Source organism: Neovison vison, chromosome 6 (assembly GCF_020171115.1).
Source record: "Neovison vison isolate M4711 chromosome 6, ASM_NN_V1, whole genome shotgun sequence".
Lineage (NCBI taxonomy): Eukaryota > Metazoa > Chordata > Mammalia > Carnivora > Mustelidae > Neogale > Neogale vison.
In genome coordinates, this window is record NC_058096.1 from 109,721,797 (window position 1) to 109,865,975 (window position 144,179).

The window sequence follows — 144,179 nt, forward strand, 5'->3', positions numbered from 1 at the left end:
TTATTAACATCTTACGTTAGTGTGGTTCAATTGTCATAATTAATAAACCAGTGTCAAAGCATTCTTCTTCTTCTTCTTCTTAAGATTTTATTTATTTATTTGACAGAGAGAGAGGAAGAACACACACAGGGGGAAGGGCAGAAGGAGAACCAGGCTCCCCTCTAAGGAAGGAGCCCTATGTGGGGCTCAATTCTCGGACCCCGAGACCATGACCTGTGCCAAAGGCAGACAGACGCTCAACCGACTGAGCCACCCAGGCATCTTGTCAATACATTCTTCTTAACAGAAATCCATCTATATTTAGATTGCTTTCATTTTCACCTAAGATCCCTTCTCTGTTCTAGAGTGCTATCTAGGATCTCATGTCCCATTTAGTTGTCAAGTTTCCTTAGGCTCCATTTTAGTTCCCTAGAGTTCCCTAGTGTGTGAGGTTGCTGGCAACACTTGGCCTTCCTTGGCTTAGTTGTAGGGCTTCCACCTGCCTCTGTCCTCACAAGATGTTCTCCTTCCTGAGTCTGTGTCTCTGTTTCTCATGTGCTCTTCTAGAAGGTCACCCATCATATTGGGTGAATGGCCCACCATAATCCAGTATGACCTTGTCTTAACTAGTTATATCTGCAAGGACCCTATTTCCAAATAAGGTCACATTTGGAGGTCCTGAGGATGGGAACTTAACATCTTTCTCAAGGATACAATTCAGCCCATTATAAGCTTCTCTTGTGGGACAACTTCTCCTACTTTCCTTAGCTTTGGTGACCTTAACAATTCTGAGGAGTATTGGTCAAGTATTTTGTAAACTATTCCTCAAATGGGATTTTTCTGATGTGTTTATCCTGATTAGGCCAAGGTTAAAATATGAAGGGAGGAAGAACACAGAGTTAGTGCTATCTTCAGTATGGCATATCAAGTTCACATTACTACTAACATGACTTTTCACTGTTGATACTAACTGTGATCACCTGGCTGGGGTAGTGTTTTTGTTAGGTTTCTCCACTCTAAAGTTATTCTGTCACCCACTTCCCAATTTCCATACCATATACTTTGGAAGAAAGTCACCATTCGAAGCCCACCCTTAAGGGAGGGAGAGTCATGCTCCATCTCCTTTAGAGCAAATTATTTATGTAAATCACTTAGCGTTCTCCATGGGAGATGTATCTATTCTTTCCCATTTACTTATTTATTCAATAACTTACTCATATCGGTATATACTCAAGAATATTCATTTTATACTTTGGGTTAATAATCCAATACTATTTTCTTTTGTTCTGCTCAAATTGGCTTTGGCCATCGAAGCTCTTTCAGTTGGCTCCTTGTGTCCCGTTGGCATACCCCATCATGGTGTGTGACTACCTTACTTTCTGGAACAAGACATTCCAGGCTCATCTTGTATACTTTCCACCCTACTCCTAGAATCAGTCATTTCTTTAATGTTCCTTTTATTGGAGAACAGTGTTAGAAACCAAAATCTGAACACAAGTTGTGCTTGTTGCTACTGGGATGTTGCTGTTTATTGGTTAGGCCACATTTTTAACCTCACTGTGTTTCAATTTTCTCACCCTTAAATGGCAAGAATAATAGTACTCTGTAAGGAGAGATTAGAGAATTATATCAGAGTTTAGTGTGGTCTCAGACAGTAAATGTTCAGAAATGTTAGTGATTATTTCTCATAGAATTTTTTATATTTGAGCTACATTTAGCTTCCAAAGTTCTTTCTTGTCTGCTAATTCATCTGTTTCTACAAATCTCAGACAGGTAGGGCAAAGATTTTCCTGCCAGCTAATAGACGGAGAAATTAAGTGAACGACAGGGTCAACCTACTCTGCACTAGAACCTAAGTCTCTTGATTTCAAGGCCTGTTCTAGACCCAGATTGGCTATCATCTCTGTCATATGATTGGTATAGATTTTCCTTCCCGGATCTTACCTACCTTTGCTTGAAGGGCCACTTGTTGGTGGTGATTCTTTGATTCCTGCCATTAGGGGACAAGATTAATTCATAGTAAAAGAAAAGTACACACTACACTCCAGAACAGGACACCATAGACTTAGCACCATATTTTCGGAACCAAACAATTAAACATATAATCCAAAAAAAAAAAAAAAAAACAAACAAACCCCGAACCATTTTGTTTTGATTTGTTTTGTTTTCTCTTCTGGGTGTGGAGGAGAAATGGAATTTGGATGCTGAAAGATTAGCATCCTGGTATATTTGGTAATTGATAGGAACAACAGGACAAGGTATTTAATCAGAACTGACCCCCTAAACCTGACATGCTATAGTATTGACAGTATAATCTTCCCCTCACCTCTCTTCAAGCTACAGTGATACTAATCAGATGCAGAGAATTGTTGATAAGTGAAAACACAACTTACCAGAATCATCAGTGCATGAAAAATATAGAAGCCAAACGGAATGCTTTGGCTCAATGCAGATGTTTATTGGAACACATGTGTAGTTACTCATAAGAACGAGAGCTTCCGTTGCTAATGAAATTGGCATGATCATTAGTGCTACCAACAGCATTCATGGGCGGAATCACAGCTTGATACACAAGTTATTTTAGGGAGGTGGATTTTTGCTGTCTAAAAGGCAGCACATTTTGAAGTTGGAATGGCTGCATTTGGAGGTAAGGAGTTTCCCATCTCTAAAGAAGATGGTCCTAATAGACATTCCAAGCCTCTGCTTCTATCACTCTGTGAGAAGTTTGGGTTTCTTGAACCTTCACAGCAGTGCAGGGACTGATGTAGCTAATAAATGCTTCCTGATCAAAGGTGAGCTAAAGCTCCACAGCCCATTTAGACATTTCCTCAGAATAAGGATAAAATTGTAGTTGGGGGAAATAACAAAAGGACCTGGGTCCAAACAGAAGTCTGGATTTGTATATAAATCTTCAGGCTATTCAAGCCCCACAGTTGTCTGACCTTTAGGAGAAAGGCTATTTCAGACGTTGGTTCTGACCTCAGAATCAGAACAATGGCTCAGTAAATGTCATTTTTGTGAGAGAAGCTAGCGTAATCTCAGGAAAGCCCGAGTGGATGTTTACTCATGTGCTCCTTCCACCTGGAAGGCCTCCCTCTCTCTTGCCTGTGGAAATGGTCTCAAGGGTCAGAGCTAACATCATCTCCTCTCGGATGCCTTCCTGAAGTCCCCTGTCCCAATGCCTCCATACCAGAGTGGCCATACTGCTCCCAAGGATAGCATTTAGCAGGGCTCATTCTTTTCATGGTAGTCACCTGCACACGTGTCAGACTTTCCTGTAGGAGCTCCTACATTTTGGTGTTCTCCATAGCAGTCAGCACAGCCTAGCCCCATGGGGCCACCCAGGCAGTGCTGTGAAATGGGACAGTATGGGGTTTTGGAATGTCTTAGAACAACTTTAAAACTTCGCATTTCAATTCTTTGGTGTCTGAGACAGAGCTCCATCTTGTTTGACATGTATCTGATGAAGTTGGGTACCCACTGTCATCTTCCCTCTACAGTGCAGACAGCAGGGCACCATGAGGTAGAATGACTTGCTCATGGAACCAGAAGCAGCCTGTGAATTGTTGTCCCTGAGCATTCAGCCTAGGGCTTAGTGTCCATGAGTTCTCACCCTTCATTATCTTCTTCCAGCAAGAGATCCTGAATGACTCCACCAACTGCAATGCCGCTAAGAATTGAAATCGCCCATGAAGATCAATTTTGATAGAGCAGAAGACAGGAACTTGGAGCTTTTGATTCCTTGAAGGGCTTAAATCTCAGAGCTCTGGAAGGGATGAGGTCTCTGGAAGCTTCCTGAGAGAGGAGGTTGCTCTTGGAGGGGAGAGGCATTCTGCTTGGTAAACACTTATAACCTTGCAAGGCCAGGGCATGCATGGTGAGGGACAAAAGTGAGGAACCAGTGGAATGGCTTCTTGGGGTCTGTTGTGGACATGAGGAGGAAGAGTGCAGGGGCCTGAGTCTAGCGCAGCAGGGCTGACCTTGTGCAGCTCAGGTTCCCAGGAAGAGAACGAACAGATGTTGTGCCTAGGAATAAGGAGGTTCCCTTGACTAGCACTTTGCTGGGCTATGTTCTTGGGAACAGGCACATGACAGATGGGGTGGGGGTGGGGAGGGCATTGTAGCAGTTGCAGTATTGGGTCTGCATCAAAACCCTATTGAACCATACGTTAATTTTTGCCTTTTGTTATTTCAGCTTTAAGTCATCTTATCAAGGAAAAATGTCTTCATTAGATCCTAGGTGGTCAAAGCTGGGAAGGTCCTTTCAGACGAAGAGAAGGGGCTTCCATAGAGTCACACAAGAGTGGGGGCAGAGCTAGTTCTAGAACCTGGCATCTGATTTCCCAGTCCACTGCTCTTGGTTGCTCCCTCATCCCCATCCTGCTTCTCTCAGGAACTCTTATGGCTTGGTGTCCAGCTCACATTAATAAATGCATGGCTATTTGGACATGCTCTAGGACTAAGAATCTTGTCTCTTTTGCCTTTTTACGGGGGGCAGGGATTGGGACTGAGAAAAGTGCATAGTAGCAAAGAAATATTTGCGGGCAGATGAAGGAGATGGTCAACGTTGAGGGGAAAGGTGCATACTGATCAGCCCTAAAGAGCCAGTGGGATTTGTAAGAGAGCTTCAACTGCCTGGTAAGCACAATGACCTCTTGCTAAGTCATGTTTACTGAGCACTTAGGTTATGTCTGCACTGTGCTAAGTGCTATGTAATTATTAATTAATTTTATCCTCATCAGACACTTATGAGGTAGGTAAGGTATGCCATTTCCATAATATTGAAGAAAAAACGGATTGAGAGGTAAAGTCACCTGCCCAGTGATGCAAAGCTGGTGAGCGATAGTGTTTGGATTCAGCCTTGTGTTCTGATCACTCAGCTACTCAGCCTTTAGAAAGTGTGGAAAGCAGGCTGAGATGCCCCCTTTAGGAGCCCCTAAAGGGTGGGCTGAAGGAAGGGGTGAGGGGGAGGGACATCCTGTACCATCCTGTACCATTATCCTGCGCTGCTGACTGACCACAAACAGGTGGTGTCAGGGGTGAGGAACGGAATTCAATTCATCATCCTGGTGACCCTCTGGATCCAGTCCTTATTGTAGTAGATGTAGGAATATACTCCGTAGCGGTCCTTCTTTCCACAGTCGTCGCCCCAGGACACTGCTCCCACCAGATACCACTCTCCTCTCTCTTTATCCAGAGTCACCATGGGGCCTCCAGAGTCACCTGCACAGGCGTCCTTTCCCCCTAGATGAAAAGGAGATGCAGGTTAAAGGGCTCCGCTACCTAGCCCCAAATCCAAAGGAGCCTCCTTTTCCCTACATCTGACTTGTAGTTCAGAAAATTGGACGCGAGGGGGCGCAATAGACCATGTGACCCAAACCTGGGCTGAGAGCGGTTCTGTCCTGCCCCTTCAGAGCTCAGAGATTTCAGAAAGTGAGGGCTGGTTGGGGACTCTTCTTTCATAGGGGAAAACTTGGGCTTGGAGAAGAGAATGGCGGGAATTTTTTGGCCCTCCTTTCTCTGACACAGGGGAATCCCCCAGTGGATTTCTTCCTCTTTTGACCATTCTCCTTCCTGTCCTCTGACTCCTCCATACAGTCACCCCTCTTCCATGGCTGGTGGTGCCCTGTTGTACGCTGTCTCTTGACTTACCTTCCTTCTCCCCAGCACAGATCATGTCCCTGGTCACTTTCTTCTTCAGAGGGGCATAGGCCTCCTGGCATGTACGGTGGTCCACGATCGGGATTTCGATCTGGAACAGAAGGCCATGGTTGGTCCCCACCCCTTCGCTGAGGAGACCTTCCTGCTCTGACACACCTAGAGCTGGCTCCTCTCTGTCCCCTTCCAGAATGAGCCTGGGTCTACCTTGGACCTGGTCCCAGAAACTACCCTCTGGTGCAAGTAAAGGAACACTAAAGAGTCAGGAGATCCATGTTCTGCTACTGTCTCAGTCATGAGCTTGCTGTGTGAGCTCGAGCAGGTCTTTTGCCCTCTCTGGGACTCAGTTTTCTCATTTGTAGAATGGAAATAATATTTGCCTAGAACATTCATTATTCCAAATATGAAAGTGTATACAAAACCTATGGTCAATCTACTTTCCCTCCACCCCTATAATTATTGGATGTGGAACCTGAGACACAGAGTGCAATCCTGGCCTTTGAGACCTCTGAGACGACTTCCTTATCTGAAGAATGGAAGTCACCATATTTGACATACTCATCACATGGAATGGTACAGAGGAGATGAATGAGCAGATGCTTTGTAAACTACAAGCACTGTATAAATGTTCAGTACCATGGGGGTTACCGCCACTCTCCTTACAGCAGGTATTTATGTACTTTCTCCCCCACTACAGTATGAGATATACTGTATATATCTCTGTATATACTGTAAATATATATATATTTACCGGAAGCAATAAACTGATACATAAAAGTGAAATACTGTGATTAGTATTGCCCTTGGGGCTTTGGGCTAGATGTTGGAGCAGAAGTCTGTGACAACTTGAGGAAACACATGAGTCTCATTTACCCAAACTGAGAACAGCGTGGTTCACATGCCCCAAGATTATAGCTCCTGTTGATCCTCGCCATTTAGGTCTCTCCTGGACCACAGCCTTCCCAGAGAGGTGGAGAGAGAATGTCAGGGCAGGATGATCATAAGCCCATATCCTCAGTGAACCACCAAGTGCCTGACTCACCTCTACTCACCGTTCAAGCATTGTTCAAGAGTTACTTCCTTTGGGAAGCCCTTATGGACCCCAAAGGCGAGGTTGGATTTCCCGTTATACATGCTGGGGCTCCCCGCACTCCTTCCTCATCACATTTATCATGTTGATGACTACTTTTTGTCCCTCTCACTTGACTATCAGCACAAGGAAGCTGGGGACCGGATGTGTTCTCTCCCACTCCTCCGCCCCCTCAGCATTCCTAGTAGCTAGCACAATGTCTGGTACATGGGAGGCACCAAGTAAATGCCTGGGAATTAATGAAAGAAGGGATGAATGGTTGTTGCAAATCCGAAAATTTAAACTATGTTACAATATCCTATGTTGAAGGATGCAGAAATTAGCTGTGGCAGTTATAAAACCCAGTCATGTCAGAATCAGGCAGGTCTTGGGGGGACATCTAGCATGGCCCCTAACTTTGCAGCTTGAGATACTATGCAATTGTCTAGAGAGGCAAATGACTTGTTTCGGATCACCCAGCAAGTTGGTAGGAGCCAGTACTTGGAGTCAGAACTCTCTTTTCCAGGGCACTATTCTTTTATGAAATGATATAAATGTGAACTTCTAAATGCAGCCATCAAGTTCATTATTCAAGGACTGTAGCTCTCAAGAGGCCAATCTTTAGCTCATTCTTGGTTACTCTGGTATGTGAATCCTTATGGTACACCGAGAGATCATCTTTTGGGGTGTCTAAGCCGGCTGTTTTCTGGAAGAATTTCCATTACCCAAGCTTTTAATATGCTACAGAAACATTGAACAATATTTAGAGATTAGAGCCCTATGTAGAACAAACAGACCAAGGTCATCAGGATTCAAAGTCCTGGTGAACTTTGGAGGTGAGTCTGGGCCCCTGGTGTCTCTCTCTCACCCACCCCTTGCCCAAGACTCTGAATCCCTGAGGGGCAACAAGGAGCGGGAGGGTCCAATGAGGGGAGAGACATCACTCTCTATAGGACATAAATTGAACTTCACCTCCATCAGGGTCTCTGGGAACCTTTGCAAGAACTGCTTTCCCCAGCCACTGACGATGACCATGTCCCCTGGAGGAAAGAAGACACAGTGAGGGAGGAGTGTCTGTCTGTGGGGTTTTCAGACAGCTGCTTCTTCCAGCCCCATCATTCTCTGCCTGTGAAGGAAGGGCTGAATTTGTCCCATCAGAGAAAGGGAATGTGGTGGGGACGAGGTCTGCTGGGCTGGAGCTTACCTGAAACAAAGGTTTGGACTTTGATTTCTAGGAGTCCTTAGCTGGTTGATTGGTTGTTCATTCCTTCCCATTCCCAGCCAGCACAGAACCTAGGCTCCACAGAGGCGGTCTTCTCAGCTACCTGTTCACAGCTGTATCCTCATGCCTACCGTAGCACTAGCATGTAGTAGGTGCTCAATCAATGCTTGTGAGCAATGTAAGAGTTCAGCCTAGTCCACATTGTGCTATGCTGCCTTTGGCAAGCCCCCACCCTCCCCTCCCCTGCTGAGCCCCAGCTTCCGCATCCATAAAACATAAAAAAGGAAGAGGCTGGCCTTGGGATTCTCCGAAACCTCTCCCAACTCTGATGTCCTAGAAGTCTGTGAAGTTGACAGATGTTGGGACAGGTAGAAAAGCATTGAGAGCTGACAGAACAATCATTTCTTTATTTGAAAAGGAGTAGAGCATGGGGGAGTTATGTGGGACAACCTGGCTTCCAGCCCCAGCTATGCTTTTTCCAAGCTGTGTCTTGGGTAAGTCACTTCACAGTGCTAGGACTCAGTCTTCTCATCTGGAAAACGGGACTACACCCCCTACCCCCACAAGGTTTTTATAAGTAGTAAATACATTAATGAAAGTAGAGCCACTGGTACGTGGTAGGCACATAGTGTTGGATAAATCAGACTCATACCTGTGCCTTTCTTGTTGGCTCAGTTCTATTCAGCCGGTTTTTGTTGCTTGGCTATGACACAGCAGCACTGAATTTAGAACAAGTTGAAAAGGAAGCTGATATGTTTGAGTGTATTATTTCACTTCAGTATCACAGCCACCCTATGGGGTGTTATCCTCAGCACAGGGGTAAGGGGCTTGAGGTTCGGACCGTCTCTCAAGGTTACCCAATTGGGAACTGCCAGGACAGCATTTTGAACCTGTAGAGGTGATCAAGCTATCGTCCCTCAGCTCCAGACTTACTCTTTACTCTGCTTGGTGGATGCTACAGGTGAGACTCTGAAGTGACAATTCTGCTTTGTCAAAGAGGGAGGTGACCCCCAAAATAAGGGGGGGCTTCCTGGAAGACTCGTGGTTCCTGTTAGCACTGCCCTAGCCCCAGGAACTGGTCCCCACTATTCCCCCAGTACATCAGCACCGGGCCCTGCCACGGGCTTCTGAGTCCCTTTTCCAAGCTTCTAGATTCTGGGACTCCATCCTCTCCCCTTTGTTCTGCAGCCTGAGGAGGGGTGGTTTTTTCCTGCGGGTACTACCTGCATTACGATAGCATTCCCCTTACCGCCCTAGTCCTCCAATGCCCGGGATTAAATTCTCCCTCTTGCAATGACTTGTCCGGTTTCGGTTTTCACTTCTGGACCCTGACGATCCAGTCCTTTGAGAACTGATCAGCACACTGCCTGTGTGCTGCGTGCTGCCTTGGATCTACTTCTGACTCAGCTGTTCAAGGGGAGGCTGCTGAGGGATCCCCCAGAGCCTCACCATGCTGGGGACCTGCCTGTGGAGGCAACTGCTGCTCTGCAGGGGTGGGGTCAGGGGTGGGGCAGAGTACCTTCCTCGGGGGGGCCCTCTGGCAGACAGATGGGCATCACAAAGTCGCTCAGCACTGGGCTCTCCAGCAGCTCCACTAAAGCCACGTCATTCTCGAATGTGCTGGGGTTGTACAGGGGATGGAGGAAGAGGCGTTTGACCCTGAGATGCTGCTCGTTCTCATCCGATTGATGCCTCCAGTGCTTGCCTGAGCAAGAGAAGGCACACGACCCATGTTCTCAGTCCCCTCTTGTACCATCTGGACTGTTTTCAGCCTTAACCCTTTTGCTGCCCCTCAGTCCCAGGTGTCCCACCCTACCTGCCCTTCCCCAAGTATTCACACGGGCTCCCACTTCTGTCTGTCTTTTTGAGCTGATCCCATTGCCTTAGAACACTCATTCTGATGCATACTGCTAATGTTCAAACCATATCATCAACCTCAGTGCCTGGGTCACGCGTTCCCTCCTCCGGGGTGCCTCCCTGGTTCTCCAGTTAGATTCGTCAGTTACAAGTCTTTTTCTTGTGAATTCCCATGGCAACTTCTCTCTTCCTCTCCTATAGGACTTACTGCTTCCTATCTTATACTAGAGTTCTCTGTGGTCATATTTTATTTCTTTATTAGGTTGTAAGTTCCTTGAGGGTAGGGACTAGGTCTTAATTATATTATGTTCTTACATCCTGGAATAGTGTCTGTAGTCAAATACGTGCTGAACCAAACTGAATCAGCTAAGAAAGAGAAGTTAAGCTTGGATTGTCTGCGTTATCACTTCTTAGAAACCATGGATTTCTAGAGGCCTAAAGCGTCTTTAGAATGATCTAGACTGGCCTCTTTACTTCACTATTATAAAAATGGAGGCCTTGACTTCAGTGACTTGCTCGTGGTCTTGCCACCTGAAAATCATAGCCTTGGGCTTGGACTCAGGTCCCTAGACTCCAATTCTAGCTCATTCTTCACTCCAGGTGTCCTGCCCTGATAAGTAAGTGAGTGGACACACCTTATGCCCAGAACCACTGTTGGCTTCAATGGTTTGAACATTGGCAGTAAGCATCAGAATGAGTGTTCTAAGGGACAGGAGTCAGCCTGTCCCTCACTCACCCATGATGATTTTGAAGTCAGAAGGTCTGAGCAGGTCTGAATCTTGTACGACTAGGTAATCTGGATCGAGAGACTGGTGGAGGCAATGAGCTGCAGTCACGACCCAGCTGGTGCCTGAGAACAGAATTGTATATGCATATATTTTGCACCGCCCCGTCCGGCCCCATCCCCACCATTGCTTCAGACCACTTCAGAACTCTTTTCCATTGGGTTTCGGAGCTGCAAGTCAGACACTTGTATAACCCTAATCTGAAGATGGGGAGTTAAATCTGTGATTTCATCTGCCTATTCTAATCAAGAGGCCAAGACTGAACATCTTAAACTGGGTTTTAGGGCTGCCTTAAACCCATGGGCTTGGTGAGCACCAGATACCCCAAGGTGAGTCCACAGAAGACCCTGGGCTTACTGGCCAAACTCAGGCCTTGTGGCCCCTGGATCAACAGCACCAGCCTCATCTGGGAACTTCTTAGAGATGCAGACTCTCAGGTGGACCTCAAATCTATTGAAATAGAATCTGCATTCAGTAGTCAAATCTGGGGATTTTAATAAGACCCACAGGTAATTCCTATTCACATTAAAGTTGGAAAAGCACTGATCTATTGTGGAGCTGTCCTCACCTGACTCCACTGTTGGGTGAGTGACAGGTGAGCCTGAGTCTGGGGGCTGTCTAGGCAGATGTGGATCCATCTGGGCCTTCTTCCTCTGTGGTGAGATCAGACCAGGAACTGGCTGGGGACTCTAGGTTGCTATCAGGTTTTCCTATGATGTCAGAATTGGAATGGACCTTTTATCATCAGGACCAAACTATGGCAGGAAGAGCCATCAGCCATCTCTTTCCTACCCTCACTCCCACTCCCACTCCACCCATATTCGCTTTATAGCCGAATCCTGACAATCCTATTTCCTAATGCTTTTGAATCTGTCTTATTGCCATTTCTTGTCTCCTGTTCTTACTCTGAGGCTAATGACTTCTCTCCCCACGATTGCCACAGCCACCTCACTGAAATCCTGGCTTTAGAATTTACTCTCCTTTCAATTCGTATTGCCCCTGGAGAGAATATCCTTATAAATCTGCAGCAGCCTTCAGGATAGATCTAAATTCCTAAGTATGGCCTTCAGGGCCTTTGTAAATCTCCCTTCCCTGGCTTCTCCAGGGTGAATTTCCTGGTTCTCCCTAGTCTTGAGCCATGGCACAACTTGCCTTTGAGCTTCATCTGAGTGCATTGTAATCAGTGTTTGAGGGTCTGACTCCTTGACTTAATCCTTCCCAGTGCCTGAGACTCACCAGGACTTCATAGGTGTTTGTTGACTGAAGAAGCAAGCTAGAATAGGAATACGTATCTCCTAGCTCCACTTAAGGGCTCTTTCCATGACACTGTCCTTCTGGGTCTCACTACTAGTATGGACTAGTGATTCCTAATCCAGAAATATTGGTCAGTCTCCAGGAAGAGGGTTGGGTTCTTCCACATTCACCCTGCCCCCTAATCCTGGATCTCCCACACTTCCCACATCTCCTTACCTAGAAGGGAGCCGCCACAGAAGGGTTGCTCATTTGGGTATGTCAGCATGGCAATCCAGGGGGTGGTGCCTTTCTGGGCTGGGCGTCCACTGAAGATCCTGGCTATCAGGTTCCGGGAGAACTTGGGGACCCCACACACTGCAGCCAAAGGAAGGAGGGACAGATCACACTCTGGGCTTCATCTTACTCTTTGCCAAAGCTACCAGCTCAACACCCTCTGTTTTTATGTATTTGAGCAAGGAGCCTGATGTGGGACTCAATCCCAGGACCCTGAGGACATGACCTGAGCTCAAGGCAGACACTTAACTACAGACGCTTAACCAACTGAGCCACCTAGTCATCCCTCATCACCCTCTCTTAGGAACATATGTTATTTTTGTTTTTCTAGAATTCATTGCAGTTTTAAGTAACAGTGCCCCAGTTTTCCTCTGGGGTCTGTTCTCCTTCCATTCTTAGTCCGTATGTCCTGAGTTGAAATGATCTTACCTCTGACTCTAGAGGTAGGAAGGTGACTGACCTGATGAATTAAATCATCTCATGCTTTAGGGACGATTGCTCAGAGATGGGATTGTAACTCCAGCCAGCCCAATGAAAGTCTGCCTTGGGAATTTTGCTAACCATATTAAAAAGGAGAAGGCCCTTCCTGTTGAGGTTGTTAGGCTGCTGTCTATAAGCCAAGATTTGCCTATGACCACTTCATTGAGAGTCTTCTGAGAATGATGCTACTAATGGAAAAAAGTGGGTCTAGAAGATGAAGAGTAAAGCAAGAGGGAGATTGTATCCTGATATTTGCGTGCCTTGATCTAACCATAACTGAAGCCTCGTGATATGGACATTTTAGCTTTGTGAGCCTATAATTCTCTCTGTCTCTCTCCCTCCCTCCCACCTTCCTTCCTGTAAGCTATTTGCATTGGATTTCTTTCTCATGAATGAAAGAGTCCTGACTAATAAAGAATTTTCATGCTCTACCCACAGGGATCTCTTCCCAAAGAAGCCCTTCCTCAGGGCCTTGGGGGTTGAAGACCCATTTAAGAGTCTTCCTGCTTCATATTGTTTCCACTGACTTGGATTTACAGACATAGACACACAACATCTTATGGCTAAACAGCCCTTCGAGACCATCTAGTCCATTCCTCTCATTGCAGAGCTAAGAAAACTGAGGCTCTAAGAAGGGAATTAACTTGCCAAAAGTTACTCTGTGAGTTAGTGGCAAGATTCATTCTAGGTCTTCTGAATTCTGAGCCTTTCCTACCCTGGCCAGCACCACAAACTTTTACCTATGTGGCTTCCCAGAGCACTCATTCCCTGAGCCTGATCCAGGTAACCATCTGCCTTCTTTGTAGCTGTCACCAAGCTGCTGATAGGGCTGGGATGCATCTTCAGCATCTCCCAGTAGTTTCATTCTACATGTCCTTGGCCACTGCCCCAGCTAAGGTCCTGTCCTCATTCCCAGCAGAATCTCAGAATTTACTGGGTGGGAATTCCCCCAAGCATACTTTCTCCATCTGTCCCCTCTGTAAACTTTTTTTCTCTTCAAAAGTAATTCTGGACTTTGGATCTCCTCACTTCTACACTACTGGGGACCTGGCTTGGGGGATTCTCACCTCTCTCTGGCATCTTGAATCCCTCCTTTGCTTATGCCTCCAAAACATGGCCAAGCCTTCGTACCCTAAAACCATACTTCTGCTTTCCTGGCTTCTCATTTGTTCCATAGTCTCTCCCTCTCCTCCTTCCCATAGCTAAGCTTCTAGAAAGAGGAGTTGACATTCAGTCTCCACATCCTTCCCTCTCCTTTCGAGGTGGATTTGGAAGAAGAAAGTGCCAGGCTGTACACACTCTTGGGAATAAAGGCATTTAACTAGACATTTAATACATCCACAATCATAGATGGAGGTAGAATGACTCTGGGTCCATACATGGGACTTCAGCAGTGCTCTTAACATGTGTAGGAAGATACCATTTGAAATTTCCTCTCATGTAGTCCTCATTTCTAGGGTTCCCCTTGCCCTCTGTCTCCCTATTATTAAAGGTGGAGCACCCATTGTTTTAGGTGAGGCTGGCTACAACTTTGAGTTTTAAAGGAGCAAAGCAGAAACCAAAGTTGGAAGTGCAAATTTTCTTTAAAGAGTCAGGGATTGTGGTAAAAGATTTGTAGGTTTCAAGGAGCCAAAACCCAGAGGACTAAGCATACCATCATAAGGTTTTTACTCTAAGTCACAGAGAGAGGAAGATGTAAAGATAGTTTCCTGCCTTGGGAGAGAGATAAACCTAGCAGAAGTCTGGACACGGTGGGGGTGGGGGGAGGAGGGAGGGTAGGAGGAGAAAGAGAGAGAGAAGAAAGAAGGAGAAGGAGGGAGAGGAGGAAGAAAGGGAGGAGCAGAGGGAGAAGAAAGATGGAGGAGGAGGGGGAAGAGAAGGAAGAGTGTGAGGAGGAGGGGGGAAGAAAAAAGGGGAGAGGAGAAGAAAGAAGGAGGCAGAGGGGGAGGAGGAGGGGAAGGAGGAGGAAGCGGAAGAGGAGAAGAAGGAGGGAGAGCTGGAGACTTTAAACACAGAAGAAGGCCTGCTTCCTGAATCCTTTCAGTGCTGACAGTAGAGGCTGGACTCTTGTCGGTTGGAAATGTCCTGCCTGTCTTCTAGAATGTCCTGTGGCATTGGCACTCTCAACTATTTTAACCCTCCACATGCTCCCTTCTTGGCTTCTGAAGCACTTCTCTTCCTATGTTTCTGACCGCTTTTTGGTCACTTTCTTGAGGTTTCTCTTTTCTCCATGCCTTCTACTCTGGGGTCCCCTTGATCAGACCTTGGCCTGCTCTTCTGCACACTTGCGGTAGTTAATACCAGTCTCCTCCTGTCCCACCCTACTGACTTTCCTATACCCTGATGGACTTCAGATTCATATCTCTGACCTGTTATGTCCTGAGTGGTTCCTTTCTTGCTATTCCTTCCTTACATCTTCACCTGGGTTGCTCGTGACCTTTTCCCCTCTGACATTCTAGATGCTTGTTAACGCCCACATAGACCACATCTTGGTTGCCTCCATTTCCTTCAGCCCCCATGTTCAGTCAGCCCCTAAGCTGGTAAAACATCACCAGAAGAAGATTACTCGTTGCTTTGAGTTGCTTCGAAGCAACGAGTAATCTTCTTCCTCCACACTATGTCACAGGGTGCTTTCTATGTAACCATGGTACCTCAGTGTTTCACATAAGCCACAACATAGATATCTAGAAGAAAGGGAAAATCTGAAAGACAGTAGAACCCAAGACAGATAATCCTTAAGACCAGCTACATGTAAAATGTCAAGCACAATTTAGGATTCTTCTAGTTAACAGCATAAAAAACACGATGTTTTCATTACGATACAAACCCTAAACAAAGGCAAACCATGAGTACATCCATGGAGAAGCCTCACTAACAGGTTAGCTGTGCACGTGCCCCCCATCCTCACATCTGCACCATTTCATAGAATTCCTATACACCAAACCCTACTGAACACACTACTTGGATGTCTTAAACTCCTGCACCCACATCTGCACCAGCTTAGCCTTGGTCTGGTGGGTTTTCACTGTCTCTTTCCAGAGTACTTTCCACCACTTCCCTGTGATGCCCACCCTCAGGTCTGCCTATTCAGGGTTCCCTGCAAATGAGACCCTGCAATTTCTAACGAGCACTCCAGGTGATTCTGATATACTCCCACTAGGAGAATCACTGGTTACAGGACAGAGCACAGACATAGTATGGCTTTTAAGACCCCTTCCACTCTCCCTGATTCCCCACTGCTCCTGCTCTACTCATGCATGTTTCTCTGCTTGATCTTCATCCACTCTGGCCTTTCTCTCCTGTCTCCTGAATTCTTTGCAGCATCTCTGCAAAGCTCTCTAGATCCCCTTCAGTGATGCTCCCCCACCTTTAAGTGCCTAGAGAGCTGCAATCTCTACTCCTCTTATGACACTTGATGGCTTTCACCCTTGTGAGACTTGCATGCATGGAACCCTGTCTTGCATGCTAGTTTGAGCTCTTTGAAGTTTTTATTGTAATGAGAGGGATAGGAGCTTAACAAGGGGCCAGTCTCTCTTCAAAAAGCCAAATAAACAAACATTAACAATCATCAATACAAATGGCTAACAGACACAGGAAAAAATGTTCATCATCATTGGCCATCAGGGAAATTTAAATCAAAACCACATTGAGATACCACCTTACGCCACTTGGAATGGCCAAAATTAACAAGACAGCAAGACAGGAAACAACAAGTGTTCGAGAGGATGTGGAGAAAAGGGAACCCTCTTACACTGTTGGTGGGAATACAACTTGGTGCAGCCACTTTGGAAAACAATGTGGAGGTTCTTTAAGAAATTAAAAATAGAGCTACTCTATGACCCTGCAATTGCACTACTGGATATTTACCCCAAAGATACAGATGGAGTAAAAAGAAGGGCCATATGTACCCCAGTGTTCATAGCAGCAATGGCTACAATCACCAAACTGTGGAAAGAGCCAAGATGCCCTTCAACGGACGAATGGATAAAGAAGATATGGTTCACATATACAATGGTATATTATGCCTCCATCAGAAAGGATGAATACCCAACTTTTGTATCAACATGGATGGGTCTGGAAGAGATTATGCTTAGTGAAATAAGTAAGCAGAGAGAGTCAATTATCATATGTTTTTGCTTATTTGTGGAGCATAAGGAATAACACAAAGGGCACAGAGAGATGGAGAGGAGAAGGGAGTTGGGGAAAATTGGAGAGGGAGACAAACCATGAGAGACTGTGGACTCTGAGAAGCAAACTGAGGTTTGGAGGGGAGGGGTTGGGGGGATGGGTGAGCCTGGTGGTGGGTATTAAGGAGGGCACATATTGCATGGAACACTGGGTGTGGTGCATAAACAATGAATCTTGGAACACTGAAAAAATAAAATTAAATTAAAAAAACAAACAATCATCAAACCCCAGAATGAAGGCTGTTGGTTATCCACAGAGAGTTTATTTCCACTTCAGTCCCTGACAGGAGAAACAGAGTGCAGAGAAGCTTGTGATATAAAATATACAAAATATAGCACCCTCTACATGTACTGATCACAGACATAGGAGTGTGCTTTCATGAGCCAATTGGAAAAATAGACACTTCACAATTGTTCTCTTGGAATCCCTCTTAGGACTTCTCTGGCTGTCTCTCTCTGATGGAGAATACCCAGAGGAGCAAATTCTGGAGAGGAGGAACACAATCGACCTTGTGAGGCTCAGAGGAGAGGCTGCTGGCAATCAGAAGACTGAAAGCTAGAGTTAGAAGGACCCTGAGGGGCATCTGATGTCTTCCTTTTACAGATGGGGAAACTGAGGCCCACAAAGGGAAAGTGATTTGTGAGAGGTTAGACAGCCAGTTAGGGGCAGAGCTGAGGCTAGAACTCAGCACTCTTGGCTGTCCTTTCATGGGCAAGTCTTGTCTTCCCTTGTCTGGCTCCTGGAAACCCAAGGAGTGGATCTTTCTGAACGTTCATGCCAGGTGGGTTCTCTGAAGAGCTCAGACTGCAGGCACACTGGGCAGTCTGGTGGGATCAGGTTACTCTTAACGTTCTGAGCTCACTCTTTGTACCATTTTCCTGCCCAGAAGCGGGGCATGGTGTTTGTCTTCTCTTTATCTAGACAATCCAGTTGAGTCTCTGTGCCTGGGGCTGGGGCTCAGGTGGCCTTTTCAGATGATACACTTCAGAGCTGAAAGTTTGCTTCATGCTTGTCTGGAGTGGCAGGTGTAGACACCTGTGTTGTTAGCTGGTATTAGAGAGTGACATATGAGTCTAAATGATGCGTTCAGAATTGGCGATAGGAAGTTATCAGAGATGGGGAAACTCCCACTGATAGTCTCTTGCCCCTAGTCACCACAAACTTTTCCAGATTTCTCTTTGTCCTTTAATAGAGATATTTCCTTTAATAGAGAACACAGGGATAAGGCTTGGACAAGAAGCTTTGGGGAGAAAAATCCAAGGAACAAATATACTCCAAGACATCACACTAGGAGACAGGGCCTTGGAGGTCTTATCCCTATCTCCTGAAGCCCTAGCACTTTTCCCCTAGAAGGGACTAGACTTGTCTGTGCTGAGGGCCGATCTAGGAAAATATATGGACCCAGCATTCAACTCAACATAAGGTAAGATTTTCTAATAGTCAAGTCTGAGCTCAGGCACACCAACAGTGGGACCGGAATGTTTGGTAGGTGAGTAGGAGTGTAGAAGACCACTGGATCAAGCCCTCCTGGAGAGGAGTGCTGGGATTGGCCAGAGGGCTAGCTCCCTCATTGTGCTTCGGGGAGAGGGAGGCCTACGAGGGGAAGGAGCTTGCTCAGGGCCATGGACTCAGGCGTCTTGTGTGAAGCCTTTTCAGAGCCCCAGGGGCTTTCTTGGGAAGATGGGGACAGCGTGTTCCATTCCATTTGGTCTGCCAAGTAACTTGGAGTGTGCCATCGAAAGTGCGTGTACAGCCTCTCTTGGGCTGGGTGCAGGCAGGCAGGCAGGCCCTGAGGATGTCAGTCAGCTCACCGTTCCACCTGTAGCTCCCCCAGACCTTGTGGGGAGCCCATCTTCTCCCACACCCAGTCCACATAGTTGGAGACCTTTGTGTAGACCCCATAGACCTGCTTGCTGCCACATTCTTCGGGGCCCCCCCAGGACACCAGGCCTTGGGCTACCCAGCGCTGGCTCAAGTCATCCAGAATGACAAAGGCCCCACCACTGTCTCCAAGGCATGTGTCCTTGCCACCCTCATAGTAGCCAGCACAGAACATGTTCTCTGTGACACTATAGTTCCCCGACCGCGACTCATAGCTGGTTTTGCACTCCGCATACGGCACCACGGGTAACTTGACGTACTGTAGGACATCTGACAAGGTCCGTGTGCCACTGCTGATGATCTCATCCACTGTCACATTAGGATTGGAGATACCCCAGCCCGCTACCAAGCCCAGCATGTGGGGTTCTGGGCCTTCAGGCTCAGGACTTGGCAGGCAGATGGGCATGACATGGGGTCCCAGTGGCACAGGTTCCTGCAGCTGCACCAGAGCTATGTCGTGGTTGTAGTTCTGGATATTGAAGTCTGGGTGGAGCACCACTTGGGCTGCAGAGCTGTTGACAGCCCCTGATTTGTCCCGCACATCATGCAGGCCCAAGAAGACAGTGACATGCTCCTTGGAGACCGGTATCACTGTGTTGTCCCTTCGCTGGGAGCGCAGCACGTGGGCTGCCGTGAGGATCCAGGACTCAGAGAGCAGGGCCCCACTCCCAAACCATTTGTCGTTTGGCACCCTCGAGGTGTCCTCCACCACTATCAGGGCCTGCCATGGAAAGAGGCCAGGCTCAGCATTCCTGCCCCCGATGATTCTCTTGACAAGGTTTGGCAGAGAGCGGGAGGGCTGACCACACACTGTAAGGAGAAAGAGGAAATGGGGACAAGAGACAGAGACTGGTCAGATCAGCCATGTGCAAAGAGCCACCAGAAGAAATTCACATCTCATCCACTGTAGATTATGCCACAATGGAACCCTATTCTATATCACAGGGCCATGGTGGCCCCGGAGAGCTCTGCACGGGTGTGACCTTTGACCTCAGTCTTTCTAGTTGGCCTGTGTATGGACTGGCCCTTCTGTAGCCAGTGCCATCTATGGATCAGACAATTGTATGCACGGGCCTCCACCATCCTGAACCATTTCCAGCTAAGTTTGCTTTGGCCTGGATGATCTCATATTCCAGAAGTGGCCCATGCTGTATGGATACTTAGAAAACTTCTGGAAACCATAGGTCATGGGCTTTCAGAGAGAGAAGGAAACTAAAAGACTGTCTGGCAAGTCACAGCAAACACTGGACTAGGAGCCAAGATACCTAGGGTCTTGACCTGGCTTTTCTTTCTTATGTCCTGTGCAACCTTAGATAAGTAGATTCGTCTATCTGGACTTAAATTTTTGATCTGCTAAATGAGGAAGTTGGTCAGTATGAGCTCTGTGGCTCTTTCAAATTCCAAATTCCCTCAATTTTTATTTCATGTTCCCTGGTCACCCCCATTTTATAGGTGAGTAAAACTCTCCAGATGTTAAACAATTAGCCCAAGGTCACATGGCTATGAAGTTAACAGGGTCATTAGCAGAGGGCTATATCTTGTCCCATCTCTATATAGGTCAATGTCTTCTCCTATATCCCAAAGTGCCTCATTACACGTAAAAATCATGGCCATGGGCTCTGCAACTTTTTCTTCTTCAGCCTAAAGGACTCAAGCTGTGAATGCGTGCCCAGCGTACCCAGGGTTAGGGAAAGGTGGCATAATCTACAAGCAATGATGCATAGGCCCTACTATGGGCCTCCCATCATTGCACCAAGGAACCCTGTAGTACCTTCAGGGGAAGAAGAAAGGTCTGATCAAACTTCATTCCACTGAGTTGTACCCCGAGCATGCACATGCACCACCAGCCTCCTGTAGCCAAACGCCTTTGGCCTATGAACCGGGGGTCTTCAGCACCACTCCTCCACTGGCTAAGAACAAGCTCACATGAGCCTTCCCAGCAGGGTTATTAGGCCTGAGAGGTAAGCCTGGCATGAGTGTGGGCTTCCTCCTCCTTGAAAATGGCCAGGCTACACTCTTTGGTCCTGGATACTTTCAACGATCCTTCAAAGACCAAGGAACATTTGAATTTTCTTGGGAACTTTGGGATGTCAGGCTTTCAGCAACCTAATGCTTTTCAGATGTTCTTCTTCCTGAAGCCAAAGGCTTCTTCCATGATCCTTAGGCACCCTGTCATTCACACCAGGCCAGATGTGAGCTGACCTTTGCTAACTTTCTGTTGCCTCATCTTTCAGAGTGGAAGGCCAGACTCTTGGCTACAAGCCGCAGCCTATGAGGTGACATCTCAAGGCAATCTGTGACTGGCCCTACACAATAGCTCATTTAGTGCTGAAAGGTTCTCAACTGGTGAAGGCCAGGACTGTGGCTGAGTCCATGCTTACAACAAAGCCAGCACTGAGCAGTGCCTTTCTCCAGTGTCAGAGCTGCAGAAGCTTGGAGAACCACTAATTTACAGATGTAGAAATCGAGGTTCAGAGAAGGCAAGTGACATACTCAAAGTCATTAGTGACAGAGCCAGAAGAAGAGCCCGTTTCTTGTAACTCTTGAATCATTTTCTCCACTAAAGTCTGTTTTTCTTCTTGATATGCTTTTGTACTTTCAAGAGGTTGAATGATGCAACAAGCCTTGTGAGAACTCACTGAAATGAGGCCATTATTTTGGCTGCTACCATTATCCATCCAGTCTTTTCTGGAATAAAGGAATCTTCTTGAGAAACTAGAGCTGGGCTCTAGAGCCCTGGAGGTACTGAGGGAGGGCCCTTAAAACAAAACTGTGATATTTTAGAATTCTGGGTCCATGAGGATATCATGAAACACAATCAGAGTCAAGAATGACTCAGCATTACTTGTGTTGATATCAAAGTCTTGGCTTCACCTTCCAGCTCTGCCCCTAACTCTGTGGGTAGCCTTGGACAAGTCATTGCCCCTCACTGATCCTCAGTTTTCTCATGTGTCAAATGAAGAACAAATAACATTTGCTTAATAAGATTCCTTGGAAAAGTGGATATAAAGATGCTAGATAAAATGGCTTTTTCCTTTCTGGCTTGTTTCTGTGTTCAATGTTGATGTTTTAAGAGAGAAGAATTTAGAAATCTCTGGCATGGTCCCATGGTGACCCGTGGTTCTTCCCAACACCACATATTAAAAGAATTTCATGACTCCCTATCTCCAAGATGTTTTATAAATATAGAGGATGATGATCATTAAGGATCATAGAATGTCATGGATCACCTTATCCTGCTCCCTCACTTCTGAGATATGGAATCCTAGCCTCAGAGAGGTGAGATTACTTACCAAAGATCACAATAAGAAAATGACAGCACCAGGACTAGGACCCAAGCCCCTGACTCCCAGCTCAATGACTCTTCCCCTTCAAGAGGTTGCAGCATGGCTGCCTGGGATGGAATCTGCCTGAAGTGCTTTTTCCTTCAGCCCACGTGATATTTTAGCAAAACGGGAATTAGATTTTTCCAATTTGCCAGAGCTCCACCATTCCTCATCCTCTCTGAGGGTTCACCAACTGTGCCCTTGGGTGTGCTCCGGGCTAAGCCTAAATGAGGTGATGGGGATCAGCACAGAATGGGTAGGTTGACCTTTCCTCCACTCCACCTCCTCCAAGTTCTTTCTTCATCATAAAGCGCTCCCAAATGAAGTCTTCCTAACTAGTTCTCACCCCTCCACTCCCAGACTACCACATGGAATGAATTCTTCCTTCTCTAGAATCTCACAGCAACTGCGATGGCCAACATGGAATGCTAACATTTTCTTCGGTTCTTAAAGATAATGATAGACAACTCCATAGTCTTTACATTTTAACATCTAAATCTGATATCTAGAAGCTTACTGAGTGGATATTGAGAGTTACTAAAATGCACCTGGTTTTCCCAATGCTCTTATTCATAAAATACAAATGTCAGCCGACATTTAACTATACTGAGAAGCTCCCGCTGTTCGGCAAACATGCAGATGGGATTAGCATCGATCCCCAGTGCTGTCCTGAATGGTTGTGTCTTTCAATTAGTTCCGTTTGATTAATTAAATCAATTCTGCTATTTTTGCTGATATTACAAGTATGAAGTTCTGTGCCATGACTGTTATTTATTTATTTTTTAGGTGCAGATTATTTGTTTCACCCTACAGTGTGCATTTGAGGCTATAATTTTCTAGTAAGTTGATTTGAATATAAGTGTGCTCTATGATTGCAATGCAAATCACCCATACTTTTAATGCTAAAGCAAATATCTACAAAATGTCCCCCAAATCTCTATGCATGGTGATACTTTCTATTATCAGAAAATTCTTTTTTCATTTTAAAGTGGGGTCAGTGGGTGAACCATGAGGTCATAGCAGTCAGTAAGACTTGAACAGGTTGCTCTTTGGAAGAACTTCTTTCTCTGTCCTATAATTATTTGTCTTATGTTGCTAATCTCCTCTACAGCACAGTTAGTGCTTGAGGACAGGGTGCCCACTTCCCTGATTTCCCTGGTGCACAGGAGGTGCACACACAAACCTCTGCAGGGAAAACCTGGTGGGAAGGGAGCAGAACTACAGAGAAAAGAGACCAAAGGCTTTTGATGTAATAGCACAGGCTGAATATAGAAGCTGGTTGGTTTGCAAAGGTGTGAGGTTGGGCTTCTCTATCTTTGGCTTTCTGAGGTATCTTTTAACAAAAAAACAAAGCATCATGGTCCCCATCCCCACCCCATCGACAGCCAGAGCACTGTGGATGGGAGACCTGGAGAGAGAGGACTTGAGACTCAGGTACCTGGCAGGCATGTGGGCTGGCTTCTCCCCAGTACTTCATTCATCCAGACTCCTTGGGCAGAACAGGTGTATATACCTGGGAGAGTGAAAAAAGGCAAGAGAAGAGGGAGAAAGGGTTGATTTGTAGTACATGGAAAATAGATCTGGGTTCTTAATTCTTCTATGGTGGACAATTGTAAAGACTTACAATTGTAAGAGACCAAATGGTCTCTCTGAAGCCATTCTCTTTAAGCCAGTCCTCCCTGCAACCTCAAGGATCTTTCCTAAATGGGAATCTATGCTTTCCCTTCTGCTCAGAATCACCAACGGCTCCCCATTGCCCTCAAAAACAAACAGCACACTCTTCAGCAGGGAGGCTGAAGCTCTACACAATGGGATGCCTGACTGTTGGCACCCCCTCACCCCTCCCACATCCGCCTGGCCCCACCCCCTAGCGGGCACTTCCTCCCCCTAAGGCACCTGACACCCCGCACCCCCCCACACCCCCCGCCCTGCCCCAGTTCTCTGTGGCTTACTTGCCTTTCCTCCTTTCCCCACTTAATAATCTCTTTAAGAAACCACACTGGTGTCCACCATCTTGTCTGAGTCTTACCTTAGCTCTGTGAATTATACTGCTGTTCCCCTTTTGGAAAGTGAAGACTTGGAAGCTTAGAGAAATTGGAAGAATTTTCTTAGCACCAGTCTGTGGCAGAGGCAGAACTGCAGGTCTTTGCCATCTCCCTGAGAGTTCCTTCTTTGTCAGGGGCTCTGGGTATGCATGTGAGGATGCTGGGGTGCCCTGTGCCCTAACCCCTGGCACACCAGCCTATGGCAGAGAGAGGTGAGACATGCCCTCAAATGTTTCTCCTCCCAATTCTCCCCAAACTTCAGCCTGTGGTCTGGTGCTGCAGCCCCCAGTCTAGCCCTGAGACCCCAGTGGTGAGAGGCGGAAGGGGGCTGGTTTAGCATGGAAGGCTCACCTGTGATATTGTGGAGCATCTGATAGTAGGGCTGCTGGCAGGAGTATTGGATCTCAGATTTATATGTGGTAAGGTTGTTCCTGGTGGAGAAGGTAATCAGCCCATGTTTCAGCTCTGCTGGGGCTCCACAGTCTGCAACTGAGAGAAGAGAGTGACACCCCTCAATTAGCCTTTGCTCTACTTGAGGTCGTATGGTGCGGCTGACTTATATAGACGTGCAGGTTGTGCACTGCACACAGGTGTGGAGAGCAATGTTATAGTCTATGAGAATGGTGCAGGGCCTGTGCAACCATGGGTGGCACAGCTTTTGGGGGTCTCTCCCATCCACTGTGGCAATACCGTGTGGCCAACTCACCTGGCCTGGCGTCAACTCCAGGGCAGGGGCAGGACTACTAGGATCTAAGCAGGGCCCAGACTTTCTCCCCCATAGCCCTTTTCTTGACTTTTAGTTCTATTGTGCAATCCTCTTGGTCTCTCCTGCCCAAATACGAAGACTCCCGCTCGGGGGGGAAAACCTCTGGCTGACATAAACAGAAGCAGCTTCGGTTCTTCCTGACGACCATGTGCTGAGTAAGAGCTGTTAACATGCTCACATTGGTGCTTGGCATACAAAACCCAAAATCAAACAGAAAGAAAGTAGCTCCTGCATGAGTACACGGCCCCACCCTGCCGGCTCTCCGTAGGCATCTTGCTTGGTCACAGAAGGCAGGAGGGTGGATTGTGGAGTAAACTCAGTTTTCATCCTTCACCTGCTTATGTTGTCCAATTACTGGGGGCTGGATGTTGGGTCTGGCTGTAGGACCCTGCTCCTCAGAGGTGGTCTTAGGGGCATCGCCAGCCCAGAGCCTGGCATGAGTCTCCCAGAAGCCAAGTCACAGGCTGAGGCCCCAATTTGTCAGGGCCCCTTCAAAGCCTTCTTTTAGTGGGTGGTTCTCATTTCTAAGGAAATCTTCAGGTCTAATAGCCTATGCCAGAGTTGAAGAGACACAGAAGAATCATAGAACATTGTAGCTGTTAAGAGACCCCAAGGCAGACAATCCAGAGTATCATCTTGACTTTGCAGATGAGCCCAGAGAGGAGACGAGACTGGCCTATGGTCACACAGTGAGTGTGACAAACAGAAAACTAGACCTGACTTTAAACCCAGTGTTCTCTTAAGAAAACCAACTGATAGTTCTTAAGGATCAGTGTTGTACTTAAAATGGCTTAAAATCAATATTAATGGGGAAATGATGGACATTAGCTATTAGCCTCCTGGTAATTTCAGAGGGCAGCATTAAAAAAAAAAAAAAAGAATTTCCAGTTTCCCTCCTTGGGAAACAGAGAGGGCAATTTTCCCTTAAGATGCTACCCAGAAACTGTAGTTTTAAAGTTTAGAACTCTAAATTCAACATTTTGACTGAACAAAGAGTTACCTGATCTAAAGCCCTCCACTCTGGTGGAGAGGGGTGAAGGCTGAGAGTAAAAGCAGGTGTCTCCTATCCACCAGGAAGGCAAAAGCCAAGAGAACTGGCTAATGTTTTGTCTTGACCTCTAATCCCCCTGGCCAAATTGTTCCCTTTCATTTTGATCACCCAAAAGTGGAGACACTTTTCCACTCTGTGTGAGTGAGAGTCAGCACTGGGAGCACTGGGATCTCACAAGAGGCAGTAATATATATATATATATTTAAAACCATAACACAGTTTTTAAATGTATTTTCCTGCTGAGTCTCAAAGCAGATTTTTCTTCTTCTTCTTCTTCTTCTTTTTTTTTTTTTAGGAAAGGCCAATGAGTGGTGCCTGGATCTTGGTATTACTCTTGTCTCTCTTAACTTTGTTCTAGCAGTTCATTTTGCCTAAAGTATTCTCTGGACCTAATACCTAGTTCCAGAGGGAGCAGTTGAAGTGTTAGCCTTGGACACGGCTAGCTGGTCAGGCTACTGAGAGCCTGTTACTTGGCTGGCAAGGGAGAGATTTCCTGAATACAGGGCCTGCTTTCCTATCACTTCAGAGAAATAACTTCGCTGGCCCTATAGCGAGATAGAGGTGAGATGCAGTGTAAGATGGAGGGTTGCTTCGGCTTGGGTGTGGTGAGTGGGGTGGTATGCTTGTACCCCCAAGTCTACCATGGCAGATGAACGGCCATGTCTCTCTGGGACCTAGAGACGACTTCCTTTTCCTCAGGGCCTTGAGCCTGGCACAGTCAAAAATGTTAAACCAGAACCCACTTCCTCAGCTGGTCTTGCTTCTTTGCCTTAGGAAGGGTCTCATCCTCTCTCTAACACTCCCTCTGGCCACTTCCACAGCCCGGAATCACAAGGCCCTTCCTTTCCCCTTCCCTTGGCCTCTCTTCCTCATCATTCTCTGGGATGGGGTGCACCAGTCCACATTCTGTCTCTGCTGTCCTCTCTGGCTGCCATTTATTTTCCCTCAGACACAGCTTTCTTGAGCCACTGTCCTGAGTGTGTTCTGCCACAATCTGGGACTTCCCGGAGAATGACACACCATGGGCTCCCCCGGCCCTCCGGCCTCGGGGTGGCCCCTACCCCAGCGCCTCTTGGTCCCCACCCTCGGTGCCCCTGGGTTCCAGCATCACTGACCCCTAACTGTGCTACTCTCTCGCCTGCTTTCCCTACACGGGAACCCCTGGGGTCCATGCTCTGGCCACCTTGAGGCCTTGATCAAACACTGCTTTTTCTTGAAAGTCTTTTCTTAGTCTTCTAATTGGTTAGGGCTGCCTCCTCATTTCTCCTTACAGAGGTTCATCTCTCCGGTGCATTTTATCTTACGCTACTCAGCATTGCCATTATGGCGGCCCATATAAAATCTTCTGCGTCTATTAGGATTCCCTCTGTCTCACTGAGTACAGTATCTGTCACACTTTGGGGGCTTACACATACAGATTGAGCTGATGCTCATCTCTGCTGCCCACCTCCTCTCTGCTCTCAGGGGCATCCCTGTCCTAGGCTGACACCACAAACTAGGTACCTGCCCTTGTCCACCCTTGCCGGGCTCTGCCTGCATCAAGAACCCATTTAATCAGCACCCAGACTGAGCAGTCCCAGCGTAAAGCGCAGCTTCTCTGATGCGTCTGTTCTGGTTTTGTTCAGGCTGAAGCAGAGATTCCTGCCACCACCACAGAGCCCTTTATCATGTGACCAGTGATGTTCCATGGCTCGGAGGCTGAGGACTGTGGCTTTTGAGGGTGATACCTATCTTTTGAAACCTTTAATCAGGGAGTTTTCAGAAATGTGAGATTTGTAAGCCCCAGCCCAGAGGACAGAACTTCAGATAATGCACTTTCACGCCTGTGTTAGGTCCACATGGAATAGAAACTTTCGTGGATGAGGCTTTGTCTAGATTTCCTACAAAACCTACGCTCTAGGACGTAGTGCTAGTTTCACCTACTCATGGTTGTTAGAAAGGAGCAACAGATAAAAACAGTAAAGTCATCAAGTCACAGGCCTTCTGGCCCATTTCAGCTTCAAGTGTGGAATGGATTAGGAACCAGGGCCCACTTTGACCTGGTCAGCCAAGGACCATGTAGTTATATATGAAATCTTGCGTCTCTAGGACCAAAGTCATCTGTCCTTTGAAAAGAGTACGGTTCACTTGGAGGTGCTTAAAAAAACAAAAAATCCTCCTTGTCCTTTCATTATTTTTCAGCGGACTGACTGAAGGACGGGTGAGTCCTCCAGGGGGAAAACTGTTCTTTACACAGCAGTTTCAACTGCTCGACTGTGTTGTCTTGTTCAGCATCCACACTAATCCGCACAGGAATTGGAAATGGAGTGTTGGTGGGTGGGGAGGGGTGCAGGAGCTCTGGGGCTCCAGGGTCTCGTGAGTGGTCCATTCCTGGACGGCTGCACTCTGTGGGGTCCCGTCCTTCACTCTGTCTCTTGCTCTGACCCGAGTTCGTTCTCCTCATCCATTTCGGTTTCTGCCACCGGGGTGAAGATCAAAGAAGGGTCAGGAGGTGCAGGCAAAGGAAGCAGAGAGAGGAAGAGAGAGAGAGAAAGAAGAGAAAGAGAAAAATTAGCAAGCAAAGCAGAAACAGTTCATGCAGGAAATACAGAAATCGCCCCACGAGGCTGATTAAGAATGCAGTTGAGGTACAGCTGGTGTGGGCGAGGGTTTGGGATTGTGGAATTTGTACCACTCTGAGAATTTGCATAGTCATAAGTCCTGGCTCATAAAAATTACAGCATTCTGCCCCTGGAACGAGCTTTGTATTCATCTGGTCCAAGCCTTCATCAGGCATACAACATTAAGGGTGGAGTGGAACTTGCTTTGGGTCACCATGACAAGCTGGAGGCAGGGTCCGGACAACCACCCATACTTCCCACTTTTTGTCCCAAGTGACTTCACTACACATGCACACTTCTTGTCTGTTCCCCACCTCTTTCCCCACAATCCTTCAGGGCTTGAAATTTCTCAGTCTTGCTCATCTTTATACCTCCCTTAGGACCTAGCATGTGCCTGGGGCAGAGAGATGCTTAGTAGGAACCTGCTCAGTGAATGAGCAGAGATGCCAGGAATGTCTGAATGGGGATTCTAAGAATCCTAATCCAGGCTATCCTGGAAGAACCAGGTCATATTCAGGAGAAAAAAAAAAAATTCTTCTTTTCTCTAGTACAAAATGACAGGCATTCTTTAGTATACTAACATAAGTCACATGAGACGGTACCATCAAATACAGTAGTGTGTTACTCTTACCAGAACTTCCATTATAATTAAAAAAGCATGCATGCGTTATTAGGGGAAAAATTATTATTCAAGTTTTCTGCCTTCCAAAAGCATGAATGAGAGAAAAGCCTCTGCCAAATGAGGAGGTTTGTTTGGTGTGGAGTGGTGGCAGCGGGGGTGGGGGAGGGGAGAAAGACATTTTTATGGGGCTTTCATTTATTCCCAGTTGGTCCCACAGGTATGATATGTACATTAACTCAACTGGTCCTTTGAATAATCAAGAATGCAGGAAACTGAGGCCAAAAGTCTGAGTGCATGGCTTGGGGACATTCAACGGGTTGAGTCTGGATTTGATCTAGAACATCCTGACTTTAAACCTACCCTACCCTCTACACACCACATTCTCTTTTCCTTCCTCCTTCAGAATGCCCCCTTGTTGTCCCCTGCCCAGTGCTTCCCACAGAACTCAGTCATAGCACTACACGCGAGCCACGTGTTGGACGAGGTAGGGGATGTGTCTCCTGGCATTTGAGTTCCTCAGATTCTGAACCTTGTCTTTTCTATCTGAGTTCCCTAGAGGCACCCAGAAAATGATTGTTGAAGCTATAAGATGCCCCCTTTTCCCACATTGTGCTCTGACTCCAGCCACATCATCTTGTTAAAAAAAATTTAAAGGCAAGAATATTCTCAAACATTCTGCCTGGGATTTGCCTCAAGAGAGTTCACCCTGACAGTGTCCCATGAGGCTGCATGAGTAGATCTGCCTGCCTAGGGAATTTGAGCCTTTCAGAAGAAGGGAGAAAGACACCACAGTTTATATGCAGTCATGAAATGCGGCCGGGTGAGACCAACCCTAACACTTGACTTCTTCCCTGTCTGGCCTAAAGCCAATCCTCCCCTTTGTCCTTCTCTTCCTCCCCTTCCCATAACCACACCTCCCTTCCTTAGTCCTGCTGTAATGAGCTTTCTAGAACTGTGGTCTTTACAAGTCTCGAACTAGAACTACCTGGATAAGGGGACAGCGTGACAGCTGGTATATTTTTACAATGCTCACTAAGTGAGCAGTATTTGAGAAATGCCCCCAAATGTTCTAGAGTGTTAAGGCTAGTTCAACTTTTTATTTTAATTTGAGGTGAAGGATCTTGTCCATGGTTGCAAGGTGGGTGAGGAGCAGAGCCACTGCAAGAACTCTGCGTCTCAAGAGCCAATACAGAGCTGTGTCCCCTGCTTTACACAGACCCTTTGCACTAACTTCACAGCCTTTCCTGACAGGCCCTAAATCATGAGCTGTTCCAGAAACCTTAGTGGGTATGGCTGATGGCCACACAGAGACTGGCAAGGTCATTGAGCTCTGGGCACTGGTGCTGAAATAGTTTCCTTAATTAGCAATGGCCAGAGCTCATTTCAAACCTGGGGAAAAGCTACTCCTTTAGCAAGTTTGGCAACCTGTCTGTAGGCAGAGGTGAAATTAGTATTTAGGAAGTAAACTGGGACCAACAAGAAGGTTCCTTCGGAATCTTTATATCTTATTGCCCAGAGAAACAATAGCCTTTTGGTCTAGCCCTTATGTGTTTGCTGAATTCCTGCCCCCAACCTTCTTTGAGAGCACCTGTTAATTTTTCACCTTTGTGTGGTCTCTGGTTAGAACCCACCAGTGCTGGGGAGCTCATTGTCTTTATCACAGACCAATTTTGTTTTCTTACTTTTACAGGTTGGGATCCTGTTACTCCATGTCCCATCCTTCAGACACTCGATCTGGAATGTATCCATCTCCACATTATCCTAGGAAAAAACATGAAGAAGTTGTGGCATTTGAAGGAGGTTGTTTCCCAGTATAACCAGCTCAAATTCCAAAGCCAGTTGTCCTAGATCGAGATTTTCTAACCATGGTCCTCCAGGGGCAAGGTCGATGATAGGAAATAGAGAGTTGCTGAATTCATGGTCCCTGTTCCTACTCTGGAGAGGGGCAAGGACTGTGTGGAAGAAAGGGCTTGGACAACTGTCTGAAAGGGGAACACTGTACCTCTGACTCCTGTTCTAGAGCCGTGGCTCTTAAACATAGTAGACATCACTATCTTTTGCACAGACCACTGCCCTCCCGGCCCCCCCGCCCCACCCTGAGTTTCTGATTCAGTGGGCCTGGCTTGGAGAGCATGGCTTGGATTTCTAATAAGTGATGTGATGCTGTGGTGGGGACCCTACGTGGAGACGCATTCCCTGAGAACCTTCCTCTAGCTTGGCTCATACCAGTCTCACCTGGGTAACATAACAAAAAACCAATCACCGACCCTTACCCAGGGATTCTGCTTTAATTCATCTCAAGTGAGGGGCCTGTGAGGTCATTTCATATTATTTTTAAATCAGCCAGGTGATTCCTAGGAGAGTGAGCACCATCTGTCTGCCACCTCTAAAAGCTCTCCTTCCTGTCCCGGTCTCCCCCAGTAGGCCTGATTGATGAACTTTGTTAATGTTGTCTGTCCTGATTGTAGGGATGAATGAATCTTGATTTGTTTTTGATATTCAAATCAGCCCAAGCTCTGATAGAAGACTTCTGTGCCATTTCCAGAGGTGAAAATCTGGGATGCATGCTTTGGATTTATAAAGGACTGGAATTTCTGGAACACGCTGGAGGTTTATGGGGAAGTTAGGGAATCCTATGGTGGGACCATGACAAGCTCTGGAAGCCCATTGGCCTTGGGAGGCCCTGGAGCATTCCTCTGGCCTGGTGGCTCTTCCTCCCCCAGCAGGACCCTGTACCTTCAGCATTTTGTAGCCTGTGTCACAGCTGATGAGCACCTGGTCTTTGAAGGAATACGTGGTTTGTAGGGGCTCAATTTTCCCATGGACAGGAGGCTGTGGCTCTGGGCACTCATTCCCTGGTGAGACAATGAAAGGACAGTAGGTGAGAAAACAAGGAAAAGTCTGCAACAGGCATCTGGCCCCTGGGGTGCAAGGAATGGTGCAGGGGAAACCCACAGAACTGGGTGTTGTGAGCCTGCACCTTCTACGCCCTGAGGAGTTATTCTGGAAGCTTGAGCAGCTGATTTTCCAACTTGGACCTCTAGTTCCTCATCTGTAAAACGAGGTGGTTGGCCAAATGATTTCATCACAACTCAGGGTTGGGCAGGATATTAGGTGTCATTGAGTGCAACCCTTGTCTGAGGCTGCCTTTACAACATCTTCCATAGTAGGCACCAAACATCTTTTTGTATTCCTACAGTGACAGGGAACTCAATACCCAGAAAATCTTTACCTTTCTTACTAGATTACTCTGATCAAAGGAACAGTGTTTTTCTATTCAATTAAAATCTGTCTCCTTGTAATTTGCTCTCACAGGGCAGAATTTGTCCTCTTGGGCTGCTCAGGATGACTCTAATTGCTTTTTCTCCCCAAGACCATTCTTCAAAGTGTTAGAGAGACTGTGACCATATGCCTCTGAGCTTTCCCTTCCAAAGGCTACATTGGACTGGATTCCCAGGCCTGAGTTTATCCCTGACAATTTTTCCTGGACAAACTCTCCCTAGAATTGGACACCAATGTGATAATGCAGGAAAGACCAAGATATCAGATCTATGAGCTGGATTAGCCACACCCAGCACCCTCTTCTTCCTTGGCTTACTGCAGACTGCTGGGATAAATGGCTCTCCCAGAGTTTGGGCCAGGACAGGCTGCCTTGGAGTACTGGGGAATGATGCCTGTGGGTGCTATCAGTCTTTGGCCACAGGAGTCAAACCGCCATCATGAAACAGTACGAGCTTTGGGCCCACACTCAAATCCCTGCCCCAGCCTTGGAGAGAGCTGAACTGGGAGGGTTCTTTCCAAGCCCAATGAATCAGTGTGAAAGAGTAGAGTTTAGGAAATAAGGTGGGGTTTTGTTTGTTTGTTGTTTTTTTAAATCTGCTTATGTGATTCTGAAGTGTAGTAAGTTTGAAAGCTATGTCTCGTCTAAACCCACCATTATTGCTTCTCTTGCCCCCATTTTATGGATGGGAAACTGAGTCAGGAGGGAGAATGTACCTGGCTCCACACTCCTCTGTAGCAGAGCTGGGGGTCCTGCCACAACCCCAGGTGAGTCCCAAGCCTGTACCCCTCATCTCTCAGCCACTGCCCCATGAGGGCTGAGCACAGTGACCAAGCATGACCCACAGAGAGAGAGGCCATGTTACCTGTCGCCCTGTACGAGAGCCTCCAGCCCCGGTTCTCCCCTGAGTTGTCGCTGCGGAACAGGATCTGGACGCTGTGGCTCTGGGTATTGATGGGTTCTGGGGCTCTCTCTCCACAGAAGGGCCCAAAAACATTTGGACCAGCTTTAATCTACGAGGAGCAAGATGGAGAAAAAGGGTTACATCTGAGCAGTGGTAGCAGCTGCTGGGACCATCTCTATACTGCACCCCGGTTTTCTGGAAGCCTCCATAGGAAACCCTAGTGTGTTTTTAGTGGGCATCACCATTCACCAAAGAGTTCCATCTCCACTCTCTCGTTTACAGATTACAACAATCTCAGTAGTGGATGAGGCAGGCTAATAACTCTCTTCTCAGAGATGAACATTCCAGGCTCAGAAAGGGACAGAGCCCTGTCCAGGGGCATAGGATAGAAAGGGCCTCTGCTCTCACAGAATCTGCAGTCTAGTCAAGGATGACAGGGATGGGGGAGTGGGACTAACAATAAATGACAAGCAAAATAATTACATGCAGTGGCACAAATTATAAAAAAAAATCAGGATGATATATACATATAATATAAATATATCCTATATATTGATAATTTATGTAGTACAATCTGTGTAACCTAATTTGTTATTTATATATTAGATTAAACTTTACTTATTTTTGTAATAAAACTTCAAATAGGTGGTCACAGATGGCTTGGTCACAGATGGCTTCTTTGGTTGGATTTAAGACATAAGGAAGAGGGGAAAATACTTTCCAGGCAGAGAAAACAGCATATGCAAAGGTTAAAATCAAAGGTGGGAAAGGGCCCAGCAAGTATTAAGAACAGAAAGGAAGCCAGAGTGGCTGAAGCCGAGGGAGTACCATAGCATGAAGTAGGAAAGGCAGGCGAACACCACATGGTGTTGAGGAATTTACATTCACTTCCAAGAACAACTCTGATTTAATCTGGCTTTTATAAAGCTCAGCCTCGATGCTGTGGAGAGCAGACAATGTAGGGCAAGGGTGGAAGCAAGAAAACCAGCTGGAAGCTTTGCAAGAGAGATGATGGGGGTTGGCCTGGGATGCAGTCAGTGGGGAATGGAGAGAAGGAAGTAGGCACTATTAGCTGATCTGGATTTTCGGACTCCCAGGCCCAGGTCATTCCTGTCTCTCTAACTCTTTTTCTTTCCATCTCCAAGAATCAGGACTCCCAAGCCCTCATCTGGTGACTTCTACAATCCTGGGTGATATCTCTATCTTATCACCCTTATTGTGGATGGGGGAAAAAGTGAAGCCCCATGAAATTAAGTGCCTGGAGAAGGCTCACAGCATAGCTCCTGAGCTACTGCGTGTGGTAGGCAAAATTCTAAGATGGTCCCCATGACCTTCACTTCTGGTATTACTTCATGATGATATCATATAACTTGGCAAAAGGGATTTTACAGGTGGCCAAGAAGTTAGCATTCAATCAGGGAAGATCCCTAGGCTGGATCCGATTAAGCTGGTAGATGGTATTTTAAATAATGACCTCTTGGGAAGCAAGCAGCTTGGTCCCCTATCCTGGGAGAAAATAAAGGGCCAAGAATATCAATTTTCCCAATTCAACCAAGATTTCCCAGCATCTCCAAGGCGAGAGTCCATTGTAGGCTTACCTTGATGTAGTCATAGGGGCAGGACACCTCAGGATGATCCTCAATGTCGAAAATGTCCTCAAACTGCAGGCTGACCATGAAACCCTCCTCTAGCTCTATCGTGTAGAAGCATTCCGAGCTCTTAGGATAAGGGTTGGGGAAGTCAGGGCTGGTGATCACGCCGGTCCTCTGGGTAAAGAGGTTGTCACTGCACTCCACTGTGGGAACATACCAGAGCAAAGTGGCACACCAAAACCAAGGCCACAGCAACCCCTTTCTTATCTGTTACTATATTTTTCCCACTGGTCCTGAGAGGCAATCAGGGAAGGCATCACTATCCCTATTTTACTGATGGGTAGAATTAATTTATCCAAGATCACACATCTAGTAATTTTCAGAGTTAAGACTCAAAGGCAGTAAGTGTGAAAGCCTTCTCATCAGATTCTCTGGTATTGGTGAGGGGAAAGGAGAGGTCTGAGATGGAAAGGTTTTGAGACAGATTGGGAGGGGGAATCAACTGGACCTCCTTTTCTTGTTCTCTCCTCAGCCCAGAACTCCATTCTCTCTGTTCAAAGTCTTCCTGACCCCTCATCCAACACAGGATGCCCACACATACTCTCACTCTTTGGTGTCACACCTTGCTGTTTTTCCTCTTGCTGCTGACTACTACCTGACATTATGCAGTATATTTGCTGGTGTATTTTCTTGCCCCCACTAAATTGTAAGTTCCCTGAGCTCAGGGATTCTGCTTCGTTCCCCACTGTAGCTGCAACAAAGGACCCAGTGTCCTGGGATCATGGCCATAACTTAGCCCTGCAAAGGCCCTTTATTGGCCACCAAAACTTTCTCCTTGGGCTGACCCATCTTAAATCTGGGATGTCAATCCTTTCTAAGAGCCTGAGTATTGTGCTCGTTTGCAAGTGAGAAAACTGGCTCAGAGAAGGGGCACGGTTAACCTGAAGTCCTATAGCTTTGAGCTGCAGAGCATAGTTAAGAGAATCTTGAATCCTCTTGAATCCTCATCTCTTTTCATTTCCTACCCCAAGCACTCTCTGGGGGGTGACATCGCCCCCAGGGAGGCTAAAATTGTTTGGGGATTTTTTTGGAAGGATAACTCTTTTTATTCATAATACACAGATGGACAGAGTACATAAACACATATATAGTATTACCTGTGGTATTAAGAGTTCACAGCTAGTGGAAATTAGGAAGATAATGTTTAAAAAGTCTCCTGGAGGCAGAGGAGAAACTGAAAACAAAGATTGAGAAGCTCTACTCATTCTCAGCCCTCACTGTACTTAGCATGTAGTAGATACTCAGTAAACACCTCCAGAATGAAAAGCAGAGAAAATATAGCCCTCTTGAAGAAACCTCCTGTATGTGCCTGCTTTATAATGATGAGTCACATGGGTTTTGTTTTGTTTTGTTTTCCCCTAGAAGCAAGGGAATCTTTTGAAGGAGGAAGGAAAAGAAGTCTTGCTTCCAGTTTTGCTTTCCTCCAATGATCCCCCACGTGGTTTCCATGAGACCCTCCTAAAACACAAATCCTTACCCTGTAACCATCCATACTAATCTGCTGTCAATGCCTCAGACTCTGAATTTTTGCAGAAGCTCTTCTCTCTGCCTGAAGCACCCTCCTTTTCTGTCGTCTTTGTTCTCTGCCAAGGGTCACCATCTCTGGGACATGTCTGCTCGCTACGCAGTGTAAACTCAGGTAAGACTGTGCCAAGCCCACACTTCTTTTACAGCACTGATTAGATTTCACCATTTTCTTCTGTGGCAATGACCCCACTAGCCAGGGAGGCCCTCAGGGAAAGTGGCTGAAGCCTTCTATTTGTCCATTTCTCCATCGCTGCCCTGCCTGGACACAATAGCTGGGTGGGCATGTTGACTACACAGGAAGATGAAGAGAGAAGGAATAGGGCATTTTCTTGCTGTCTCTCTTTGCCTCTCTCTTCCCACATCTTTCCTTTGGACTGAGGTTCTTTTGATCACAGAGGAACTTGGGAGGCCATGGGAGTGAGGAGAAAAGGAATTGCTGGGTGAGGCCAAGCTCATGGCTCAGAGCAAGGGGACCAGGAAACCCAGGTTTTCCCATAACTTGACCAGACTTGTTACCTACAGTAGGAGAGCATAAATTTCTGCTGCTGAGGAAGAAAGAGGGCCTAGAGGTTAGGGCTTCTCAAATGTGGTCCTTTGGGAACCTGATCCCAGACTTCCCAGCTGGTGGGCATTTCAGCATCTTCGTCCATGTGGTATCTGAGGCAGAGCTCTCTGGCTTCATTTCTAATTGTTCCTACTCCGTATCTGTCCCTCCTTGGCGCCTCCCCTAATCTTATTGAAAAACATGGCACAAAATGGTGATATGTAGTGTGATCCCTGGGCCCCACCTCGGCAGGTCCTGTTGTCTGTATGGAGGAGGTAGCCAAAGCGGCAGGAGCAGTAGTAGCCGCCAATGTAGTTATGACAATAGTGGTCACAGGACAGCTCCTCGTCCTCCCGTTCAGTGCACTCGTCCACATCTGCAGGGCAATCAATCCATGTGTGAGGATGAAGACAACAGCTACCATCTATAGAGCACGTTGTATAGGCCACTCCCTGTGCTAGCTTCACATAAAGCCCAGAAGTAGCCATTCCTTCCCTTTACAAATGAGGAAACTGGAACTCAGAGCAGCACAAGGCAACTTACCCAAGATGGCAGAGAGCCAGGTTTAAGGCCAGGCAAGCTGAGTCCTCGTGATGCCAGTACCCTTTAATGCTTGTGGAAATAGCAAGCAGGACTATTACCCTCTTACCATCCACATTCCACAGATGATGAAACAGAGACATGGGGCCTTTAAAGAACTTACTCCATGTCACAGAGATGGTAAGTGTTGGAGTCAGCATTCACAGCCAGGGAGGCTGGCTCCAGAGCTCACTCTTCACGTCTAGTCCATGCTGCGCCTCTCTCTCTACGTCACTTCCCTCAGCAGTGGAAATGTAAACATTAAAATGTATGTTCTCAACCCGATTTAAGGATTTGATGGTATATTTTTCCCCAACAGATACAGGAATGGCCAAAAGGCACATGAAAAAATGCTTGACATCATTAGTCACCAGGGAAATATAAGTCAAAACCATAACGAGGTACCACTACATACCCCGCCAGAATTTTAAATTTTAAAAATTGAAAAACTGACAACATCAAACTCTGATACATTGGTGAAGGAATATAAAATGGTACAAAAACCCTTTGGAAAAGGTCTGGCAATTTCTTGTAAAATTAATATATAGTCCTTCTCTATGACCCAATAATACTACTCCTAGATATTTACCCAATACAAGTGAAAACACATGTCCAGAAAAAGGCTAGTACAGGAAACCTCTTTAATGAGAACCTCTGTAAGGAGAGCCAAAAGAATGGATAGAGCGCAGGTGTCCATCAGTGGAAGAATGGATAAACAGATTGTAGAACATTTATACAATGGAAAATTGCTCTGCCAGGAAAGGAACGAATAATCAATGTGTTGCAACATGACCGTACCTCAGAAACTTTACCCTGAGTAAAAGAATCCTCACTTCCAGAATATATTTTGTGCATATTCATTTATATAAAGTTTCAGAAGAGGCAACACAAATCTATGGTGGAAAAAAATTGGAACAGTTGTTGCTTCTAAGGGAGATGGGAGCAGAGTGTGATTGGGAAGGAATATAAGGGAATTTTTCTGAGTCAATGGTAAAGTTCAATATCTTGTCAGGGCTTTGGGTCACATACAAATAAATTTCTCAAAAATCAGCAAGTGCAAGTGTGCTTAGGCTTATACATTTCATTGAATAAAAATTTTACATTCAAAGAAAGAAAATTATAGATAGATACTGCTCTTCACCAAAATGATTTGCATGCTAAAGTATTTAGGAAAAAGTGTACTGCTGTCTGCAATTTACTTTGAAATGCAAAAAAAGGATGGATTGATGGATAGATAGAAGATAGATGGGTAGATATATGATAGAGCAAATGCAGTAAGACATTAATGGCAGAATCTCTATGGTGAGTATGTATGTGTTCCTTGTGAAGAAGAAAGCTTATGGTACTTCTAGTTTTTAGAGAGAAAGGGAGACCTGGGGATGAGCCATCCACTTCTCCAACTTACCCACGGCCATGTAGTGGGCATCAAAGCCTGTGAATCGCTCCTCATTGGAGAAATCTGACCGGAAAGTGATGGACATGAAGGAGCCGGGGGAGAACACGACTTCCTGTCCAGGGGTCTGCTCTGTGTCTGTAGTCTCCTGGCCACAGAACGTTGCCAGCACCTGCTCTTCTGTTTCTACCTTTGGGGTCAAAGAGAGAGGGAACAAGATAAGTAGCTTCCCAAATTAACTTCCCTGCTGGTCTCCAGGAGAAAAGAGGGAGAGTCTGCCCATGAGTATACCAGGCAGGCTGAGAAACCCAGTGAAAGGGGATGCAGGATTCTGGGACTTGAGGAATCACACAGTATGGGTTAAGTCTATGTGCCTGTTTAGTCGGTGCTTCATTCACTTGTGTAAGTCCATCAGAAGTAGCTTGACATCTGCCATTCCTATAGACAGCAAAATGGCTTATTTGTTGAAAATAACTCAATATTAGAATTCAGAAAGAGTTAGATAACCTCACGGGTGGATTCCATATGCAACAGGAACTGACCACATTTCCAAAGGTCAGTCACTGAGCATTCAGTGGGTGCCTGCCTGTGAGCAAAGCATAAGAGCTGTGCATGGGGAGATAGGGTTTAGACGGACAGAAACACACATACAGGGCTACAAGGGCTTCACACACACAAGGGCTGACACACATACAGTGCGACAAGGGCTTCAGCAGGGAACACAAGCACTGGGAACGCATTTCGGAAGGAGATGAAAGGATCAGAATGGAAACTACAGGAGAGCGGACACTTGGTTTTCTTTGCAGATGCGTTTTCAGTGCGTGGAGGTGGAGGTGGAGGGAGACCTGGCGCATAGCAGTTACCCAACAAACGTTTGTTGTCAAGAACTAAAATTTGAGGGGTGTTCTGAGGACAATGAGAAGCCAGGGAGTCTGTGGAGATTATAGGAGGAGAAGTACATTGTAGGATAGGTTGAAATGAGATTATGACTGAGCTGCTTATGCTCTCTCTCAGATAAACAAATAAATTAGAAAAAAAAAAAAAAAAGACCAAGCTTGAACACCATAATAACACTGTGTGACTCTTGCTTCTGTGAGTAAAGGAAAGACACGAAAATGTCTGAAAAGGGAAATTGTGTAAATAGAACTATATTTAATAGGTGGTCTTCATAATTCAGGAATGACTGGAATCTTCTCTGAAATGGTTGTGTTTGTGTTAAGACTCAGAGGCAAAAATGACCTCTTTGCTGAAAGAATTCCCTACTTTGGACGAGCCGGAGGCCCTGTATAAATTCAGGGACCCAAGTACAGATCCTGAACTGGTTGCATAAGCTGATGTTGTGTGAGTTTGGTTTGGGAAGCACAATATGGTAGCTGGTTGGTATATGTATCTGACTATGCATACTTGGTCTACTTACCACTGTATCGTTTACACTAACTGGCTTCTTTAGAGGTTGTGTTTGTGTTTGCAACCTCTAGATTAACATTTTAGCCAAGATGCATGAGAAAATCTCTTAGCTAGAATGATTCTGCTGCCTTTCAAAGTCATTAAAGGAAAGGTCTCAAAGGCTCTGCCTATCTCTAGTAGCTTCTAATGCATTCATTGTTTTGTTCATTAGCTTAGTATGTCAGAAGTATCTTGACATTTGACACTTCTGTTTTGAAACTAATGATTTATTTATTTAAGATAAGTGGGAGTTTTAAAGAAAAACAATTTGCCTTGGCAACAAAGCACAAGGACAATTAATCACTAACTTTGGGAACTGAAGTGTAAACAGAAGATGAGATCATGGCTTTGCTGTTTATTTCTTTTCTCTGCAGATACTGGCCAAACTCACACCAGCCTTATTGCTGTAGACTGTACCTATCTGCACACAGTCACTTCTTCGACCACCATGGCTGGTTTATTACTTTGGTTATCTGAGTTTTCCAGATAGCTGAAGTTTTACCTGACTATAATTAATTTATTGTTATTATTATTATTTGATGTAATGATTTTTAAAGTGCTTTATTTTTTCAAAAAAATATTTATTTATTTGAAAGAGAGAGTGAGCAAAAGAGGAGAGAACACGAGAGGGGGGAAGCAGCAGACTCTCCACTGCACAAGTGCCAGATGTGGGACTTGATACCAGGACCCCGGGATCATGACCTGAGTTGAGGGCAGGAACTTAGCCAACTGAGCCACCCAGGCCTCCCTTTCAAAGTGCTTTATACAAATCCCTGATTTCTTAGGTGAAACATGCTAACCCTTTTTGGTGATCCAGGGACATTATTATGAATGTCAACCACCTTGGGGATATTGTGTTGTGTCATGTTACCTGCCCTGCATGGAACAACCCCAGACCATAATGCCTTTGCAGTTCTTATGTTTCCCTTATGTAGTGTTTTATTTTGTGTCTTTTTATTTTTTTAAATCATTTTGTTAACTGAAATGTGTTGTAAAATAGAAATTAGTTAAGCTGCTCTTATTAGAACTTAATAAAAATAAGACTAAGTAGGTTTAGAGTGAAGGCTTAAAATAGGCATGAAGGGGAGACCACTGTTTGGTGACTTCTATTTTGGAGTAGTATAAGGTAGATAGACCTGGCAGTTGGAGGTCCTGGGCGTGTTCCTGACTACCATAAACTGTTCCATGACCGCCTGCTCTCTAGTTCTCAACTATCCACCTGGTAGAGCAGGGGTTTGAACTAGCTGAGCTATATGTCCTCTTCCAATCTGATGTACTGGTATTCTAACAAGTCATCATGCCCATACATTCAATGGGCCAACTAGAAAAATGGTGAGCAGGAGTTTTGACACACTGATTGCTTTCTTTTGAAGAACTCGATGAACTTGAACTTCTTTGTGATCTAGAACCATGTAATACCAAGTCAGCTACTTAATGAATAGTGATGCCTTGAGCATTAACACCTCCAGACTCGACAGCTTCCTTTCTGTATTTTGATATCCCCAAAGTTTCTGTAGATTGGATACTTTCCATGTAGCTACTCTCTGTAGTACCAACCAGAGATAACATGGATCAGGGGAGACCTAATGAAGATCTGTGATAATAAACTCTCTTGTAACTTGCAGGATAAAGGGCATTTTCATGATGGCAGATAAACAGTCATCACATGCAGAGCCACAGTATTGCAGAGAGCAGGTAAGCATGTTCCAACTGAGGCCTATGGAAAACTGGAGCCATCTCTACCTTTAGGAGCAGGGAAGAGAAGGCTCTGGAAGCTTAGGAATTCAGCCTGCAGCTCAGAATAGAGTCTTAGAATATCAGAGCTGGGAAAGAGGGAACTTTAAAAGTTATTTCAACCCCCCTCCAGAGGAAACTGAGGTCCAAAGAGGGCCAGTAACTTACTCAGGAGTAGAGAGATAACCACAAGCATTTCCTGATATCAGTTTTGCTGTTGGAACTTTTCTGACCCTGAAGAAAGGAACCCACCAACCCAGAGAGTACATGACAAAAAGACATAGGCACTTTGCCAAGACAACTTTTCTGGCTCAAGGGCCTCTTCAAACTTTATCTTGGGTGCATGGACTGTCTCCCAGAGAGGATGTGGCTCAGTGACAGCTCCTACCATAACCCAGACAGGGGTGGGGGGGGGTCACTGGCCTTGGTTAATATGTGTAGCCCCCTGTTATGAATTATAAAATTCTACAGAAATCATTTACCTCAATTACAGGCAGAAGATTGAACCCTTGCTTCTGTTTGGACTGTCCCATTTCTAGGATCATCATATTAACATGATGGAGAGAAGTACCTTATCAAATGAAGACATGGAATTCATAATAGAGAACCATCTGGCTGGAGATCACAGTCTCTTCATTTTTCTATTTCTTATTATGGCAACCATATCCTTTCAGGCTATTGTCATTTAGGGTGCCAACACATGGATGCATGTCCTCAATTTGTGTTCTTTCAACTCAATTCAAAAAGTATTTATATACCAAATTCTGTCTGGACTATAGAGTGGAGGATGCCAAAAATTATTTATTTGTTGCATGAGCTTAAAGAGCAAGTCCTCTGCCTTGAGGAAAGTGAAATTTAGTAGGAGAATAATATAAATGCTCAAGTGGGTATGTGTTAGGGAATTGTCGGGTCATAGTTATTGCAGTGAAAGATAGGAAGCCCCAGGGGGTCAAAGAAGGGGAAAAAATGACATTGAGCTGAAGGAAATCATAAAAAATTTAGGAAGAAGAGAATGTTCTTTGAGCTGAGGCCTGAAAGATGAATAGGACTCAAGGAGATGGAAATAGTAGGTGGAGGGCAGGCAGTAGCTCTCAGGCTGAGGGAATAATGAAATCCCAGAGGTAGTCAGGGTCTCAACTGTCCCTTCCTTCCCACTACCACCTGCCATAGGAAAGGGGTTCTGTTGAGGACAGAAAGCCGGGAAGAGAGATCTAAGGAGAAGAAGCCAGAGTCTGTTTTCTATGAATTTTCACCTGTATAAACCACACAAACCTTGGCAAAACTAAGGCAAGACAGCAGACACGTTGGCCCAATTTCTGTGGGAGGACAGCTGCGGCTGCTCTCCACATGTCTGTAAAGTCATTTCATCAGAGCTGAACGGATACACTGACAGCTATCTACCAGTCCCTGGAGCAATGCATGGAGAAGGTAGATCAGGAATGATGGTTCTCATTTTATTTTACCTTTGTGTTTTATTTCTTGAAAGATTTTATTTATTTGACACAGAGAGAGCAAACCAAAGAGAGTACAAATGGAGGGAGGGGTAGAGGGAGAAGCAATCTCCCCACTGAGCAGGAAGCCCAATGTGGGGCTCCATCCCAGGACCCTGGGACCACAAACTGAGCTGAAAGCAGACGCTTAACCGACTGAGCCACCCAGGTGCCCCTGTTCTCATTTTATAATGAGAAGCCTTGAAAGCCACATGATTTAAATGAATCAAGCTAGGTCATTATCTACCGAGTAGTGACTTCAGGCCAATAACTGCAGCATCCTAATTCCCTAACCAATAACCTCCTTCTCCTTGAAGGCTTGAGGCAAGCAAACAAAGGCTGTACTACAGACCCAGAAACCTCAAGGTTTTGCTTGTCAGTGTCCCCTGGCTATATCCTGGAGCTTCTCTGACATCTTCTTTGGGCTTTTGAAGAACTTCTCAGAATTAATGTAGTCAGATAGTCATGGAGTGTCCTGGATTGTCCTGCTGTCAATTTAGTTAATCTGGAAACTACTCCCCAGAATCTCCTTTCCTATATAGTTCTGGAGTAGAGTTGGCCAAAGGAGACACTTGTATGAGTTAGGACATAACAGTCCTTACTGTCTGAAGGTTGTTTTGTGATCATACACAGAGATGGACAGATGTGATGTGCCCGATAGGTTCCAGCTTGTCCTCACTCTCCTCCACTCTGTATCCATCATTGCTGGAAACTACTGCTCTGATGACCAGCAATGACCTAGACCTATCGCCAGATACTTGTATGTGGACCTACTGAGGTAGGAGCTGCTCGAAGCCAACAACTGCTCACAGAACCCTCCCCATTGAACCCCCTTCACAGGCCCACTTTGGCTCCTTGGATGGTCTTGAATTCTCACATTCCCCAGCAGATGCCAACATCTCCACCATGCCAGGGCTTCAGGAGCTGATTAGTGACTATGGTCCTCCAACGACCAGCCCCACCCTTCACTGCCACAGCGCCTCCTCTAGTCATGTGATTTCTGATACCCAAAATAGCGATTACCTCACATTGCTCACAGATGCTCTGCTTTTCCTCACGGAACTCTGGCTGGTACAGTTACTGGAATCAGAAGTCCAGTACTATAGTAACAAACAATTAAGACCCGTGGCTTGGGTTTTGGATTGGCAGCAAGTAGAGACTGAAAAAGCAGGGACAAATTGCTACAGGAAGCTTACAAAGGCGACCTGAATCATGTAGTGGTGAAATGTTTGACACGATTTGCCCGTGGCAACATAGAAGGTAGAAAAATCATACACACTAAGCTTGTGCCTCTGCTTAGGAGATCTCTAGGCAATGTTGAAAGTGTCATGTGTTTCTAGCTGTATATGACAAGGTACTTCAGGAAGAAGTAGGTCTTATGTGTGCAAGCCTTGTGACTTGCTTTGACAAAAGGCATGTGGTATGTGGAGATGGAGTGCTGCTTCCAAGGGGCCCTGTAGCCTTTCAGGCATCAGGGGGCCTTGTAGCCCTTTCCCATTGTGGAATATTGCCCTGGGGCCTCCATGTGAGGAAGCCCTGCCAGGCCTACTGGAGAAGCAAAGGTCACATAGAGCAGAGATGAATCATCCCAATTGGGGTCTCTAGACCAACCAGCTGACAGCTACCACCAACTGCCTGATAGGTGGATGAGGCCATCTTGGACCTTCCAACTTTAGTCAAGCCTCTACTGGAATGGCTTCTGGCAAATCCAGCCAAAGGACCATCCTGCTAAGCCTAGCCCAAACTTCTGACCAGAGGACCTGAGCAAATAAAATGGATGTTGTTTCAGCTACCGAATTCTAGAGTGGTTTGTCACACAGCAATAGATATGCTATGGGGTGAGGAAATAATTTGCGACAAAGGGATGATTTGAGATTGAGATTGAGATTCTGAACGGACACTTGGAGGGTTTCAATCTCGTGGGTTCTTTAGGCCTTGAGAGTTACTTAGTCTAACTTTTTTTCTACCACACCCTTATCAAAAAACCATGCAACCTTTTTACGATTGATTGCAAAGATGAGACCCTCACTAACTTCAAGATGGATCAGGCTGTTTGAATTATCCTTGACTTGGAAAATTCTCTCTTGGCCCCTATCTAGAAAAATAACTTAGGGGAAGACATTCCAAGTGCGGAAAAAAATTTTGTGAATAAAGATATGTAGAGCAGTCATTATTCTATAATGATAGAAATCCAGAAACAATGTAAATATTCCATTCTGGGGAGGGGGAACAGTTAAATTCGCCTTGATTTAGTAAATATTAGGCAGCCATTATTTATCACATTAATGGAGAATTTACAAAGATCTGGAGGCTTTATTAGAAGGTTATATTAAGCAAAAAAGGAAAAAAAGCTGTATACATGGTGAAATCACAACTATGTAGAAGGTATGCTTTGAAAATAAAAAGAAGAAGGAATTAGAGCAAACTGTTAGTTGAACTAACAGTTTGAACTAACAGTTGAATGGCTAGTTGAACTACAGATCTTTCTTTTTTCTCTGCTTTTATATTTTAGAAGTATTTTAAAAAGACATCTGGACCCACAACTACTTCCCTCTAGCTTCTGTCAATGATTAGTTTAGGTCAACAAACAGGGGGCACACAGGAGGGACAACTAACCAGCTTGGAAGCTCAGCGCCGGTTTGCGGGCCCTCTGTCTCTCATGTCCACTAGAGTCTCTGGTATGGGGACTCCTCTTCACTCCGTCACTACCTAACCTTTTCTTCTAGCCCCTGGGTCCCAACAGAGCTAAAAAAGACATGACGATCTCTGCTCTATTTCCACAAAATTATATGATGAAAAATGAAATTCTGATTAAACAATCAAGAAATTCAGAATAACTAACGTTCACATACAGCAATGCATGGAAAAGAGGGCCTCCTGTAAGGAAACGGTCTTTGTGATCATGAAGTCCAAGGAGGGGGTCAGTGGGTGGGGTGAAAATGAATGGGTGAAGAGAGATAGAAGAGTCCCTTAGTGTGGGGTTCATGAAGAGTTTGTAGGAAAGAAGGGGAAGGAGAAAGAGAGAGAGAGGGAGAGAGATGGAGGTGGGAGGGATTGGGCATTTAAGACTTTGCGGTAAGAACATCTCTGCTTTGTTTTGGTTTCTCAAGAGAGTGAGTTGAATTATGAATTGCTTTGAATTTTTAAAGTTTTCTGTTTACTGAAAATCCCTTAATGAGACTGGATCATGAGAGACTTCATTGTATTATCAGTCACCCATGAATCTTCACCAATTGTTAGATGCTGGGAAAATCACTGAAACGCTCTGTGTTGTAGGTTGAATTATGTCCCTCCTCTCTGAAGGATATAGCCCAGTCTTAACCCTTGGAGTTGACTCCATCTAATCTGGAAATAGGTCCTTGCAGATGTAATCAAGGTAAGATGACATCATGCTGGCTGGACCATGAGGGGGACCCTAATCCAGTGACTTGTGTCCTTATGCGAAGGATATTTGTTCACAGGGACACATGCAAAGCCAAGTGTAGGGAGAGGCAGAGATTGAAGACATGCATACACAGTGGGGAGTGCTAAAAATTGAAAACAACCACCAGAAAGCTAGAAGGGGCAAGGAAGGGTTCTTCCCTAGAGCCTTCTGAGCCTTCAGGGCACAGCCCGGCTGACACTTTGAAATGAGACCAGCCTCCAGCATTGTGACTGAATACATTCCTGTTATAAGGCACCTCATTTGTGGTACTATGTGATGGCAGCTCTAGGACATGGATACACTCTGGGTGTAGGTTTTCTCATCTGTGACACAGGGACAGCAATAGTGTTAATATCACAGGATTGTTGTGAACACGACATGAGCTAATACTTGTGAAACTTAGAAGGGCCCCTGGGATCTACACAGCACTCAGAACCTCAGTGAGAAGAGCAGGACGGCTGAGATCTGGTCATCAAGCTGACCCCCTGCTAGGTAGGCAAGGATAATTCCCCAATGTGAAGAAGAACAAGAGACTGGAACTGTCCCTGGATCCCCTCTGGTTTCTGGGTTCCACTCCTTCATTCCTAATCTCACTGAAGTCATCAGGACAGACTTCCTGTCCTATGAGGACCGAGAGTCCAGGCTGATGGTGGAAAGGGAACTCGAGAGCTCTCATAGTCTGGCCACTGCATTTGGGAGGTGGCCTTTGTCTTGGGTTCCTTTGGCTCTCTGAGGAACTTCCTGGCAATCCTGGGAGGTGGGGGACACCTGATGCTGATTTCACAGAGGAATGGGAGGGATCTCTAAAAGCTTCTATCCCACAAGAGAATATAAGTCCAGGAATCTCCTCACTTCCTTGTATTTCAAAAGATTGCTCTAGATGTGGGAATTTAGGTCAGTGATTCATTCACAGCCCTGGGCCCAGGACTTATGACTCACAAGGGAGTGCTATATGCTCTGGGGGTCACCCTCCTGCTAAGTCTGTCATCTCCAGGGACTGGCCCAGGTCTCCATAGCCCAATCTTGCTAGGTTACTGACTTGCCCAGATTTCAGTTAAAGATTATGAGAAGGAGCAAATTAATGTTACTGGATTCCAAATGAAAGCCTGGGACTAGGGGAAAAAGGAGATGTGTGTGTGCACGTGCATGTTGTGTACTGCATTCCAGAAGCTCTTGAAAGCCATAGAAGTAAAAATAGCACAGATGGTGGGTCTAAGACTCAAGATGACCTCATGTGAGAGGGGCTGGAGGTTGATGCTTCGATTTGGGCCAAGTCATTTTGCTGTAAGGCTACTAATAATAACAGTAATCCTAGTAGGAGTCATCTCCCTCCTCTGTGTGGAACTTCCCAGCAGACAGGTATGTTCACCTTCTTCATTACATTTGCTTCTGATGGCAGTCTTGTAATGAATGCATTTCAGGCAGACATTGTGATTCTGGGCCCAGAGAGGTGACGTGAGTCCCCAAGGAAACACAGCCTAGGAGTGGCAGACCTGAGACAAAATCCTGATGGTGCGACTTCTAGCCTTGGCCCAGTAACTGGAATCAAAGAACCATAGAAGTTCGGAGATAGGAAGGATATGAAAGGCTAACAAGTTTATCTCTTTTCTGTCCTAGATGGGCAAAGTGAGACTCAGTGAAGTGAAGTGATTGGCTCAAAGTCACAAGGCACGGTTAATGACAGAACCAGCTCAGGGCCCAGGTGTATGATAGTCCCAGTACAGTGTTCTTATTTACGTGTTAATCAGAGTAAAAAGCTCCTAACAGAGCTGGGATGAGGCCCTAAGAAGGTATTGTGTCCATGCAAATGCTGGACACCATTAACAGTGTGGGGCCTGAGCCATGGGGCTGGCAGGTCCTTGGAGTCCAAGACTCCCACTGCTCCTGGGAAGGACTGCCCTTTTGCAGGGAGGGGTCTAGACAGAAAAGCGGATGGTCTCCAGGCAGCAGGAGCAAGGGGAGAAAAAGAGGGCTGACAGGGAGGGGTCTCTAAGAGCCTGGGAAGCGGGCGTCCCGCAGGTGGGAAATTGGCAGTGCCCACCATCCCAGGGGAGCGGGACTGGGAGGGGGTGGGTGGGAGAGTCTGGGAACGGGCTGGGCAGGAGGGCCAGGAAGGATTCACTCTCCCTGGCTTGTGAAAGACTCCCCACCCCATGCCTTCTGGGACATCAGAGCCAAGCTCATTCACATGCAAATCCCCTCGGGGACTAGGAGGCTGGGCCTCAGACTGTTGAGCGCTGGAGAACAGTCCAAAGACAGGAAAACACAGCCGTGTTGTGTTCTTCGGCAGCCCAGGCAGCCTGGCTCAAGGTATGTCACAGTTGGGACGGGTGAAAGCAGTGATTGAGTAAGAGCTGAGGGCAGTGAGGGGACCTGCCCCAGGCCAGTGTTGCCAGGCAGAGTTCCCAGGAATGTGTGAGCTGGCGTGTTCCCCTGCCGCCACCGCTACCAAAGACCCTGTCCGGCCCCAGCCCAAATGAACATCCTCAGATCTTCACGTGGAAACCCTCACAGAGCGCCGGAATAAGGACCAGATGACCTGGTGTCTGGTTCCCGCTCTGCCCGTCATAGCTCATGGGTCACTTGTCACTTGGACCTCTGCAGGCAGTAGTATGCCGACGCTGGCTCGTCCCTGTTTATAAGCACAAACTGTCAACTTCTGCTGTTAAACACAGCCATCATTCGAAATTGGGGTTCTTAAAGTTGCAATTCATTAAATTGCACTAAAGACCAATTATACAAAACTCATCCCCTCCTATTTTTAGCATTTGACTATTATCTCTGGCTCGAGGTAATGACCGTCTAGCATGTCTGAATGGTGAGGGGTGCGTTACTGTGCACCCTATCTCCTCCCCAGGCCAGAGCCAATTGTTAGTCATTTGTAAGCCCACCATCATCTTTGGGCCTCTGTGGGGGACAGTATATGATACTGTCCTCTGAGAGTCAAGAGGTCATGGAACATGGCACGGAAAGAGCTTGTGTAGTCTGTCATTCATTGCCCATGGGGACTGAGCAGGGGTCTTATCTCCTACCCCCAGTGGTGATCTGGTCCTCCTTTCCTGCTCCCTATCTGCACTTCTCTGTCTGCACTTCTCTTTCTTGTACTCCCCTGCTCCAGTCACACTGCCGTCCTTGCTGCTCTTCACACACACCAGCCACTTGCCCACCTCGGGGCCTTTGCACTGGCTGTTCCCTCTGGTTGGAAGGGTTTTCCCCAGAAAGCCACGTGGCTAACTTCCTCAACTTCTTCAAGTCTTTGCTCAAATGTCACCCTGTCAATGAGGACTACCCTAACCAACATATCTAAATCACAGCCTTCACCCCTCCTCACACAGTTCCTCTTTACTCTGCTCTTTTGAATTTCTTTGACTATCACCTTACTTCTCACTGTTTACATTCTCTGTGGATTGTGTTTAGTGTTTATTATGTTTCCCCCAGTGCAACATAAGCATATAAGAAGGAATTTCTGTATGTTTTAATTACTGATATACTCTAAGCTCCAGTAAATAGTAGGCATCCAATAAATGCTGAATAAATGAATAAACTAATACCTTCCATTCTCTACCTTTTCCTTTATGAGCACACCAAAGGAAATCAAGCTCTGGTTTTTACCGAGGTCTATCAGAGAGCAGCCTGTGTCCACATAAGCATGAAGATTTGCACACCAGGTGCACTGGGACCCCGGGGCTGGTGGCCCCAGTGGTCAGCCAAACAAGCTGCCTCTATCTAAAAAACAAACAAACAAGAAAACAAAAAACGACCAACCAACCAGCCAAAGAAACAAACATAAAAACAAACTCCCACTTCACACTCATCTGAGCTCACCCGTGTGTTCTGCCCCAGTGCTGGGACCTTTCTTCTGTTTTCCATCACCCAGAGTCTGTGCTGTTTGCACTTCCTGCCTAAAATGAGCTTTGGTCACACTTTTCTGAAGCTCATTTCCACGAGCCTAGAATCAGAACCCGCTATCTCAGGAGGGGAAGAATCCCCCTAGGGACTACAACCAAAATTCATGAGAAACATCCCTCCTTTTCTCATTCCCTTCAGGGGCAAAGGCTGCCTGTCTACCCCCAGAGAATTAGCAGAGCTGCTTCAGTCACTGGGGTCAGCCACAGCCTGAAGGTCGAAGGCATGTTCTGAGTAAACACAGAACACTGCACAGAAGTTAGGAGCCTGGGGGTCAGGGGAGTCAATCTTGGAGCAGGGCCCTGGGATGGACTTATCTCTCAATAACAGAGCAGGAAACAGACTGACCCAATGAGGCCTGGGGAAGGGAGCACTGGGCGGGGAGTTATAGGCCATCAGAACTGGAAAGGGCTTGGAGAGGCCAGCAAGTCTACTTTCCTCCCTGGACATTTGGGGAAACTGAGGCCCAGAGCCGGGAACTCATTTGTCCAGCATCTAAGCAGGAATAGCAAACGATTTCTAGACCTGAGCGCCTTCCTTATGCTCCACGCCCGGAGACATGGGTCTTTTCCTGCTCTGCTGCAAGACTGTGCTCCCTACCCTGAGCTCCCAGGGCCAACGGGCTGGTAGAATGAGCTGGAGGTCACTGTTAGGCCTTGAGTGCCACCAACAGATAAATCAAGCACTCTCAACTCTCACAGTGCACTCTCCATTCCTTGTTATTTCTGTAAAATATATTTCCTCTCAAAGTGAGGATAAAAGAGAAAGTTCTTTAACAAAATGTAGACAACATAAGGACCCTCAAGGACCTTCTGGTTTATACATTCTACTAAATTACCCTGATAGGCAGTGTTGCCTTAGGAATAATACATAGCCAGGAAACAGACCAAGATCTCTTCCAGGACAAACCTGTTCTAACAGAGAAGAACTAAGTGGAGAGATAAAATTATGACTTGGGAGTAAGCAGACCAGGGCCTGAGAACTGTGGAGACTAGACAGATCCACTCGGGTTCTCTACGCTGCTTCTCTTTTCTTTCCTTTCTTTTCTCTTCTCTTTTCTTTTCTCCTTTTCTCTTCTTTTCTCTTTTCTTTTCTTTTCAATAAGCTCCATGCCTTATGCAGGACTTGAACTTACCAACTTGAGATCAAGACCTGAGCTGAGATGGAGAGTCGGTTGCTTAACTGACTGAGCCACCGGGGCCGCCCCTGTGCTGTTTCTTTTGCTGTAAATTAAATGTAATCACCCCCACTCCTCCTATTCTACGAGAATCAAGGGTGGCAATAAATTAGAAATGTTATTAATGTGTGTTACTACAAGGTAAACACACAGGGGAAATAACCTCTTGCATCTGATTGGTCCTTTCAAAGTATTTTTCCATAAATTGCCTGAAAACAGTGAGTGACACAAGCAAGGTCGTAGAGGGCCAGTTAGTGGTACACTCAGAGCAGGTGAAAAAGACGGTGTTCACTGAGCACCCGGTGACAGCAAGCACCCATTCTCTCATGCTCACCACTGCCATCCCTGCCACTCCAACAGTATTGCTGAGGGAATTACATATGTGCTCGACATATGTCATGAAAGCATTTGTCTCGTTAGTCCACGGGGTAGGCATTATTATTATTATCCTCATTTTATAGTAAGAGGTAGAGGCAGGACCTACCCCAGGTCTGACTAGCTCTAAAGCTTGATCTGGGAACCATTGGGCAAGCTTGCCTCTTGCAGTAGGAATTCCACTTACAGCCAGCATTTCATTTAAATCCTCCCACAGGGGCACCTGGGGGGCTCAGTCAGTGAAGCGTTTGCCTTCGGCTCAGATCGTGATCCCTGGGTTCTGGGATCGAACCCCAAGTTGGGCTCCCTGCTCAGCGGGAAGTCTGCTTTTCCCTCTGCCTGCCACTTCCCCTGCTTGTGCTCTCTCTTTCTGTGTCAAATAAATAGATAAATACATAAAATCTTTTAAAAAATCAAATAAATCCTCACTACCTGTGAGGAAAATACGATTTCATTATGAGCTTCTTCTTCCTCTTTTTTTTTTTTTTTTTTTTGTACTAATGACAAAGCCAATGCTTAGGGAGATAGAGAAGCCTAGGGAATTGCACTGTGAACTCCTATTTACCCTTCCCGATTTATCTCAAACATCCAAAGCCTTTCCTGAACACAGGAATGACTAACTCCCCACCCTTTGTGTTACTTTACACAGCTTTAATTTATTAATTAGGTATTTACCTCGTGACACACTATGAAATCGCAAATTTCTTGAGGGCAGGTACTATCTCACTCATGTTTGTGGGCTCTGTCTTTAGTGCAGTGTCCAGCTTCTAGTAGGTTCTCACTGGGATTCTTGGGCTTCATTCCACAGACAGCAGGGAGCCACTGAAGGATTTGAGAGTGTCGCAATCAGAGAAATGCCTTAAGAAGATCTCTCTGGACACGTGCCTCTAGAGGGTGGACTGGATGGGGACGGACGGACAGCTGGTAGACATTTAGGAGATGATTGCAATAGACTAGGCGAGAGCGCTAAGAATTGGAACAAAGGCGCGAACATTGGGAAGAATGGAGGAAATGTTGAGTAGGTCAAGGACAGAGGCTTGACAGGAGAAAGTGGTGTGACTTCACATGAGCAGCTAACAGATGCCAATGGAGCTGTGTGTACTCAGTGAGAAGAAGAGAGAATAAAAGCCAAATGCAGGTTCTTATTATCTCTTTTTCCATTGAGCAGACGTTGTGAAGTGAACTCGACGAGAGGGTCTGTGTGACTATGGGATTCCCTCCGTGGTTCTGCCTCCTCAGCAGGTCTTTCTGTGACTGTTGCTCCGGGGCCCCTTTCTAGTCACGAGTCACCACCTCATCTGATGCCCGACCAAAGGAAATAATGTTATTTTCCTAGGGAAAAAAGCCCTTCCGGGTGTACCAAAAGAGAGTGCTCTATTATATGGAAGAGATTGTCTAAGTTTGACTATAGGCAATGTTTGCCTTACATTATACTTATTTACATTTACATTATGTTAAAAACCTAAGCCTCCACATGATGGGACTTCACTGTCCTTTAATTTTTTTTTTTTTTTAAAGAAGAAAAGACTGTAAGTCTTGAGATAATAAATTCTGGTCCCAGTGTGGCCATGGCCAATGAAATATCCTTCCCTAGGCTTCGGTTGTGATGGTGATTTCTGAGGTCTTTGATGCACAGAATATCAGGGCTAAGGTGTCTTTGGAGACTGGCGGTTTCGACTTCCTGTATTTGAGAGAGGAGGAAGCAGAGTCATCTCCAGAAATATTCACCCACCCAAAGCTCATTAGTGGAGAATGACCCCAAGAAACCAGCCCTTCTGACTCCCCAGCCAGCAGTGCCCGTGCTCTGCCCCTCGCCTGCAGCGGTCACCGACTGTGACTCGTATGCCTCGTCTATGCATGCAGGAATCCACACATTGCAGCCACATTCCCAGGAAGCAGATGCTGTCGTGCAGATGTGCACACGCCTCGAAGACTGAAGATTGCGGGAAATCAGGCCAGAGAGGAATTTTCATAAAATGACAGCATCTGGACGGCAGCTCCGGGGTCCTGCTCTTCCTCAAGCTACCGTAGTACTGAGTCAGCTGTTCCATCATTGTCACCCCGATGGGGCAGAGAGGGTCCCTGTGAGCTGGATGGTGCTTTAAATCTACTCCTTGGCCTGCCAGGGGAGCTCAGCTACAGAGTGGGAAAGCCTCAAAATAGGGGTTACTATTCCATCAGATGGAAATCAGTGATATTTAGTATATGTGCTGCCGAAGCGAGCACGGAAATCAGTGATATTTAAAGTTGCTTGGGAAAGGACAGTGGTGGTATGGTGTGTTTACAAGTTTCTTTGAATGACACGTCACTAAGGCAACCCCAGCAGTCAGTAGGCTCTTACTGGAATGCTTATGGGCCACAGAACTCAGAGAAGTGGAGGCTGTAACATATTATTACCGGTTTCTGGCATTATCCTCACTAGGCTAATGAGGGTTTGGTGGGGTCATCTGGCCAGTTCTGGCAGGAGGAGGAGAATTAGAGTCCAGGAATTTAAGGGACTTAAGGGATCATCTCATGTCACCCCCTCATGGAACAGATGAGAAAACGGAATTTTGGAGAGGGATGTCGACTACTCTGGGAATAACATGGCATGTGGCTGCTTTCTTCCTGCTCTCAGTCACAGCCAGGAGAGGTACATATTCTGGGGGGAAGAGGGGAGGGGGCCAGTAGAAAAAGGGAACGGGTTTCAAGTGCATGTGAAAGGCTTCTGGGATCAGGAGTTCCGAGGCCAGAGTACTAGTCTTGTGACTGAATTCTGAGCTCCAGGCTCTGCTTCTGCACAGAGGGGACTAAAGCAATACTCAGGACATAAATCCTCTAAGGTAGGACCTTCAGGGTGAAGGAGGAAGACCAGTGAGAAGAATGAGCCTCAGAACCACCTTCGACCTGCTAGCTACTCTCCTGTTTTTTATATCGGGCCTAGGAGAGGATTTGTTTGAAGAAAACTGGGAGAAAATGTTTGGAAAACTATGCTCACAATAGCTATGGATTAGGTGAGTCTCCGGAGAGTCACCGCACCGTGGCATTCTGTGAGCTTGTGACTCCGGGAGAGGAGATCTGCCAGGTGCTTGTGGATATAGGAGCACAGGCTCCGTCTCTACCTGAGCACCCATGGTCAGCCAGCCAAGGGGCTGTGTCCCGAGCAGGCAGTCCTGCTCAGGCTCCATGGCCGCTGGAACGTCTGCAGGGAGGCAGATGCCGATACTGGGATGGCATTCTGGAAGGGAGTCAGCACAAGCAGAAAGATACACCTTGCCCTCCCTGCCCAATACGTGAATCCCTTTTCCTAAAGGAATTGGGAGAAGGTGTCTGAAAGCTTAGATGCAAGAACTGTAGGGCCCTTCAGGGAGCAGACAGCTTCTTTGCTATGCCCAGGGGTCACAGTCTTTTTTGCAGTGGAAAGAGTACTTTAAGATTTTTTTCATTCAGGAGTTAGTGGCAGATCGGGGAGTAGCCCAGGCATTTCCTGAATCCCGGGCAAGAATCCAGGACCATGCTACCCCTCCAGGGGACCTACCTCCACCTTCCTGGACTTTCAGGAAGGTATCTCACTGTTCCTGATGAAACCCATCAATCAGTTTCCAAAATATCCTCCAGCCACAAAGGTCAAGTTTTGCATAGAATGTTTGCCAGGGTCCTTAATTCAGTGTCAGAAGAGGTCTTCATATTCTATCATGGCCCTTGAAGAGTATCTTGTTGTTTGTTGTTGTTGTTGTTTTTCCATTACAAAATGCAGCTGATGTCAGCAACTTAATCTGCCTTGCAGGAAGTTCAGTTTGTTAGGGACAAAGGAGTGAGTTAAACCCTCTGTTGTGTGTTTATTATCTCTACAAGGGAGTCTTAACAAGGTCAGCTGGGCAGCTGAACAAGAGGAGAACTTGTGAGAAATGATTGCTAGGTGTATATGAATTGAAAGTCAATTCCTCAGGTGGATGAAGGGAGGGTGGATAATGAAAGTAAATTACTGTTACAGCTCAGAAAAAAAAAAATCTATAATGTCCATAGTCTTAAGGCCTCAGCTACTTGTAAAAGCAAATGTTTTCACTGAAAAAATCTTCAGTGGTTGACATGTTAGAAAATAGAGAAGAAAGCAGTTAGAAAGTTCACATCTAGCATTGTTTAAATCTTGGAGCTTACTGTCCTATTAAGCCAAGTTTGGTCATTTTCCTTCTGGTTAAGTCCACTTTCTAATCCAAATATTTGAGAATGCCCCAGTTTTACGACCAGCATTAGTTGGGGGAATGGGCTGGAGGAGTCTGTTAACCTAATGGCCCCTACCCATAATGCATCTTTTCCTGGAGTCTGCCTCTGGCCGAGGCTGGATTATATTCTGGAAGACATAACTACCATGTTGTCAGAAATTTCACTTTATGATGATCGACACCTAGAGTCTCAGTGAATCCTCCTTGTGGGAACCTTGTGACTCTGAGAAGTCAGCTCCATTTGTAATGAATTCCTGAGAACTCTTAGTCTAGATGGCCACCCACAGCATCTCCTAAGTAACCAGCTCCCTTCTCCTCATTCTGTATCTTTCAGTCTCTTGGTGTCCTTACTCTTTTCCATCTTACACAATGGCTACTTTTCTAGGTTCATCTCTCTTTGTAAGGGACCAGATCTTTTGTATCTTTAAATTCTCACAGTCCCCAGCCCAGGACATTCACAGAGGGCAGCATCCCACTGAGCGGTGGTTCTCAGATTAGGAGATTCTGTCCCTCTGAGGACATGGACAACTTCTAGAGACATATTTGGTTGTCACAACTGGAGGGAGAGTGATATCGGTATCTAGTGAGGGGAAGGCAAGGATATTGCTAAAAATCCTATAATTCTCAAAACAACTTTCCTCAGCAAGGAATTACCTGGCTCAAAATATCAATAGTGCGGAAGCTAAGAAACTGTAATAGAGCACCAGTTCGGGAAAGTTTTTAGTCACAGGAACCTTGTTGTAAATGATATATTTGATGCAGACCCAACATATAAAATAAGCAATACCCAACACTTAAAATGAGTTTAAGCAGGGTGGGGGTTCATAGTCCTATTTACTGTCCCCCTCCTCCCAACGATAGACTTAAAAGCCCCTGCAGTACCCTGGGGCTCAGTGGAGAGCAACTTGAGAGCAGTTTGGTGTAGCCAGAAAAGCATGGGATTGCAAGTCAGAAGACATGGGTTTGGAAATTGACCCACCACTTGCTAGCTGTAGCTTCACTTTCTTGGGGTTGTTCCTTTGTCTATGAAGGATGACAGTAGTAGTACCTGTCTTACAGGATTGTTTTAAAGAGTGAATGAGATTACAAGTATAAAAGTACATTGTGAATTCACTACTTTGATGTTGATCAAACATTCTGGTTAATACAAGGTTAACTCTAGTTGAATTACCGACTATGGAGAACAGAGACCACATTAACACTAAAATATATATAAAATCTACTCGAGAGTGGCTTAATGAGAACTCTTTCAGAAAGCCACAGAGAGATTAGAAAGTGGGTTTTTAGGCCTCCACATCTTTTTGTGCCAGACACAGCCATAGTAAACTTGATCTCTCAGAAGCACTCCAACCTCTCTCAGCCCCCCTTTCAAAGACAGCTTCCCATCCATGGCATTGTTTGTGGGTTTTCTCTAAATTCCAGGGTATATTGCTTCAATGTTCTAATCATTTCCTGCTCCTTTTTCACATGGTTTTTATATCTACCTCTGATGGTGCCACCCCCCCAACCTTGCCCACACCCTTTGCAGAGAAAATCCAAACTCCTTAGCATCACATTCAAGACCCTTCAGAATCTCACCCCAATCCAACCTTCTGATTTCACCTGCTACTGTGCACTATTGCATACCCAGCCCTTCCCCAGCACTTGATCATTACTTACTGAAGTGGCAATGCTTTCTAATGTGTCTGATTTAGACATAATTATGGCTGTGCTTCAGTCTAGTTATGCTTCTGGGGTCTCTGCCCTTTTCTTTAGTGGAAACATTAAGAAAGATAAAGGGGGAGGTTATGTTTGTCTGAGTTATACATTGCCATCCACAATTTCTCTTCTGGTCCTTTCTAGGTCTACCACTCAGCCTGCACCTAGCATACCCCAACCTTCTTTCATCAGGTTGTAACTTTGTGCGTCTTCCTCACTGGACTGCTACCCTGGGAGGGTAAGCATAGTATCTAATTCATCTAGGCTTCTCTAACCCCCAGCAGATTCTCCAGTAGAGAACCTGGCTCAGTTAGGGAACATCAAGGGTCTCACCTTTACATAGTCATATTCACAAAGGTAGGAGGATTCCAAGTTGAAGTGCATGAAGTAAAGCTTGATCCGAAATCCCTCTGGGACAGTGATATTCCAAGTCACCTCTGAATCACTTGGATAGGAGTCTGGATAGCCAGGTGACTGAATCTGGCCAAACATATTGTTAAGCTCCACGGTATGGGCTGAAGCTTTCAAGAAGGAGAAGCACAGAGCATGCCAGAGAAGGAACCACCTGAAAGACATGAATGGATCTGCTTACATTCATGGACATAGGTCCTCACCCCTTAACTAAGCAGCTAGGAGACCAAGCTGTTGGCATATCTCTGCCACTGGCCTACTGTTCTTACTTTTCTCCACCTGGAGCCTTGCTTATCCAGTTTATTCTACAGGTAGATGATGACTCCATGAATTCTACAGTTTCTTCCAACGGTGTTCTTCTGAAGATTTAATAAGTATTCAAGTCTCCTAGATAATCCCCTATTTGGAACTCTGACACATATTATTTTACTGTAGAGAATGTAAATTTCATAATTAGGTAGAAGTCAATATCCTTTCTTCAACTTGGGCTTCATTTAAGAATCACAAACACTTGGTTCAGTTTTATAAAAAATAATTAATAGTGACATGGTAATGCTGGGATGAGACTTATACTCAATGATGAGATCTTGCATTCCTTAAACAGATGTAACAAAATCAGTCAAGGTATGAAAAGTTTTGAACTAAGAAAGAATAAGCAAAACAAGTTTTTTGCCCCCCCTCTTGGTAAGTATTCTTATAAAAGGATCAAAAACCTACAATTTATTTCCAGCTTTAGGCATCAGAGATAATGGACTGTTAAAAGAATTGCATAAGCAAGGCGCAAGGAAAACTCAATAAAACTTAACGGAACACACCCAAAGTGGCGCAATAATGATTCAGATGTCCAAGACTAGTCAGAAGACTCATGGCCAACATGCACCACATCGGGCATCTTATAGATTGCTCCCCCTGCAAGACCCAATGACCTTGAACTCAAATACCCCAAACCTGGCCCATAAACTTCTTCCCTAAGTCCTATGTATTCTGTTTCCTATGTTTTGGAAATCCACTTGTTTCTCTCCAGTCTATGAATTTAAATGTTCTTAACTGGCCTATTGCTAGTGTATCCTAAGTAATCTTCCTTGTCCCCCACTTTACATCACTCAGCACTTTTCTGCCGAAGTCTATTTTCTGAAGCACACATGTGACCCTGCTGCTTCACTGTGCCTGCAGGATTAAGCATCTACTCCCAGGATGGCAGGTGAGCCCTTTTTGATCTAGTGTTGATCTGCCTGTCCAGCCTCATCTCAGTGCCAGCTATGCCTTGGCATGTCATTCTGAAAGTACGCCATGCCTGTCCTGCCTTGGTCCCCTTGCACATGCCTTACCCATTCTTGATCTGCTTGCCTTATTTATCCTCCACCATCCAGCTTAAGTCTTCCTATGTGATAAGTAACCTTTATACCTCCAGATTCCACAGCTCCCTGAATGTGCTTCCATTCTGCTTATCTCACACTACACTGCTTTAGACACAGCCCCTGAAGTTAGATGTATTTGGGTTCAAATCCGCATTCTTCTACTTACTGGTTGTGAACTATTGGATAATAGTTTCTCTGAGGCCCAGTTTCTTTGTATATCTAGAGGATATTATAATTTGTAATTATAGGACTCACATGAGCATTAGAGATGATGTATATAAAGGATCTAGCCTATAGCCTGGTATATAATAGATGATGAATGAATAAAATGAATAGATGAATGAATAGATGAAAGAAAGTGGTACCAGAGTCTTATACAGCCCAAGTCCATGCTGGAAAATTATGCTAGCATTTTTTGACTACAGTGGCTCCCCTTATCCACCGTTTTCTTTTCCATGGTTTCAGTTACCCATAGTCAGCCTTGGTCCAGAAGCAAAATGTTCCCCCTTCTGACATGTTTTCCAAAGGTCAGTAATAGCCTAATGCTACATCACAGTGCTTATGTCACTCCCTCACTTCATCTCATCACATAGGCATTTTATCATCTCAGTATCATCAGAAGAAGGGTGAGTGCAGTACAATTAAGATATTTTGGAAGACAAAATCAGTGCACAGAAATCAGTGGCATTCCTATCCACTAACAGTGAGACAGAAGAAAGAGAAATTAAGGAGTCAATCCCATTTACAATTGCACCTAAAAACACAAGATACCTAGGAATAAACCTAGCCAAAGAGGGAAAGAATCTGTACTCAGAAAACTATAGAGCATTCATGAAAAAAATTGAAGAAGGCACAAAGAAATGGAAAAACGTTCCATGATCATGGTTTGGAAGAACAAATATTGTTAAAATGTCACACAGCCTAGAGAAATCTACATATTCAGAGCAATCCCTACTAGAATAACATCAACTTTTTTTACAGAACTGGAACCAGAAAAGACACCGAATAGCCAAAGGAATTTTGAAAAAAGAAAAACAAAGCTGGCGGCATCACAATTCCAGACTTCAGGCTCTATTACAAAGCTGTACTCATCAAGACAGTCTGGTACTGGCACAGAAACAGACACATAGATCAATGGAATATCATAGAACCCAGAAACAGACGCTCAAATGTATGGTCAACCAATCTTCGACAAAGCAAGAAAGAATATCCAGTGGAAAAAAGACAGTCTCTTCAACAAATGGTGTTGGGAAAATTGGACAGCCATATGCAGAAGAATGAAACTGGGCCATTTCCTTATACCATACACAAAAATACACTCAAAATGGATGAAAGACCTAAATGTGAGACAGGAATCCATCAAAATCCTTGAGGAGAACACAGGCAGCAACTTCTTCCTAGAAACATTGTCAAAGGCAAGGGAAGCAAGGGCAGAATGAACTATTAGAACTTCATCAAGATCAAAAGTTTTTGCACAGCAAAGGAAACAGTCAACAAAACCAAAAGATAACTGACAGAATGGGAGAAGATATTTTTTTGTTGTTGTTGTTTTGTTTTTTAAAGATTTTATTTATTTATTTGACAGAGAGAGAGAGAGATCACAAGTAGGCAGAGAGGCAGGCAGAGAGAGAGGGGGAAGCAGGCTCCCTGCTGAGCAGAGAGCCCGATGCAGGGCTCGATCCCAGGACCCTGAGATCCTGACCTGAGCTGAAGGCAGCGGCTTAATCCACTGAGCCACCCAGGCGCCCCGGGAGAAGATATTTGTAAGTGACTTATCAGATAAAGGGCTAGTATCCAAAATCTATAAAGAACTTGTCAAACTCAACACCCAAAGAACAAATAATCTAATCAAGAAATGGGCAGAAGACATGAACAGACGTTTCTCCAAAGAAGACATATAAATGGCCAACAGACACATGAAAAAATGCTCATCATCACTCAGCATCAGGGAAATCAAAACCACAATGAGATACCACCACACACCGGTCAGAACACCTAAAAGTAACAAGTCAGGAAAGGACAGAAGTTGTCGAGGATTCGTGAAAGGGGGAACTATCTTACAGTGTTGGTGGGAGTGCACGCTGGTGCAGCCATGCCAGAAAACAGTATGGAGTTTCCTCAAAAAGTTGAAAATAGAGATACCCTATGACCCAGCGATTGCTGGTCAGGTATTTACCCTAAAGATACAAATGTACACCCCAATGTTTATAGCAGCAATGTCCACAATAGCCAAACTACAGAAAGAGCCCAGCTGTCCATGGACAGATGAATGGATAAAGAAAATGTGGTCTATACATGCAATGGAATATTACCCAGCCGTCAAAAGTGAAATCTTGCCATTTACAACGACGTGGATGGAACTAGAGGTTATTATGTTAAGCAAAATAAGCTAGTCAGAGAAAGACAATTATCATATGGTCTCACTGATACATGGAATTTAAGAAACAAAACAGAGGATCATAAGAGAAGAGAGGAAAAAATAAAATAAGGTGAAACCAGAGAGAGAGGGAGACAAACCATAAGAGACTCTTAATCACAGGAAACAAACTGAGGGTTGCTGGAGGGGAGGGGATGGAAGGATGGGGTAACTGAGTGATGGACTTTAAGGAGGGCATGTGATGTAATGAGCCCTGGGTATTATAGAAGACTGATGAGTCACAGGTCTGTACCTCTGAAACCAATAATATATTACATGTTAATTAATTGAATTTAAATTTAAAAATGTTTAAAAAAAAGATATTTTTTGAAACCGACCCATTCACATAATTTTATTGCAGTATATTGTTATCATTGTTCTATTTTTATTATTAGTTACTATTGTTAATCTCCTACTGTACCTAATTAATAAATTAAACTTGACCATAGGTATGTATGTATGTATAGGAAATACATTGTATCTATAGGGTTCCCTGCTATCTGTGGTTTCAGGGGTCCTCTGAGGGTCTTGGAACCTATCCTCCCTGGATGAACAGGGACCACTGTAATGGCTACACTTTGCTAAGCAGGAAGTTATATCTCCCTAACTCTCCCTCTCCAGCACAGAGATGCATATATGTGTATATATGCGCACACAAGAATTTTTGAACATGTAACCCATCAAGTTAACTATAAATGTAGATTATCTAGCTGTCTCATATGGTATTTACATGAAAGGTAAAGAGGTAAGGGCAAAAAGGCCTAGAAGGATATCACCAGTGTATTAACAGGGGCTATCTCTGAAGTGGGAATGTGAATATCTTAACTTTAATTTTTGTGTATATGCGATGTGCTATTTGTCAAGAAGGAATTTATACTGTTTTTTCAATAAAAAGGAAATAATACAGTCATTTAATTTTTTTCCACTGTACCTGCAATAGGAACCTGTGAGATTTCGACTGAGGCAACAAAATGTTTTAATCCAATTGCCAGGGTCAATATTTTTTTTTTAAAACCAATCTTGGAGGGAGGGCCTCCAAGACAGAGAGAAGGGAAGCCCTAGGTTAAGCTCTCCTGTGAGCTCCCAGGAAAGCAGAATCTAGAAACCCTGTCTTTCAGGGGCAGACAGCCTCAATTTCAAGTAAGGAAAGGTACGAATGTTGCCAGGTCTGGGAGTTCTGGTTCAGTTCTGCCTGGGGAGGGGAGAGCCCTAGCCTTGGGTCAGAAGAGCTAGTTTCAAGTCCAGCCGTTGACTTTATTTACCTGACCCCTCTTGGGGAAGCCATGTAAGGTCTCAGTGTCCTCATCTGGTAAGCAGTGAAAATAATGACTCGCTACAGGGCTGCTATCAGAGTAAAGGTGGATTGGAAAGTTCTTTGTTAACAGTCCAGCCCTCAGCAAACATTAGTTATAATTATGCCATCATGCTGCTTCCCGAAAAGCAGAGGTTAGGAAAGAACTTTGGCTCCCAAGCTGGACTTCACTGCAATAGCGACACCCAGATTATGCAAAGCTGAAAGGTCAACTTTCTCCGTGCCTACTTTTTCCAGACCACATGGAGGAGACTCCGAGCCTCCTAATGCTGGTCTTCTCAGGGGCTGGCTGCCCTTAGCAACCTCATTCAGTCCCAAAGGCCCACATGTGGTAGGTAATGGGCCAGTGTGGGAACAAGCTTTCTGTTCTATTTTGCTTGCATCGCCAAACAGTTTCAAACATATGAAACAAATATCTTCTTGCACATAATGGGCTCGAGACTATGCCTGCTTGCTTTAGGAGCTGCCAATCGAAGAATGTAAGTGGCAGCTTTTGTTTAAACCCTCTGGATGTTTCTTGTTTCTTATACAGCAGGCAGGGGCTGTGGAATTCCTGACACCTGCTACCTATTCTCGAGCTAATCAAAAAGTTTAGCTACATTTGCTTGACATGTCAAACAATCCCTAAAGCTGGGATTGGATAGGCCCTCTACAGGAGCAGACTATGTGGAGTGCACAAAATGCCCCGGTGTGTCAATGATTGTGGAAGAAGTAGCACTTTGTATCCTCTTCTTTCCATCTCCTCCCTTCCCTCCCTCCCTCCCTCCAACCTACACGACACCAAGACTGTTTGTGAGTAGGAGAGTCGAAAGCGACTGTGTAGATCCCTTGGACAATGCCCTTATTTGACAGATGATGAAAAGGATATCCCAAGTAGTGACATGTCATGCCCAACACCATATGGTGAATTAGCTTCAACAGAAGAAGGGAGTAACAAAAGCTAACAGAGGAAGCTGCTGGGTCCATGCCCATATCATGTCTAGGCATTTGGCCAAAGCAATTAATCCTGTGAAAAATAATTAAAAAACTCATGGCTTTATGTAGAAATTAAAAAAAAAAGATACTAATAACAAAGCCCCTCTCCAACAAATTCTAGTTTAATTGGTCTGGAGTGAGGTCTGGTCATTGGCACTTGTGAAAGCATCACAGATGATCCTAATGTATGGCTAGAATCAGGAGCTATTGGTATAGGATTATACACTTGGTTGAGAGTCTGGTGGAATGTGTGTAGTAGAAAAAAATCCTGGACTCGGAGTCTGAAGACTCAAGTTTGAGGCAAAGCCTTTTCAAGATCATCTGCGTGGCTTTGGACAAGTTGCTTAATGGCTTTTATCCTCACTTCTCTGTAAATCCTTACTTCATCTAAAATCTACGGCCAAAAAAGAGAGGCCTTTAAAAGTACTCTGCAAACTCTGACGTGTTGTGTCCCTATGAGGCAAGTCTCTTTTGAGACTTCTAGTGGGGCATTTCTCCACTGACCGGTTTGCTAGTGGACTGAATTCTACTCAGTTAATATTTATTGAAACCCTGATAGGAAACAGACATTATGCTAGGTACTGGACATACTGAGGTGAACGAGAGATAGATCCTCTACTTAAGTCAGTCGATAGGGATCTGAACAGTGAACTATTTTGAAGATGAAGAGAGATGTAGCTCCCAAGAACAGGGATAGCACAAAGAAGAGGATGCTCATTCTGGGGGTGCTGGCCAGAGAAGAGGAGATGATGTTTGAGCTGTGGCTTGAAAAATCGGGTCCTTGAGGTAGAAAATAAGGTGTGTGTGTCGGGGGGAGCTGTTCTGTGTTAAGGAGTAAATGAACAGAAAGACACAGGGCTGTTCATCAGCCTGTACATTGGTATGGCTGGGCCCTGGGCTGGTGGGATAAGATTCTGCTCTCCACAGATCAGTTGAACTGTCACTCAGTGTAGACGGGCATAAATCCTATCTCTTTCAGGAGAAAGGAAAATGAAGTTAGATGGCAGGCTTAATGTTACAATGGATTTTTAAAAAACAGATCAAATTAACCTTAGAGACCTGATTATTTTTCTGAACCACAGGTGATCTGAGCTCAAAGAGTTAACACAGTCTGAAGCCCCCCATTGGCCCCAGACCAGAAAAGTTGCTAGGTGACTTTGCAGAAGAGAAACAAATAGAAGCCTTTTTCCAACTGAGAAGAAAGAGGTGCTGAGTCTTAACACGTCAGCAGGGTGTTTTTCTTTTACCTTCTTCTCCTTCTTCTTCATTTTTTTTTTTTTTTGGTATTTTTAACACCATTAACACTTAAAAATAGTAAAAATAATTATAGGGGTTGCGTTTTGAGACTTGCAGAGGAAAACGTAGAAGGAATGCCTGGTGAGGAGGATCAAGTAACTCTAAATATGGGCTGAGGAATAGGAAATGTTGAAGAGTTTAAAAACAATTAGAATTTAAAGTCCTGGATTTAGAACGCCAAAGTCTTTTTTTTTTTTTTTTTTTTTTTTAAATTTGTGGTATCCCTTTAAGAGCCATTTGGTACAATTCATAGCCTGATTCATGTCACCAGCTGCCTCTGATTTCAGTGAGAAATGCAGAAATTTATAGGGAACTGTAAAATGGGGACAGGTTTTTCGTTTTCTAAATTGAGGTTTTAACTGGCAAACTTCTGAAGGTTTGAGAAACCGCAGAGCTGAGCTGTGGGAAGCTGATTTCTTTTCCGGTCCGAACAAATAAACACACAAACACATACCTAACTCACAAAGTGTTGGAAGAGATAAACCAATGCTCTTTGCAGGGAAGGAAAACAAAAAATCAGCCTTGAGGGCAACAGGAGGAAAGTCACATTTGCCAGCAGACAGCACCCAACACTGGCAGAGGGAGAAACTGAGCCCTGGCAGCGTGGGGCAGGATTTGCACAAAGTCTCCCATTTGGAGCTGCTTGTCTCCGCAGTCCCAGGGCAGCGCCCAGCCCACATCCCCCTTCTCAAAGCCCCAGGGATTGATGAGAAGCCCCTGCCACACCCGCAGGACAGGCAGGTGAGTCTGCCTGGAGACAAGGTCAAACCTTCCTAGGCTACTTGACACCTTGTTCCCGAAAGGGCCCCCCTCCCATGTCCACTCCTGCGCTGGCACTTACCTCATTTTCCTGCCTGGGGTGCTCCTGGCTGCCTGGCTTCGGTCCCCTCGGCCTGACTTTCCTGGGAGCTTGTCCCCGGTGTGGTGTCAGCGATGCCTTATCTTTGTTCTGAGGTCCCTGTGTGTCTCTGGAATTGGCTGGCATTCTTCATTCAGGTCACGCCTTCCCCTGCCTGCAACAGATCCCCTCTCCCCCTCTCTCCCTCTGCCTCTTCCTCTCTCTCTCCCTTCCTCCCTCCCTCTTCTCTCTCCTCTTTCCCTCTCTCACTCTCCTCTCTCTCCCTCTCTCTCTCCTCTGACTTGCTCTTACACACACTCATAGGAACCTGACAGAACAGAATCTGTCTTCCTCCTGAAAAGATCTGCTCCTCCAGATCCTTCCTTTATCCTGTGTGGCTGGCTCCAGCTCTTGAGAGAAAACTGAGAGGCTCAGAAAGGTGTTTCTATCTGTGTATGTGTGTGTGTGTGTGTGCATGTGTGTGAGAGAGAACATGTTTGTGTGAGTCTGTGAATGTGTGTGTGACTCTGTATGAATAAATGTGTGAATGGGTATGAGTGAGTTTGTGTGAATGTGAGTGAATGCATATGAGTGTGTGTGTTAATGCGTATTAGTGAATGTATGAGTAAATGTGTGTGACTCTATGGAGTGTGTGTGTGTGTGTGTGTGTGTGTGAGGGTGGAGAGGGACAAAGTCTAATTTCTCTTTAGTCTCCCTTGCCAGATGGCTATAGTTTCCTGCTCTTCCTCAGGACACTGGCAAAAAGACACCAGTGAAGCAGAAATAACCAGCTAAGAAGGCAATTCTGACATCTACACTAGGAAAGGAAAAAAGGTCCAAATCCCAAAGCCGCAGTCAGCCTGCAAACAGTGACAGATTTTCCTGTGAACAGAGCTGTTGGCCAGGAATGTGAGGGAGCCCCAAGTCCTGCAGTTGGCTAGTGGTTCTTCTCCACTTAAAAGCAATACTTGTTCTGTTAACCATCACAGGGCACACAACCAATCCAGCCCAGTGAGGGTCCATCACGGCAGGAGAGCCTGCACCCCCTGGGTAGAGAAAGACCCGGGATTGTATATACATCTGCACCCTGAGATTGTGGAGAAATGCAGCGCCAGATCTAAGCTGAGCTGAATAAGAGGACAATTCCTCCCCCCACAACAATGACAATTAAATCTCAACAGGGAGAAGGATGTCTGGGTGTGAAAAGTAGATTTTACGGAGAACCTTTTCTGTGTAGGCACAGCACTAAGCATATGCACCATCTCAAGCGCTCCCACAAACTTGTAAGGGTCACACTATTGTACTCACTTTACAAATGAGGAAACTGAGGCTCAGAGAGTTTCTACAACTTGCCAAGATTATCCAGATTTTTTTTTATGACTAATAGTTAACATTTATTGAACCTTAGGTTTCAGGAACTATTCTAGAAATGTGTTTATTCCCTTTAATCATCTTTATATCTTGTATAGTTGGGTAATGGGATCATCCGCATTTTACAGATAAGGAAACTGCCCAGAGAGGTTAAGCAATGTACCCAAGTTCACACAGTTAGAAAGCGGTAGGGGATCCTATCCACTATGTCTTACTGCTTCTCCCTGAAATATCCTAGTGCATTTGGTATTTCAAATACAACATTCATGGAGAAACTCAACTTGAAACATTCTGAAAAAGGCATGAAACTCAGAGTCAGAGTTTAGCTGTGATCTTTCCTTTCTGTCCAAGCCAACTGTGCACTCTGGGTCCAACTCTTAGCACCTCTAAGCCTACTTCGCATCTGAGAAATGAGGGCTGCTGTGAGGCTTCAAGGAAATTATGCCTTTGGAAGTGCAGTATTAGCTGTCCCCCAGTGCACCGAGAGAGCCACTCCGTCCCCCAGTCTAACCAGGGTAGCAGCAAATGCATGTACTCTCCACCCTCTGGTACTGTTGCTTTGGCACATTTCGGGGAACACAGGTTTGAATCTCGCTGGAATTCTCTCCAGTTTCTCTATTTTAACACTTTTGAATGTCAGTCTTGCCAGTCCTGGCATTAGTAAAAGCCTGTGGTCGATAATGTGGGTGCAAATATATGAGATGAGAGAATATGTTTGAACTCGGGCACTGTTTTAGCAAAATGTTGCTTTCTGTTTCAGCCAGAGTAAAATAAAAAAAAAAGAAAAAAGAAAAAAAAACCCTTAAAAGTCTCATTAAGAAGCCTTATAGGCTCCTCAGACATCAAATAACTCTCACAAAACAACATTTTAATGATTTAAGTGTAAATGAATCAGAAACACATGGACTACATTTCTCTTGGAATGCCCAAGGGTTTCAAAACTGAAGGAGAAAGAACTTGGCTCAAAGCACAGTGCACTGTGCGGAGGGCTCTGCCCGTTACAGACATTCCCTTTATTCAGGAGGCAGCAGACCTGGCCCTTTCCTAATTTAGGGCACATACAGGAATATGCAGTCATTTGTTCTGGGCACAGAGGGAAGAGCTCGGGAGGGAAAGCCATCAGCTTCTCCTTGTAAAGTGTCATAGAGCAATCGAGCTTCCCAGAATAATTTCCTGGCCATATTTTCTCAAGGCTGCCAATGTTCAATGGGAAGCATTTGAAATACGTTCTAAGCCAAAGTTCTGCCAATAGACAGCAGATCTGATATGTGCTTCCCTGGGAGTTAGCCAGGGCTCAGATGGAATCTGCATGAAAACAGGAACTATATGGCTCAGTGAATGATCTGGGTGAGATTCAGGGCAGTTTCCCATTGGACTAGAAGACATTGGTCATATTGTCCTGACCTTTTGATAAAGACCCTCTGAAGTCGCATTGCTAGATCATGGGGAGTAGGAGGAATGCAAGGGACATAGTCTGGGAGTAGGCTCAGTGTCAGTAGGCTACCTTGTATGGGACCTTGGGAAAGTCATCTACTTTCTGGGTTGGAGGGAGGGAGAAGGGGGCATCGACCTGCTCAGCTGTACAATGAGGGGATTGGACCCTGTTGAGGTGACAGAGCACATACAAATGTGGGTGCGAGAACTGGGGAATTGCTATTGTCTTGAAGGCCGTCCTGTGGGGTGCTCGCATGACCTGTGCAAAGAGTGGAGTGCAGAGCATTCCTCTCACCTTGATCCTTGCTCTATCTGGGATCATAGCAGCATGACGCGGGTCAGGAGTCAATCATAGGCATTCCGAAAAATAACTTTTAAGAAGACTGAACTATTTTTTTTTAAAGTTTGATGGAAAGTTTAAAATATGCCCACAATGAACTAACAGTATGTCACTTAGAATCATAAAATGCAAAATGACAGATGTGGGTTCAACACCCCCAGGTTATAGTCCAGGACAGGGGTCACGAATATAGTACTAAGAGAGTGCATGCTACAGCATTCCTACCACTAGAACTGGGCTTGGTTTACATGTTCTACCGAAGTATTTATTATATGCAACTCCTGAGCTGAGACTCTCTGGAATCCCATGAATCTGTTAGGAAATGTAAAGTATCTGGGCAATGGGATTTTGTTGGCAAAGGCTGAAATCCAGGCTTCCTATAGAATATCTAAGAAACTGATAAATAGCTCCAAAGATGACACCTTAGAATTAAATTTTGGGTTCTGTAACATGTTGACTATGTTGAAAGCCATTGCTTTGGCGCCTGGGTACCCCATTATCAAAATAAATACAGGGGATTTAAAAACTACCAATCCCTAAGCTTCATCCCAGGAAATTCAAATTCAGCAAATTTGGGCTGGGGTTCCCAAATCTCTAATTTAGAAGCTCTCTGGGCACAATTTTGCCAGTTTGGGGGCACAGAGCATAAAGGAGCATCTTATAATTGATTTTAGATTTGACAAAATATCCTTAGCATGTGCCAGATACTTCCATATACATTATTACTTGCAATATATATATACAGTATATATATACACACAATAGATATAGTGTATACAATATATACTATATATATACTATATTATATATACAATAGATATAGTGTATAGAGTACGCATACAATATATACAATATATATATACAATATACATTCATATATTTTTATAGATGAAGACATGGAGGTTCAGAGAGACTAGGCCAAAAAGAGGACAATCAATGTATAGAGCCCAGTGTGTAGAGACTAGGCCAAAAAGAGGACAATCAATGTGTACCTCCTGACCACCACTCCTCCCCATCCCCCCCCCCACCACCTAGCCAGGACTCTCTCTCCTCATCTGCAGGCTCATGATCCTGCCTGTGGACTTTGAACATCCATGAGCCATGCTATGTTGTGTCTGCAAGATTGCAGGGAAGGAAAAATAATTTCTATTAAAAAATAAACTATTAGACTCTCTTATATGCTGAGTTGTGTCCTTCCAAAATTCATATGTTGAAGCCTTAACTCCCAGTACCTCAAAATGTGACAATCTGGAGATAGGATCTTCGAGAGGTGATTAAGCTAAAAAGGGGCCATTAGCGTTGGCTCTGATCTGATGTAATCAGTGTCCTTATAATAAGATTAGGGCACAGACAACACAGAGGAAAAGACCATGTGAGACACAGTGAGATAGTGGCTATCTGCAAGCCAAGGAGAGAGACCTCAAAAGAACACCTTGATCTTGAACTTTAAATCACCTGCCAACACCTTGATTTTGAAGTGCTAGTCTCCAAAACTATAAGAAAATACATTCCTGCTGTTTAAGCTACCCAATCTGTGGTACTTCGCCATGGCAGCCCTAGCAAACTAACAAGCTCTCTTATACAAGATTCTCAAAAAGCATGAAACACATGCCACCAGGAGTGTCAGGCTGATTTCAGGTGCCACACATATGGAATTAAGAAACACTGGATCAGTTAATATTCTGTTTGGTGAATAATAAGAGAAATATTGACTAATGCTTGAATAGAATTTATTTTCCTCACATAGCAAGAAGTGAGGAGGTACATAGGTCTGGGGCAGCTGCTTGACATTGTTTTCTTTCTTTCTGCTCTGCCAGCCTTAGGATATGGGCTTTCATCCTCATGCTTGTCATCTCCTGGTCACAAAAAGGTCGCTGTAACACCAGGTGTCACATCCACATTCAAAACAGAAAAAAGAAGGAAGAGGAAAAGGGGACTAGGGAACTTCTTATGTCTCACAGACCAAAGCTGGGTCATATGGCCACCATTAAATGCAAAGGAGACTAGGAAGTCTTGTTCTTACTTTTACAGCTTATAGAGCAGAGCCAGGCAGCAAGGAAGACAGGGATTAGAAATGGAAATTGCATGAGTCAACTTTCAATATCTGTCACCACCATATGTCAAGAAAGTCCTGCCTTTTTCATTTCTCTTTTACTCCTGATATTATTGAGAAGAAAATCTCAAGGTGATGCCACTATGCCATTGATACTCATTTCCCTTTTAGCAAGGAAAGGCAGGTCTCAAATTCAGTCTTGTAGAGACAATATTATTCTGCTAGAATTTAACAATTTTGCATTCATTATTTTTATTTTTATGTTTAGAGTAGCAGCATGCTTTCAAAAATAAGGATTTCAGTAAAAAAAGAAAAGTCCAGAGTAGATTTAAATAAAAAATAGGAAACATAATAATAATGTAGATGGTATTCATGCCTACAAAAAATTATAAAGATGAGTAACTAAATGTTGGAAACCTTCTTCTAAAGGGTGGACACAGAAATAGCCCAGGGCTATGGCATAGCCCATGAGTCAGGATCCTGGGGATGGGTATCACCTTCTGCCCCACTCTCCTGGGAAGACTTGTTTCCAAGAAGAGTGTTTCATCCTGAAAATAACTGACAAAGGCCATGCATTATTATCTGTATTTAAATATATAATTAATAATATTGAGATGAGGTAATTGAGCCCTAGAGGAGAGAAATATGTTGCCCAGGATCACATTGAAATTAGATGGTGGGCTGACACCATGAATCAGAGTTCCCTACTCCCATGTTCTTTTCTGTTAGGTTGTAGGTCACTCTATTTGAGACTGAGTACTTTGAAAAGAAACTTGCTTGTTTTTCTGAAAGCCCCAAATGACCTTTGCCTGGCTAACACAGCTGGCTCTCCACCACACACTTTCAACAAACAAAAAAGTATGCTGAGGTGTTTTTACCTCTCTTGAAGAGCAAAGTCTTTAGGCTTCTTTGGCTGCCAGTAGGCTTATAGCTTCTAGAATCTACTTTGATCTCTGTATAAGAGAGGATCCCTTTTTCCTTTTCCCACATCTCAACCTACTCTGATTCCTACCTTCTTCCTTATTCTTCAGGACAGAGTCAAAGTTTATTAGTGGGCATTGGAAGTGAATCAACTGGCCATATACATCATCTTCTCTTGCTTTCTGCCTTATTTCATTCAGTGAAAAAAACAATTAGGAACTAGCTTTCTTTAGGGCTTCTGGCTCTCTCTTTGCTCTTCTTTGTCCATGTACCTAGGCCAAAGAGTGACAGGGGTGGGTATTAGGATTTAAGCTCTGGCAGAGGGTGGGCATGCCCTTTTTAAACTTCTGACCAAAGAAAGCCCTTTCATCGAGCCCATCTTTACTGGAGAGCCCCAGTCTGTGGCACCAGGTACTAGCCTAGCTGGTAACTCAGGGTACGTGGTCTTCTGTTTGGTTATTTCTCTTCATGGTAATCTTGGAAGAGGAGGTGTGATGTGTAAGGAATGATCCTGGGGTTCTTAAGTACTTGAGATATATATGATCTGTTTGAGTTGAATTGTGTCTTTCCCAAATTCATATGTTGATGTCCTAACCCCTAATATCTCAGAATATGGTTACTTAAAGGTAGGGCCTTTAAAAGGTAATTAAAGTTAAAAAAGGTGCTGTTGGGGTGAGCCTTAATCTAATATGACTGGTGTCCCTATAAGAAGAGGAGATTAGGACACAGATGACACAAACAGAGGGACAACCACCTGAGGACACAGCAACAAGGTAGCCATCTATGAGCCAAAGAGAGAGAAATCAACCAAAACCTGTCAATACCTCGATCTTAGACTTCTAGCCTCCAGAACTGTGAGAAAATAAATTTCTGCAGTGTAGGTGACCCAGTCTGTGGTATTTTGTTATGGCAGTCCTAGGAAACTAATACACCTTCCATCCCTCCCTTACCTTTGCTTACCTAAATCCATTTTATATCAACTAGTTGCTATTCACTCATATTATGTCTCCCCTTTCCCAGAGGTTCCCCAGATGCTAAGGCCACATGAACCAAGCAGATTCAACTACAGGACAGCGTTCATTAGGCCATAAGAAGCAAATGGACAGTTGGGGTAAGACCATGGGGTGAGGGGGCGGACAGAGATCATGGACGAGTCAGGGTCCTTACTTCCCTAACTCCCTATTGCTATTTCACGAGTGGTATTTTTCCACTCTCTTTCCAAATTCTCCTGCCCTTCTATCACTCTGGCAGACTACTCATCCCTGTTGCTGCCACATCTAACTTCTTGGTCCTATCCTCTGTTCTTTTCTTTAAGAACCTAGGCATATGGTACCTTTCCCTCCCAGTTCCTCCTGTTGTCCTGAGTGACACTAGGTTCTCATCCTTTGACCTTCTCATCTTCAATGCCGACTTCTTCCATTTTACCCTAGCCATCTGTGATACCACCACCTCAGAGATACATCCACCTCTGAAAACTCCACCTCACAACACCCCATTCTCTGACCACCCTCTTCCATCTTTCTAGGTCTTTTGCTCCTTCAATAACCTTATAGAATCCAATAACCCTGGACTTCAATCTCATCGAGACATCCAGTCCTTTAACACCACCCCATTTTAAGTCTATCAGATCCTCTTGCATTTGCATCTTTTCTGAATCCCACAAGTCACCAGCACTCCTTTGCAGACTGTTCTTTCTCTAACTGCTTTCTTCAGAGGAATCATTCTTTACCGTTCTAGTGAATCACTGAGAATCTAATGGAAGCCAGATCCTCTGTCTGGAGTACCCCCAATAAAGCCACACAGTTCAATCCCTCAGCGCCTTTGACTCTTTCTGAAAGCGTCACCTTCTCAGTGAGGTCCTTCCTGACCACTCTATTCTACTACTTCTATTCTTACTCACACTCATAATCCCCATACCCAGTTTCGGTTTTTTTTCATGGCACTAATCACCAGCTGAGATACTATTTATTTTAATTATTTATTTGTTCGTTCCTCATTTCCCATCCCATTAGAATAACATAATCTCCAAGTGTACAAATACTTTTTCATTTTTTGTTTATTGCTCTATTTCCAGTACCAGGCCAGTGTCTTTCACTTGCAAATAGTAGGGCCCTAATAAACATTTGTGGAATGGGCTTTTTTCAGAGATAAATTTAAATATGCACATATTCTTTTTTTTTAAAGATTTTATTTATTTATTTGCAGATAGAGATCACAAGTAGGCAGAGAGGCAGGCAGAGAGAGAGGAGGAAGCAGGCTCCCTGCTGAGCAGAGAGCCCTGATGTGGGGCTCGATCCCAGGACCCTGGGATCATGACCAGCCTGAAGACAGAGGCTTTAACCCACTGAGCCACCCCTGTGCCCCTTTTTATGCACATATTCTTTTTTTTTTTAAATTTTTTCAATTTATTTATTTTCAGAAAAACACTACTCATTATTTTTTCACCACACCCAGTGCTCCATGCAATCCGTGCCCTCTATAATACCCACCACCTGGTACCCCAACCTCCCACCCCCCGGCCACTTCAAACCCCTCAGATTGTTTTTCAGACACATATTCTTAAAACTTAGTATTAATTTCTGGGGCTTGACGGTCTTTCTAAGACTGCGAGTTTCAGAATCTCAGTGTTAACCACTCTTCCCAAATATTTCTCATGCGCTTCACCACCACAGTTTAAATGCTGTTGTATACTGATTACTTACAAATCTATTTCTTTATCCTACATGTCTCCCCACAGTTCCTCACTCACCAATCAAATGTCTTGTCCCTCCTCCATCTGAAGTTTCCCATGGACAGAGGCTGCTATCTTTCCATTCCCAACTTGCTCATTCTCCTGCACCAACCGTGTTCATGAACCAGTAACAGCTCAGAAACTCGAGCCACATATCTGGGTGTCATCCTTGATTTATTTTTTTTTTTTCCTTTATCCTCATATGCCATCAATCAGTAAGTTCTATTGTTTATATATAAGTATCTTTCAGATCCAACATCTGCATGGATGGGTTCCATTCCCCACAGCCCCTGCATTATTGGAAAATTACCTCAACAACCTCCTCATTAATTTTTCTGTCTATTGTATCCTTCTTTATACAAATACAAGTTTTATTCATTCTCTCCCTTTGCCAGACCTTTTTCTAAAGGCCCTCCTTTGCTTAAAGAGTGAAATAAAAATGTCTTAAAATAGCATTCAACCCTGAAGCCTCATGTTGACATGGGGTGCCATGAGATTGAAGTAGCTTGCAATATTGAGCCAACATGTGGAGGGCAGCTGCCTTGGAAAGTCAGCTGGGCCCACAGCACACTTGGCATAAGTGAGAAAAAACAACTGTTGTATGAACCCACTGAGCTTTTGGCACTGTTTGTTTCTGTAGATAATCTGGCTTATCCTGACTCACAGGATACTCTTCCCTGGGATGGCTCTTCCCCTTCTATATTCTTCTCCATGCTTAGGCATGCACACTTTAATGTCTAGAACTGCTATCAGATTAGCTGCTCATTCCAGATTCCATCATGCTCTTTCATGCCTGCATGCACTTAAATGCTTGGTTCTCTTGGTCTTTTGTCCTAGTCCCTTCCTCATTTGCTTGTAGAACTTCCTCTGATTTATCCTTTGAAATCTTGCTTAAATGCCATTTTTCAGGAAAATCGTCTCTGATCACCCAACAGAAAAGTAAATACTACCTTTGTTTCTTATGTATGCTTTAAATTGTTGCATGTCTCAAATTACTATTGTGTCCCTCTTTCACAATAATAATTCAAAGGCCTGAAAAATAGGCTCTGTACCTTGGGATCAATAGTGTTTTTTGAATATATGGACGAAGGCGTCAGTCTAGGTAAACACACAACGGAATTTATAATTACAAATTATGATGAGTACTATGTAAAAAGAGGACAGAATTCTATGGGAGAGACCAATAGAAGGGCCTAATTTATACAGGGTGGTCAGCAAAGTCATGGTGATGTGACAGCTAAATAGAATGGGTGCAAGTCAGCTGATGAAGGGGTTGGTGATTGAAAATGATGGTTGATACTACCTGGACTTCAAGACACATGGAAATTCCCCATTTCTGTACCCAGTCCATAGAAATAATGATAAAGACCAGAAATGAGGTAAATAAAGGAACAGCTGCACTCAGAATCAAGATGAGGAATTATCTGTGGATGAGAAAAGGAAGGCCTGTACAGGAGGTCTGTAAATGAGAAGTTGTAGTGGTGTGAGCTGAGGCGCTCATCCTAATGGGGAACTCATCCTATGGGAACTCATCCTGACCACGTGGGAAGCTGTGGAGCTCCCATGGGGAAGCTGGAAGCTGACAAGGCTATACCATGAAGTCACTTGGAAAGAAATAGAAACCACAACCACAGAAAGGTTGCCAAATAAGAACCAACAAATATTTTTTAAGATTGTATCTTGGGTACCTGGGTGGCTTAGTGGGTTAAACCCTCTGCCTTTGGCTCAGGTCATGATATCAGGTGCTGGGATCAAGCCCTGCATTGGGCTCTCTGCTCAGCAGGGAATCTGCGTCACCCCCCACCTCTGCCTGCCTCTCTGCCAACTTGTGATCTCTCTCTCTGTCAAATAAATAAATAATAAAATCTTTTAAAAAAAAAGATTGTGTCTGGAAAAGGGATAATAAATTCAATAAGAGAATTTCATGTCAGGAAATAGAGTTAATGGAAACATAAGAACAGATTTTAAAATAAACTATCTCCAGAGAGCTAAAGACAGGAGTGTAATCTATAAAAAAAGAAGAGAGAGAGATCTGAAATAAGAACAGACTGAAACACAAAAAGAAGCCGTTGGATAATTAGTGAAATTAAAACAATAATTTTGCATTTACTAAACATAATTTTGTTAAGTGTAATTATTGACATTAAAATGTAGCCATAAGTATGATAGAATGGTCACATGTGAAGAATTAATGCTCTGAAAAATCAAGCTGGGGAATTTCCCCAGATAAAGAGATCAGAAGTATGAAAGAGTAAAGGGAGTACAGATCAGAAGATCCTACATGTGTCTAGTAGAATTTTCATTAAAAATGGAATAAAGAGAAAGGAAAGGAAGAAATCTTTGAGGAAATATTGGTCTCAGTTTTCCTAGAATCGAGAAAACCTATGAATTCTCAAACTGAAAATGTCTTCCAGGCCTCATGTGGGATATATGCATAAAATTATATATAGATTCCTTCTAGTGAAATTTTGGCATATCAAGGATAAAGTCAAAATTTTAAAAATTATCAAAGAGAAGAAAGGAGAACTAGATTAATATCCAGATTTTCTGCCAACCATGTGGAAACAAGAGGGAAGTAAAAAAATACGTTTTTTTAAAAAAAGATTTGTATTTATTTGACAGAGAGAGAGAGAGGCGAGCACAAGCAGAGGTAGCACCAGGCAAAGGGAGAGGAGAAGCAGGCTCCCCACTGAGCAGGGAACCCAACGTGGGACTTAATCCCAGGACCCTGAGATCATGACCTGAGCCAAAGGCAGCTGCTTAACCAACAGAGTCACCCAGGCGTCCCGAAATAAAAAATTTCTTAATGTGCAAAAGAAAAATACTTGTAAGCCTGTCATCCTACACTAGCCAGAGGATTATGTCACTCAGCTGAAATAAAGACAAACTCCGGCTCGGAAAGCTTATTACGTGCAGGCCCTTTCAGAAAGAATGGAGGATGTTCGAGAAGATGGTTAGTGTTGATGCAAGTGGGAAATGGGCCCACTGACACAGTGTTTGTAGAAATGGACAGTGGCTTGGCCACTGGGAGGGCAAGCCGGGGCTATTAGTAAAATAAACTTGTGCAAATCTTAGAAACTGAGAATCTGACTTCGAGATACCTGTTGTAGAGAAACGCTCACTTGGGTGAGGATGTTCCTGGTAGCATTGTTTGTCAAGGTGAAAAGTGAGCTTCAGTCAAATAATGACTAAATGTAATAGAGTCATGCTATTGAATGTGGAGCGCCAGTGAGAGAAAATGGGAAAGATCTATGGACAGCAGCAGGGAGTTTATCTTATCACTTATAAGACTTACCACTGCATGAAAAGGGAAGGTTGAAGCGTGATACATATGTTAGGATACCATCCATTGAGTGAAAACTCCATAGGCTCCCCAAACAATACATATTTTGTACATATCATAGACATTTTGTGTATATTTTCCATATGTCATAGTTCCATAGTGTGGAAGGAGATAGATCAAATGTAACCAATTACTTGTGGGGAGGTTGTGTTCAAGAGAGGCTTTCTTCCTATTTATAATAATGCAGAGCCTTTAGGGACACCTGGGTGGCTTAAGGGGTTAAACACCTGCCTTATTTGAGATCATGGGTCATGATCCCATTGGAGCCCCACATTGGGCATTGGGCTCACTGCTCAGTGGGGAGTCTGCTTCTTCCTCTGCCCTCCCCCACCCCTCGTGCTCTCTCTCTCTCTCTCAAATAAATAAATACAACATCTCAAAAGAAAAGAAAGAAAGAAAGAAAGAAAGAAAGGGAGAAAGAAAGGAAGGAAGGAAGGAAAAGCCTTTAGTGCCTGGTCAGTGGTGCTTAGGCAGGGGAGTGGCAGGATCTAATTTACAATGATAAAAAAAAATCCCTCTGGGTGTGGTGAGGACAGTGGATTTGGAGGAAGGGAGGCTGGGAGGTCAAGGGGGGAGGCTGTCCTAGTAGTTAGGACCAGGACTCATTCATCTACTTGGCATCGTGGGCTCAGAGCCTGAGCCCATGAAAATGTTTTAATTAAAAAAATAACAAATATATAATAAACTTGGCCTGGATTATATTCGGCTTTATGCCAGTGCAGTGCTAAAATACAATTTTTATTTATTTTCTAGATGGATGAAGGGGCTCATAAAGGCAAAAGTGTCTAGAACCCACGAAAGTCATAAAGCAGCCTTGATTAGGAGAGAAGAATGCTTGGATGGATCAGCATGGAGTCAAGCAGACAAAGGCAAAAAGTGTTTTGTAGCAGGAAGAGCCCAAAACTGAGGAATGAGGGAGGGGAGAAAGCAAAGGATAAGCCCCAGAATGCTGACTTCAGGGGATGCTGGTGCCACTTACTGGGGAAGAGGGCAGGAAGGTCGCCAGGGCCCACAGGATCACGAGCCCTCCCTGCCAGGCCAGCTGTGGGAAAGTCACCACTGATCCAGGATCTTGAAAGGGTTGGAGACGACCGCTGAATCTTTACACAACGGGAAGACAAAGGATTTCTTCACAAAGACCGGCATAATCAGATAGCGTTTTAGAAAATGGGTGTTTGGTGAGCACACGGGACATGGGAGTGCACTGTGGGAGACCGGAGGATAAACCAGAAGCTAACAGTACCTAAGGAACCAGCTCCCTCTCCCTATCCCGATTCCCCTGCCACTCCCAGGCTCAGGAAAATGTCATGAAACTAAAGCAGTTTAGAAAAGAGCAGGAAAGACCTCCCAGCTAGACCCAGCCCGCGCGCAGCTTGGCCCAAGCTCAGGCTCACGAGGAGCACATGGGCCTCGCGGCTGGCTGCGTGTGCCGGCCAAACCACAGGGCAAATTTAAACGCGTCGGTTGTCACAACACAGCAGACCTGACGGACAACAGCTTTCTTAAAAGCGGGGCTTGAAGAACAAAAACACCGCTCCCCCAAAATACATCTCAGGAAAGCTGGCTATCTCTCAAGCAATTGTTTTCAAAGGTAGGGGCTCAAAATATTTTCAGCCCCAGCCCACACGGAGGGGGCACAAAGCTCTGTGGACCTTCTGTCTTGACCATATCTGACCAAGGGAAAGGGTCATCCTTCTGAAGACAAGCCAGGAGACCCTGGGAGTGGAACACCTCATGCGTGGTGCTCCCTGGCATTGCCAGCACGGTGGGGGTATTTGGGTAAGCCATGACAGCTCTTTGGGCCTGAGTTGTTTTGGGTTTTGCCCCCATAAGTGAGAGTAATGATAACACTTTCTTTCCTTACATACTCTTTCAAGGACATAGTTTTTCTGCTGCGGCTTTTTTTTTTTTTTTTTTAAGATTTATTTATTTATTTGAGAGAGACAGAGTGTGTACAGGGGTAGGGGCAGAGAAAGAGAGAGGATCTCCAGCAGACTTTGTGCTGAGTGTGGGACCCCACTTGGGGCTTGATCTCATGACCCTGAAATCATGACCTGAGGCAAAATCAAGAGTTGATGCTTAACCAAGTGAGCCTCCCAGGTGTCCCTCAAGGACATAGTTTTTCTTGGGGTGCCTGCGTGGCTCAGTGGGTGAAAGCCTCTGCCTTCGGCTCAGGTCATGATCCCAGGATCCTGGGATCGAGTCCCGAATCAGGCTCTCTGCTCAGCGGGGAGCCTGCTTCCCCCCACTCTCTCTCTCTGCCTGCCTCTCTGTCTACTTGTGATCTCTGTCAAATAAATAAATAAAATCTTTTTTAAAAAAAGGACATAGTTTTTCTTAAAGTCCTTTCAAATATGAACACCTTTGAGAATCTAATGAAGGCTGCTAACCTCCAGAGGAAATTATGTGTTCAAATGAACATTGTCATATATTGGGTATTTATAGGTTCAGTGATTAAAAACTCCTTGGTAGGGACGCCTGGGTGGCTCAGTTGGTTGGACGACTGCCTTCGGCTCAGGTCTTGATCCCGGAGTCCTGGGATCGAGTCCCGCATCGGGCTCCCAGCTCCATGCGGAGTCTGCTTCTCCCTCTGACCTTCTCCTTGCTCATGCTCTCTCTCACTGTCTCTCTCTCAAATAAATAAATAAAATCTTTAAAAAACAAACAAACAAACAAACAAAAACTCCTTGGTAATATCTTTAAACCACCTGCAAAGCGACAGTCCCTTTATGGGGACTCAACCTAGAGTAGTAATTGTTAGTATCCACGGAAAGTAGGGGTAGGAGGATCCTGAACAGTGTATGTAGAAAGTGGCCTTCAGGGCGCCTGGGTGGCTCAGTGGGTTAAGCCGCTGCCTTCGGCTCAGGTCATGATCTCAGGGTCCTGGGATCGAGGCCCACATCGGGCTCTCTGCTCAGCAGGGAGCCTGCTTCCTCCCCTCTCTCTGCCTGCCTCTCTGCCTGCTTGTGATCTCGCTCTGTCAAATAAATAAATAAAATCCTTAAAAAAAAAAAAAAAAAAGAAAGTGGCCTTCAAGATGGGACTAAAAAATGAGCTGGATTTCAACAGCTGAAAGAAGACCAGGAGCTATAGACGGCAAAATGTGGAGGGGGAACACCAGTGATGGAGGGATTCTACGCAGACAGTAAGGATACTGACTATGTGTGGCTGGCTCTGGGTGCCGGGCGTTATATTCATTCCCTTACTCGGTCTTCACAAGTTAGTTATTGTCAGCCCCATTTTAGAAATGAGGAAATGGAAAATTAGAACAGTAAATAGTGAGGCAGTAGCAGAGATAGAAAGTTACCTTTAAAGTCTCTATTTCAATTCTTCATGTGGTTCTCTTTAATTCTAGGTATGCATGAAAATTTTCCTAATAAAACGTGTGGGAAGTCTCTTGCTCCTTGCAATTTCTCTCCCACAAGATGGCTTAATGGAAAGAGCATTATTACCGAATCCTTGTTAACTGTGCAGCTTCAGACATGTTGCCCTCTCCTTCTGAGTTTCAGTGTTTGTTCTCATCTGCAAAAGCAGAAGAGATTCACCTCATCTAGATGGGATTCATCTAGAATGACCTCCAAGCACTCTTCCAACCTTAGAGTCTGTGATTTTTTTCCAAAGGAGAAATCATTCATTGTTCAATAAATAGTTGTCTTTCACATGTTTATACTCCTACTTTCTCAGTAGCTTATTTTTTTTTTAAGAGAAAGAGAGGTGAGAGAGGGGTAGAGGGAGAGGGATAGAATCCCAAGAAGACTCCGTGCTGAGCACAGAGCCTGATGCACAGCTCAATCTCACCACCCCGAGATCATAACCTGAGCCGAAATTATGAGTTGGACACTTAGCCAACTGAGCCACCCAGGTGGCTCATATTTTTTATTTTTAAGCAGCTTTATTGAGGTGTAACTGACATCCAATAAACTACACAAATTTAATGTGTACAATCTGATAGGCTTTGACATATGTATGTGCCTCTGAAACTATCACTAATCAAGACAATGAACATTTCCATCACCCCCAAAAGTTCCTTGTGTCCCTTTGTAATCTCTTCTTGCCCCCCCACTTTACCCCTGCTTCCTTAGTGAAAAACTGAGCCTCTTTCTGTCAGTACATATAAGTTTGCTTTTCATGCAAATGAAATTGTACGTGATGTACTCATACTTGCCTGGCTTCTTTCACTCAGTGTAATTATTTTGAGATTATTTTGAGATTCACCCATGTTGCATGTATCATTAGTTCATAAGCCATAATTCGTTTATCCAGTCATTCATTAATGGACATATGGATTGTTTCCAGATCTCAGCTGTTAAGAATAAACCTGCTGTGTTTGTTTGGAAATATGCTTTCATTTCTCTTGGGTACATTTCTAGGAGTGGAATGGCCGGGTCATATGGAAGGTGTAAGTCCAATGCTTTAAGATCCTGACAGTTTTCCAAAGTGGCCATTCTAGTTGTGCCACATACTTGCCAAAACTTGTAAGGTCAGTTTTTTTCATTTTAACCATTCTCATATATTTTTAGAGGTATCTCACTGGGTTTTAATTTGCATTTCCCTAATAATGATTTTGAACGTCTTTGTTATCTATATATCTATCTACTTTGGCAAAATGTCTGTTCAAAACTTTTAGTTGTTTTTTCAATCATACCATTTTTTTTCTGATTATTGAGTTCTTTACATGTACTGAGCCCATGATATACATAAATCCATTATCAGATATATAATTTGCAAATATTTTCCCCTAGTCTGTGCCTTTTCTTTTCAATATCTTAATGTCTTACAGAAAAAAACTTTTAATTTTGATAAAATACAATTTAAAAATCTTTCTGGTGTCATATCAAGGAAATCTTTGTTTAACTAAGTGCTAGGACACTAAAGCACCATATACTGCACAGCTTAAATAATACACATTTATTTTTCATAATTCTAGAGGCTGGGAAGTCCAAAATCAAGATGGAAGCAGATTTAGTTCCTGGTGAGGGCCATCTTCCTGGCTTGTAGACTGTTTTCTTGCTATGTCTGTACATGGGGGAAAGAGAAGGGAAACAAGCTTTCTGGTGTCTTTTCTTACATGGGCACTGATCCCATTAAAAGGGTCCTATGCTCATGATCTCATCCAATCCTCATTGCCTCCCAAAGGCCCCTTCTTCAAATACTTTCACATTAGGGGTAGGGCTTGAACATGAATTTGGGGGTGGGGCAAAAACATTCAGTCCATCAGTCACAGTGATTTTTTTGTGTTTTCTTCTAGAGCTTTTAGGTCTATGAGCCCATTCAATTGACCGTTATATATAGCATGAAAAATGGATTGAAGTTATTTTTTTTAATTTAGATATCCAATTATTCTAGCATGTTTTCTTAAAAGGACTATTCTTTTCCCACCAATTTATCTTTGCATCTTTGTCAGTTGTCCTGAATGGGTAGATCTATTTCTGCTCTCTCAATTCTGTTCCATTCCTCTATTTATTGATCTTCCTGCCAATACCACATTGTTTAAATTACTGCAACTTTAGAAAAAGACTTGAAATCATGTAGTATTAGCTCTCTAACCTTGTTCTTTTTCAAAGTTGTTTTAGAAAGAGTTGTCGATTTCTACTAGAAAACTTGCTGGGATTTTGGCTGGGATTGTGTTATATCTATAAATGAATTTGAGGAGAACTGATATCTTAAAAGTATTGAGTATTCTGACCCATGAACACAAGATATCTTTTCATTTATACAGTTCTTTAATTTCTCACATTAGTGATTTATTGTTTTCAGTGAATAGTTCTTGTCTACCTATTGTCATATTTCTCTCTAAGTATTTCATAAATTTTGATTTTATTGTAAATGATTTCATTGTGATTTCTGATTGCTTATTATTGCTAATATAAAAATACAGTTCATTTTTTATATTGATCTTATATCCTGCAACCTTGCCGAGTTGACATTTTAATTCTATTAGCTTTTTAGAATTTAAGATTTCTTCAGATTTTCTACATAGATGATCAAATCAACAAGAGAATAGAGAGTTTTACTTCTTTTCTAACCTGGATGCCTTTTACTTCTTTTCCTTGCTTTGTTACACCGGTTGGGACCAAAAGTATAATACTGAATAGAAGTGTGAATATAAATGTCTCCCTCTTGATCTGAGGGAAGAAATACCCAACCTATCACCATAAAATAAGATGTTAACTGTAGGTTTTTTGTAACTGCCCCTTTATCAGGTTGAGGATGTTCAGTGTGCTGAGAGTTTCTATTAGGAATGGAAGTTGGACTTTATCAATTGTTTTTATTTTTCATTTATTGAGATGGTCATATAATTTTTTCATTTTTAATTTATTAATAAGGTAAATTTCATTGGTTTATTTTCTTGGCTTTTCCAGAAAGTTAGTTTTGTACTCCTGAAAGAAATCCCACTGGGTCATGATACATTATTCTTTCTTCTCATTTTGTAATTCATTAGCTAAAATTCTATTAAAAATTCTATGGTTATGAGGGATATTGCTCTGAAGATTTCTTGTAACGTTTTTGTCTGGCTTTCTTGTAACATCAGCAAAACATGGCCTTACAGTGAGTTGAAAAGTATTCCCCCTTCTTCAATTTTCTGGAAGAGTTTATTCAGAATTGATATTATTTCTTCCTTAAGTCTTCAGTAGAATTTACCAGTAAGCTGATCAAGGCCTGGCCCCCCTTCTCTTGCCCTTCTCCTTTTTAAATGCAAATTTAATTTATTTACTTGATATAGGGCTATTTAGATTATCTATTTCATCTTTAGTAAACTTTGGTAGTTTGTGTTTTTCAAGCCTCTATGTTGTCTATGTTGTCAAGTTTATTGTATAACATTGTTCGCAATATTCTCTTATTATGTTTTTAATTTGTGAAATCTTTAGTAATGTCACCTCTCTCATTTCTGAATTTGGTAATTTTTATTTTTACTCTTTTTGTCCTTATCAGTCTATATTGAAATTTGTCAATTTTGTTACCTCCTCAAAGAAACAACTTTTGGTTTCATTGATTATTTTCCATCATATTTCTGTTTATGTTTCTTTGATTTCTTTTCTGATTTTTAGTATTTCTTTTTTCTGTCTATTTTGAGATGAATTTTGGTTTATTATTAGTACTATAAATTTCCCCCTAATATTGCTTTAGTAGATCCCACAAAATTATGTATGTTGTGTTTTTATTTTCGTTCATTTAACATTTTAATTTTTGAATCCTGGTTAAAGAGAAATGTGGGCAGAAGATATGAACAGACACTTCTCCAATCAAGAAATACAAATGGCTATCAGACACATGAAAAAATGCTCATCATCATTAGCCCTCAGGGAGATTCAAATTAAAACCACATTGAGATATCACCTTACACCAGTTAGAATGGCCAAAATTAACAAAACAGGAAACAACATGTGTTGGAGAGGATGTGGAGAAAGGGGAACCCTCTTACACTGTTGGTGGGAATGCAAGTTGGTGCAGCCTCTTTGGAGAACAGTGTGGAGATTCCTCAAGAAATTAAAAATAGAGCTTCCCTACGACCCTGCAATTGCACTCCTGGGTATTTACCCCAAAGATACAGATGTCGTGAAAAGAAGGGCCATCTGTACCCCAATGTTTATAGCAGCAATGGCCACAGTCGCCAAACTATGGAAAGAACCAAGATGCCCTTCAACGGATGAATGGATAAGGAAGATGTGGTCCATATACACTATGGAGTATTATGCCTCCATCAGAAAGGACGAATATCCAACTTTTGTAGCAACATGGACGGGACTGGAAGAGATTATGCTGAGTGAAATCAGTCAAGCAGAGAGAGTCAATTATCATATGGTTTCACTCATTTGTGGAGCATAACCAATAGCATGGAGGACAAGGGGCGTTAGAGAGTAGTAGGGAATTTGGGTAAATTGGAAGGGGAGGTGAACCATGAGAGACTATGGACTCTGAAAAACAGTCTGAGGGGTCTGAAGTGGCGGGGGGGTGGGAGGTTGGGGTACCAGGTGGTGGGTATTATAGAGGGCACAGCTTGCATGGAGCACTGGGTGTGGTGAAAAAATAATGAAAACTGTTTTTCTGAAAATAAATAAATTGGGAAAAAAAAAAAAAAAAGAGAAATGTCTTATTTAGTTTCAAAATATTTGATGATTTTCTAGAAATCATTCTGTTACTGATTTCAAATTTAATTCCATTTTGGTAGTTTGTATGGCTTGAACCATTTAAATCTATTGAGATTATTATAGGCTTGAAATACAGTTTATCTTGGAAAATATTCCATGATAACTTGAAAGGAATGTATATTCTGCCATGGTTGGGTAGAGCTGCCTTTATCTTTTTTTTTTTTTTAAAGATTTTTAAATTTTTATTTATGACAGAGAGAGAGATCACAAGTAGACAGAGAGACTGGCAAAGAGGGGTGGGGAACAGGCTCCCTGCTGAGCAGAGAGCCTGATGTGATGCAGGGCTCAATCCCAGGACCCTGAGATAATAACATGAACCGAAGGCAGAGGCTTAATCCACTGAGCCGCCTCGGTGCCCCTAGAGCTGCCTTTAATTGTCAAATTGCCTGATCATGTTATTTAAGTGTTCTATACCCTTACTGATTAATCACTAACTACAATTATCATTTTTTTCTACTTCTTCTTGTAGTTACATTAATTTTTGCCTCACATATTTTAAAACTCGGTTATTAAGTATACAACAGTGTAATTGTCATTGCCTCTTTGTCAATTAATTCTTTTATTTACCATTATGACTTTCTTTATTCCTGGTAATATCCTTGGCTCTGAAATCTACTTTGTCTCATATTAATATAGCCACTCGAGCTTTCTTTCTTTCTTCCATTTATTTATTTATTTATATTTTTAAAAGTAAGCTCTACACCCAATGTGGGACTTGAACTCATGACCTCAAGATCAAGAGTCACACAATCCATACACAGCACCAGCCACGTACCCAAAATTGGAAGACTAAGATTGTCAGATAAATAATAAAAGCAAGACACAATAATATGTTGCTTATAATAAACATAAAGATACAAATAGGTTAAAAATAAAAAGACAAAGCTATAACACAGGGAAATATATTTATATTTGGATCATTTACATTTAATGTGATTATTGACATAGTTGAGTTTACGTGTATCATATCACTATTTGTATTCTATTTGTCTCATCTGTTCTTTGTTTTTCTTTTTCCTTTCTTTTAGATTAATTTAGATTATGTATATGGGCTGTAACTTAATTTTATCTCTTTTATTATTAGCTTATTAGCTGTAATTCTTTGTTTTGCTATTTTACTGGTTGGTTTGGGGTTTCACTTATCACATTTTATCTTCAAGTGAGATACAAATTCATGTGTATTGTAAGAAAATTATGATAATATATTTTCATTTTCCTCTTTATGTCACTAGACTGCTGTTGTCAGGAATGTTTTTTATACCTATGTTATAAATATCTCAGTACATTAGTATTGTTATTTTATTTTTTAAAAATAATTACATTTTAAATCAATTTAAATAATAGAAGAACCCACCCATATTTTTTTTATGTACTTAACCATTTCCAGTGCTTCCCATTCCTTTGTATAGGTCCCTATTTCCCTTTGGTATTATTTTCATTCTGTATGATAGAGTTCCTTTAACCTTTCTTTTAGTGTGGATCAGGGGTGATGAATACTTTCAAATTTTGTATATCTGTAAAAGTCTTTGTTTTTGCCCTTGTTTTTATTTATTTGTTTAGAGTGGTTGGGGAGGAGCAGATGGAGAGGGAGAGAGAGAGAATACCAAGTAGACTCCCCACTGAATGCAGAGTTTGACCTGTGGTTTGATCTCATGACCCCAGGGTGATGACCTGAGCCAAAACCAAGAGTTGGATGTTTTGGTCACCCAGGTGTACTAATTTTACCCTTGTTTTTAAAAGATATTTTAAAATATCTTTATATTTTAAATATCTTTATATCTTTATATCTTTATATTCTGGAAATTGAAGAGTCTATATTATTTTGTGGGTGAAAAGAGGCACAATTAAAATGACAGTTCACATATATCAAGCACTTACTATATTTCACCCTCTGAGTTAAGTATTATTATTATTGTTTGCATTGGACACATTTGGAGACTGCAGCTCAGAGGAATTAAGTAAGTTGTTCAATGTCATATGCCTGCTGAGTGACATTACTCATTATTCATTATTCATGTGACTTTGGGATCTCTAATCTTAACCACAACATTTTATTGTCTATCAAGAAAAATAGGAGACATGTGAGTACACACTCTTGGAAATGCCTCATGCTTATATTTCTGAGAAAAGATAAAGTCATTTAAGAGTCATTCCATATTCTTCCTGGGACAATGGTCTCAACAGGAAACTCCTGGAGCACTATGAATCTGAATAACTCCCCAGAGGCATGATTATAGAAAATATGATCAACTAAGCTCCACAACCAAGCTGGTTGGTTAAGTACAGCCCAAAGTAATTCCCAGAGCCTGGGAAATGGTCTATAAAATCAGCTGTTCAAGGGATTGGGATGGGGACTTATGATGTGTAAAGGAACCTTTTCCACATACCCTCAGGGATGTGGCTAAACCAGTTGGTGGGATTGAGAGCGGAAGATCAGGGTTTAATCCTGCCTTTATTACTTTTTCTGGTGGTGTGAATATTGAGAAATAAGCTTACTGTGGCTCAGTCTCCCTTCTATAATATGATAATAATAGTAATATGATGATAATAATAATGCCAGTCTACTCCTTTGTGTTTTCCTGAAGAATCTGGGAAATACAGAGTGAACGTACATGAAAATCCTCTAAAACATGCTCTTATTTGTCATCTGTCCCAGGAAACCTCCGTGACTGTCCCCTGCCTCACACCTCTTCAGCTAGAAGTGTCTTCTTTGAACTTTCAGAGTCATTGTACATACTCTCTGGAGTCATATAGTTATGTCCATCTTGTATTTTAGAATTTATTCATTTAGAGAGAGAGAGAGAGAGAGAGCACAAAAGGAGAGTGGGGCAAGAGAGGGAGAGAGAATCCTAAGTAGATTCCATGCCAAGCATGGAGCCTGACATAGGGCTCTATCTCATGACCCTGAGATCATGACCTGAGCCAAAACCAAGAGCTGGACTTAACTGACTGTGCCACCCAGGCACCCCTATGCTTTCTACTATATAGCTAGCTCCTTAAGGAAAATTTTTATAAATACATTATTGGTGTATCCCACAAGATGATTTGCTCAGTGCTTCACATATTTAGTAATATGTGAATATTATTGGAAATAATATTGGACTGGACATTTCAGAAAGACCCCACTGGACCCGAGTGAAGATGTCCACAAGAATGTCTCTGATGGGTTTATATTATTTTCATTCTCCTTGGTTTGAGGAAGTAAAAAAAATTATCCACATTTATTGGTGTGTTTCATTATGCCCTGGCTCAAAGCTGTATCTGAAATGTACTCCAAGTCCATTCTATAGTGTTCAGAGAAAGGTCATAAATACACTTAACCAACCTGGTCACAGCGATAGCTCTTTCCAAGAACAAATACTGTGCACTGTGGGGGTTTCCCTGTGGATGGTAGCATATCTTCATGTTAACATCTATGCCAAGTCTCACCCGAGGATATGGCAGATGCTAAAATAGCTCCACCTAATCATTCCTCTTCTGCTGTCCTAGTTCAAGGCCTTACTGTGTCATTGGAAAATTTGTGAACATCTTTGAATTGGCTTTCCTTTTTCCAGACTTGCAATTTCCAATTTATCCTCCACCATGCCCATCAGTGATTCTCCTCGAACCCAGTTTGAGTGGCAATTTGGGTTCCTGTACCCAATTCCAAAGTGTGGAAGGGGAGGAGCTTCCCCCATGCCACCAACCAACTCAATTCAAGTCAATTCTGACACAAGCTACCTCTAATCACTCCTTTAAGACTGCCCCTCTGTCCTCCACTTCAAATGCCAATCACAAGTCTGGGTTGTCACTTGTGCTCCTATCTAACCAGCTATAGATTGGAAGTTCCAACAATACTTCCAACTCAGGGTGCCAATTGTCTAGGTTGTTACTTATAATTTTGACCAATTGGCTATAACTCAAAAGTTCCCATGACCTCTTCCTTCGGTTTGATTAATTTGCTATAGGGGCTCAAAGAACTCAGAGAAACATTCTATTTACAAGGTATCAATTTATTATAAAATTTTATAACTCAGGAACAATAGGATAGAAGAGATACATAGAACAAGATAGGGGGAAGGGAATGAAATTCTCACGCCCTCTCCAAGCACACTGTTTTCCCCAAATCTCCATGTATTCATAAACCTGGAAGCTAGCTTGCTTGCTTGCTTGGTTTTCTTTCTTTCCTTCTTTCCTTCTTTCCTTCCTTCCTTCCTCCCTTCCTTCCTTCCTCCCTTCCTTCCTTCCTCCCTCCCACCCTCCCTCCCTCTCTTTCTTTCTTTCTTTCAAGATTTTATTATTATTTGATACAGAGAGAGACAGAGCACAAGCAGAGGGAGCAGCAGGCAGAGGGAGAAGTAAGCCCCTCACTCAGCAAGGAGCCTGATGCAGGACTCAATCTCAGGACCCTGGGATCATGACCCGAAACAAAGGCAGACCCTTAACTGACTGAGCCACCCAGGCATCCCAACCTGGAAGCCTTCTAAACCTTATCTCTTTGAGTTCTTTATAAAGGCTTTAATACATAGACATGGTTGATTAAGTTTTTGGCCATCGGCAGTTGGTCCAACCTTAAGCCCTTCTCCCCTCCCTGAAGTCAGAGAATGGGACTAAAACTTCCAACCCTCTCAGGTGCCTGGATGGCTCAGCTGGTTGAACTACTGAGTTGGTTTTAGCTCAGGTCATGATCTCATGGGTCATGGAATTTTGCCCCACATCAGCTCTGTACTCAGCAGGGAGTCTGCTTGAGGAATCTCTCCCTCTGCTACCCCCACTCTCTCTCTCTCTCAAATAAATAAATAAATCTTTAAAAAGTTCTAACCCTCTAATCACCTAGTTGGTTCCCCTGGCAACCAACCCCCATCCTTAGGTGGGATTCAAAAGTCATCTCATTAGCATAACAAAAAAGACCTTTATAGTTCATCACCTGGAAAATTTCAAAGGTCTTGGGAGCTCTGTGCCAGAAATGAATACAAAGACCAAATATATATTTCTTGTTATAAATCATAATATCATGAGAGGCAGACTGACAAGACCTGGCTGTGAATCTAGGCTCTGCAGATGCTGACCATGGAGAAGAGCCACTTTCCCTTCCCCTTCATTCCTCGCTTGCTGTGAGCATTCTATGGCATGTTGCGTGGACATCTCTTTGCACTGTGCCTATTCCATAGTTTTAAGTTTGGGTAGTTATTACTAATTCCTGTCTTTGTCACAATGAAATGTATGTGGCCTTGAGTAAGTCACATTTGATCTTTGAATTTCAGCACCCCCATCTGAAAAATAAATAGATTATTTAAGATCCATTTGGCTGTACCAGTTGATAATTCTACAAATGGATTATTAATTCAATGACATGTTTGAAAATTTAGATTTGGGGCTCTCTGGAATAACTGTATAGGTTTTCACATTCTGACACTCTATATGTCCCCTTGAGTGCTTAGAGTTTGAGGGGGAAGAATGAGTGCGTCCTGGTTTAGCACCCTCTCCTAGCAGGGGTTCTGGGGCTGACTGATTGGGTAGGCACCTCGTCTTCAGAACTCTATGGACTGAGGATGGTGGGGGGAGTTCTAAACCCTTCTCTCAGTGGGATCTTGGGCTGTTCTGACTTCTCAGAACTTTTATATGTTACGTTAATCCTCACACAATCACAAAGCCCTTTCTAATTCTGACTATGTTAGAAGCCATCCACGGCGGATGACTAATCCACAGGTATATGAAAACAGAGCTTGTGTGGGCAGAGGGGTTATCAGTATTGGCATGGCATGTTCTCTTCTCAGTTATTCTGTGGAAGTAGCATGGGACAAAACGAGGAGGTCTGGTCTGCACCCACACTACCTGGATGTGTGGACACTGCTCGAAGAACTTGAGCATCCCATGTACCTTGCCTGAGTCTGTTTCCTTGTAGGACAGGAGTCATCGTTCAGCCTACCCTCTGGTACTGCTAAAAATGAGAACGACCATGGCTGTTGTTATTTTTCTGAATATTCAATCATGCACAGAGATATGATGAAAACATTGTATACCACACAATAAAAAATGGAAATACACACGAAAAGCTTTTATACCAAGTTAGAATTTGGAGCAGAAATTATTTATAAAACAGGCATAGCTACTGGGTATGTTTTGGTCTTCAATTAAATTCTTTTTAAACTCTGGCTCCATGGTGTAATAGCTTTGGAATTAGTAATAATGAAACATGAGTTACACTGGTGAGTAATGGTTTTACTTACAACAGGATGAAAATGTTAACCCAGCGGTGCCCAGGACCAGACCTAAAACCTCTAAGTGGTTACCGTCCTGCATGTCACTGCGTGTCAGAGGTTGTAGTCATTACTATTAACATTTAGTTGGGTGGTTGAGACCTACACCACAACCAGCATTTCACTCTGAAGTTTTATCTGGCTCTCCTCTTTGTGCTTCAGCCCTTTTGAGAGTACTTGCCATAATTTTTTTTTTTTTTTTTACTGGCAGAGAAACTGGGTCTCAAAAATTGATTTGGCCAAATTCACACAGATCGTAGGGACCGACAAAACCCAGGAAGTCAAGAGGCGGCAAACCAGCAGAGAGACCAGGGTCTAAAGTCAGGCACCAGCCGGTGTGAGTTCTTGTGGAATCTGGGAAGAGTTACTATGTGGGAAGGGGGATAATGACTATTTTATGGAGATAAAACATGTACAGTGATTAAACTGGGCACTCACTTAAATCCTCAATAAAAGTTAGATGCCTCTTTTTCTTTTTCTTTTTCTTCTTCCTCTTCCTCTCCTTCTCCTTCACTGTCCACCTCGCTTGCCGCTAGAGAACACTGGTGTTGACAAGCACAGCCACAGGCATCCTCCTACTTACGCAGTTCCCCAAACCACCCAGGAATGTTTCCCCTACAAACCGGTCTGGGGACTGACTCAATTTCCACTTCCCTTTCTGCTTGTGCGTCCTGGGCTTTGGAGATTTTCCTCCCCTTCTGTCTTTCCCTCCCTCTGCTTTTTAAGTCAGCCCTTCAGCCTGAGTCCTGACCTTACCTGGCTCTGGAGTAGGGATGCTGGGGGCAGTGCTATATTTTGGGTGGAAAGGTGGGGGCAGAGGGAGGAAAAGCTGGAGCAACTCCACTCTCTAGGCTTCCGCAGGAAAGATCCCTGCTCTGATTTCCCAGAGCCCATCCCAGCTGTCACCCTTCCCTAGACCTGCATTTCTTTTTCCTTGGCTTAACTCCCTTGCTCCATCTGTTAGGGCCAAACTCTCTGCAAATGTGCTTTTTGTCTGCAATGTGGGGTGTGCAGTTATCCTCTGTGTTTGCAAAGAACTCGTGTTAGCAGGAGTATCACCTGAGAATGTGCTGGAGTCCCACATTTTCTGAACTTCTGCACCAGACCTACTGGAGGATAACTCCAGAGAGGGAGGCTAGCCATCTGGATTTTAACAAACTCTCCCAGGTCATTTGGATGCACCCAAAGTGTGAAAACCACCGTTCTCAGGCAGCTGAGAACCCATGAGTTCCCCTTGCTTCTTGCTATATGCAGTGAGGACATCACAGGTTATTTGTTAAAGGCTGTGTGCTTGCCGCAGGGTGGGGCATGGGGATGGGAGGTGGAGGGTGGAGGAACTCAGGGTAAGTGCTACTCTGGGGGAAAGGAAGGGGCAAAGGGACAGGAATCAAATATTTTCTGAGTCTTTACTATGTGTCACACACTTTGCGTCTATTGCTTTCTTTTGTCTTTAATTTAACAACTAAAAAACCCTAAATGTTACTTATCTGTACATAGCAGATGCAGAATCTGAGCCACTGTGATCGGGAAAAGATGAAGAGAGGGGCGAGACGGACATAGACCCGGGGCCACAAACTGGACCACCACATGCGGCAGGTTGTTGTATAATAAGGACCCAGTGTGGGGCACCTTCATGTTACCAGTGGGGAAACTGAGGGCCAAAGAGAAGAAAAGACCTGCCCGAGGTCACGTGGAAAGACAAAGTCTAGGGATGCCTCGGTGGCTCAGCTGATTGGGTGTCTGTCTTCGGCTCAGGTCATGATCCAAGGGTCCTGGGATCGAGTCCTGCATCGGGCTCCCTGCTCAGTGGGGACCCTGCTTCTCCCTCTGCCTGCCAATTTGTCTCTCTGACAAATAAATAAATAAAGTCTTTAAAAAAAAAGAAAAGAAAGGCAATGTCTACTAACTCCCTGTGCTCTGCCCCTGCCCCCCATCAATAAGCAGTTTCTTGCATTTTTGCAATTTGTTTTTAAACTTTTTATTTTTTTATTTTTATTTATTTATTTTTATTTATTATTTTTTAATTTTTTTTATTTTTATTTTTTTTTATAAACTTTTTATTTTGAAGTAATTTCAGATCGACAGAAAAGCTAGAGAAACAGTTTTGATTTTGATTACATCCCTCACTCTGTTTCCCCTAAAGGTGACACTTTACAGAATCATAGTGTAGTTGTCAAGAACTTTTAGGTCTAATTAAACCTTTTATTTTGAGGTCACCGTAGATTTACATCAGTTCAAAGAAATAATATAGAGTTCCTGTGTATCTGTCATGCAGTTTTCCCCAATAGGGATATTTTACTCAGAACTTTTAGGTTTGTTGATATGTTTTCATTTTATTTTTCAAGTTCATCCTCACTCAGGAGAAAGTGTTCAGATTTCTTCTGAGGGGCCAGAGGAGAAGGAAAATAAAAAGAAATAAGAATGATAGCAGTTTGCTCAGCAGGAAAGATGAGCATTCTGCTTCTTCTGGACCCACTGTTGTTTTTCCAAGGACCTCTCATGCCTTCTAAACAAAACCCCTGGGGCTAAGGTCCTGCGGGTGCTTTTGGAAGAGAATCACATGGGCAGAAGGCAGGAAGGAAGCAGAGGCAGTGCTCCAAGAGCTTCAAAACACAGGAAGCTCACTCGCCCTTGAGAGGGACCTTGGAGGTCAGCCACCCGATTCTGCACCTGCCCCTTATGTCTCCGTCAAGCTCTGCTCCAACAGTGCCCATGCTGGGAACTCGCCCTTATTCAAAAGCTTTGATAATTTGGGGGTGCTGGGAAGTTCTTTCACTAGACATGACAGCAGGACAGTGTTTGCTTGTTCCTTGTGATATCCCAACCTCCCAGACACAGTGCTCAATAAATACCAGGTGCATGAATGGCCGAATGAGTGAAACAATGAGCAGACATTCTGCCCAGTTTGCGAGGTTGGAGGCACGGTCTTCCTCTGAAGAGGGCGGTGAGGAGCTGCCTGGGATGCTGGGACCATGACGGAGCCCAAACTGCCTGGGACAGAGCCAAGCGCCTATGTCTGCTCCAGGGTAGGATCCCTGGAACTGGGGAGGCTCCTTGGATGGAGAGCTGCAGGATAAGACGTCTCTGGGGCGGGGAGAGGACTCTTTCAAGTGTTCCAAGTGCCTGGTGGAGTGGCTGCCATCCTCCACAGCCCTGACTTATTACATTCCTGGTAAGTTGAGGGAAATTCAATCCATATGTTCCCGGGGTTATTTACACGATTCTCAGCAAGATGCTGCCATTGTGTAAGAGCCATTTGACGTCGATGGTGCTGCTGTCTTTTTTCCATTCTCAAAGAAAAGCCAACTCCCCGGTTCCTGGAGAGGGAGGGGCAGGAGGACAGGGAGAGTCCTCTGGGGCTTGACCCACCCCGCAATGCAGTGGCTGGGCAGAAAGTGTTCAGTGAGCCCCCAGGGGGAGGCCGAAGAGGGAGGCGAAGACAAGTTGCTGCCCGCAGGACCTCTGCCCAGCCTGTGCCCATGGGGGCTCTGCCAGCAGGACCTCAGCACAGGGGGAGGATGTGAGAACAGGAGGAACAGCAGGAGGATGGGGGCTTCCAGGAAAGGCCCTGGGTTTGCATAACTGTGGTTAAGTGACTTCCTCCCCATGGACCTCAGTTTCCCCTTCTGCAAAGTGTGTGGCTGGATTCCATTCCATAGTCTCTGTAGGTGCCAACAGCCTAGTCTAGAATGCTTTTTTGGTCTTACTGTGTGCATTATGTGGCACTGCTTAGATAAATAATTTTCAAGAAAATATTTTTACCACAATCTGTAAGAAATACATTTTACACACTAACCCTAATATAAATAAATGAAACAATGTTTTCACAAATCAATGCTTATCCTTCCTACAAGGATGGACATGTAGATCAACAGAACAGAAGAGTCTAGAAATAAACCTACATATTTATGATCAATGGATAAAAATGCCAAGGCCATTCCATGGAGGAAGGTCGCCACTTTATTTTATTTATTTATTTTTTAAGCTTTTATTTATTTGAGAGAGAGAGAGAAAGCGTGAGCATGAGCTGGGGGAGGACAGAGGAAGAAGTAGACTCCTTGCTGAGTGCAGAGCTCAATGTGGGACTTGATCCCAGGACCCTCAAGATCTACACGAACAGAATCTCTTTGAAGCCAGAAGGTCTTGGGGATCCTTGCAAATCTCCCCAGATGGTCAGGGAGATTTGTGATGTTTGTTTGGTGAAATCAGCACATCAGTTTGAGATAGATCAGAAAGAGGTGGCTTCCAGTTATGGTTAAAATATCAAGGTTTGCAAATGAGTTACTTTATTTTTTTAATTTTTATTTTCTAAAAGATTTTGTTTATTTATTTGAGGGAGAGAGGGAGACAGAGAGCATGGGCAGGGGAAGAGGCAGTTGGAGAAACAGGGGGAGAGGCAGGGAGAAAGGTAGATGGATAACCAGGCTTCCTGCTGAGCAGAGAGCCCGATGTGGGGTTCGATCCGAGGACCCTGGGATCATGACCGGTGCTGAAGACAGAGGCTTAACCAGGTGAGCCACCCAGGTGCCCCTAATGAGTTACATTAAAAAACATTTATGGGGGCACATGGGTGGCTCAGCTCATTAAGCATCTGCTTGGGCTCAGGTCATGATCTCAGGGTCCTGGGATAGAGCCCCATGTCCGGCTCCCTGCTCAGCAGGGAGTCTGCTTCTCTCTTTCTCTGTGTGCTCTCTCTTTCTGTCTCTCAAATAAAAGTAAATAAATCTTTAAAAAACATTTATAAAGCTGCGTATAGACTGACTTGTCTCAATGATCATGCTACACACCCTTCCCCATGCTCACATCTTTAGAAAAGGGTGTAGTAATAGCTCATAGGTTAGAATTTTGCGAAGCCCTGGGATCTCATGTTGATAACCTCAGCTAATTAGCTTTTAAAAGCCCTATAATCCTTTTCTCAAAGAGAGAATATTGTCAATTAATTTTTTAAAGTGTTGGCTGCTGTGAGGTCAAGTCACCTTTTTATGCTCACAGAAGCTGATTTTTAACCCAGAGCAGAGTTTGTGTTTGCCAGGTTAAAGCTGGGTTTTAGTTCAGTCTTAACGTCTTTCGGAATCTTTGTTCAGTTATTTAATGAACTTCACTATTTCTCTCAGATTTATATCACTGCAGATTTTGGCCAAATGAGTTGATATATTTATGGTATTTCTTTTCTTTGTACCACACTTGAATCAACCCGTGAACCAGTTTTCGAACACACCTTCCCCCCCACTGGAGGAGAGGCCCTGGACCTCACTCATGCTCTGGTTCCTCTCCAGGTCGCTCCCTTCTCCACCACCCCTCCTTCCTGGACCTTCTGCTGTGATCTCCCCCACCCCCACCCCGCCTCCCAGCCTCCACAGCAGAGAGGGAGAGATTCAAGTATTCCCACCCAAATACTTCTCTGGCATCTATGTCCTTCCCCATCCTTTTTTTTTTATCCCCCCCCCACCCCGCCCCGGCCAGGCTTCTGGAGGGAGGAAGACCCCCTGAGTGTCAGCTCTTTTCTCCAGTTGCTTCAGACCCTCTGCTGTGTGGCTCTGTCCCCGCTATTCCAACAGAACGGCCAGGTAGGTAGTCATTCAGGACCTCCTCATTACCCAAAGCCAAACAACCCATTTTCTGTTCACACCTAATTAAACTTTCTTGGTGAGTTTGCTTTGGGGGAACATCCTTTCCTCCTTAAAACAATTTTCCTGTGGTCTTACGGGCACATATCCTTATTCCTTGGTCCCTTCCCACCCCTCCAATTGTTTTCCCTCGGCTGCCACCACAAGACCTCTTTTTCACAGCCCATCCCTTACGTGTCACCTTCTGTCCTTGGCCCCTCACTTCCTCTCATTCTTCTCCAGGTCCTCCTCCACAGTGTGGCCCTTGACCATTTGTACCAGAAACCCCCCAAAGAGCTTAATTCTTGCTGCAAATGCAAAGTCCTGGGACCACAAGCCCAGACCTACTGAATCAGAATCGGAGGATCGACCCTGGGACCCTGCACTGTAAGACCCCCATCTCACTGTTGTCCTCAAAAATCCTTCGCACGGATCTCACCACTGGAAACGGAGGCAAAGCTGCTATATGCTGGTGTTAGAAGTCCTTGTGAGCTGGCCGCTGCACAGCTCCTGGGTTTGCTTTTGCCACCCACAACTCAGAAACATTCTGTACTCCAGGCACAACCTGAGCGCACCTGCTTGTTCACACCTGTTTCTGCTGCCACACGCCCTCCACCAAGGTTCACCTGAGTTCAAGTCTCAGAAACTACCTTGAACTTCACAGCCTTAACCCCGTGTCTTCTCTTTGCCTTTAGGGTGCCTGCGTGTAGGACTCCCCACGTGGTATTGTGATGCATAATTGACCTGGCTGGGCCACCCCGCTAACTGGAGGTGGGAAATAAGCACCACGTCTTGTTCTTTCCAGGACCTCAAAGTATACAGGATCCACAGAATCAAACAGGAAGACAGTGGTCTTGGTGACAGGCTCAGCCTGCTGTCCTGCTCACCTGGGTGATGGGAAACTTCTTGCACCCGTTCACGTGTTCCAGGCTCTAGGCTGGGTCCTGGGATACAGAGCATGAACAGTCTCTACTCTCAAATATCTCTTGTTGAGTGAGAGATACAGAAAAGTCAGCAGGTCAACCTGGGTAAAGAAGGCTGTTTCAGAAGGGAAACTTAGGGGACTGTAGGAGCCCAGAGGAGGACAGTCAGCTTAGACATTGGTCCCACATGGAAAATTCCAGTCCTGGAAGAGTGAAGTGATAGAAAAACTTCACAGTGCACAGGGTGGGAAAGTGCTCTGGAAGGAGAATGTGAAGGCCTAAGCTTCAAGGTCGGCTCTGCCACTAATAAGCCGCCTACCACATCGCTTATGCAATCCCTAAGTCTCAACTTACATCCATGTAAAAGGAAGAGTCTGAACTGAGCTGAGTTTTGAAATCGGTGAAAAGATAAGGAACAGACAAATAATGCCTGTACTTATTGTAAAAGGTGCATTAATAAGTAGTGACCGCCAGATGGCACGAGAGGATCACTCTTAGCGCAAACGCTCTGCTTTGCCTCCATGACTGAAACCTCATGAGGGTGAGCTGGGTCAGGTAGAATTTGAGGTTGATAGACACCACCAGCTTGAGGCCTGGCCTTTATGCAAGGCTCTTCTAAGACATAGGAGCAGAGATTTTCACTTAAAACACCTCACTCTGGGGGAACCAGGTGTTAGGTTTATACCCAGCTCCTACAGTGCGAGCTGATGTTCTTTGGAGCCCGTTCCAGCATTCCCATGCTACAGCTCTGGTTCGGACCCCACACGCTGGACACAGGGAGGGAGAGGCGTTGCTCAGGTCCCAGTGGGACAACCTGCCCACCCTTCACTTTGTGCGGGGTGGGGGCAGGCAATGATCACAGGAAACAGCCTGTACTGCTTTGCAAAGGGCATGTCTCATCCCTGAGGCTTTAAGCAAAGCTGAGCAGTTGGGAAGTTGACAAGTTTATTCTAGATCCTGATGCGGCTGGATTGAATCCGAGACCCCTGTCAGGATCCGATGAGAGCACGGACCCTCTCCTTCAGAACACTCACGATCCACATGTTATTCCAGCTGCTTCCAGACCTTTGCCTAGGGACAATTCAGGGTTCCCCTCGACCTTAAGAACTGATGTTGCGTAGTCATTCTTGATGGCCAGCTATGCACATCAGCTTCTTAATTTCTAGTAAGACTATTTCTTTCTGAGACAGTTATTTCCATCTAGAGAACAAGTAGTGGCAATGATGGGTCCCAAGTCTTAGGATGGCAGGTATCTAGACTGTGGTCCATGCACAGACCAGTTAGCTGGAACGCTGATGTGTTTGGATCTGGGTTTTTCATGTGAGCACTCCAGCTGCCCAGAAACTCCTTTCTGAAGCTCGGCTCCAGGGGAGGCTGAAGAGCTGCAAATGTTCCCGGCTGGGCCCTGCCTGTTGGGAACGTACCTCTGCACGAGGAGAACCCGGAGCTTCTCCCCAGCTCCTCGTGCACACCTCTGTCTTGAGCTTTCCTTGTAAAGCTTTCTCTGTGCTAGAAAACTCCAAGGGTGCCTCCTGCTTTTGTGTGCACTGTGTGGCTGCTCCACACATTCATATCTTTGGGATGCTCTGAATCTAAAGACCTAGAAGCATCCCAGGACAAAATAACTAGCAGCGACCTTGGGATGAGAGTCTCCATCCCGTCCTGGCTCCTCCATTTATCAACATCAAGACTCTAGACGTCAGATATAAAATGGCGATAATGACTTGTCTTTCTTGCTTCATAAGGTTTATTTATTTGGTAAATATGCATGGGACAACTGTTATGTGCCTCTCACTACTCCAAGCACTGTGGATACAGGGGATGAGACAGACAGGACTTCTCTGTCTCGATGAAGTGACAATGTAGGGCAGTTTGAGAATCAAATCTGAAAATACATCTGAATATGTTCTGTTGATTCTAGTGCTCTGCTGCCCTACGCTCTCCCACTCCTTTGCTTTGAATTGCTTTGTGGCCCATCGTGGCAGGAGACACAGACTCTGGGTCACAAATGTCACAAATATGGGAAAGTACCTCCAAACGAAGGTGATGACCCTCAACCCCAGTCCATGGACAGTTGCAAAGGGGCCGGCCATGCCTGTACTCCTTCCTCCCTCATACTCTTTCTTCTGGAAGATAAGCTGGCGGGACTGAGATCTCTATTATTTAAACAAGCCACAAAGTCCCCACCATGGAGGTTTGGACAAGGAAGGGAGATCTTGTGGAGAATGTAGGTAGGATATCCCTGCGACCCCAGCACCCCAGGGCGCCCTGGGTTCCTTGTCTCTTGAGAGTTTGTCTCTGTGATCCCACTGCCCTCCCCTTTGCTGAGGCTGATGTAGTTTTGGAATATAGGTGGAGGTCAGTGTGGTGATCTGATGACCAAGAAAGAATTCTTGAGCCGTCTTTGGTGCACAATGGTGGCTTATTAAAGCATGGAGACAGGACCCGTGGGCAGAAAGAGATGCTGCACCGGGGGTTGTAAGGGGTGGCTGATCATACAGGATAGGATTGGGGGAGGTAAGGAAAAGGGAGGTTTCTTAAAGAACTTTCATATGCTAAAAAAGACTCACAGGATACTCAAGGCCTTGCCATGGTCAAGTTAAGGTTGTTTACCCCTCTAGCAAGGCACTAACATTAAGCTAGTTGGGAACTTCTGGAGGAATGTTACCTTCCTCCTATCACAAGTCCTCATCAATGGGCTGCAGGTTTAAAAGGAATTCAATTTTATTTACATTTCCTTCTGCCTCATCCTTCCTCCATTTTATGGAGGGGATTGCTCTGTTAGGACTTCAGGAAAGAAGAGTTATGAATCTCTGGAAGTTAGGCTATTGATAAGCAATCTTCTTCCTTGTAAATCATTAGGATATTTGTAAACTGAAGGAGACTCTGGTCTTACAGGACTGTGATCTCTATAGGTTAACTGTTTTCCTTTTAGGGCAGCCAAGAGTGCTTGAGGAATGTCATGTATATCCCATTGGGGGTGTGGTGTGGCTCCTGGTGTGTCAGTTTCTGCCTTGTCCTAAGCTTGTCTTCCTTTCCCTCATCAGTGCTGGGTGCATAGCTTCATAGCCTTCCCAGCCCTGCACCCTCACCTTTTGCTCGTTCATTCTTTTTTTCTTTCTTTTTCTTTTTTAGTGTTGATGATCTAGTATGGCATGGGGAAGGGATCCTGGTAAAAACCGAAAGGAAATAGAAAAGAAAATACTGAGCTGTGCAAAATGAGACTTGTGTGGAGTGCTTGGGTGACTCAGTGGGTTAAAGCCTCTGCCTTTGGCTCAGGTCATGGTCCCAGGGTCCTGGGATCAAGCCCCACATCAGGCTCTCTGCTCAGCGGGGAGCCTGCTTCTCCTTCTCTCTCTGCCTGCCTCTCTGCCCACTTCCGATCTCTCTCTGTTAAATAAATAAATAAAATCTTTAAAACAAAGCAAAACAAAACAAAACAAAACAAAACAAAACAAAATGAGACTTGTTTATAGAGAACAGGGCTTTGAGCAGAAGAATTTACAGCAGGGAGCTCTGAATTCCTGCTTCAGAAGCATCTACTCCCAGCACCGACCTTCACCTGTGCACCCCCAGCTGGCCTAGCACCTTCCACGGGAATACTTTTACAGACTCTGCACCATCTTGTTTCCTGGTCATTCAGGTGTGGGGTCTATTCAAGGACAAACTCTCAATAACCTGAAACTAGCCTTCCTTTCACTCCAACACCCCCTTGCTAGTCCAGGTGTTTGAAATGTATTGAGGTCACAGCTGACAGGAAGTCATCTTCTGTCTTTCTCCCCAGTATCTTTTGCATCCAACCTTTCTCCTCCACCCACCTCTGCAGAGCATTGATTTTCATACTTCCTTGTTTCTGTGCCCTCTGGTTGTGTCTCTCAGGTGGAATTTCGGCTCATCCTGGACCCTTTGGAAAACAGCACAGTAGCAAACTCAATGCAAGCAGAGGCTTAAAAAAAAATGACTGATTTCTTCCTTGGACCTTTGTCCCTGTCATGAGAGCCTGCTTGGGCTGAGCTGCTGGACAGATGTGACGGAACTGACCAGCGAGTCCCCAGTCAACCTTCCAGCTGACCAACCACAGACGTGTGCATTAGCTCAGTGAAGACTAGCCAGGGGGGCGCCTGGGTGGCTCAGTGGGTTAGGCCGCTGCCTTCGGCTCAGGTCATGATCTCAGGGTCCTGGGATCGAGTCCCACATTGGGCTCTCTGCTCAGCAGGGAGCCTGCTTCCATCTCTCTCTCTCTCTGCCTGCCTCTCCATCTACTTGTGATCTCTCTCTATCAAATAAATAAATAAAATCTTAAAAAAAAAAAAAAAAGAGTAGCCAGGTAAGGCCTGTCAGCACAACCTCTAGGTGACCTGTAGATTTTGAAAAACAGTAGATGGAAGTCTTAGGGTGACTTGTTACTCAGCAGTTCCTAGCTGATACAGCTGTTGCTCAGACCATTATCAGGCCTTTCTTAACAGAGCTTATGAAAGGTATTGGTAATTTAATAGTAGCTCATCTCCTGGCCTCCAGGCAACATTGTTCCAGTCCAGCCTCCACTTTGATGTCAGAGCGGTCCCCTCATGATATGTTGGGCTGAACCCAATTATTACCTAAAGAGGTCATGGGATCATCTTGTTCATTTCACAGATAAGGAAACTGAGGCCTAGAAATGGAAAATGACTGTCTCATGTCACAAAGATTCAGTGGCAGCTCCATCAGCCCCAAGACTGGAATCTGAATCTCTGGGTCCCTATTTTTTTTTTTTTTTTGAGATTTTATTTATTTATTTGACAAAGAGAGACACAGCGAGAGAGGGAGCACAAGCAGGGGGAGTGGGAGAGGGAGAAGCATGCTTCCTGCAGAGCAGAGAGCCCAATGTGGGGCTTGATCCCAGGACTCTGGGATCATGACCCGAGCTGAAGGCAGACGCTTAACAACTGAGCCACCCAGGTGCCCGTCTGGGCCCCTGTTTGAAGCTCTGTCCCTGCCCTTGTCCCTGCTACTTGGTCAGAGTAACCCACTGCCATCTCTCATTCTACCAAGTCCACTCCCAGTAGCAAAGGTCCTTCTCTTATCACTGAGGAGCATTTGGAAAGTCCACATGTCTCTCCTCAAGTGTCAAAGATGACAGGTGTGTGATGGCCCTGTTTAGGGGACATTCCTAGAGGACAACCACTTCCCTCATTACATCCACGTACCTTCTGCTTGGAGGTAGGCCCTGCTCAGTCTGGGACATCTGTCCCTAACCTTTTTAATGATTATATACATGTGATCTGTGATATCCCCTAGCCAGATATGCATGGTTCTTCCCAGGGCTACAAACATGCCCAACTTGAAACTTTAATTCCATTTCCTTTTGCTCCTTTAAGAAGGCAAATGGGACAGGACGAGGATGACATTGATGGCACCTTGATCTAGAAAGCAGTGAATCACTGGAAAACTTTGTAACACAGCACCTCTGAACAAAGTCATTGACATTGGGGCCACGTGCAGGCTCTCTTCTGGCTGTCATTGAGCCCATTCTGGGTGTCCTGGGTGCCAGCAAGAGCCTTGATTTTACGTGTTTTCTTCCCTGCAGTGTCCCAAGCCTTCCAGGTAAAACAATACCAAAGACAACCAATTCAAGGCTTCCTGTTGACCCTACTGCTTTGTGTGGTTCTAAATTCCTACAAACCTAGGTTACGTATACAAAGAATACTAATAATAGTGGTGGGGAGCTGGGAGTCCCTGGACCCCCACATCCCCTTTTCATCTCCAGCAAGGCTTTCTTCTGGGCCAGGCTCATCCCTGGGTGAGAGCCTGTCAGTGGACAGGCTAACGCTGAGTAGTCCCAGACACCCAACAAACCCAGAGGATTCTGGACCAGAGAGCAGGATGCCATACCTCAAGTGTTGAGAAATGTAAAATATAATCCCTTCCCTCCCTCCACAGCCCGTTCAGTCATTTGAATATCCACTCCTCTTACTAGATGGGCTTTCCATTCACACTGAGCTATATGTAAAAGGTCTGAGTTCATTCAGGAAAGGGGGGAAGGGGATGCCCATCACTAAAAATCACATTTTTATTGAAGAATAGAAGACTGGGGTTATTCTCTTCTGTAGAGATTACTCAGGAAACTCGTTTTCCTGGGCGGAGCCAAAAGGCAGGGAATACAGGAAAGAATGGTTAGGAATTTTGAGGATGAACCCTTCTCTCCTATTTCTGAGAAAGTTAAGGAACTTTTGTCTGCCCTGCTTTAGGGAAAACGTACGTGCAGTATGTTGTGTACAAAACAGTTGACCTAATGCAACTGTGTCTCTGCCCCTGTTCCAACTCACACACATCTCTTCAGCACACTGAGAGTGTCCCATGTGTCCTGTTGGCTGTTGCGAGGTCCCCATCCTTCCAGGCACTTGGACCCCACACTGTATTTAAATCCTGGCTCCTTACACTCTCTTTTCAAAATGACAGCCAGGGCCGTCCTGCAAAAACATAAGCCACATTAAATCAATTCCCTTGCAAATCCTTTCATCAAAACAAAACCAGATGAAAACCCATTTGTATTTTCTACAGATGGCTCCAGTGTCTTGACAGGTTCTACAACATCTTCCCCTGCTTTGCTCACCAACATTAAGTACTATGAGCTTTTGGGCTTGGGCTTAATTCTCCTATTTCCTCTTAAAGACTGGAAAGAAAAAAAAAAAAAGAAAAATCCTGAAAATGAGGGAACAGCAGAAATAGGCTAAGAATTCTTTGAGGTTATTAATTTTTATTTCCCACTAGCTCAATTGGGCCTGAGGTTCTCTTGAGAAGCACAGAGCAGTGATTTCAGCACGGTAAGGCCAAGGGATCCATCCAAGGCTGGCACCAGAGAGCAATTGGAGGAAACCCAAAGAAGCCCATGCAAGACAACTGGAAATAAATGAGGCCTGGATAAGCTTCATTACCCGGCAAGTCTCCCCCCTCCCCATTGCCCAACGTCTTCCCTTTAGGGGACACTCTGCCAGCCAAGTTCCTAGATCTGCATGCTGTGAAATCTGATCTGAATAATGGAGGTAATATTGATGATGGTTAATAATTATTAAGCACTTACTTTGTGCCATGAACCATTCTTCTAAACCCTTTCTACCTCGCCACTCATTTATTTATTCATTCAACAAATATTTATTGGGCATTTAATATGTATATAAATAAGCCAAACAGAAGAATAAATCCCTGCCTTCCAGAGCTTACATTCTGTTAAAGGGAGACAGGACATTTACCATAACTATAATGAACAGGCAAATTGCATTGTATATTAGGAAGTGATGGACCAAAGGAAGGAAAAGGGAGTACTTGAAGGCAGGGATGAGTCGTATATAGTTGGTCCAGGTAGGCCTTACCGAGGAAGTGACATCGGAGTGGGGATGGAGTGGTAAGGAAGGGATCTTTGTGGTTATCTGGGGGACCAGTGTTCCAGGTAGAGGGAACAGCCAGTGCAAAGATTCTGCATTAAGAACAGCCAGGGTGCTCTAGAACCAAGGAACTCCATGGCTGGAGTAGAGGCACCAGGGAATTAAGGTGGAGTTAAGGCCAGAGATGTAAGTGTTGGCAGAAGGTTGGAAGAAGCCATGAAAGTCTTAGGGAGCTACTGTAAGGGTTTGGCTTTCTCTCTAATCAACTGGGAGGCACTGGAGGATTTGACTTAATGTGACTTATGTTTTACAGAATTTCGCCGATTGCTGTGTTGAGAATAGAGTGTAGGTTGCAACGCAGGAGGAGAGAGACTAGTGGGGGTGTCTACTGTAATGATCCTAGTGAGAGATGATGATAGATCAGCAGAGGGGGTGAGAAAGGCTTAGATATATTTTAAATGTAAAGTCAATAGGACTTCTTGGATCTGTGGTTGGAAAGAGGGGATTAAAAATGAACAGAAGTTTTCAGCCTGAGCATCTGAAGAATGGAGTTTCCCTTAGCCAAGATAGAGAATGCTAGTGAGTGGGCTTTTGGAGGAGAACAGAGGTCATTTTGGGACATGTGGTGTTTACTGGAGTGGGCAGTTGGATATGTAAGCCTGGAGATCAGGGGAGAAAGCCAGTTGGAGGTATAAATTTAGAGGTTGTTGGCACATAGATGGTAATTAAAACCTTGAGCTTGCATGAGTTCACCCAGGGAGTGTGCATAGCTAGAGGGTGGACTGAGGACAGGGCCTTGGGGTCTCCCACATCCTGGGTCTGGGAGAAGATGGGGAACCCCCAAGAAGAAGGAGAAGGAACAGTAAGAGAAGAAGGCCAAAGCCTGGAGTGTGTCATCCCAGAAGTCAAGGAAGGGAAACTGTCAAGGAAACGGCAAGGATTCCCTTTGTCAAATGTCACTGGTGGTGCAGACAGGCACAAGACCCAGAAGTGGCCTTTGGGTTTAGCCATGTGGAGGTCATTGATGACCTTGACAAGAACCCTCTTCTGTGGAGTAAAGGGTAAGCAAGCCTAGTTTGAGTGTGTTTAAGAGAAAATAGTAGAGGAATTGGACACAATGAGTCTATCAACACGAGAATAAGCAGAGAGAGGCAAAGCAAGGCTCTAGGAGAAAAAGGGGAGTACTGTTGGAACAATGCCTTTGGATAGTCTAAACGGGGTAAGAATACTGTCACTTTAGGTCACTGAAGGGCTGGCTTTTGTCATAGATTTCTAGGGCTGCCATCATGAAGTACACAAACTGGGTGGCTTAAACAATGGAAATTTACTGCCTCACAGTCCCTGAGGCTAGAAATCCAAGGTCAAGGAGTTGGCAGGGTTGGTTCCCCCTAAGGTCTGTGAAGGAGAATGTGTTCCCTACCTGGTGGTTTGGTGGAAATCTTTGTCGTTTCTTGGCTTGCAGGCATATCACCCTGTCTGTGCCTTCTTGTTCAAATGGTGTTCTTCCTGTGTGCATGACTGTGAACAAATTTCCCCTTTGTATAAGGACACTAGTGGTATTGAATTCGGGGCCCACCCTACTCCAGAATGACCTCATCTTAACTAATTACATTGGCAACAACCCCATTTCTGAATCAGGGCACGTTCTGAGGTGCTGGGGGTTAAGATTTCAACATACAAATTTTTAGAGGGCACAATTCAACACATAATAGCTTTAGATAGGGGAGGGACAATATATCTTTAGTAATAGGAGAGAAGGGAGGGTACTTGTTTGAAAATGCTGGCAGGTTTGTAGATACATTTGTGAAAGTCTGCGGAAGTGACCTTCTGATTGTTTCCATTTTTTCAGAGATGTGGAAAGCAAGGTCATTAGCTCAGAGTGCCGGGAAGGCAGATTGAGGAGAGGGGATGTTGTGAAGTTGTTTCCAGAGGGGTGAGAGTGAGGAGTCTAAGGGAATAAGAGCATGACAGTTGGGCAGTTTATGGGCACACCTGTGGTTCTTGGTCCTCTATCTAAAACTGGGCGGTGGGTGTGGTGTTGATTTTTTTCTCACGCTCCACTCAGCCGCATGGGGGCAGCAGGGAGTGTGGGGAGGGTTGGGATTTACTAGAGCTATGGTTTTGCAAAGCAAATTGAGTGTGTGTGATGGGGGGGCGGTTGGGGGAAGGGAGAAAGTTGTTGAGAGTAAACCTGAGGAAGTTGTACTGATATACTGGAAGTAAAACTGGGTAAGAGGGAAGAGAGGACCCTATATGCAGATACTATGATCAATCCATTGTACAGATGAGGAAAGTGATGGATAGAGAAGTGAAGTGCTTTCAGGGGTTCGGTCAGTAGCAGAATCAGAATCCACACTCAGCTGTGCAGCTCAGAGCACATGTTCCCAGAGGCAGGACCAGAAAGGTGGCAGGAAAGAAGCAGGACAGGGGAGGCATCAGATTAGTTTGGGGACTGTTCTTTCCACTGACTTAGCTCATAATCGTTCAGAACCAGAAGCTTCCTGATCCCTCTAACACAACATTCCATGATTCCGGTGGTTTCCTCTCTTGGGAGAAGGATCTTTTCTCCTTGATTCCGACAGATATTCTCTTTTATTTAGGATAGATACCTGTTTCTCTACTAACCTCCCGTCCTCACTTCCTTTCTTCTCTTAAATATATATATGATGTTTCATTGTTCCCCAAATACTTTTCTATATTCATTTTCACACTTCATCCATGGCCGTCCTACAATGGCAGTTATTGGTATTCCTATTTCCAAGATAAGAAAATGAGGTTTAGAACAGTAGAGATAAACCCAGCATCCAGTTAAGAGTAACCTGAGCTTCAAATCTAAAACTTCAATTTTTAAAAATTTCTTATTCACGTATTTTTTAAAAGTAGGCTCCCTGCCCAGTGTGGAGTCTAATGCTGGGCTTGAACTCATGACCCTGAAATCTAGACCTGAGCTGAGATCAAGAGTCTGATGCTTAACTGACTGAGGTACCCAGGTGCCCCTCTAAACCTTTAATTTTAAATTCAATTCTCTTTCTGTTTCCTAAGATACTTTCTTTAAAAATAGTGTTTTGCTAATTTTGAAGTAGGATGAATAGGAGAGCAGGTGTATTGCTGTTGCTGGAGAAGTTCAGGAACCTAGATTAGCAATCCTCTGGGGGATTTTGTAGCATATATTCAAGCAATAATTGTTGTGTCAGAGCAAATGACCCCTCACATGCTTTCCACCCTTACTGTGGGTAAGTCAGGGAACAGATGTCTATGTTACTAGAAGACAGTCTGGTTAAATGGTTTAGTTATGAAATACACAATTGTTCACATCATACATTGTACAGTAGGTGAAGTTGTCTTATTTGTTCTTGAGATATTCTTTCTGTATCAATAAAAATGCCTCTGAAATATTTGGTAAAGATCCTCAGTAAAATTTATTCATTCAAATATTCCGTCATCCATTCATCAAATGATTATAGAGCCCTTGTTACGGATTTGGCATTGCGCTAGCTGTTGGATCCTTGCCCTAGGAAGTTCGTAATCCATCAGATAGTACAGACCTGCAAACAAACAAAAGCTCTATCAGTGAGGCGAGGGGAAAGGGACTAACTGCTAAGGAGCACAGACGTGGGGTTTACTGCCTGGACAGGGGAAGGAGGGCTTCAAGTTGGAGGTGACCTTGCAGCTTCTAGAGGAGTTTTCTAGACTGCACAAGGGAATGATTGCACAGCCCCCACAGCTCCCTCCTCTTCCCTCCCCGAGACAGGTCCTGGCATGGCATCCACACCTGTAATGACAAGACACCTGCCACGCTAATACTTTCAGACAAGCAAAGAGCAGAATTTCTTCGGCTCTGAGCAGCCATGGAATTCAAGAGGCAGACGTTGCTGTGACCAACATGATTATGAGCAGGAAGGAGGGCGCAAGCAGGCAGAACTGAGGGCTCCTCTGAGCTTCTTGAATGACTCCATTACTCCACCCAGGCTTGTGGTCAACCTTGAATTCCTCTAACCAGGAGACAAACACCAACGTCTTCCTGTTTCAGAGGGAAATACAGAGGACTGGTACAGAGGAGGCTTAGCCGATGACCTACTGCCCGATGGAGGTTGACCCACCACTTCTCCCTGAGCCATACTTCATCAGTTATGCAGCTGAGATTGCTAGTTATAATTGGTTTATGAATGAATTTGTTTCTTTATATGATTTTACTGTACTTCCCATATTTTCTACAATGAGAATGTCTAAACTCACTTTAAAATATTCATGTATTCATCAACCTTAAAAAAAAAGTGAAAATGAAGGAGTTGAAAATTCCTTCAAAATATGATTTTTAAGAAAGAGTAGAGACAGAGAAAATAGGCAGAGAGTTATGGCCTTTGGTAACAGTAATACATTCCCTTAACAATGCTCTTTCATAGCAGCTTTCATTCAAGTGCCAAGACTTGTGTAAAACACTTTACACTTTACGTACATCTTTTACAATGTATCCTAGACATTTGCATGTAGAGATAGATACAGCATATATATATATGTAAGTATCTCTGTGGATGTCTGTATAGATAGTACAGATACAGATAGATATGTAGGTAGATATTGCTATATCCCCAGAATAAAGAGGAACAATAGAATGAAGTGCTTCATGTCTTTCTGATGGTGGGTTAAGTTCTGTCTATATATCCCTCATCTGTCGCTGAACCCAGTGCTAGTAAAATTCGGAGAGACATATTTACTCTTCTTGTGGGCATCAGCAATGTAATTCCCCAGGTCTAGATGGTCTCAAGACCCATTGCTAGCGTTGTCCATCATCATCTTCTCCTTTGACTGAGCCAAGCAGCAAGCTGCATGGGCCAGTGCCCTTAGAACAGGCAGTGCCTCTCTGAGCTAGAGCGGCAAGTTGCAGCAGCCCCTGTGATATCCAGGAGTAGCTGGCAGCCCCCACATCCAGCAGTCTGGCCACAGACGTGACTCATTGCCTAGAGCACATCCCACTCTCCCAACACAGGGCTAGAATCCGATTTTGATAAGGAAAAGGCACTCAAAGGTGCCTTAAAAGCAGTCTATAATAGAAACTGGGTGTGTTACCAAGAATTGCTGAAGATTTAAAGAAAACAAACATTGTATAAGAAAGGAATAGAACTGAACAAACAGAAAAATTAATACCCTGGGAAAGAGAAAATAGAATAAATAAAAATGGAGAAAATGTAATTACTACTTACACTTACGAAACAAGAATGGAATGTTCTGGAAAAACACCAACGAGGGACCTTAGAATAGAAAAATGCTTGTTAAAGAAAAAGTCAATAAATGAGGTGGCAGAGCACATTTCTCTTTGCATTAGTGAGGAGAAAGTGAGTGTGTTGTGAGTTGTCCCTGAGCAATCCCGTCAGCTCTTAGAGCAGAAGGATCAAGAGATAAAAACATCTAGAGAAAGTTCTGATTACTTGGAGGAAAGAGTCAGAAGTCCAATATCTCTGTGAAGAAGTTCAGGATGGAGGGAATCGAGCAAATGGATGAGAGAAAATCAGAGATTTCATAGGAGAAAATATCCCAGTGCCGGAGAAAGATACATGTTTAGATTGAAAGGACACTCCAGGCTTTTGAGGGGAGTGGGAAAAAAAAAAAAAAAAAAAAACCCAACCCTAGACACATCTTAGTGAAATTTGGGGAAGTGAAAGGGAAAAAAAAGCAAAACACAACCCAAAAGCTTTCAGATAAAAAACAGACGACCTGCGAAGAAGAAAGATCAACAACAAGTTTGTGATTGTCGATAATGACTACAAGAAGTAGTGGGATCATATCTTATGTTAGGAATGAAAATGATTTTGAGCCCAGAATTCTATACTAAACCCAGATGATCATTAAAATGTAAGGTCGAAGTAACAGCATTTTAGACATACAAAGTCTGTATAGCAGCTCTCACTCTAAGAATTTCTGAAAGCTTTAGTTTAACAAAAAGGAAAAAAAGAAAATGAAAGAGAATTGTTGCAGAAAGAAACAAAGACAATTTAAAAATTAATCTTACTCATTGTTGACTATGAAGAAAAATCAGTATTATGCTAGATCTCAAATCCAAAATGATCCATATGTATAACGTGGAGGAAGAGGAGGTTAATGTTTTTGTTAAAAATGGGGAAATACAGATACAGCTCAATTTGAGATTATAGAAAAAGAGACTTATTGTATAGCTTGGACTGCAACTCTTGTGTGCATATCAGAGTTTGAAAGGAAAGTCAGCAAGTTACGTATGAAAGAAGAAAAAAAAGACTCGGCCGTCAGAATGGAAATAGCAGTCTTAGCTGACACCTGGATCGCTGAGTAAGTCCTTAATTTCCCTCTAACACCTACTGGTTGACCGTTTAAGTAAGGATGGAACTGTGATGCTCAAGCTTTGCCGCACATTCAAATCAGCTGGGCAGTGCATATGACTCTCAATAGCAGCCCCCCTCCGTCTCCCGACATTAGTGAGAGCAGAACCTCTGGGGCGGAATTCAGATACCAGTAGTTGTTAAAACTCCCCAGGATGAGGCGCCTGGGTGGCTCAGTCAGTTAAGTGTCTACCTTAGGCTCAGGTCATGATTCCAGGGTCCCAGGATCAAGCCCTACATCGGGCTCCCTGCTCAAGCAGGGAGTCTGCTTCTCTCTCTGGTCCTACCCAACCCCCCCAACTCGTGTGCCCTCTCTCTCTCTCTGCTCTGTCTCTCTCAAATAAATAAATAAAATCTTAAAAAAGAAATAAAACTCTGCAGGTGATTCCAGCATGAGCTTGCTAGGTTCTTGCACCCTTATGACATTCATCTTGTCCATCTCCATGTTGGGGGCATGGAGATGGACAAACTCTATGGGTCCTGCCAGAGATGAGAAACGCTGATTGTAAAGGCCAGTTCAGAAAGAAGAGAATGCATTTACTTTCTTCTAGAATGTATCACATGGGACCCATATGAGTTCAGAGCTCACCCCTTCCCAGTCGTCAGACCTGGCCCCCAAGTTGTTGCTCTCTTTGCATTGTTGTAGCCAAACCTGTCCCTCTTCTATTCTTGTTAGGTGGCTGCCCACAGCTTCAGGGCAAAAAGCCTATCAAGACCTTCTTGACATATAATAATGGTTAACACCCTTGCTCGCCACTGCTGCAGGTCCCAACACCAAGCCTAGCCTAGCCTGAAATAACTTCTCGCCTCCTCCCTGACTACTGAGGACACACTCAGCTTCTCTAGCAAGATACTGATTCTCTCAACTCACTGTCTTGGCTCCTAGGTAGATGCCAACTTTCTATTTGCCATTTCTTTTTAACATCCTCCAAACGTTTGTTTAATTGTAAGTCCAATATTATGAAGAGGCATTTAAGGCTGCAGTCTTTGTTTTTTGGGCTTTTTTGGGGGGAGTTGTTTGTTTTTTAAGTAATCTTTGTGCCCAACCTGGGGCTTTAACTCATGACCCCAAGATCAAGAGTTGCATGCTCTCTTGACTGAGCCAGCCAGGTGCTCCAAGTGTGCAGTCTTTGAATGCATTCCCACCATAACCCACCAGAGTGTAGGTTAGTCATCTAGATGTCTTGTCCTCTTTGACATGGTGAAATCCAAATGCTTGTGCATGACATCCATACAGTCATCAACCTAGCACTCATCCACCTCATGAAAAGCCACTTTTTCTGTCTTCTGGTTAAATTCATTTTCCAGTCATGTCTCCAAGGTTCAACGCCTTCCTGGCTGGGAGAGCATGCTACACACACCAGCTCTCACCTTCTTTGTGAAGCACTCTTGGACACCACAGTCAGAACTGAGTTCAGCTGCCTTTATGCTCCCCTACTAATGTTTTCTTCTCTCCACGATGGAAGTCATCACTGGCTATTATAATTGCATTTCTTGCATGTCGGTTTCTCTTGCTAGACCACAAGGAACTGAGAAACAGTACTGCTCTCTGCCTTTACCCATGACTACCACCGTGCTAAGATTTAATACTTATCAGATGAATGAAAGAATCAATGAGTGAATACTGTAGACCCTAATTCACCTGGCAAAACAAAGATCTTGAGCTTGGTAAAAAATCAGAATTAACATTAGAGTTTGTTGAAACGCTTATTCCCAGGTTTCAGCCTGTAAAGGTTTTGATTGGGACCAGGGTAAGACCTGGCAATCTACATTTTCAAAAACCTCCATGGATGAGTCAGATTCATCAGATCTGGGGACTTGCCAGAGCTTTGGGGATTTTTCTTGGGAATTGATGTGCTTTTGCCATTTCCCAGTGCACACAGTCCAGAGCACCAAGGTTGGAGGTGGGTCTGTTTGGCCTCTCCCTTCCCAGGAGGGCCCAAGCGGCCAGCTGTCCCTCCAACATGCTCACCCCAAATGAAGAAGAGTCATTACAGCTTAAAACTTCCTACAGGCTGTGCCCTGACCAAGGCAGACCTGAGCCCATGCAGATGCCCACAGTCTCGGAGCCCATCCTGATAGAAGATTTGCATTTTAACTAACTTCTAATTGAAGGGGATCTGAGGAAAATAGAGCAACACTTTGCTATCAGGGTCCTGTCATCCTCTTTCTTTCTGATGTGATTGACAGCCTGGGTGTGAGCAGTCTGCTTTTCAGCCTCCATCCTCCTCTAAATGAATATTGATGCTGTGTTTACCTGTAATTAATATTCATTGCGATAAAGGAATTACACTCATTCACTTTAAATTATATCCTTCTTGCATAAACAGGCTTTTAATAACAGATTTTCCAGGGTGGAAAAAACAAGCCGTCTGCCCCCAGCCTTCTCTGATGCCAGGAAAGCCGCCTCTGCGATTGATAAAGCGGATTTCAATTTGTTACTTGGTGCAGTGGGAGGAGCTGTGGGTGGAAAGTTAGCTCCTCAAAGTTCTAGCTCCAGTTCTGCTGTAGCTACTGTGGGTTCTGGGGCGAATTCCTTCCCCCTGTGCTTCCCCTTCATACCTGAAACATGGATGCACCAGATCAAGTGTTCTCATCTATGGCTGCATCTTGGGATCAACTGGGGTATTACTGAACTATGCCAACGCCCAGACCATAATCCAGATGATCTAGAACGAAGTCTCCATGGGCTGGTCCAGCTGGCACTAGTATTTTGTTAGAGGATTCTCAGGTGGAATTCTTTTGATTTGAGGGTTTCTGAGCTGCTAACTGCTGCTGCCAAATTTCTAGTTGATTGTGGCTCCCACTCAGGGTCCAGAAGATAGCTCAGCACTGCCCTGGTGTGCCCTTATGCTAGGGGCTCACGTCTTGGGATTGGCTTACTGGTATTCCCTAGGAGTGGAGAGAAGGGAGTAGTCCTGACCAGGCACCTCTTCGGCACCAGGCACATCCAGTATCTCATCTGTGAGTCACTGGACGTGTCTCAAGTCTACTACATGCTAGGCACGGGGGATGTTAGTAAGCAAGGCAATTTCTGCCATTATGGACCCGACGATCTAGTTGGGGAGAGAGACTAGAAGGTGATCATTAGCAGTGAATTTCATGAGTTTAAGGATTTGCAGAGGAGAAGTTATCAGAGCATGTGACAGTGACGCCAGGGAATACTGATAAGGTCGACCTACTTTATAAAGCAATGTCTAAGATCTAATGAGGACAAGTAGGTCTTAATTCACTTAATAGGTGGGGAGAAGCACTGGAGTCAGAGGTAAGGCAAATATCAGCATTCCTGATTTACAGATGAACCAACCGAGGCCCAACACTCTCCAGGAGGTCAAAATCTACCCCCACCCCCCGGTACTAACTTTTTGACTGGGAGGAGTATTAGAACCACTGAAAAATCACATGGTAGGGCAGAACGAGTCCAAATGACCTTGGCTGCAGTTGGACAGGGAGTAGGAATCAGGCTGGAGTTGAGAAGGAAGGAAGCCACAGGCCCAAGGTGGGCTGTAGGCAGAAAACGCCACTGGCTTGGTTGTGTGGCAGTCCTGGGAAGGAAGCGGCATCACGGTCTTCAAACTAATCTTAAACCGAGTAGCATTCTCTGGGAGGCAGGCATGACAAAAGGAGGGGTCCAATAGCGGGGGACATTTGGAAGAAGCCAGTATCAGGTCTCCTCCCCTAGCATAGGGTCAGGGATGGGATCCCAGACTCCAAGAAAAGCAAGACAGTGTCCCGCGCATCTGGGTTGGACAAGCCCAGCAGTGCAGCTTCCTCAGGGAACAAGGTTAACACCACATCTGGACAGCCCTCCAAGGCTCAGAGGTGAGAGTAATACAGGAGGTCCAAGACAGGATGGTACCACAGGACTCGATGCTGAAGTCCAGAGCTTTGGTCGGTGCTGGAGGCTGTGGGCAGGCTTACCTAAGGATGGGAATCAGGTAGTTCCAGGGACGGAGGGAGCAGGCACACAGAGGTGGGAGGCAGGTGGGACTCAACTGTCCATTCCAATGGTCTTTGGAGGTTATGTGATTCTCATCTCCCCTGAGAATTTACTTCCGTATGTCTGGGGTAGCGTGTGGGCCCCTGGATTTTTAAGAAGCTCCATAAGCAAGTTTAGCTTACATTTCTGGTTAAGAGTTGTGGATTTAGACCCATCCCTTCAGTTTTTCAGATGAAGAAACTGAGGCCTAGATAGAAGAAGTGATGTGCCCAAGGTCATACAACACATTAGCGATAATAGGACTTAAACCCCGCTTTCTTTGTTCTTAGTCCAACATACCTAAATGTTCAGGATATTCATTACCATCACCAGCAGTCACAACAGCTCCCTACGTGTATACTCCTAAACCTCTCATCTTGCCTGATCTTCACTATCGGGGTTATTTATGCCCCAGGTAACAGATAAGCAGACAGAGGTGTGGGACATGAAACAGTTTGCTGGCTCAAGGCCATGTGGTGGGCCTGGGACAAGAACATCTTTCCTAGTCCTGAGATCTTTCTTCTGCTTCAGATTATAAAAGTTGGCTTTTCTCCCAAGAGGCAAGACCTGACCCTTCTCAACCCGGACAGTCTAATGGTCTCCAATCCATTTCCTGTCCATGTCACCAGCAAGCCCTAATGGAGTGACGCAATAAGGCTAAAGGGGAGTGTGGTAATGAGTGGCCTCGAGGCATAAGTGACATTTGGACAACTGGACAGCTGGCTGCAGTGCATTTGGCACCCCAAGGGTTCCAGCCACCGGAACTCAAGTGCCAAGTACATCAAACTCAAGTGTCACCAAGGTCTGAGCTCAGCTGCTCCCATAACATTTGCAAAATGTCCTGCCCGCAGTCCGCCCCTCAAATCCTCCCTTGGCCATTTTCGGGTGCAGATGAGCTGAGGTTACATGCAGCTGATCCCAGACCTGCTGGTTAATTATCTTGGCCTGTAATTAGTGTTTCTTATTCCTCACTCCTTGCCAGCTTCCGCAGTTAATGTATTGTATCCCTGCAGATTCTCCTCTGGGAGGGATCCAAGGCCACGCACTGAACATTTCTGGTGGGGGCCGCCTTTGGGAGATGCTCCATCTGCTGACTCTGCCATCACCCCTGGCATCATCCCTGATCCCTTTCTCTCCCTCACAGTCTCTACCAGCTCTTCTGGTCCCTCCTGAACATTTCGGGGCCGGGTCTTTGCCCATCTTTGTGTGCTCTGATTTGCTTGGGCCTCATCCTCCCTCACTTGGACTTTTGTAGTGTGGTCTTAATGGGCTTCCTGCCTGGTCCTGCACATATCACCTATAGCACAGAGGCAGAATAAGCTTCCTAAATTGTCCATCAGACTGTATTACTCTATCCAGAGGACAGCCTTTTTAGTTTGGCATCTAATGCCCCGGGCACCATGGTCTGCTTATGTTTCAATCCTCTGTCACGCATGATTTTTTTACCTCACTAATTCAGAACTGCTGTAATTCTCTCTCTCCTCCCTCCCCTGCACATCCGAACACATATGTACATACGTGCACACTGCACACACATGCGGGCACCACCCATCCACGCTGTTCCATGACGGGGAGGACAGAAGGCGGGGCAGGAAGGGGGTCTGATGGATGGGTGTGCTGCACCCAGGAACCACCACAAGGAAAGGGAGAAGAGACTCATTCTATGTGGCTCTGGGAGATGGGACTAGAAGCTGAAAGTTCATTGTAATATACAGAATAATGATCTGGCAGTTGATACTGTTTGAACATGGAGATGGGCTTCCCGGGGGGGGGGGGGGGGGGGGGGGGAAACCAGCGAGTGCGCCATCTGGAGGACACGGGCAGAGACTGTCTGGCGGAGATGCTGTTGGTGCAGTTCCTGCTCCAGGCACAGTCTGGGAGGCTCTGGCCCTCAGATGAATTCAAATTCCAAGATTCTGTGAACCTCTGATGCAAAATCCACACCAAGTTTTGCTGTTTCCACAGAAGACTTTCCTGTTTGGGAAAATCTCCCACCTGACTGCACATTTGCGCCCGACTTCCTACCCACAGGTGCACATTCACTCTGCATACATCCCCACACGGACAGTCTCCGTCGCGCCCAGGAGCTTCACCACACCCTGCCTCAGGTGGCCTCAAATATCTGCTGGAGGCACATCCTCCCCTCAGCCTGCGGCGCAACAGGAGCAGGAAAATGACGTGGATAATTGTGGGGACGCCACGTGGACTCCCACTTGTTCCACAAGGGCCCCCCCAGGCCGGGCTGCGTGTGGTGACTGGCGAGAGCCTCCATTCCCTCACCGCGGCTCGTCCCCTGTGTGCTGCTCAGGGTGTGAGGCAGCCTCGGTGATGTAGCTGCTCACACAAGCTACTTCACTGGAGACATCACCAGAGAGCAGAAGTCACTTCTAGCCTAGAAAGGCTGGCAGGTCGGTGGTGGCGTGCTCGATGAGAAACATTCACCTGGGTCCCGCTGCGGGGCTTCCTGAGGGAGTTTAGAGGGGAATTTGGATGCGGTTTGGTTTTCCCTCAGATGTCGACCTGGGAGGGTGTTCAGGTACAACTCCACCCTGTCAGGCCTGTCACCGCCCCCAGTGCAGACCACGTGATGGGAAGACACCAGGACTTCTACTCTCATCTCCTCAGAACCCTGAGGAAGTATGGTGCTGGACACCCAGCATCTCAGGAACTAGATCCTGAGAAATTTTTTGGAGAACAAGCTAATTTGGGGGCACCTGGGTGGTTCAGTTGGTTAGGCATCTGACTCTTGGTTTCCGCTCAGGTCATGATCTCAGGGTCAAGAGACTGAGTTCTGTATTGGGCTCTGTGCTCAGGACAGAGTCTACTTATCCCTGTCCCTCATCCTCTCCCCCTTCACTATACAAATAAATAAAGTCTTAAAAAAAAAAAAAAAAGAAAGAAAAGAAAAGAAAACAAGCTATTTTAGTCTTTCAGGATTGGTGTGGTAGAAGGAACACTAGTCTAGTGGTTAACAGCCCTAGTTATAGTCCCTTAACAGTTTTGTGATTTTAGGTAAATCTCTTTCTTCTGGGGGCTCAGTCTCTATCTGTGTGTTGGGTGTGGGGAGGCGAGTAGGGAACAAACTGATCTCCATTCTTCCTTCCAATGTGAATATACTAGAAGGCTCTGATTTTCCTGTTTCAAAGGTCAGTGAACTTTTTTTGCAGAGTGCCAGATATTTTCGGGTCTGTACGCTACATGGTCTCAGTAACACCTCAGCATTGCCGTTATCACATGGGAGGAACGATGAATTAATGAGCTTGGCTTTGTCTCAATAAAACATTATTTACAAAAACAGGCGGCAAGCTGATTTGGTTTGTTGACTCCTGGTTTGTTGACTCTTGCTCTGGTCTATTCTATTTTCCACACAACAGTACTGCCTTCTTTGGTCTGAAGCAAGGATTCTATTCTATTCCAGTAAATTGACTATTTCATGAAGGGACTTTCCCAAGGCTCTTTCCTCCACCTCTACACAAGTCAAGTGGTTCCAGCTTACAGTAAGTCTTTCCTTAAATCACCTCAGAGTTCTCTTGAATTCAGAACCCAGAACCATATAGTAAAGAAAGTAATGGGAGTTGGCCACTTTCACTCTGTTAAATAAGTCTAGGTTTTCAAGATTTCTCAAACCGTCACATGGAAAATTTAGTGAATAACAGAGTTATTGAATCTTTTCAATAACAAGATCTAGAAAGGGGCACCTGGGTGGCTCTGCGGGTTAAGCCTCTGCCTTTAGCTCAGGTGATGATCTCAGGGTCTTGGGATTGAGCCCTGCATTGGGCTCTCTGCTTGGTGGGGAGTCTGCTTCTTCCTCTCTCTCTGCCTGCGGCTCTGCCCACTTGTGATCTCTCTTTGTCAGATAAATAAATAAAATCTCTTTTTAAAAAAATATCTAGAGAAACTATCTCAAGAGCTAGACACACTGGTCTCCTCAACTTGGCATCCCATATCCTCTTGATCTAGCATCAGTGGCTTTTACACATCCTCCTATAACCATTACCAGGGGTTGCATCAATTTTATCACTTCTAAGCTATGTAACTTAAGAAATCACTCAATCTCTCTGTGCCCTAGTTTTCTCAGTTGAGTGAAATAATTTGTTTAAAGAATTTTTCACAGCACCTGGCATACAATAAGCACTTGATAAATACTGTAAATACTGTGCATTCGCTTCTGGTCCTGTGAATATTTTCCATACTTACCTGTCTCTGGGCTTTCCCTGCCTTCATCCTCACACATCTGTTTTCTTCTCATTCCTCAACATTGAGCTCAAGTCCTGATTGACCAGGAAATGTTTCATAATCTTCCTGCTGAAAAATAACCTTCCCATGTCCCACTGACCTCCCTCAACTGAACCTCCTACTCCTACTTATCATGGCTATTCTCTACTCTGTCATAGTTTGTTTGCACTTGCTACCATAAACATCTTAGGAACAGAAGACATCACGGGTTCATTTCCGGATTCTCTCCATGGTACCGAGACCTGTGCCCCAGTGCACAAAGCATTCTTTGTTAGTGTTGCTTGAGTTAATGAATTAAGTAAATCCCGAAAAGCCTTACAGATTCGACTTTCCCTTACATTTTGCGTTCTGTATTTAGTTTCATGAGGATGGGGTCTACTGTCAGTTTCCAGCAGAAACCTAACAAGGCTCATTAGTTTTCAGAATATATTGGATATGATAACTGACAGAGACATGATTCTTGCTCAGGTTCGTTTGAGTATGGGTGGATGGTTTTTCTTGGTAACTTGTGGATATGAACTCATCCACTTATACATCTCAGTATAGACTGGAGACTTGGAATACGGGCCTCAGAGACAGCAGAAGCAGGTGTGCTTGAAGGCTAGCTAGGACTCAAGAGAAAATTTGTCAAATTTTGCTAATTAAGTCTGGAGTCCCTCTCTCCCTCAGCCTGTCAGGATGAGGACAGTAAGCCGCAGCTAGCTATTTTACTAGAGAATTCCCACTGTAATATTTTTCCCTGTCATTAGTGAAGGAGAAGTCTGTGTGCATTAGCCACATATTGAGGCCATACTTTACCCCAATTTAGAATATATATTTGCTCCTACTTGACTTCCAATTTATGGAGTTGAGTTTAACTTCAGGGAAATTTTGGTTCCCAGGCCTGTGACACTTCCAAGAGCTGGATGAATCACAGACTTTTAGAAAATTGAAAAGGGACTTGGAGATTAACGATTCTAATGCCTGATGCATCCATCTCCCCAAATATCTCTAAGGGACGGCTGTGCCACTTGCTCACGAATGCGTCCAGTGACAGGGAGTTTTCCTGCTGTGCGAGACAGTCTATTTCTTTTTCATTATAACTCCAGTCCTTATTGATATTAATAGTAACATCAGCTTGTATTTTCGTAATGATTTACTTTTAAGAGACAATCTTCACATTCTTAATGTTTGATTTTCACAAGGTTGCTGGGAAGAGGTGTGGGCCCATTCCATCAGCAATCTTCACTGATGAGGAAGGTAGGCCTGGCTCGCTGCAAGCTGTGTGCCCTGTTGTGGTCTCTGACTTCACCTAGGAGATGATTGCCACCATGCCATGAGTCCCGTTTTAGAAAACAATGGTTACTTTTGCCTTCCAAACTAGAAATAGTAGAGTATATTCTCTCAAAGTGTAGAGGGGAAAGGAAAGACTCTAACTTTATGTTTTGAATGCAAATGTCTGTCTCAGGACTCCTTTGAGATGGCTTCACCATGTGGCTGGAGTTCAGAGAAGAAAGGAAGCCTGGAACAGGTCTTACCTATTGGACTGCCACCTCAGGTACCATGGAGATGGTTCAGGCAACCACCTGGGACCTGCTCTAAGCAGGTGATGGCTTGTATCTCAGACAGCCCAGGGCAAAGCCCAGCAGCTGCCAGCTTGGTAGTCTGTGTGGTGTTCTTGGCCCCAGGACAGGCTTGGCCCTGCTGGAAACTCCTGTCCTGGGTTGGCCAGGCCTGTCTAGGGGCACCACTCTTTTCCAGTGCCCTCTTTTCCCTCTCATGAACTAGGATAAATTCATGAACCCAGGGGTCTTCCCCTTCCTTAATTCAGGAATCCTAGCCTATCTACCTGTTGCTGTGGATATACCTGGAGAGGGTCTAACAGTTTCAATGCCCCATCACCCATCCTCGATAGTGCTTAGGGAATTTACATTGGCTGATGGTGCTGACAGGTCTAGGCTGTGTTCATAAGAAGGAAAATAGAGGGACACCTGGGTGGCTCTGTCAGTTAAGCATCTGCATTCAGCTCAGGTCATGATCCTAGGGTCCTGGGATCGAGCCCCGCATTGGGCTCCCTGCTCGGCTGGAAGCCTGCTTCCTCCTCTCTTACTCCCCCTGCTTGTGTTCCCTCTCTTGCTGTGTCTCTCTCTGTCAAGTAAATAAATAAAAATATTTTTAAAAAATAAAGAGAAAGTAAAACTCTATGCAAAATAGTAAGAATGTGAACCATCCTAAATATGGTTAAAAAATTATCTTTCAGATGTTAACAGCAAACTTTATATTAAATATTGAAACACTAAAGATCTTCACATCCTAGAGTTCTTGTTTTATTTATCTTTTAGGGCAAAATTTTAATAAGGTTTCTGTGAAGTGTAGATATCTGTACTGTCTGAGTTCTTGGTTAAGAGTATCTTTTTACCCCCTTGCAAATGAAAATAGTTTGATACATTTTTCCGGCCTTGAATATTTTCCCTTTAATCTCTCAAAATGTTGCTTCTTTTTCTTCTGGCATTTCATATTAATAAGAAATCATCTGAAGCCAATTTGGTTCCTGTTTTCTCTGTAGGTAAGCCATTTCTTCCCAGTCTTGTCTGGATACTCATAGGTCCAGCGGGGTTTTTTCAGTTCCTCTGATATGAAAAAACAAAACAAAACAAAAAAATTTACCACAGTATGTGTATGTGTAGGACTCTTAATTATTGATGCTCTTTATGAAATCCTTTCAAACTGAAATGTCTCTTTGACTCAAGCAATGTTTTTTGTTTTTCCTTTTCTTGTTTCTCCTCGATTTGCACTTTTCTTTTTCCAGATTTTGTTTTATACCTACATGGGCTCTTCTGGATGTGTTCCCTGTGTCTTTATTTTTCTTCAATTTTCTTCACTTGCTCACCTCTTTCTGTCTTTCCTTTGATCGTGGGGATCACTTTAGAACATGCCCTCTCCTGCTTTGGTTTTCTTTGGTATCCAGCAGGCTCTGTTTGTTTGCACTTGGCTGTTGGTTTTCTTTATTGTCAAACAGTCCTTCCTTTATAAACCTGTGTTACATTGCTAGAAGAAATAGCTGTTTGAACATTCTCAGGATACACATAAATATCTCCTCTTTTCACCAGCAACTTTATTTACTAGAAAGATGTTGCTCTGATTCTTCAAGTCTGTGCATTTCCAATGTCAGATGTTGAGTCTGAATCTCTCAAGAATTATTTGTTGACCATTTAGATATTTAGGTGTAGACAAAGAGAAACTGAAGAAGTTTAGCCTCAGGATAGTTCTCCTTTGCTTGTTCTGCATTCCTAAACCCTGGAAAAGAGACACAGAGCCAGAGGCGGTGGGGATGGTCTAGATCTCTGCATTTTTTGCTGGTGCTCTTTTCCCTGTGTTTGTGTGATTTGGAAGTTAGCTGGGGGAGTGGCCTCATTTGCCCACCTTCAGGGCTCACTGGCACCAGTCCTTGGACTTGCTCCAATGTACCAGTATAGCCTTCATGTTGCAAGGACCAGGAAACGTAATTCAAACAGGTTCAGACAATAAAGGGGGAACAACATGCTCAGTTAAATGAGATAAGGTGAACTCTCCAAGAGTGTTTTGCCACAGTCCAGGGATGTTGTCAAGAACCAAGTTTCTTTTGATCTCCCTTCTCTGCATGTGAAATGTCGACCTCACTCGGACACTGAACTTCCCCAAGGAGACAGAGGAGCTGTAGTAGGACCCAGAGATCCTATCTGCACCCACACGACCCTGAAGGAGAAAGAGCTCACTGACTCAGGAGGGGCATCTGAACTTCTTTTGACTGTGAAGGGAAATGCATTTTCACTGAGATGTTTAGACCAGACGTCACCCTCCTCCTGTCCCCAGGGCTGGAATGGAGTTCATTCACTACTATTCCCTGCCCCACCACCTCACAGCATTAAATGGTTGATGGGGAGTCACCTATAATATAATCAAGCTTTAAATGTCCATCCCTTTAATTGTGTCCTCAGAGCTGGAGACAAGTCCTGGAAGTGGTGTAAATACTGCAGAGATACATTTACTTAGCCATGCGAGGCTATTATATTAATTACCCAGTTTATGAAAAGTGTGAGTGGGAGTGAGAGTTTGGGGAAACCCCTTAGCCATTTTTTTGGTTTTATTCCACTTTGGTATTCCATCAATCCAAAAATTGATGAGAAGGGAGCAAAGGGATTAGATTAGAAGAATTTCATGGAATAACACTAAATTTTGATATTAAAATATGGAAATTTGGGTTCATTCTTGTATGTAACATTGTTTTTGAGCACCTGCTACTTTCCAGTTGTTTCATTCCTAGATGTGAGGATACAATGTTGTGCCAGGTAGAAAATGCTCTTGCTCTCAAAGGGTTTAAGTGATTGAAGAGATTAGAACAAAGCCAATAGATTTTTAAGTGTGAAAGTTCTATAAAAGGAGAAATACCTGCTCCTCTGGGAACACATGGGGTGGGCACAAAATCCAGGTTTGAGGAATTAGTAAATGCTTGTTTATTAGAGAAAAAAGACATCTGAGATAAAACTTCAGGGACAGCAGGCAGTTGGCCGGAGGAAGATGATGAAGGAGTCTTGGAGGCAGGGGAGCAGTCTGTGGAAAGACCCAAAACCAAGAGGCAGCAGAGCAGGATTCTAGAGCTAGAATACCTGCTTTCAAATCCTGACTTGGCCACTTAGCAGCTCTGTGACGGTGAATGAACTAATTTCCTTGTGCTTCCATCTGTGAAACAAGGATAAGAATGGGCGCTCCCTCCTAATGTTGTTATGAAGACTGAGGAAGTTAGAACAATGCTTTGTTACATAAGAAATAAAAGGACTGTTACATAAAAAATAAAACACGTCTTTCCACACTGCACCAGGCAACAGTGAGTAACAAGTTCCTTTCTGGTGTCTCCCATTCAAGATAGCTATGCTTACTCTCTAACCTTGGCTTCCTCAACAAGACTGCCTGCTTGATCCTTCCCTGGACTAAACCAGCTCACTCAGGACATAGGCTAAAGCACACAGCCAGAAGAGGAGTGAGTGGGAAGCACAGTTCAGCCAATGAGCGAATGTGTAGGGGGTCCACAAGAATCCTGGAGAGATGGTCATGTGACATCTAAGATAGAAGCAGGGGCAGTCAGCGGACCATACCAGTGGTCAGAGAGACTGACAACAGATCTTTGTCAAGGCTTCTCTACCCTGTGGAAAGACAAGACTCCATCTCCGGGAAGCCTGACCAGGACCATGTCAGGCCCTGATCCAAGGAAACCACAATACAAGGCAAGTTATCAAAGCAATGACTGCTTCCTTTGATTCATTCATTCAAACAACATTTATTAAAATGCTTAACATGTGCCAGACAACATGTCAGGTGCTAGAAGTGTTAACAATAATGTGCTGTCTTTGTTTCTGGTTGTCTAAACCATTCAGAATAGTGACTAAGACAGATAATAATACATAATACAGTGCTTTGATAAAAATAGGCACAGGACAGTATGGTAACAAGCCCAAAGTTCTGATCTCACCAATCCCAGTTGCAAGAATGAGGGGAGAGACAGGAAAAGGGGCGGGATTAAGTAGTCTTTGCTGAGGAGAAACCTTATTATTAATATAAGATCAGGGCTAGCTGGCTTCTAGAGTGGCCTGTTGAGGCCATTCTATAACATGGCTCTAGAATGTAGGTTAGAGACTGTAGGTTGCAGTGGACAGAATCATATAATGAAGGTAAAGAGAGTATCTGAATAAAAGAAAAATTGCAGACTGTCCATAAAATATTCACAGACCTGAAAAATATCATTAGTTAGAATACTATTCAACAATTAAAAAGAATGAGATCAAGAATGCCACTAAATTGCTTGCAATGCACAGGATATGCGCCCCCCTCCCCCTACCAACCCCACAAAAATGAATTATTTAGCCCAACATATTAATGGCTGAGGTTGAGAAATCCTGGTCTGAAGAGGCAAGCAGAGGTCATGACGGTTATGGGGTCAAGCCAAGGAATTTGGCTTTCCACTTAAGAATAGTAAAGAAACATGGGATTCAGTGGGGGGATTGGCATGAAGAGATCTGAATTTTATTTATTATTTTTTAAAGATTTTATGTATTTATTTGACAGAGATCACAAGTAGGCAGAGAGGCAGGAAGGTGGGGGAAACAGGCTCCCTGCTGGGCAGAGAGATCCATGTGGGGCTCGATCCTAAGACCCTAAAGATCATGACCTGAGCCAAAGGCAGAGGCTTAACCCACCCAGGTGCCCTGAGATCTGAATTTTAAAGAGATCACTTTCAGGGTAGCACAGTGAAGAGCTTGTAGAAATCAAAGTGGAGACGTTCAAGAGGCCACTGAAGATAAGTTTATGACACTCAGAAGTCACTGGAACTGTAGGCAGGCAGCACGGTGCATCAGGCAGTGTCTATGGGAAAACTTGTCCTATCCTAAGATGAGCGGAGCATCAGACGAGAAGGTAGAGCTCTAAGGGACACTAACAAGCATGGGAAACAGAGCTTGCAAAGGAAGCTAAGACAATTGCTAAAAAGTTGAGGAGAAAAACAAAACAAGACAGACTGTGTGGTATTACAGAAGTCCAAGTGGATTGTTTCAAAGAGGCCAAAGTTCTGCACAGAGATCAAGTAATATGGAGACTGGGAGTTAACCAATGAATTCAGTAAAAAGAGGTTAAGAGAGATGATGGTAAGACCAGGTTCAGTGGGGTTTGGGGGACAGAAGTCAGAGGAAGTGGGAAGTAAGAAAGTGGAGGCCAAGAGTGTAAGAGAACTCATTTGAGAAATGTGGCTGTGACAGGGAGGGAGGAGGTCAGTGATGGCTAGAAGGCTATGTGGGGCCAACACATTAAAATGCTGAGCAGAAGCATCAGTAGACAAAGATGATCAGAAACATAAAATAGGGGAATGAAAATGTCAAGGTTAGCAGGAAGGACTAAAGTTGTCGCTCCACTTAGGTGGAAGGACACTTCCGCTAAAAAGCAGGAGTGAAGGACAAAGGGATGGGTACAGACGAAGGAGTAGGGTTGGTGGCAGAACACTGAGTAGATAACCAGTGTGAAGCTTTTGGCTTTCCCAGTGCACGAGGTAAGGCCATCTCTCCAGAGTGAGCTGGTAAAATGGCAGGGTTGGGATTTGGGGGAGAGTGCACATGGTTCAAAAGAGCTGTAATACAGTGGACGAGAAGGAAGCAAGAGATTTATGGACAAGGTAGAAGGCTCTATTGAGACTGGGGACATAAATATGCAATTGTATCAATGTTTTCCCTGCAGCATCCAGCAGGGTATTTAAATATTTGACTGAAGTGGGAAGTAGATTCATCCCCGGCTGAGACTTTTAGCAGTCAGATGGGACAAGTCTCGGTGTAAGACCACATTGTCTAACCTGGAGAGAGATGAAGGTAAAGGTGGCAGGGTGCTGATGGGCAGAGAGAGTAGGGAGGTCGGGGGCTAGCCAGGTCCAGCAATAGCTTTGGGCGGAGTGACCGAAGGAGGGAACTGCTATGTTTAGACAGATGGATAATCTAGAACATGACGAGGCCAAGGATGAGGCTGTGGGACAGGGTAACTAAACGGGGTGGAGGAATGTCGTTGGAAATGAATAGAGTGAGGGATAGAAGATGGGTTTTCTTCAACAAAGCTGACTTGTCTTGGCAGACTAGAAACATAGCACACCTCTCAAAGCTAGCACAGATCCTGAGTGATGTTTGGTTTTTGATTCTCAATTGTGTTTTATCCATAAATCTAGACCCCCTAGTACTTGCTACACTCAAATCTATCTAGCAGGCATACTTCAGGAAATCATGCAGAGAAGAATGGAAACATTTCTAAAGGCCACATATGAATATGGACCATTGTGTGCTCATTGACTTGAGGGTTAGAGCTATGGAGAATGTGGTCGCCTAGATTTTATAATAGTCTTTTTGTAAACCAACACTCACTTGGCCCCCTTGTACTGATACTTTGACTTGCACCAAGCCCAGCAGGGCCATGCCGATTTCTCCTGTATTTTCTTTTCAATTCCAGGGAAGGGGGAGATACCCCAGGAGTTTTTAATAAATCTGGAAAGAGGCCTGAAGGTCATTTTCTCCAGCTGACCTTTAGTGTAGAACCATTCAATATCCTTTATATGTGGTTGCCCTGTCCAGTGCTGGAAGAGCTTAGATTTCAATCCCAGTCTTTAATTCCCAATCTGCCCTTCTGCGTGTAACTCCAAATTCCTGGGATGCTACTAGAGAGAGGGACTGTCCACTTCTGTCCAGCCTGGAATGACAGTCTTGTTCTGCTGTCCCTTACGTTGAATGAAAGCTCTCCGTGTAGTTCACCCCCCATCTGCACTTCAGCCCTTGGAGTTAGCAGGGACAAGCTTGAGTCCTTTTGCACACAAAAATTCCATCGAGCGCTCCATCTAAGGCATCTTCCCTTTCTCAAGGCACATAGTCCCCTTTACTTCACCCTCTTCCCTCTTCTCGGGCACTGACCGCCACGCGCTGTCCTCCTCTTCTTCTAGCAGGTGCATCTGGATCTCCTCGGCTTTCCTACTCCCCAGTTTTCTCTGAGGGAAAAGTAAGTTCTCCTAGGAAGTAGGCTTTCGATATTCAGAGGACTACCCTCAAGTTCACTACTCTACTACCCACTTGGGACAACCTGATGTTGCCCGCCACATTAATATGCAACCCCTTACGTAGATCCAGAGCCCTGACACCCCCACAGAATGCTAGAACTGGGATTGAACCTGACACCATCTAAGCCAATGCTTTCTTACACAGAAGGGAAACTGAGGCAGAAGGATACAGCCCCTTGTCCAGATGGTGGCAATCGGCTGTGGAAGCCAATTGAGGTCCTCTTGCCGGAATCCGATCCTCTTTGTTTATCCAGTTCCGGGGGGGACAGGATCTCGTTTTCTTCTCCCTCAATATCTGTGCCAGAATAATTTTTCTGCTCGGTTCCACGTATTAGTGCTCTGAATATTCATTTCCTAAGCTGCAGGAGCTTAACAAGAACAAAAAGTAGATCCAAAATTAATCTGTTGTTGGGTGACATGGATTATGACAAATCCCACAAAACAAGTGGGAGAAAACACACAAGTAAAGCCTCAGAGTGTTTACAGCCTTAGGACATTCATCAGGCTGCGACCCCAATCGGACATGACAGAGCACTATAAATCGTGGGGTTGGAAGGGGCGAGCAAGGGGAGAAAGCATCGAGGGGGTGCTGATGCCTCCAGCCACGTTCATCACCTGCAACCTCCCAGCCTGCCCAGCTTCCTTTCCGGGGGGGCCCTTGGGACACGGCAGGGTGTGTCCAGAAGCAGTCGCTCTCCCTGAGCTCTCTGCAGATCTGACACCTGCTACTGATACTCAATAACTAAAGGTGCTCACAGGGCCAGGGAGGCCCCTTCTCACTGAAACAAGGTTATCATGAATCTGGATTTTGAAAAATGAAATGGAAAAAAAAAATCTCTGAAGAGTTGGCAGGGAAATAGACAGCAGTGACCTCTTTTCCTCTCACAATGATGGAAAACCTAATGCTCAGTATCATGGCGGGGAAGGAAGAGTGCCCCCCGCAGAGAGGTACAGCAGATGGGTGGTGAAAATGATCTGGGGAATGAACTGGGAAAAATCAGTAACTGCATGGAAGATACTAGGTCAGATTGTGGCACTGCTCCAGCACCCGTCTCCTGAACCGGTTGTCTGGGGGCACGACGGGGTGGGGGGTGGACAATATTTCAAAACATCAAGCTAGAGGCCAAGATGGGGAATCCTTTCATACACTCACCAAAACAGGCTCCGGGGCCGGCCGCTTTGAGCCTGCTTGTCTCCTGCTGCTGGCCAGGGGTCTCGGCTGCTCTCTGCGCAGACTTAAATTCTCAGTGATTCCAGGAGGGATTGCTGGATCCCCCCGAGGCCTGAGCTGCACCTCAGGGCCAGCCTCAGGCCGAGGGGGTAAAAAGCCAAGTTCCCGCTGACTGGTGTGACCGCTGGCAGAATGTTCAGCATCCGTCCCTGCCACTTCGCCTTGCGACAGCCGCAGCAGATCTGCCTCCATTGCTCTTAGGCCTCTTCCCTGGACTTCGAGGGGCACCATCTTTGATTCACTTTGCATGTTACGACTGTGGCCGTCTCCTGGACTCCGTCCATCAGAAAGCAAGCTGCTTGCTGGTGCTACAGCAACTCCGCCCTAAAGACAGGACTAATGGAGGCTGGCCATGCCTTCCTGGGTCCCACAGTGGAAGGAAACACACAAGTGGGACTTAGAGCACCTGGCTTCACCTGGTGTCGCTGCCTCTCAGAATGAGAGCTCTTGGGGAGTGGCTCAGACTGCCTGAGCCTCAGCTTTTTGAATGTATAGTGATTTTTATGCAAGAGTGTATTTCAGTATCATTCTTGGAATTAAAAAAATATATATATATATGCCCTCTCCATCGCTAGACCTACAGATTCAGATTTTCCAGAGGTGGGCCTGGGTGTATATATTTTATAAAGCTCCAGCAAGTGTATCCATTCTGAGACATTTCTTATTAAGAGTCCCAAAGCCATTGGGTTACAAGAGGGACAAGAGAGTCCTGGGGATAAAGGTACCTTCTCGTGGAAAAATGCTCTAAAATTTAATTACTCATTTTAATCTTCTGCTTTCTTCTCCCCAACACACAGACACAGACCCTCTCTAAGTTCTTGGTCTAAATGTCTCTTTTCTTTCTGTAAGTGGGTCCTTGTGTTTTCTTTACTCTTGAACTATTGAGTTCTAATGCTCTAGTTCATCCAAATGCATCTATTTCAAGCCTCTATACAGTCTTCTTTTTTGAAATAATACTATCTGATATTTTTTAGTTATGGTTCATATTTAAATCATATTACTATATACATCATTAAATATAGTGGGCTGAGTATTATTCCCATTTCATAGATGAGGACATTGAGGTTCAAAGAGCTTTCGTAACTCAGTAAGTCCTGGAGGCGGAACATATACCCTTGTCTTCTTATTTGATGCCCAAGCTTTCCCCCCTTGAGTCAGCCCAAGAATTTCATCTAAATATTTACTTACAATTCAAATGTTAACCATTACAGAGTGAGCCAATAAAGAATGGGGCTTAGAGGACGTTTAAAATCTCTTCCATGACTTGGTGGATGAGGGATTCTAGTGTATGTTTGGAAATATTGATGACTGACTGAATTCTTTATTTCTCCCCCAGATATCATGAGCTAAGAAGAGGATGAGTCTGCCCTGTGTGGGACCTGGTTCTTCTCCCAGAGAACAGCACAGGGGTAAATTTGCCCCTTTGAGCTTATGCCCAGCTCTCCTCTCTTCTCACTGCAAGCTTGGTAGATCTTGTCCTTATACCAGGCAGAACGAAGGTCACACTTGGGAAGGAGCGGGGTCCTTCCCATGTACATGGTGGAGGCCAGCAGGGGTTGGCGTTGGGTATTTCCCACTCCACCCCCAGGTCAGTTAGTTTGAAACCCAACTATGCTCTGCTCTGGTGAAATAGTTTTCCTTGGGGGAAGACCTTGTGAAGAACAAAGTTGTGGGTATCTTTAAAAATTGTTGTTTTTCCTCTCCCCCTGCTAGAAGCAAAATAATTTTCTCCACCTTTATAGTGAGGCCTTGCTGGGGTTCCTGGAGGTAGATTTCATGAAAGTATGGGACTCTCCCCTGACGGTGCCTCCTGGATAGTCAGTTCTGAAGCTAGTCTTCACTGAGCCTCCAGCAACTGGCCAATGACAGTTTCCAATGTTCCTGCTGGTTCCCGTGGTGGCGGTTTCTGCTCCTGGGCTCCTGGCTCTGGTAAGCTGTGATTCTCTGTGTCCACCCATCTGTCTCTCCAGTTTTCAGGGCAGAAGTCTGCCCAGAAACCCCATGTCTCTAAAGGCTCTAAGAAGAGTTGTTGGTTTTCATTTTGTTTGTTTTTTTACTTGTGGTAGTGATGACTTCTTGGCTCCTTATGTGTCAGATCAGAAAAGGCCTTTGTACACGGAGGAAAGAAGTAAAGAAAAAGTGATTAAGTTGTTCTTTTGTCTTGGCTGGGGTGCAGAGAGTGCAGCCTGAAACAAGAACTTGGTGCAGGTGGTTAATGTGAGAGGCGATCGCTGGGGGGCAGGAACAGCTGGGTAAAGTGAGTCAGGGAGAGGAAAAGAGCCAGTGAACGGCCTGGCTTTGGCCTGCTGGTTTCCTGGCACTGGTCTGCAGTGGGGGCAGAGGCCTGAGGGGCTTAAAGACCCTGCTTTAACACATTTTCACCATAGCCTCAGAACAGAGGCTGTGTAGTTCTGACTGGTTTTAAGGCTACCTGTATCGAAAGAGGAAGTAGTGTCAAGCACTCTGTGCGCGGGGGCTGCTGGACAGCCTGGCATGGTCACCCTCCTGTCTGGTGCTCACCGAAGGTCTTTCTACATAAACAAATGGTTGCCTACCGGGGCAAACCTCAGCCTCCCACGTGGACGGCGTGGGGCCTGACGCCAAACAGGTTTTCCCAGAAATTGTGAAACCAGCTGCTCCCTTGAAAACTGGTGATTTTTTTTCCCAGTCTTCTGCCTTTGCCCTGTTCCTCTGGCTTATTTATTTATTTTTTAGTCCGTTTGGCATGACCTTTGCTCTCTGGAGTGGAGTTTCCAGTGGGCCTCGTCCTTGGCCGAAGCAGCAGTGGGCTCTGGGTTTCCTACTGTTCCGCTTCTGAGCTCACTTTGTGCAGGTAGCTGGCTGCCGAGATGGGGGTCGGAGGTGAGCCCTGGGTCAGCACTGGCCTCGCCCAGGGAGGTGCACAGAGCGGGGCTAGGGGTCACATACCAGTAGGGTGATGGGAATAAATGTGTATCTGGATCATCTCGGAATATATCTGTATATCTAAGAACTTACGGTGATAGGAGTGGACGTCTCTGCCCAGTATGAGTTCTTTTGTGACTCTTGCGCTCTCCGAGTCCTGATATGTAGCTTATTTGTAGCTTTTTTTTTTTTTTGCCCTGTACTACTATCTCTATATACTTTTATTTCATTTGTATTCCCAACATGTTTAAGAAAGGCTTTGTGGTGACTTAACAAAGAAACGTGCCATGCAGCAACAAGAAGTAGCAAACACTTCTGTTTGCTTGCCAAGGGCTGATAACCGTTTTTTAAGTCATTCAATCCTCAGAACAGCCCTGGGAGGTAAGGTGGTGTTATTATCGCTACATTTGAGATGGAGAAACTGAGGTACAGAGCAGTAAAAGGGCTTCCCCAGGCTGCCAAGGCAGAGTGGCAGGACGAGGACCCAACCCGGACTGCCTGGCTCCGCTCCTTGCTCTGAACTGAAAGGATAAGCTGAGAAGAGTGAGATGGGGAAGGTGAAGGTAAATGCGTCTTCACAGATCTGTCCTTCTTGCTAGCCCGAGAGTGAGGGCAAGCAGATTATAGGTATTTAATAGACGTCTGATTTGTTCTTTTAAAGTCAGCTGTCTCATTCTGCTTTCTGTTGTAAGTAGTTGGCTGTCTCCATAATGTGCAGTGTACGGACAGCGGTGAGGAGAACCTGCCCCTTCCGTTGTGTTCTCAGACATTGTGATCTTAATGCCTTCCTTCCCCTCCAGGCTGACCTTTTGCTGAGAAGTCATCCTAAGGGGAGCAGTAGTCCTTCCTAGTATGTGTCCAGGAGCCCCAGCCCAGAATGTAGAACCCTTAAACGAACAGCATAAAGAACACCCCCCCCACTTGAATTCCTCCAAATTGTTCATTTTGCCTATTTTTTGTTTTTGTTTTGTTTTGTTTTGTTTTTTACCACTAGCAACCCATTCCTTATTTAGACAAGCCCAGACTTTCCTGGTTATACTGTGGACCCAGAGAAGTTTGAGTCCTGGCTCTGCTAATTAATAGATTGGTCATTCTCGGGTCTGGCAGGTGAAACTGTGTCTGGCATCTCCAACCCAGCAGCAGGCACTGCAATCCTAGTATGCATTTTTTCCTTATTCTGAATCCCCAAGGCAGGGAAATGGACCTAGCTTAGGGGTCACCTAGCCTCATTGTTCCCCAGATCAGCCACCTTAAAAATTTCTGTATCTGTTCGGCATCTACCTATAGAGTTTCTGCTAGTTGAAGAGCTGTTTTAAAGTGTAAGAAAAATTACTGCTATGTTAGGGGGCGCCTGGGTGACTCAGTGGGTTAGGCCTCTGTCTTCAGCTCAGATCATGGTCTCAGGGTCCTGGGATCGAGCCCCACATCTCTGCTGAGCAGAGAGCCTGCTTCCTCCTCTCTCTTTGCCTGCCTCTCTGCCTACTTGTGATCTCTGTCTGTCAAGCAAATAAATAAAATCTTAAAAAAAATTATTGGGGCACCTGGGTGGCTCAGTGGGTTAAAGCCTCTGCCTTTGGCTCAGGTCATGGTCCCAGGGTCCTGGGATCGAGCCCTGCATCGGGCTCTCAGCTTAGCAGGGAACCTGCTTCCCTTCCTCTCTCTCTGCCTGCCTCTCTGACTGCTTGTGATCTCTCTCTGTCAAATAAAAAAAAAAATCTTAAAAAAAAATCATTGCTCTGTTAGACAGACTACATTTCTTTTCCTTCCTTCCTTCCTTCCATTCTCCCTTCCTTCCTTTCCTTTTTTTTCTTTCTTTCTTCCTTTTTTCCTTCCTTCCTAAGTAGGCTCCATGCCCCATGTGAAGCCCTACATGGGGCTTGAATTCATGACCCCGAGATCAACACGTGAGCTGAGATCAAGAGTTGGATGCTTAACACACTGAGCCCCCCAGGTGCCCTGGGACTACACTTCTCATTTTTTGTTTCCCTCATTTAACCAAACCAAGTCCCTCCAGCCCTTTCCAACCCCAAGCTAGAGTAACTACGGAAATAGCGGATGACTGCCATAAAGAGAAAAAGTTGATTCCTAAGGGCTTTCCAGGCTTTTCTCACATTCTGCGGGTTCAGTTCCAAATTCCTATAATTATCTAGGTATACAAGAGTTTCCTTCATTGTCTGTGTAGACATAGGTGCCCTCGATGTGTAAAGTTATAAAAACAGAACGTATGTATAAAACAGAGCATCCTGGCAGGGAGGGAAGAAGGGGAGCAGGTGAAAGTCTAGAACGTCTGAGAAAGCTTAGGCTGATCCTGTCTGGGACACAGTAACCCTAGTGGGGCTTCCAAGGACGTAAGGTCCTGCTTGTCTTTGCTCCCGCATTTGAGTCTGAACTCCAAAGGGACAGAACTCACCTTCTAGAATCTCAGACTCTAAGTTAGAAGTGACTTACAGGTCATCTAGCTCTAGGCCCTCTCCCCCTTAGTGGGAATTCTTTTTAGTCCCCAAAAGATGGCTCCCATGTGCTTGTGTCCCACCCTGCAAGATAATTTACATGGCAAATGGCAGAGTTAAATAATCCTTTCATTTAGCTTGGTGTCCTGCACCAGGCCCAAGAAATCTCACTGGACCAAACCCCCTGGTTAGGTTTCAAGATGCTTCCTCCCACCCTGGCTCCAGAGTGCCCGCCTAGAACCTGACATAACCATCCTTAGCGTCTTCTCAGGGATGGAGGTAGGTAGAGACAACACAGGTTTTGGAGCCCTGGAGGCCTAGGTTCAAGTCTCTTGCCTGCTTACACTGCTCAATGGCTGTGTGGCTTTGGGCAAAGTTACCCACCTCTCTGTGCTATCCCCTGCAGAAGAATCAGGAATAATCCCCCAGGGGATGTGGTGACAGGCCAGTGGGTGCAGGATACCAGCATGGGGTACAGGTCCCCCCCAGCTACCTTCCCATGTCCCCATGAGAACCTGAGCATCAGTGTGGGTGAGAAATGGCTTCTTGTGGTATTCAACCCACCACTGAGCACCGTGCTTTGCCTGGTGTAAAAATAAGAGAAAAAGAAAATATCAAAGGCACTTACTGGTGCCTCCAGATTCTAGAACAGAGCTCTGTACTCTGGAATATCTTGGAGAAGCCTGTTCACAAACTGGCAAAACTCTGCTGCCCTCTGTCTTCGAAACAAAGACCTGTTTTGTGCACTCAAACAGCCTGAAATGAAAGTTAAGAAGGCAGCTGACGCATTCCAGACCGAGAAAACGAAACTGATGTGTTGTTTGCTTTTTTTTTTTCTCTTCTCCCCTCTTCCGGGCTGCTGAGTAAGACTAAAGGACTCACTAGACATGGCTTCCCAGACTCAGGGGAAGAAATCAGTTTTAGATATTCGGACCTGGGAGCAGACATTTCAAGAGCTGATGCAGCAGGAGAAACCCCGGGCCACATGGACCCTGAAACTGGACGAGAAACTGGAGCCAGAGTACCTCGCTGAGGGCTGGAAGCAGTACCAGCAGAAAGGATTTGGCAGGTGAGTGAGAGCTGACCTCTCAGCAGACCTTCTCTGGCCAAGGAGGTCAGCTTAGCCACGACTGACTGATTCCTTTGAGAGCCTGTTAAAGGAACCAGTGTCTCCAGGATCTCTATTCTTTTGTGGTCACGGTGCTCTTTTCATTTTGCTTAGCCATACCAAAAAGTTTCTCCTTTTGCTAGGTTTTCTCCCTAATTATTTCTGCAAATTCTCAAGGAATGCTTCCGTATTCCATACAGCTGCCCTCCCATTCTCTCGTCACCTCCTGTTCCAGACTGGTCTATCTAGAGACTTCTGCTATTTCTGCCCTCAGTCCTGACTTTCCTAGGCTGCAGCAGCCCTCTTGGGCCAAGCACCAGCCCGGGACCAGGGCTTTCCTTTAAAGCCCCAAGAATGGGGGAAGGCCACACAATCACTTTGAATGTGACTTTGCTGAAGGCCTGGGGATAACAGAGGGAGTGGTGCAGCAAGAAAGATATCTAAAACCCAGTTCCTGGAGTCTGTAAGTAATGCTCCTCCCCTAGGGGCCATCTCCCCTTTTCGCCCCCAGAGAACCTGCACATGGCAGAGAGCAGTGTCGAGTGGGGTGGGAGGTGGCGGTGAGAAATGTTGACCTAGGCAACCAGCTCTCCTTTGATGTGGCACACAGGGACCATTGCTGTTCCCTCCACCTCACCGGTTGTCCTTCTTCCCTCTCTGTCCTACCCTGACTCCATCTGTCCTTTGCTCCAACCTTACGGATGACGAACCAAGCCCGCACCTTTTCAGACTTCCGTTCCCTTACCATGATACTCTGCGTGTCTGGCAGGCCCTTTGACCCCTCCCCTGCACTCATCCTTCAAGGACCAACTCAAGTGCCCCCTCCTCCTTAAAGCATTCCCTGGTCTTCCTAGGCAGCATAAATGTCCCTTCTTTGACATTCCCATGAGATAATGGTTTTACATATATATATATACTTAAAAACAAGCTGTAAATCCCTTTATGACTCAGTTTCCTTATCCGGACACTGATAATGTCCGGATAAGGACATTAATGATGCCTCCCTTAGAGGGGAGCTTTAAAGATGAAGTACGCTGACAATGTAGCCCCTCTTACAGTGCCTGCCTTAAAGGATTTACTGTACATGTTTTCTGCGATCATGTGGAGGACCAAGTTTCGCTGGCAGGTGGCAGAACTACTTTTCCCTCTGAGCCATCCAGAGATGTTTTACTAGCAAAGAGGCAAACTTGGGACCACGTAGGTGGAAGCTCAGTGGATCACAGGAAAAGGCTTTATGAAAAAACACAATCCCTCTCATTCTTCACAACAGCCTTCTTCCTTCCGTCTGCAGGTTCCAGTGTTCCTCGTGCCGGCGAAATTGGGCTTCTGCTCAAGTGCACATCCTCTGTCACATGCACCTGGAGCCCCGGAAGTCCCAGGGCCAGGTGATTATGCGGCTCTTTGCTCAGAGGTGCCAGAAGTGTTCCTGGTCTCGATTTGAGAATCCTGAATTCTCTCCAGAGAGTGCCATGCGGATTCTGAAAAATGTGGTGCGGCGTATTCTGGAAAAATTCTATGGGAATGGCTTTAGGAAGTTTCCGGAGCTCCCCATCATCCGGGAGGTGCCTTTGGATGGGTCCCATGACACAAAAAACTGTGAAGCATGCACTCTGGGCTGCTGTTCGTGGAGGTCACAAAACAACATGACAGAACCACCAATATCCCCATCCTCCTATTTGGAGATTATGAGTTCCTCATGTCACATGGGTGATGTGGACAGCAAAAACCAGGAGTGTGGGTCTATCCAGGTCTTCAAGGAGCCAGAGCCCAGCCATACCACTGCAGAGACTCAAGTACCAGGGGCTGGCATTCAGCCCACATGGGAGACTAGTAAACAGCCCACTCCAATGACAGACAGGGAGGCCCCAGAGGGAAATTCACAATCCACACAGGAAACAGCACCGCAGACCCCCTGGAGGACATACTCTGAGGTTTTAAGGTTGGCCCGCCAACAGTCTACGCAGCAGTCACGCTCACAAGCCACCTGGACCATGTCAACGATGATAGGGTCATACACTCAGACTAGAGGAAGAACAGCCCCCTCTGCACTAGGGTCACACCTACATCATCTCACACCCAGGACATCTAGAGGGTTTGTGATTGTCAGTAGAACTCAAGCTACCTGGAGACGTTCACACAGATATGCTGTTCCAAACACCGGTCGCATGTACCTTCATTCCATGCAACGAGATACATTCTCTGAACTGGATGTATTTTTATGCCTCTGGATCTGTATTGTTTTTTTCTTTGTCTTTGTAGGCAAAAAGTCAGAAGCTGAAGGAGGGAAATAAGTTTGTCTTCTTTTCTTCCATCTTAATTTCATAGTAATCAGTGAACTGGTTCCTATTTTAATATGATACAGAATATACTTTGAGATCTAGCAGGGTCAAGTTTGTAAGAATAAACACTAGTTTCCTAGATCTCCTTAGCAGATAGTCTAAAACATGACCTAGCAGATAATGGACCAATAAAAAATATTTGTTGAATCACTAAAAGCTCTTCACTCATTCATCCACTCATTCATTTCTCTCTCTCTCTCTCTCTCTCTATCTTGACATATCTTCACAAGAACTGAGGGTCATTAGTTTAGCAGAGAGTTATTGTGGCAGGCAGAATAATAGACCCCAAATATATATATTCCCCACTTCCCAGAACCTGTGCATATGTTATTTTACATGGCAAAAAGGATTTTGTACATGTGATTAATTTAAGGGTTTTGAGATAAGGAGCTTATCCTACATTATCTGGATGGATGCAGTGTAATCACAATGGTCCTCGTCGGAGGGAAGCAAGAGTGTCAAAGTGGGAAAAAGGAAATTTAATGATAACAGCAGAGCTTGGAATGATGGCCTCCAAGGATGGAGAAAGTGGCCATGAGCCAAGGAACGCAGACAGCTCTTAGAAGCTCTTAAAGACAAAGAAACAGATTTTCCTCCAGAGGCTCCAAGAGGACCCAGTCGTGCTGACACATGATCTCAGCCCAATGAGACTAATTTTAGAGTTTGGACCTCCAGAACTGTAAGATAATAAATTTGTGTTGTTTTAAAGCCCTAAATTTGTGGTGACTTATTACAGCTAAAATAGGAAAGTAATCCAGTTATCAATATTGTCCCAAGGATTGGGCAATTATATTTTAACCAAAAAAGAGAAATTAGAAATACTGATATGCAGATCCCCTCTTATTTGTCTTTCTCCCTTACTTAAATCTACCCAAATGCCCCCATGCAAGAGACTCCCTTTGATTTGGTGACTCCTGGAGCTATCCTATTCTTCCCTTCTTCCAGCCCTGGAGGAGGAAGTGTGCAAGAGAATGCCAATCCTGAAGTCGTGTGATGCATGGCTGCATGGTTCATTCCCTATCTTCATGTCTGCCAGGCATTTCTACGTACCTCTTAAACTGAAGTCGCCATGTTTAAAACCAGGCTTATCAGCATGTCTCACTTCCTGGGCCTAATTTGACTCAGGCACCCAAGCTGATCACCTTAGAGCCATCTTTTAATTTCTTCTCCCTGTCACCTACACTTCCTGTCCCTTCTGTTGTCAAGTTATCCCTTTCTTCCTATCAGTATCTCTCCCCAACAAGTCCAAGAGCTTAAATTACTGAAATAACTAGAAAAATTTGCCTTAACCCCATAGGCAATGAGGGGTCATTACTAGCATTTGAGGATATGGACAATTTGAGTGGAATCATATTTTTAAAATATTATATATTTCTAGGAAAGAATGGAGTAGAGAATAGGAATAGAAGTCTGACTTGGGAAAGCAGAGTGTTAAATAGAGAGTGGTATCTACAGACAATAAAGGTCTTGAAGGAATTTGAAAACAGTGAAATGTCAGCAGGAAACCCAAGGATAAAACTATCTCTTTTTCTCTGACGCTATCTTCTTTTTTCCTCTTAGGCCATTCCCACAAGCCTCTTCCCCAAACCACTCCCTGGATTCTCTGTGTTCCTCCTGTTTTCATATCTTTTTGGTTTCTTCACAAAGAAAATTGGCCTGGGGACTAGACACTTTATGTCTAGCCTGGTTATACTGTGGGATGTAGCACACGCCATTATCATTCCCTGGGCCTCAGTTTCTCCATCTCTAAAATTGGTTAAAGCCTTCCAATTAAACATAATGGATTGAACACATGCATTTCCCTGTGAGCTTCCCTGAAACCTTACTGAGTGAGAGTGAAAGGAAAAAAAAAGGCATCAGTACACAAGGGTAAAAAGAATGGGCAGAAGCCAGAAAACTGATCAGCTAGTGGTAGATCACTGACTTAGCAGGGCATAGAGATCTGGAACAAAAATTAGGCAAGGGAAAACTGAGGTACAAAGCAATTCATATGGCACAGTTTCAGAAAATTCAAAAACTGTAGGCAACAGTGGCTCTGAAAGTGGGTGCTGAGGCTGCTGAAAGTCTTTACAGCAAGTGTTTTTGCTCCATCCCTTTATAGCGGGTGACCACTCTTAATTGACTCCAAGGAGAAGAATGGAAGTTTAGTCTCTGAAGATTTAGAGGGACTCTGGACTCAGGGACTTGGGCGATGTGAAGGGAAGGAGTGCCACCCAGCAATTGGAAAGATAGCTCAGGTCTACACACTGACTCTTTGGGACTCCCTTACCCCATCACGAAACCTGGGAGCCATGCCAACCTTCAATCTTACCCACCCAATCCTCAAATACACAGGAGAGTGGATGGGTCCTCTTTATATATGTATTTAAAAGGGTAGTGGTGGTGGAGGGGGTTGTTTCATCCAATGGAATGACTAGCTGAAGTAGCTCCAGAGTGAATCCACCAAATACGACAACCCTGCAGAGCTTCTATTCAACTCTTTGGTGTAAGACACTTAATTTGGACAGACTGCCAGGGGGTATCAAATATTTGATATCTTTCCAAATGTGAAGGCAAAAAAAAAAAATTAATTAAAAAAAAAAGTAAGGAGTCAAGAAAACAGAGATAATTCAAGGATAAGAACACAAACCAAAATATATTTCAACAGTAAAGCTATCACTTATGCCTCAGAAAGATAAGAGAAGGTATAATATTCAAATTAGACCTATTCTCTGCAACAAACTTAGGTGAGGCAGCTATCTTTGGCTGGAGGTGAGTCCTTGGGGGGAGTTCAACCACAAGTCTTTAGCAGGCAATGTTCCTGAAAATTGAGGGAATGAGTGTACTGGTCCCAAGGGCAGGGATCTGGGTGGGGGACCACAGTTTCCATTACAGTCAATATTTTGGACCACTTCAATCCACTTGCTTGGTTTAAAATGTCTGGCAGGCAAACTGAGACCCATCACTGCATCTGTCTTGGGATGGCAACTAGAATTCACTATCTCCCTTTACTATCCACTCTCCATTCCCCTTCCCCAGGCACCTCTGCTTACCTTATGGGGTTATCCAGACTTTCATCCTTGAGGGGTGTGGGCCCTTGGTCAAAAGGTCTTTCTCAGTCTGAGGCATCTGCATTTGTCCACCCACTGTCAAAACTGGACAGAAAAGTACCAAGAGAGCCCCCAGTGGATCACTTTGGTGCCAAATGTATTCTTCCTGCCCTCACTGTGTAACAGGAGTCCTATATCCCTCCGACGATCAGGAGAGATGATGAACAGGGTCACCCGTACTTCCATCTCTTGATTTCCATACCCATACACTACCTACTGGGACCACACCCACAGTTGTCATTGATTCAGGATGTATACTCCACCCTGGTGGGACTGTGACCAATCTTTGCAAGGCAGCATCTCCAAGAGGTACCCCAGCTGCCTCTTTAAGAGGCTATGTCATTGATCTGTTGGCTGGCAGCTTCCAGGTGGAGCTGTATTTGATGAAGTCAGGGAATTCCATGCCTTTATCACCTCTGCTGTAACTCTTTTTCTACAACT

General features: G+C 44.7%; 2 protein-coding genes across 5 annotated transcripts; one reads left to right on the forward strand and one right to left on the reverse strand.

Moving 5' to 3' along the window:
• Positions 1-5,003: 5,003 nt before the first annotated feature.
• MASP1 (MBL associated serine protease 1) lies at positions 5,004-67,223 on the reverse strand. 4 transcript variants are annotated; one of them, XM_044251967.1, is made up of 16 exons: positions 66,997-67,223; positions 58,721-58,952; positions 38,948-39,125; positions 37,208-37,339; positions 34,839-35,035; positions 33,202-33,349; positions 31,793-31,911; positions 30,739-30,817; positions 24,369-24,506; positions 23,411-23,485; positions 12,041-12,178; positions 10,522-10,635; positions 9,448-9,633; positions 7,679-7,746; positions 5,632-5,731; positions 5,004-5,223 (listed from the first exon to the last, which is right to left on the reverse strand). In XM_044251967.1, the coding sequence occupies exons 1-16, from the start codon at positions 66,999-67,001 to the stop codon at positions 5,033-5,035; spliced, it is 2,100 nt and encodes a 699-aa protein (XP_044107902.1). In that variant the 5' UTR covers positions 67,002-67,223; the 3' UTR covers positions 5,004-5,032. The 4 variants fall into 4 exon arrangements, with proteins under 4 accessions (XP_044107902.1, XP_044107900.1, XP_044107901.1 ...); XM_044251965.1 differs by lacking the exons at positions 5,004-5,223; positions 5,632-5,731; positions 7,679-7,746; ... (1 more) ...; positions 10,522-10,635; positions 12,041-12,178 and adding an exon at positions 17,006-19,456; XM_044251966.1 differs by lacking the exons at positions 5,004-5,223; positions 5,632-5,731; positions 7,679-7,746; ... (2 more) ...; positions 12,041-12,178; positions 37,208-37,339 and adding an exon at positions 17,006-19,456.
• Positions 67,224-137,991: 70,768 nt separating this feature from the next.
• RTP4 (receptor transporter protein 4) lies at positions 137,992-141,365 on the forward strand. Its single transcript, XM_044255133.1, has 2 exons — positions 137,992-138,271; positions 139,602-141,365. Exons 1-2 carry the CDS (start codon positions 138,090-138,092, stop codon positions 140,599-140,601), a joined length of 1,182 nt encoding a protein of 393 aa, XP_044111068.1. The 5' UTR covers positions 137,992-138,089; the 3' UTR covers positions 140,602-141,365.
• The last annotated feature ends 2,814 nt before the right edge of the window (positions 141,366-144,179 follow it).

Bases quoted from the DNA above. Each gene is read 5' to 3' on its own strand.
- MASP1 (XM_044251965.1), bottom strand. The intron at 33,350-34,838 runs GTAAGCCTACAA...TGCTCCTCGTAG, and splicing joins GCCCCTATGACTACATCAAG to ATTAAAGCTGGTCCAAATGT. The intron at 31,912-33,201 runs GTAACATGGCCT...TTGTCTCACCAG, and splicing joins GCTCTCGTACAGGGCGACAG to GGAATGAGTGCCCAGAGCCA.
- RTP4 (XM_044255133.1), top strand. From the start codon at position 138,090: ATGGCTTCCCAGACTCAGGGGAAGAAATCAGTTTTAGATATTCGGACC. The intron at 138,272-139,601 runs GTGAGTGAGAGC...TTCCGTCTGCAG, and splicing joins CAGCAGAAAGGATTTGGCAG to GTTCCAGTGTTCCTCGTGCC.